The sequence below is a fragment of the Dermatophagoides farinae genome, chromosome 7, assembly GCF_024713945.1.
Source record: "Dermatophagoides farinae isolate YC_2012a chromosome 7, ASM2471394v1, whole genome shotgun sequence".
In the NCBI taxonomy this organism is placed as follows: Eukaryota; Metazoa; Arthropoda; class Arachnida; order Sarcoptiformes; family Pyroglyphidae; genus Dermatophagoides; species Dermatophagoides farinae.
Genome location: NC_134683.1, coordinates 1,752,385 through 1,874,280, shown reverse-complemented (window position 1 = coordinate 1,874,280; position 121,896 = coordinate 1,752,385). Strand labels below are relative to the sequence as shown.

Below are 121,896 nucleotides of genomic sequence, written 5' to 3'. Positions count from 1 at the left end.
TTTTTTTTACCTGAAGATCAAGATTACACCTTAATCGAATTGATATTTGTGTGTGTGTGTGTGTGATTTCAGTATGTATTATTCGATTGAGGAAAAAAAATGGAGAGAAAAGGGCGAAAAGAACAACCAAACATCATCATCATTTGACATTCATCATCATTCATTTGTTTGTTGTTGGTTAGTTTTCTAAATTTAGAAAGTTTTCCATAAACAAACAAACAAACAAACAAGATTTCCGTGCTTACAGCTAATTGTTATTATTTTGCTATTTTCAATTGATTTTTTTTTTGCTTTCTTCTTTTCAAACCAGTATATATTTACTGTGAATATCGGTCAAATTAGATGACAAATCAAAAAGTTAAAAAAAAAAATTATTCACTGATTTCATAAACGAAAATTGAATGTAAACACACACACACACATATACAACAATGAGAATATGAATGAATTACATAAATTTATTGATGATGATGATGAGAATAGATTTTCCATTCATTTGAAATGAATGAGAAAAATGTTTTTTTTGTATTCAAATGAATGTTGTTGTTGTTGTTGTTGTTGTTGTTGTTGTTGTTGTTGGTTTTTTTATTCATTTTTTTTCTGGCGTTTCTAAATTAACAATTCCATTTATATATACAAAATATAATCATGGCCATATCAGTCATGATATAAATATGTTGAAAATCGAAAAATTCGGACTATCATACAAAATGTTGTTGATGGTGATGATGATGATGATGATGATGATCAAAATTGATCATCCGGAGTCCGGACAAATATTTACCATTCGAATAATAAATGTTTATTACAAAGTCAAAGAGCAAAGTTGTAATGTTGTTAACAACATATAACATTTCATTGAATTCATTCTGGTTTGTTTGTCTCATTTCCTTTCATTTGTGTGTGTGTTTGTGTGTGTGTGAATTTATCATTTTGAAAATATAAATTTTTGGGCGGTTATTAGTACATAGGAGATCAAAAATCAGCTACAATAATAGTTTGTGTTTTGTTTATTTCTTTCTTTTTCGCTAACTTTTTTCAGTTTATGTTTGTTTGTTTGTTTGTATGAATTGTCCAATCATTTTCGATTACATGTCCAAATAAACAAACAAACAAACTAGACATAAATAAATAGAAAATTGAATGATGATGGCTGATGATGGTTGATGAATATTATAGACTTGAAATAACAAACAGTAGTTATGGTTTCATCTATCAATGAATCATATATGATGTTTGATCTAGATCTATCCGAACAAAATATGAAAATCAAACAGTTCGGTTCAAAGTTCAAATTGGATATAGATAGTGAACAGAAGCGGAAATTTTTCGTTTTCTCGTATTTTGTCACGCAAATTATCATGGATCACAAATGGTTTGCTTTGATATAAATTCTTTAATTTATTTTTTTTTTTTTGTGAAAATTATGAAATTCGAAATAGATTAACGCCATCTTTTGGTGACTTTAGTTAGCTTGTAAATGAAATTCTCAATAATAGATGTCGTTATAAAAGTTAGTGATTTTTTAAAAATTTATTTATTTTACAACAACAACAACCAAAAAAACATAATTATAATAACGATGATTAATGATAACAAGATAGAGGATTGAATAAACAATAATAATAAGGTAAATCACAAGGTTCGAATATGATGATGTTGGATGTTGAAATTAATATTTTTTTTTCTGGATCGGTACTTTGGAATTTGGTTAAGCTGTTGTTGGGAGATTTGTTGGTGGAGAAGAAGAATTATTATTTATCGATGAATCCTTGTTGTGTTGATAATGTTGTCGGTTGCTGTTTGGATTGTTGTGGTAATTGTTGAAGCTCATAATGTGAACCTGATTGTGAATTTTGTGATGGTATTTCTGAATATGATGATACATCACCAATGTCCTGTATACAATCTAAATCACAACAACAATTTTCTACATTCGAATTTGATCCATTTAAATGTTGATGATGATTGGTTTTCATGCCCTGTAGCCAATAGGTAGTCATTTTACCTTTTCCTTTAACATCAATTTCACCACGTAGGACAAGATCGAATTCGGATAATTTATCCAACAATGTTTTCGTATATGAACTGACATGAATCCTAAGGGCTAATTATTATCATCATAAAAATTATTATTATTATTAATAAATGAATAATTTACATCAATAAAAATCATACCTTGTCCAGTTGATTCCATTCTAGACGCTGTATTGACAGTATCACCAAATAAACAATATCTTGGCATTTTTAAACCAACAACACCAGCAGCACAAGAACCAGTATGTATACCGATTCTTAGCATTAGTTTTTCATCAGGACGATGTCTAATCTTAAATGATCGTACAGCATTCAACAATGCCAATGACATTCGTGCAATTTCACCACCATGACGTTCACCATTTCGTACTGGTACGCCAGATACAACCATATAAGCATCACCAATTGTTTCCTACTTTATATACATCAAAATTCTCCAGAATCGAATCAAAACATGTATAAAGATCATTGAGTAGATTTACAACTTGCATCGGTGTACTTTGTGCCGATATATTAGTGAAACCAACAATATCGGAAAAATAAATAGTCACTGAATCATATGCTTCAGCACGAACTGATTCACCACTAATCAATTGGCTGGCTACCGATCTATAGATGATGAAAACAAAAACAACATTTCAAAATCAATTTTTTTTCATTTTCATTCCAATTTAAAACTATTACTTACTTTGGCAACAATTGATATAGTAAATCTTCAGCTTTACGTTTTTCTTCCAGATAATCGGCTGTACGTTCTTGTACTAATGATTCTAAATTGGTGGCATATTGTTCCATACGTTTAAGTAGATTGTCCAATATATTTGAACTTTCATTTTCTCTGAAATACAACAACAACAACAACAACAAAAACAACAAAAAGAAATAGAAATAGATTGATTAATGGCTTATTATTGATTGATATGGAACGAAACAAATGAAAAGAAAATTGTTTTCCCACCATTTTTAAGTATTCTCATCATCATCATCATCATCATAATTATTAACGAAATGAAACCATATATATACGGATTCGAAATTGATGATGATGATGATGATGAAATCTAGTACAAATCGTACAGTCAAATTAAAAATGTGGATCAATGTTATTTGGACACAAAGAATAGAATTTCGTTTCGTTTCAATTGAATTCAGTTTGAAACTAGAGAATTTGAGGAACAAATTAATACGAATTTTTTTTTGTTTTGTCATTGTATCCCCTTGAAAATCTCATTGAATTGATCGATCGATCATTCTCATTATTTTCATTTGTTCACAAAAAAATTCACTCACACTCACACATTCATGATATAGATATCAGCATTTTCAAATAAAATAATGCTTTTCAATCAAGAATCAAAGATTTCCGATTCTTTTATTGACATGATCATGATTTTTTTTCCTACTTTTTCTACTTTTTCCTTTTGTTGCCGTTGTTTATTGTGTTTGAATATATGTCCCAGACAATTTATTCAGAATACCCAAGAGTCCTTTTCAATCATCATCATCATCATCATCATCATCATCATCATTATTATCATCATCAACAACATTTATTCATTGAAATTTTCGTTTTTGTTGTATACGTAAATGAATTTTAAACGATTTTTTTTTTTGTTGAAAAAGAAAAACACAAATTAACATTTAATTGAAGTGAATGAAAAAACTTTCAAAAAAAAAAATTCTTATGAACTTTTTTCCACTTTCGTTCACATAACAATAAAAATTCGTTTCCATTCTTTTTCTCTATTTTGCATGAATTTGTCACTACTAACTGTGGTAATGGATGATTGGGAAAAGAAAGTTAACAAAATCAAAGGCTAAATTGTGTTTGAAAATTTAACGATAAACAATAACAATTTTTTTTGGACTAAATGCATAATAAATCGAAAAAAAGGGTTCGTTTTATTCTCATGAGATTCACGATCATTTTGTGTATGTGTGTGCGTTTGTTAATTTAAATCAAAAATGATTTAAAATACGGAATTTCTTCTACCAAAACAACCGTTGCTCAAATTGTAGATTATCAGATTTTCATTTCAAATTAACAGTGAAAAAAAGAAAACCATTTTATCTCAAATGATCGTTTGTGTGTGTGTGTGTGTTTGCGTTTGACAACGCCCTAAAAGCCACAGAATATTCGTGATCTCAATCTATGTTCTATGTGAATTCTTGTGAATTCATATCACCATCATCATCATTAATATCATTCTTGTTAATCAAATCATCATCATTAATCTTGAAAACAAAATCATCAAATTGTCATAATATTGCAATTTACTTTAATATTCTGTTCAAAAAAAAAAAAAAACACAAACAAGAATTGAAAATAAAAACTATATGCAAAACAATTTGCACAACACGAAATCATTATGTTATGAATATAATATAAAATAATAATAATTACTTATTGATCCGACGAATGATTGATTGTAATGATACAAAATCTGGCCGTTCATTTGGATCTTCATGCCAACATCGTCGTACCATTTGTAATACGGCTTCATCGGCCATATGTTCTTCTAATAATGGCCGTAGTAGTAATGGTGATGTTGAATGTTCTGTTGAATTATTTCCATTATTATTGGCAAGTTGGTAAATGATATCTACAAACGAAACGAAACAAACAGAAAAGAGAAAAGAGAAAAAAAATCAAACAAAGTTAAACATTTTCAATGAATAATAAAAACACAATCAATCAATCATAACAAATTCAATCGTTTAGACAATTTCTTATTTTCTTATTCTTACCTCTTGGACTTTGAGTATTTTCTTCACCCAAATAAAATACGCCTTGTCGTAGAATGATTTCATGTAAAATGATTGCAAAACTATAGACATCGCCTAAAGGTCATTATCATGAATGAATGAAATGGAAAGAAAAAAAAAATTTCGATCAAAAAAATTGTCCAATCATTCAAAAATCGAATAGGAAAACACCAAAAACAATTGAACCATAAAATCAAAATAGAATCAATCAATCAATCAATCAGAATGATTATTATGAATAATTTATGGCCATTGGCCATGTTATTATTATTATTATTATTGGCACCATACACCATACAATACCTTTCTGTGTACCATGCATGAATTGTGAATGTAATTGCTGTATTTGTTTATTATCATTACATTCAGATGATTTAAGCCACAATCGTAATAGTTCCGGTGCTGTCCATAATTTTTCTATATTTTCAAACAAAAAACAAAAAAAACAACATAAATTTATTCCAAATTGAAATTGAAGGAATGAATGAATGAAAAAAAACAAATTATTATGATGATCATGATCATCATCATCATTGAAAATGATACCTCGTTTCAGAAAGCGAGAGAGAGAGAGAAAAATTATAATAAAATGAAGCAATTTGCATAATAAAAGTTTTTTTTTTCATTCATTCATTCAAAATAGCCATCATCATAATCATTAAATTTTTTTTTTCTTTCTACTTTCAATTACATTTATTTTTTTTTCAATTCTTAATGGATGATAAAATGATTTCCTGTTATTGCTCTGAATTTTTTTTTTGTTTTGAAAAGACCCAAGGTCCATTTTATTTTATTTTTTTCCTTCTTGTTTGAATTTGGTTTGAAATATGGAAAAATTCTTGATAATAGTGTAAACAGAAGAAAGAAAACTTTTGAAAAGAAAATGATCCGGAAAATCGACATACGAAAAAAAAAATGAATGTCGATGATTATGATGATGTTCGCTTCATATAATGGTCATCAAAAGCCTAAAGCCATTTTTTTCAAGATTTTTTTTTGCTTTTCCAGTAGTATCATCTCGATCATTTTCAAAATACAACTATAGTTTGAATGAAATAGAATCAATGAAAGAATAAATCGATCAATAAATTGGTCATGATAGAGGAAAAAAAATCCTGATAAGGCTACTGACTATCAAAACTTTTGCACAAATCAAAATATAAACAACAAAATGTTTATGATAACAAAAAAAATATTCAAAGACAAATCCTAAATGAAATGATATCATAGTTCATGAGAATTGAAGAATTGATCGATTATTCACTGAAAACAATCCAAGAATTGTGAATTTGGACACATGAAAAAAATTTCATTCGAAACATAATAATATTGATTTTGGTTTGATGTAAGAATAAAGAATCGACAAAAATAGACAAGTCATTTTCGAAACCATCATATATGTCATATAGTGAACAACTTGTCAATGAATATGAGAAAAAAAATTGAGAATATGAAGTTCCAATGAATAATTGTCAAATAAATTGCTGTTTTTTTGAGATTGATTGAATAATCTAATTTTTTTTTTAAAAATGTAAACAATAAGAACAACTTACTTCGCCAATATGCATAATGAGTATCGTCAACATTATGTGGTAACATTGGTGATCGATTTGTAGGTGTATAATCTTGTTGTCGTAATGAATGAAGACCAAAATCGGTTATTTTCAACACAAATCGACTGTCGACCACACAATTTGATGATTTAAGATTACCATGTACATGCATTTCGCTGGAATGTAGATATGCCATACCTTTAATAATATCATGCATCAATGAATAACGAAACATCCAATCTAATTTTATTTCATCATTTTCAAGTATATCTTGTAAAGAACCTTTAGGACAATATTCTGTTACAAGAAATGATGCATGTGGTTGATCAATACAAGCACCAATAAATGTAACTAAATGATTATGTTGTAAATTTTTCATCTACAAAAAAAAAAAAACAAAAAAAAGAGAATAAGAAAAATGACAAATTGAAATTGAATCATTCACGTTAAACAAGAATAAAATAGGAATTCTTTCAAATTCTTTGTATTTTTAGTCATATGTGTTTTTTTCTCTTTCTCGTATCATATCATCTTACATTTTTTAATTCAATCAATAATAATCGTGTTAGCTCGATACGTTGTTTTTCAATTGGTTTCAATGAAACCAAAACACCACGATAGATACCATTTCTTGGTAATGAATTTTGGCCACAAATATTTCTTGTTCCATTCATTAATGGCATTGTATCTGATGATAATGAGGTCTATACAAAAAAAAAAATTTAGATTTGGATCGATCAAAACAAGAAAAAAATTTTTTTTTTTTGAAAACAAAAATACATACCCTAGCTAGACTCATACGTGAACCAATTTTAGCCATATACATCATATCTGAACTTGCAGTGACAATATCTTCACAACGAATTTTCCATGTCATCGATGCAAGTTCAGCTTCCAATCGATAATGGCGATAAACAAGAATAAATACGACAAATAAAAATAATAATAAAAATGATAAAACCACGGCAGTGATGATCAATACTAATTGTGATCGTAATTCAGCTTCAGCGAGACAAAGTTCGCCTTCAAATCCGCATGGTGGTGTATCCGGTGGTGGACCTTCACGATTATTTGGCCAATGAATTTTTTTTCCTTCAACTTCAAAAAATTGTTGTGATAATGAATCAAAGATCATTACGGCTTCAAAATCACCGGTTATTGGATTCATATCGAACAATGTATAATCAACTAATCGATCACCATTTGAATCGATGGTTACATTGCCAGCAATACCGGTAAATGTACGATTCCAGATTTTTCTCGTTATCATTGTTCCATTAATTACATGATGACCTTCAGATAATGTGTCATTCAATCCCAATGCATATATATGAACCGCTTCGTGGAATGCTGTTACATATGTGCTAACCTATGATTTTTTTTTTCAGGGGAAAAAAAATCATAATTATATCCAAATTATATGATGTTATAACAAACGAACCTCTTCACGTCCATAATTAATATCAAATTCATCACGTGCAATTTTCTGTACAGATTCTAGAAATGAATTAATAGTAGATGTTTGAGGCATTTTCGGTGTAACACGTATCAATGCTGTATAAGCTTCTTTTGCAATGAAATTATTTTCCATTGTATCATCTTCACGTTCCCAAGGACGTTGTGCAGCATCCAACCTGATTTAGAAAAAAAAATAAAAAAATAAAAATAATGGAAGCGAAAAAAAAACATTAAAATTTTTGTGGCTAACATGTGGACATGTAACAAAATGTGTCTAATTTTCCTCTCTTTTTTTCCGTTTGTTATCGCTAATAGAAAAAAAACTTTTTTTTTCAATTTTAAACTAGCATAAAATGTTTTTCATTTGGAAAAACATGGATTCCACACACACACACACATACACAGCATCATTAAACAATGAACTAAAAAGTTTTTCTATGTTATGACTTTGTAATAGATAGAGAAACAAGAAAAAAAACATGGATTGGAAAATTCAAAGGAATAAAAATGATGATGATAATTATAACGAGTTTGCCGGAAGTTGAATGTTTTTTTTTGGAAAAAAAGAGGAAATATTGTGGAAAGAATATGAAAACCACTCACCCTGTAGTCAATTCAACATTGATGAATACATATTCACCAGTTTGAATCATTTTTAGTTGATAGGCAGCAATCATTATCTTGCGGACGGTCTCTTTTTTGGCACACATTATGATTACTGGGTAATTATTATTATGGTTTTTTTTACAGAGAGACAAAGTGAAAGAAATGAAAAAAAAGGAAAGAAGAAAAAGAAAAAAAATTAGTATAATTAGTAAACGGAATTGTAGAATGGTTTCCACAAACGAAAAAAAAAACAACAAAACATTACAGCCACTGAATTCGTTTTACAAGTATTTTCAATTGGTTTTCGTTTTCAACACGATTCTTGTTTGATTTCGTTCGACATTTTTCGACATTATTTTTTTTTTGATAATTTTCACAGGAATGGGCATGATTCGACATGCCAGAAATCAAATTTTAATTATGACAAAACAGAATTGTTCCCGAAGAATTTAACAAAACAAATTGTCCACTTACTTCTTGATTTCATTGATGCATCTTGAAGATAATCTTCATAAGCAAATTCTTGTTCTTCATCAAAACTACGTTTCAATTCCACTGCTTTTGGTCCCATTGACATGAAAACTGATGCTAATGAAAAATAACAAAGTGAATGACCTTTTGAACGGTCATTATGATCAGTGTATAGAAAAAATACTGTTTTCCAATTGAAACGTTGTAGAATCTGGTAAACATGAAATGAAAAAAAACAGTGAAAGAGAATATAAAGTAAAAATAAATAAATAATGAAAAAAAAAATCAAGACAATTATCGAATGAAATTGTATCGTGTTTGAAATTTTCCGTACACCACACACACACACATAATTTGGATCGATATCAGTGACAGGCGTCAGAAAAATTCGTGGTGGTGGTGGCGGTGGTGATGGTGGGAACAGTGAAAAGCAATTAAATTTTTTTTTCTGTTGTTCTTTTTGGACCTTGCACGAAACAAACAAACAAACGAAAAAAAAAATTGAATTGATCCGTTCAATTATTGATCAGCAAATAATATTTCAATATATACCATATAATGGAGAGCGTTCTATTTCTGAAAAATATAAAAGTTTTTATATTTTGTGTCACTGTCGACTGACAAGTGAAAAAAAAATTGAAATTTATCGCCATTTCAAAAAAAAAAACGGTGACAATAGCAGCCAACAAAAATTACACCTAAATTAACACTTTAAGAGTTGATGATGAAACTGACAATAATAACAACCAACCACCGCCAACACCGCAACTGTTCAATAAAAAAAACTGCTAAATTGACTGTATTTGACACATTTTTTTTAAAAACGGTTTTTCATCATCATCATTATCATCATCAGATGATGTGAGAAATAAAAATGAAAATTTTCACCAATGTGACAAGGCAAATTTTATAGGATGGATTTAAACCATACACAAACGAAAAGACTAGGTCTGAATTTTTTTCATCATTTCATAATCTCACTGAATTTTATTTTTTTTTTCAAAAAAAAAACTTAATGAAAATAATTTCCAATTAAAAAAAATTATTATTGTCAGATATACTATTTTTTTGAAGATTTATTGATGCTAATTTTTTTCTTTCTGCCCAGCAACTTTAATTAGTAAAAAAAAATTTAGTTTAGTTTAATTTTGTGCATTTTATTTTTCAATGATGAATGTGTATTCTGTGTAATTTAGAAGAATATATTCTAAATGAAAATGAAACAATAGAAGAGCATTGCTGCTGCTGTTGCTGCTGCTCTTTTGATTCAATTCTATTATTTGATTTGTTTCACTTCACATTTCTCTCTCTCTCTCTCTGTGTGTGTATGTATAAGTTTTATTACATTAAAACATATGATGATAATGATGATTATGTAGGTTGCTGGCTTTTAGTTTGAATTTGGTTAAAATCTAATTATTACTATTAGTAAAGAAATAGAATTATAGAATTCAATTCTGTCGTTGTTGTTGTTGTTGTTGTTGGCGTTCCAGTTGACTATAATTCATTGAATTTGACATGAATCTGTAGATTTTTTTTTTGTTTTGTTTTTGTTTGTGTACAGATTAATGTATTCTGATTGTATAACGTTTATATTTGTGTGTGTGTGTCTGTGCTCATGTTTATTCAATAATTAGAGTTGAATAAAATGCGGAATAAAAAAACAAAAAAAAAACAAACCTGATTAAAAAATTGTCCCATTCTTGAGAATGAACCATTCATTCGTGTCAATATACGAAATGTACTATTTTTATCATCAAACATTGATACTTGTCCTGATGATGTAATATGTGGTATATCCCAATAGCTTGTATAACGTGCAACCGGTGCTAATACATATGGACAAACTGGACCAAGAAAAACATCAACTTTACCACGTATATAATAATGAAATGCAGCCAATGGACCAATGGCTGATGAACATTGTGTATCGACAAAATAGATTTCAGCACCATGTTCCCATCCAAGATATTTATATTTATTTAATTTTGTTTCATCTTCTATTGATTTAACTGCAGCTATGATTGCTGGCATAATTTTATCCAATGAATATTGTTCATCACTACCGTATGGTGCTAATACAACAAATCGTATTGGACGTGAATTTTTTGTACCCAATAAATCTTTATTATTATTATGATCAATATTATTATTCGTAATGATATTGGTTGTTGATAATAATGGAAATGTATCATTCATCATTGAATGTTGATGTGGATGACGGCCAGGATGCCAACGCATTAGATAACTTGTATCAAGAAAATTTACATCTTTTATTAATGTCCATTTAAAGGCCATAACAATACTACCGGTATCAAATAATAATAATAAATTTGGTAAAATAAAAATTATGAAAAATGAATTTGTTCGTAAAAAAGAAAATGATGATTGAATTGATAATGTCGATGATGATAATGTTGATATTGATGTTGATATTGATTCTGATGCTAAAGATGGTGATGATGATGATAATAATAATAATGATAATATTAATAGAAGAGATATTAAGCTTTTATGATGATGAAAATGATGTTGTTTAGAAATTGGCAAAATTATCACTGATTTTATAAATGACGATAATAATGATAATGATGATGATGAAGTTTTTTTGGACTTGATTTTATCATTTGAAATATTATTATTATTGATTTTATGATCTTGATAATAATGTTGTTGTTGATGGAGATGAAAAAATGGATTGATACTATGAAAATGATTGTAAGGCATTGATAATAATGTTGATGATGTTAATGGTAATGATGGTAATGGTAATGGTAATGATGATGATGATCGATTACGATGAATGATATATGACAGTTCAATTTCATGATGATTTTGCCAAATAAATTTGGACCATTTGTATGATTCATTCATTGTTGTTATTGATGGCCATTTTATTTTCCATTTTTCTTCTTTTTCAATATTTTCATCTTCATTATCATCATCGTCATCATCATCATCGGAATCATCATCATCATCGTTGGTATTATTTTCGATAAATCTATATTCGTATCGATGTTTCAATTTCATTGTTGTTGTTGTTTGGCTGAATGGCTGGTTGGTTTGGTTGGTTGGTTGATTCGAAAAACTTTTTTTTTCACTCCTATCTATACACGTTTTTATTCTATAACGGTTAATGTTTTCCAGAATTCAGTGTTTGTTATATTTGTCGCGGACAGATAGTGAGAATAACAAACAAACAGAAGAAAAGAAGAAATTTTTTTTTTCACTACAAAGTTTTATAGTTGTTGTTCAATACAAGTGATAATGTTGTTTGTTTGTCATAGCGATCATTATCATCATCATCATCGTCGTCGTTTGCCACATATACAAGTCAATCAATAATTTAAATATATGCAGAAATTAGATTCCTGGATTCTGGAAAAAAATGGAAAAAAAAGAATAATGAGAAAAAAGAGAATTCAAAGAAAAAAAAAATGATACAAAGAAAAAACTTAATTTGTTAAGAAAAAATTCTTTATATATTTTCTTCAGCGATTATTATATGATTTATAATATGAATAATAAACTTCACAGCTGATGTGTGTGTGTGTGTTTGTGTGCGACAAACCGCAGTAAAAAAAAACGTCATCATCATCATTGTTGTATTGGAAAGTTGAGATAAATTGAAACATTTTTTTTTGTTGTTTCGGATTTAAAATGACCAAACACGATAATCTGTTATCATTATCGTCATCATCATCATCATCATCATCGTCATCATGACAGAAAGTTTATTAGAAGAAGAAAAAAAACACAGGAAAAACTACCAGAAATAGAAATTTTTTTTTCTGTTTTGCATATGTAGAAAAAAAAATCAACCAGACCATTATCGTCAAGTAATTATTATCCGAATATAATTATGCAATGAATATAGGTCATGGCATTGAAATTTTTTTTTTTTGCTAACTACAGTACTACTACCATTGCTAAATATTGATGGCATTCGATTGCAAACTTTTTTTTTTGGTTGTTGTTGTTGTTGTTTTCATCATTTAATAGTTCAAATACAGAAGAGAAGAAAAATTGTAGAATATGAACATTAAAAAGATATAATGATGATAATAGATATCCACAGATGATGGGTCACGTTTATTAGACGTTTTCATTATTCGATTAGAGAGACCATATGATGATGATGAATAGCAAAAAAAAAAAAACATAAAAAAAATAATTATAACAAAAAATTGAAATGGCACCTTTTGGGCCATATTATGATGAATAATAACAAAAATGGGGAAAAACAATGTGGACCAACATAATGATTATACCGGCTAGTAAATGTAAATGATAATAATAATAATAATAATGTCGATTATAATTACAACGGTGTGTGTGGCCATTGAAAGAAATTTTTTTTTCTCTCTTGACCACAAACATACACGAAACGAATTTCGACTGATGACGAATATTATTCCATGAATGGTTTTTTTTCTGCTTTTTGCATGAATCAAATAAAAAACAATAAAAAAAAATCCACATTCACCGAGAATCGGATGAAAATTATTCTTGCTTGAATTTGTGAACAAAAAAAAAATTTTTTTGTTTGTTTGTTTGTGTATTGTGAAAAGATAAATGATGTCTGTTTTTCTTTGATGATTGATGTATATTGTATTGTCTTGTATCGTATGTTTTCTATATGGCAAACGATGAAACATTTTGTATTGCATTTTGTTACAAGAATCAATATTGTTACTAGTTTCTGGAATAATAACAACAACAACAACAACAACAACAACAACAACAACGACGACGACGACGACGACGACAACAATAGATAAAAATGGATCAGAATATCGTAATTCGAGACACTAACCAACCAACCGACCGACTATAATCATCAGCCATGATAAATGACAACAACAACAACAAAAAGATCTAAAGATAAAGAGAAAAAAAATCGCTGAATAAATGAATATGATATGTAGATAAATTATTATGATTATCACCTTTGACGAACAAATGGTTCAGCCTTCAGAAAGTACAGACACCAAACGATCATTATCATCAACAACAACAACAACGAAACAAAATTATAATCATGTTATTATTATGAATTTCTTGGAAGCAAGAATAAACAAATATTCTTCAATTATTCTGTTGTTATTGAATAATGATTTTCGGATTCTATATCTGTTTGTGTGTGTGTGTGTGTGTGTGTGTGTGTGTGTGTGTGTGTGTGTGTGTGTGTGTGTGTGTGTGTGTGTGTGTGTGTGTGTGTGTGTGTGTGTGTAAACTTTTTTTTTCTTTTTGATTCATTTATTTATCCTTGTGATCCATTATAGAGAAAACAAAAAGTCAAAGCTTATGAATCATGGTACAAAAATAAATCATGAAAATTTTTTATCTCGTTATATTTGTTTGGTAATTTTTTTTTTTCAAAAAAAGTAAACATAAAAAAACGACAAAACAAACTTTTGCTGTTTCGCGTTCAGAATATTTGATGACAAATTGATGACAATGGATTCGTCGTCGTCGTCGTCGTCATAATAGAAGACCAAACAACAACAACAACAACGACAAGATATAACTAGCTCACACACACACACACACATTTGTAATGAATCCTCATAACATTAATATAGATTCTGATACGTGAATATTTTTTATTTTTTTTTTGGTGATATTTGTGGTTCTTGTATTCTTGTGGAATATTACTTTTTTTTCATTTACCCAAAAATATAAATAATATTTTCCGGTTGATCGATTATTGAAAATATTTTTATTTTGTTTCGTTGTTGCTGATAAATATCAATAACAAAAAACATGACATTTATTGTGGTTACCACCACTATATATATATATCAAATCGAAACAAATTTTGGTTGCAAAAATAAAATATACAGGAAATTAATTCTTGTTGTTATTGTGATATTTATACGGAATTTGTGTATTTTGTGGATCAACAACGGTATTTAATATTTTGATGATGATGCTATACTAACAATAGATTCTGTCAAAAAAAAAAAAAAAAATAAAGAAAGACAAATTCCGTCATGTCCATAAGTAATAAGAAAAATGGGAAAAAAATTTTTTTTTATTGAACTTATGATTCTAATTCTTTTTGATCGTTGTTGTTGGTGATTCGCTTTTGTTTAGATTCTTTGAATATATATCATATATTTCAAGTCATTCATCATCGTCGTCGTTTTGGTGGTCCATTGTCGATAATCACAAGAAAGCGAATAATAATTCTTTTTGTAAATATAATTTGGAAAATTATTCTCACCATGAAAAAAAAATTCTGTTTTACAACGGAAAGAGAAACAGAGAGTTTTTTGCTGTCACGGGAAAAAAAATATCAAATGAACAAACAAACAAACAAAAAAAATTTCTGATTTATATTCACATTATCACTATTATCGATGGACATTAAATGAAAGTTCTCCAGAATCTGTGTTTTATATGTACAAAAAAAAAATTTTTTGTAATGACCTAAAAAAAACGAAAAACATAAATTATAACCACCACCACCATTGTGATGATGATAATTTTCATAAAATAGAGTTGTAAACTTTTTTTTTATTATGGTACAGCCTCGAAATCCAGGTATGAAATATTATTTTTTTTTTTTCGTCTATCTATTCTTTCATCTATCCGGAATGCCATTGTTTTTCTCGATGTCCATATGAACATTGAACATTTGACATTTTTGAATTTATATATCTAATCGGATAATGGAGAAAAAAAAATTTCATTCATTTTTGCTGTGGTTGTTGTTGTTGGATATATTTCAAATTGTTCAGGGCCAAAAAAAAGACAGAATGACATTCAACAGCCATAATTATGATGATGATGATGATGATGATGATTAGGAATTTCTCATTTTGTCTAACATTTAATCTGAAAATTACAGTTTCGATTACAGTTACAATTCTGAAATGGTAAATATTTTCTTTGTTTTTTCCTATCCAATTGCTGAATAAATGAATGAATGAATAAATGTGGCTGACTGACTGACAAATGAAAATTGGATAGTAAGAGAATCAAATCAAAAATAAAATGATTATTATAATGAATGTGTATTAAAGTAGATGGATAGATAGATAGATACTCAAAATAGGATACAAAACAAAACAAAAAAAAATTCCATTCAGATCATATGTACAAAAGATAACTGATATATCGATTTTATCGATTTGTGTGTGTTGTCATTATTTTTTATCGATATCGAGATATTTATTTATCTACAAAGATATAGACAGTTTTTATTTTTTTTATTATTGTTGTTCAAAATGTTTCATTTGGTTTTTGTACACGCACACACACACGCAGCTTTCATCGTATCATTTTATTGTCACCAGTTTCCAAATAAATGTAGGTTTTGAAAATTTGATCATATACATCACACGCACAAACACACACACACACACCCTCTTTTTTTGTGAATGGAAATGATTTTTTTTTGTTGAATTTGGAACCAATACCAAATCATCATCAAAATCAATGTCAATCAAGAAAAGAGAAGTGAAAGACCAAGCAAAAAAAAAAAAATTCCAACAAATCTTATGGTGAACAGAAAAAAAATACAATAAAAAATTGTAATGAAAAATTTATGAGAAATAAACAGAAAAAAAACTTCAAAATCAGTTTCAAGAACCAGAGAAGAATATATAAAAAAAAATTCCACCCTTTTTAATCTTATCAATGGCTTCTGGTTAGAGCAAAAAAAAAATTCAATATTGAAAACGGTGCAAATTTCCATCATTGGATGCTTGCATTTGAATATAACCAAATTTACCGCCCAAACAATATATCCGAGAAAAAATAATGAAACAAAAAAAAAATCTAATTTACTCACAAACAAAAGATTTTTTTTTTTTGCTGACAGCTCATTTCAGGTTCACATATATAGTGATTATTTGGCCTCTGGAAATTGAAAATTCATAGTTTTGTAACCAATTTCGGTTTTTTTTGTGATCAATAATAATAATAATAATCGTTTCATCCGTAAAAGAAGAAAAAAAAGGTTCATTTCATCAGATTCATTTTGTAACAATAATAATGGTAATGGAAAGAGTTTATTTTTAGAAAACACACACTGGAATCAATTCTCAGAATAATGACTGAATACATATCTCATCTGTGTAAATAGTTTGTGTACATACACATTGGAGATGACACATCATTTACATTACAACAAAACAAAAATCCAATAATTTTGAAAGTTAATGAATAAATTCTTCATTAACATCATGAATTATTGTGTTAAACAAAAAAAAATTCTTTATTTTGCAACAAAATTAATGATCATATATATATATATTTTGCACAGAATAAACACCTGTCCCGAACACTAATGTGAAATAATCTTTTTCATTACGAGAAAAAAAAAGATTGAACCATCATTATCATCTGCCAAATGATGAATAATTAAATTTTTTTTTTTGAAATGAAAAAAAAAGAAATTTGAAAAAAATTGAATTTGCACGAACACGAAAACATATTTATAAGTGGGTATAATGAAAAAAAAAGTTTTTTTTTACCATTACCACACACAGAATATTCTATATGAAAAACAAGCATCAGTAAGTCATAATCTCATTCTAATTAATGATGGATCGATTCAAATTTGTGCTGTCATCATTGTTTTAAATGTGTATGTACCATTTGTTTCATTAATTCACTTTCAAGTTCATTCATCATTCTCGATGACATCAATGAACAAGTTTTTCTTTCTTCATTTTCAAGATTTTATTATTATAATACAATCCATTGATGGGTTTTGTTGTTGTTGTTCGGTTGTTTGGTTGTTCGACAAAAACAGACGCAAATAGATTTGACAGTTTTTTTTTCTTTGGTTGATTTTGTATTCGATTTACAAAATTTATTGATTTGTTCAGATTTTTTTTTGTCGATTGTGTGGTCATTTTTTTTTGTTGTGCAACATCCGTGAGTTTGATAAACGGAAAAAAAAGTCATAGTAAAATGTCATTGGCAAAAATATTAAAAGATGCAAAAATTATTTCCGAAATCAGCCATATCAGCTGCTTAAAGATTCTATTTATAGATCTATCTATAGATTCATTTAAATCACATTGGATAATTTTCTTTTGTTTTACCATTTTCATTTCATTCACAGCAAATATTATTCCGTTTTGTTTTCCATATTTCCACCCCCCCCATATGACCACATTAAACATCCAAGTGAAAAAAAATGTTGATGTTGATGATAATAACGAAAATGAAACCGACGATGTTGACGTATCATTTTTCATTCATTCATTCATTCATTCCACATTAATTCATCATTCATAATGTTCATCATCATTTTCATTTGTTGTTTTTGCAGTTGTTATCGCCATATTTTATTCCGGCAATTTTTTTTCCAATTGTTTTTACTATCGTTCAGCAGAAGATTTTTTATGTTTTTTATTCCATGGCTAAACCAGAGAATAAAAGTGAGACAGAGAAAGAGAACAAAAAGATTTTGCATCATCCAATGTATATGAAAACCCATATTTTCGTTCTGATGGTGGTTATTTGTTTGAAAATTGATGATCGAAGCAAAAAAAAAAAAAAACGAAACAGAACAACAACAACAACAAGAAAAAAATGTAAAAAGAATTCTTTCATTTTTTTTTTTTTTTTGATTGGAAAATAAAACACGATTCTGTTCATGAATCAAATAATCGCATTTCGATTCTTTCTCTCTCTCCATAATTCAATCAATACCCAAAATGGTTTATACCTCGTTTCTTTTTTTTTTGTTCGATCAAGCCAATTGGCCAATAATAATCAATCATCATCATCAATATTATTATATTGCTAATCACCGACATTGTTTTGTTTGTTGGACATTAACAACTGCAAAAATTTGATAATGAAAAAAAAAGAAATTATTGAAAATTGCAAATACAAGCTCATCAGTCAATATTAGCTCATCTTATATTCTGGTATGAAAGTGAACAACATTTTTTTTTTAGTACCAGAAATAAAGATGATAATCATGGTGATGATGATGATGGTTATGGCCACATAATGATCATGATGAACATCATAAAAATAGAAATTTTTTTTATATGTAAAAAGTTTATATATCCAATTTTCGTTTGGTCATTGAATTTTCAATTAAATCATCAATGTGAATGTGATTCATACAAATGATTCTGATGATGATGATGATTAGTATCAACAACATGAAATTTATTGACGAAATTTGTAAATAGAAATAAAAAATTTACCATCATCATTATCGTTTCGTACGAGACAAAAATTTTATTTGCCCAAAAAAAAACTAATCCAATCTAAATGATTACGATCCAAAAAAAAAAAAAAAATTCTATGTGATCATGAAATCATAATAATAATCATCGAAAGAGAAAGAAAGTGGTTAACCAGAATAATACACACACACACACACACACAGTAGTAGTAAAATTGGCAAAAAAAAAGCAATAACTTTTTTTTCTGGCCAAAAAAATCATTGCCCAAAAGTTTGTTGTTGTTATTGGATGTGGATAGACATTGTTTGTTTATATTCATTCGTTTACGATTATCAATCAAGCGAATTTATTGAATCTATTTGGATTCTGGAATTTCAAATCACAAATTATAATGATAACGATGATGATGATGATGATGATGATAAAAGATTCAAAATAACTTGCAAGTAAAATTTTTATCCACAAACACTATCAACAATGAAACTTTACAACAGTGACAACAACAACAACAACAACAAAATTTCATTGGAATCATTAAATCAAATTAAATTGAATTTTGTTTTTTTTCTACTATGAGAATCATCAAAATGAAATCGAAACATGGAATCTTCAACCTTGTTCTTGTTGTTGACAATCCAAACGATTTTTTTTGTGGATCCAATGATTGAAAATCTATAAAAGAAAAAATCGAATCTAATTTTTCGATGATATAATAATAGCATGGAAAACAAATTCCAAATAGAATTTGATGATTGTCATTAACATTTTTTTTTATTTGGTTGATTCCAAATATCTCTTCAAGGGCTAAATTCAATTTGATTTTTTTTTTATTGAAAAAGGTGCAATTTTGTTCATTTTGTGTTTTTTTTTGTGGAGATATTTGAAACAATCGTGAATTGATTCATTTTTTTTTGTTTCATTGTTTTCATTGCTTCAAAAAAAAAAAAAATTATTATCTTTTGTAACCAGATTTATTGAAAAGTTCAACAAAGATAATTAAATCAATAATAATTTTGACACCAAATTTTCATTGAACAATTTTGTCCAACAATGATGATGATGATGATGATAATGATGAGTAGCCACACAAACACACACACAGATACACAGAAAAAAAACTACCAGCAGATCTAATAGTGTTTCTCAATTCAATTCTAAAACTCAAAATCAAGCTATTGAAAGTTTTGTATTTTATATAGGAAAAAAAAATTCATTGGTCCATAAGAAAAAGTATTGAATTATTCAGGCGAAAATGTTGTTATTGTTGTTGTTGTTGAGAAGTTTCAAAGAAACAAATGGCAGAAGTAATATTTTTGGGAAAATAGACAAGAAATTGTATGTGTTTATTATTTGTATGGTCAAACAAGTTACAATCTGGCCAGATTTATTTATTTATTTATTTTTTTTTGTTACATGGAATTTATCTATCCAAATGTACTGAACAACAACAAGCCCGCAGATTAATCAACAAATGATAATGATTTATTGATTCTGTATTGATTCTGTTTGTTCATCATCATTGATGAAGAATGATAATAAATCGAAATTGATTATACGAAATTTTTTTTGTTTCAATTTAGCAATTGTGAATGTTTGATATAAACAAAAACTAATCACACAAAAACCTATAACGATATATATAATTGAGACATTTTTATATTGTTTGGAATTTTTTTTGAATTTTTTGTTGACATGATTTTTTTTTGTTCACTTTATTCTTTTTGTGTAAAATAAAATTAAACCTGAAAATCACCGAGTGAGAGTTTTTTTCCTGTTTCCACTATTCATTCAATTCAATCCATTGTTTATTGTGAGCCTCCAGTGTGATTCATTAATTTATTCATTTTTAAACCTAATTTTCAAATGAATTTTCAGATGATAAAATAAGCAAAAAAAAAAAAAAAAAACAAACACCAACTTAACTTGTATTATTTGATTTGATTAAAGTTTTATTATTTTTGTAGTCTGCCATTCATTTTATTTAACACCATGAGATTGTCTTGATTTTGGATGTTATTTAAAACTTAAAGAATGTATAGAATGTATTCTATTCTATTCTTTAGGTTTTTAATTTTGGTGATGGCTGATGGCAGTGATGATAATTGAACAAATTCATCTGTTTGCCAAAGGGCTTTTAAAAAAAAAAAATTTGCATATTGTCATGATTGAAAAAAAATGAACATATCGCCAACTAGAAAATCATCCACCATCATACGATATATGAGAAAATTCTCAGTGATCTGAATTTTTATTTTTATTTATTTGTATTATTGTTTCATTTCATTTCATTTCATTTTTTTTCATTTCCCAGTTGTATTCACCGTAAATATATAATGAAAGGATCAACAATCTGTTTGAAATGTTACCGGAACCATTGTATGAAAAGAAAAAAAAAGTAACAAACAAAAGAAAAAAATTATTTTTTCAAAATTGGCTAAATCCAAAACAAAAACAATGACAAAAAACAAAAACTGGAGCCATTTTGGAATGAAATGACAAAAAGAAATGTTTGAATGTGAAATATACACGCAGACAAACAAAATATCGAATTTCTTGTCAATAAATAATAAATAAACATTATTATTGAACACATTTCATTGATGTTACTACTACTATTACTACTACTACTACTAGTACAATTCATCCATTATATTATTATTGTGATGGCATAAAAAAAATCCATGGCATCAAAAATGGCTTCCAAGAAAAAAAAACAAGAATATTCACAATTTCAAAATTTAAATTTTTTTTTTTTTTTTTTTTTTTGGTTACCATCCACAAAAAAATGGCTTTTTCACATACACATAGAAGAATTTCGTATGGTTTTGTTACATGGAACTATTGAAAGGAAAAAAAAAATATCGATGTTTGAAAGTTTGAAAATCCTTCACTAGAAATCATCATCATCATTATATATAATCCATGATGATGATGATGATGGTGATCATATGTCGTCAGTTTTGTATCGAAAAAGTTTTTTTTTACCATTTTATCCATTGGAAATGGGATGAATGAAACAAATATTTCAAAATTTTATTTGAATTTGATATATTAATATTAATATATATTTTTTAAATTCAATCTAATAGGATGATCTTTTTTTTTTGGTCGTTTATATACATACGAAACTTTTTGTTTTGTTTGTAACAACAAAGCCAAAAAAAAAAAAATTCCAATGGAAATTCTATTGAAAATTTTCTTTCGTTAATTTCATTTTCCAGTGACAATTTTGATCAATTATCAAAGCAAACATATATAGTCAAGTCAGCAAGAATTTGGTAGAAAACAAAGAAAAAGAAAAAAAATTCCTTTGAAAAACAATGATTCATGATCAATCAATTTTCGAATAAAACAATCAAAATGGATAAATTTCCATAGAAAAATTAAATTATTAGTTGTTGTTGTTTTTTTTTGTCTCTTCCACAAAAGTGGTTTAATTTTTTCTTTTTGGAATTTTCTTATCTCACCGCCACCACCATCACAACCACAACCACCACCACCACCACCACCACCATCATCATCATCATCACTCAAAACGACACGTGCACACTGTTCTGTATACACAACTTTAATTCAAGTGTAATGTGCCGTGTGTGACATTTTTGTTTTTGTTTTTATTCTTTCACATCGGAATGAACATTATTCTCTCTCTCTCTCTCTCTCTCTCTTTGGGTTTTTCTTCAACATTTTCTTCGATGAATAATGGATACGATATGCTCTGGTTTTGATGTTAATAATTTTTCATGTTTTTTTCTGCTGAGATACGAACAAATTGATGATGTAAATGAACAACAAAAAAAAAAAAAAAAATGAAATATCAAGATGTTAAAATAACAAAAAAAAAAGTTCATCACACAAGAATCGCTTACTATCCACAATTATAACCACTTTTTTTTTAGATATAAAATACACACACACAAAAATCCTCAGTGGTAACAGTACTTCGTTCACAAGAGTGTGGGCGGTTTTTTTTCCATCACAGAAAAAAAATATACCATATTTATTGGAAACAAAGGATTTTTCCACCATTTGAATATATATCTGTATTCTGTATTCTGTATTATTGTTGTTGTGTTTATACGTTGGTTTTTTTTCTTGGTGTAGGCAATGATGGTAATGACAGCGGTAAATAAATGTTTCCGGATTACGTGACGCCTCTTCACAGAAACAATGCATACTGTACACACATGGATTTCACGATTTTATTTTGCTCGATTTCTGTATATTTTTTTTTTGTTTTGTTCTATCAATCTTTTGTTTGAATTGTTGTTGCTAAACAATTCCAAAGAATCATTGATGATGATGCTGAACAAGTGTTAATAATTTCGAATAAAAATAGCCATCCAAATGATAATTAGCACGAATTGTTAAGCTTTCAAAAAATAATAATAAACACACACATGATTAAAATGTTTCAAATGTTTTAACATAACAAAGAAAAATTGCATTTTTTTTTCATTGTAATCATTAAACATTATCATGTAATCAAATGCCATGAAATATCTTTGTGTATATGTGTATGGTCATCTTCATCAATTTGTTAATCTTCATATAATTACGAGCATGAAATTTAGTTTTGGAAAAAAAAACTAATTCCAAGATTAACAAACAAAAAACATCCAGAATTTTGAATTATTATGATTTTGATTTGACAGTAGAATTGCAATTAAATTGAAAATTTTTCACTTTTTCACTCTAATTTTTTTTCTATTACAATTTTTGTATGTCAATAATAAAACAATATATGTGTTTTGATAGAATAAAAAAACAAGGCTAAAGAATTAAAAAAAAAGAATTATCAATCATACATCAAGTGTGTGTGTGTGTGTAATCCAGAATATTCTGTTTTTTTTAAATGAACTCATGCACGAAAGAAAAAACTTTTTATTTACATAGTGCAAAATTTTCAATCCCCAAGTGAATTTTTTCTGTTGTCCATTCATATATTGACTTTTATTCATTTATTTTTTTTCACACTTTTTCATTCATTTTAGATTACTAAAAAAAACAGACACACACACAAATTCATGATCCAAACTCATGATTTCAAATAAAGGTCACTACAGGCAATGTTTATCATTTTTGAATCTTTTTTTCACACAAAGTTGTAAAAAGAAAAAAAATTTGTGTTTATTTTTAACTAAAAAAAAGAAAGAATCAGATGTCCATTTCTTTGTATGTTCTACTCCTGTGGGATATATGTGAATCAGGTGGTAAATTATTGATAGGTGGAAACAAAAAAAAAATATACTGAAAATAAGAAATAAAGGTTGAAACAAACAAACAAACAAAAACAAAACAAATAAGTGTGACAATGATCATTTTCATGTTGTATTTAAATGATAAAATATTGTCTAGTACCCGTTGATTTTAAACGGTTATTTTGTTCACAATCATTTTCAACGTTTTTTCTTAGTGTCATTTTTTTTACTCACAAAATCCCTTAAGGTTTGGGAGAAGCAAAAAAAAAAGACAAAACATTTTTCCCCGTGCCCACCGTTTTTGTTTTATTGCATTTCAATTCTGTCTCCAAGAAATTCTTTTTTCATCATCGAATTTTTTTTGGGAGTGTGAATTTTTCATTTTCAATCAATTTTTGTTTCATTTTTTTTTTCTCCTGATGATTGATAGTCTTCATTTACATTATCATTTTTATTCAGTTTGACAACATTAATAACAATAAAATGAACACAAAACATGAACAATGAATTTCAGAAATTCAAACAAGAATAAAAAGTCTTTTTTTCCAAGATTTTGGATTCCGATCATCATCATCAATGGGAGAAAAAAACGATATGATGACATGATTTTTCTGAATGTTCAAATGAATTTGATTTGTTGGTATAGCGGAAAGCCAAAAAAAAACTCAAAATTGAATAAAGTCCTAAACAGTTGACTTGAGAGTCTACAAGAGGTGATAATTTTTTTTTTCACCATCAAATCTTCTGGTTTCACTATATATAGTGAGACACAAAGCAACCAACTGTCATTTACATTTCTGTTTTTTTTTCGAAAAAAAAACATTTGAAATAAATAAAAAAAAAAGAAAGAAAAAGAATACCATAATCAAAACAAACATTTTTCAAAAGAATTTCATAATGAAATGAAGACAGAGAGAGAGAGAGAGAGAGAGAGAGAGAGAGATTCAAGTTATAAATTCTTCAATTTTTTTTTTGTAGAAAAAAGTCAAACACACATCCAAGTCTATCACACACACACACACATTGAATAAATAAATTTATTCATCAAAAATCCGGTTGCTATTCTTATTTCCACTACATGCTGAATGGAATTTCAAAAATGAAAATAGAAAGAAAGAAAGAAAAATCGGAATCACATGATGATGATGATGATGTAATACAAATGAATGATCGACAATTGGTTTTTGTATGTAAATTCTTGTTTCTCTTTTTTTTTCTTCAATCTCAAATGTTGTTTTGAATTGTTTGGATATTGTTGTTGTTGTGTAATATATCATTACACACATACGGTCATATCCATTCATACATTCATTCATTCATTCATTGATTTGTTTATTTTTTTTCCACACCACATTTGATCCACACACACAGAACGAAAATCAATTCTTTTTTTTTCATTGAGAAATCAATACTTGCAAAGAGAAAAAAAATCAATCAATTAAATATCATCATGACACAAAAAAACCGTCAATCATCATTATCATCATCATGAGCTGTCATTATTATTTGGTTGTCGATGAAAAAAAAAGATATTCGATGAGTGATGAATTGTAATGAAGAAAAAAAAATGAAAATGAAAATGAAAATATTCTGGCATTTTCTTTTCTAGTGCACATTTAATTCAGAGAATTTTTTTTTGTTCATTTTCATTCTAAATCGTTACTAGATATGCAAATGTGGCCGCCATAATAAATCCATTTGCCATAATCGACCGACTAGCCATTATTTTTCAAACGAAAAAAAAAAATAAAAAAAAATTCGCATCATCATTATTCGTAAACGTTTAGGGAACAAAATGAAAATAAAAATTTCTTGTCTTTTGTCTTTCATCATTATTTGCATATATTCTGTAGTCTTAATCATTTCATTGAGCTATTTATGGATTATAATTTGGAGCAAAAAAAAAAAAAAAAAAAAAAGAAAACCCATACATAATACATTTGAATTGGAATTTTCATACAAATAAAATCATTGGGGAAAGAGAGCGATAGACAATAATTTGGCCACAAATCGAAACCATTAAGTTGGATGGTGGTATTCGTTTTTGGTGATTATTTGTAGCTAAAGACAAAAATCCATTTATCCATCACCAAATTATTTCTTTTCATTTACAATGAGTTTTTTTCTTCCCTTGTAAATCAATGATCATTGTTGTTGATGATGATGATGATGATGGGATGTGTCTGGCATCAAGAATTGAAAATTGAATAAATGTCGACATTGAAAACAAAATAAAAAAAAACCAGAAAATAAAAAAACATAAATTGTAACGGAATTATGTGAGAAAAACCAGAGAGAAACAAACCAAATGATGGGTATATAATTTGTGTTCAACACACACATACACACACAATCGATATGATTCAGAATTAAAGAATAAAAAAAAAGCAAAATCATCTGCCAAACAGAAAAAGAAAATTTCGATCGAATTCTTTTTGCAATGTTAAAATTGCCATCAACAGTTGATGATGATGATGATGATGATGATGATGATTATAGAATCAATTTCTTTGATTCCATTTTGTTTCATTTACTCTCCATTTATTTTCAAGCAGCAGCAGCAGCAACAGCAGCAGTAGCAGCAAGATGACCATAACAAGAAATGTTTGATTCATATGGAGAGAAAAACATATGGTACTTTTTTTTAACACAAATTCTAACAAATGGAAATGATTTTTTTTTTTTATTCCATCACCATCACCAGAAATCGAGTTCATTTCCGAAATGAATTTTTACGAGTTTTTTTCCGATTGTACTACCACCAATAAACTTGTTACCGGTATCGGTAATTAAAATAACAACGTCAATAATGACTACATCCTACTAGAAATAGATGTCGGAATTTACAAGCCAATCATCGGGCTAGAGAAACGATTATATAAACAACTAAAAAAAATGTTGATTTCAAACACTAAAACAAGAAAAAGGAAAGTGAATGAAAGTTAATTATAAATATATATTGAAAATGAAAACAAAAACTAACCAGAAATTTTTTTTTGTTGTTGTCCATTTCAATGTGAACATGGATAAAAAAAACTAGAATTCAAATGGAATTTCATTAATTCTTTGGCTTTTTTTTCGGATTGATCTTTTTCCACTTATAATTCATGTGAATTGATAATTGTAAAGACAAAGCAAAAACTCAAAGAATTGTGAGGAAATCAATTCTTTTTTGTTCAATTTTTTATCCATTCGATATTCTAAAAAAAGTCGATCGTTGTATTTTTCACTGTTGTTGTTGTTGTTGTTGTTGCATGTCATTGTCATTACCAATACCATTGATGATATCATTTTCAATCTATTATACCAGCATTTTGTTTCTCTACATGAAACAAAAACACAAACAATGCCGATGGCCATTTTCATACGTCATATACAGAATTCACATTCAATCTGGAATACTATTTTCATATATGAACACATTTATTTTGAGAAATTGATACCTTTGATGATTTTCATTTCATTTCATTTCTTCTCTATCCACCATATATATATATGGTGTATAAACAAAATTCAAACAATGTGACTACATTGTGGAATTTATAAATTACAGCCATGATGATTATCGATAGAAATGAAATAAAATGCAAATAATAATCACGATTATGATGAACTGCATTTTTTATGAAAAAAAATGAAAATTGCCTATTTGCGTGTGCTAGTACGGAATGTCCAAATCCAATCAAACAAAAAAATGTCAACAACAACAAGAATTTCAATTTGAATGTTACAATTATTGGTAATTATAATTTCATTTCATGTTTTTTTTCGTGGACCTGCAACAACAAAAAAAAATGCTTAACACACACAAAAATTTTTTTTTCTCTTTTGTTTTTCTATAATAACAATCCGATTTGGATAACGGTGCATTTTGTTTGATGAACAGTTAATGATGTAGTTGAAAGATTATTATTATGGTGATGGTGATGGTGTTTGCAAATTGATGTTCAAAATCAAATCAAACATCGAAAAAAAACAATTGAAATGACACACACAAAAAAAAATTCATTTGCGACATTCAGCGAAAAAAAAACATTATGACATTTTTTTTAATGACCATAATCTTTTTTTGTAGGTAGAAACTGAAAAAAAAACTTTCGAAATTTTGTCTGTTTTTTTTTGATAGATCAAATTCTATTTGATGTTTTTTTTCATTTTTTTCTTCATCCTACTGCTAAAATTTGGACGAGACTAGAATTTCAGTTTTGTTTTGTTTTGTTTTATTTTCAAAGAAACAAAAAAAAATGAGAGAACGAATTGAACCATTATTATTTTTATATTTGTAAAGATATCAAAATGTTGCCGCCCAACCAGAGAATGAAATAGAAATTTTCAGTGCAGATTATTATTGGTGGCAAACAAAACAAAACAAAAAAAAAAAAATTTCACAATTTCATTTCGATCAAATAACGTGAATGAATGATTGATTTTTGATCATTCAACTATGAAAAGATTAATGATCTAATTTCAATCATCAATAACAAGCGAAAACAACAAATGTGAGAATTATTTGTTAAATTGAGAGTGAGAGAGAAAAAAAAATAAACATTACAAAATAGATAATCAATAAATGATTTTTCACAATAAAAAGTAATGAAATATCAATAGCTTTTACCTATTGGGCAATAAATTTCATTTTTTTGTTTGGTTCATCATTATATCGATTTAATAATCGATAATGGCAGATCTTTACAAGGCTTTACAAAAGAATCATTTATTCTTGGTTTAGTTTTGAGTAAATTCTGATCTTTTTTTTCTTTTTGGTTACATTTAAATCACTGATAACTTGATGACCTTGTTGGATTTGATGATTTGTTTAATGGTGAATTGATCACATCAATAGGATAGATAACAGAAAAAAATGAATAAATGAATGAATGAAATAACTAGGGCGTTAGAGATTATGATTATTATTATGAGATATATATATATATCAGAAGAAAAAAATAAACAACCTGCCAGTTGCAATATTCAATGTTTTTTTTTTATCTCTAATATTTTGGTGCTAAATCTTTATTCCCATTCATTTATTCATTCATTCATTCACTCATCGAAACATACACACACAAGAATATTCTTTACAGGATAAATTATTGATTAAATTTCATACATGATAAATACAATTTATATATATATATTTTCATTATATTGCAAATGGCAATGATAATAATTTTTTTTTCATTCATTCAATTTCCTAAAGAGAGAGAGAGAGAGAGAGAGAGAGATGAACGAAAGCGAAAAAAAAGTTTCTATTGAAGAATATTATTGTTATCGTTATTGTTATTATTATTATTATTGTTGTTGTTGTTGTTGTTATTCTTTTATAGAATCACATAATGTTATTTAATGCCATACGGTCTTCTTTTCTTTTCTTTTTTTTCATCATATCATGGATATTATATGGAGTTTTTTTCTTAAACAACACGGAAGAAATCGTCTTTTTTTTGCTTCTTACTTGCTTTCACATAGAAATAGACACAAGGCTACAAATGACACACACACGCACACACAACCTTCTAATTGTGTAATGATTCGGAAATATCCATTGGTGTTATAGTGTGTCTGTGCGTGTGTCTGTTTTTTTTTTAGTTTTAGTTTTTTTTTCAACAACAATCACCCCAAAACATATATATTTTGTATATATATGAATGATGACAATGTTCTATAGTTCACGGTTGTTTTTTTCTGTGTAGATCTACAATGTTTCCATTTTCATGATAATCATCATCATCATAATAATCATCATCTTTTGATACTTGTGATCCATGAATTGAGATTCTCACTTCTAAAATTACATCTATACTCTGAAAATTGTATTTATCATCACACAATCGAAATAATAATGAATAAAAAAATTCACAAAAAGCGTTTATCCTTTTCGAGAAATGAATTTGTTTTTTTTCTCGTCAAAAATCTTCTATTGAATGAATATTCTACGTTCACAATGGGTAACTGCTGTTGCTGTTTTGGCTCTGATATTTGTATGTGTGTGTGTGTGTGTGTTTGTGTCTGGTTTTTTTTCTGAAAAGAAAAATAAAAATTATTATCATTTTGCTTTTCATGATCATCATAAACAATAATCATGATGATGATGATAATTTAGGTTTATTTTTATTTCGTATTTTTATTACATTATCAATGAAGATGAAAAAAAAAATGAAAAGAGAAAACCAAAAACAAACAAACAGAAATAAATGAATGAATGAAAAATTCTTTTTTTTGTTTTGTTTCTGGAACTGTTTAATGACTATGGCTTCATTTTTCTAGTATAATGATTGCCCATTATTTTCAATGATTATTTATTGACTACTATTCTTGAATTCTATTTTTATATGGATAATTGAGAAAAATATCATAGAACTGAAAATGGAAATGAATTGGGTTGGCCTAGGAAAAAAAAATGATCATCATCATTATTCGATTCAATCCGTATGATTGATTTCATTCTGGATTTTTCTCTTTTGGTTGTTGTTGCAAACAAACTTTAATGTTATACACCCACACACACACACACACACACACGTATACCATGGATATGCAAATAAACATTTAAGGCATAAATAGAATCATTCATGTATATGAGTCATTGTTTTTGGTTTTATTTCAGACATTTAACAAACACACATACACACACACACACTGAGAAAGAGACTATTATTATTCTGTATAAAATCAAATAGAATTTCCTTATTATATGGATCAATTTATAAACAATAATAATAATAATAATAATAATGAAGGGTAAACAAGTTTCAAGAATCAAGAAAATTCAATTTTCTTTTGTACTTGTATTTGTTGTTATTGTTATTGATCCAGAATCTGATTCTAGCAATACTTTTGCCACAAAAACACACCTCTTAATCAACGTGTAAACAGATGAAAACACAAGATGATTTTTTTTCAGCTTTTTTTTTCTTTATTTTATGGATCAAATTTATAAACAATAATAATAATAATAATGAAGGGTAAACAAGTTTCAAGAATCAAGAAAATTCAATTTTCTTTTGTACTTGTATTTGTTGTTATTGTTATTGATCCAGAATCTGATTCTAGCAATACTTTTGCCACAAAAACACACCTCTTAATCAACGTGTAAACAGATGAAAACACAAGATGATTTTTTTCAGCTTTTTTTTCACACACACACACACGGATATGTGTAGAATCTAAATCACAAAACCAAAGAGAGAGTGGAAAAAAAACTTTTTTTTCACATATGACGTTGTGAAAAAAAAAGAAGAATAAAGATGCCGGCAAAAGTATCAAACACAACACACACACACATACACACACAAGCTGTTCCAAAGAAAAACACCATCTATCTATTTCAATAATTTTCTCTTTATTAACATCCATTCATTCATTCATTCAAATAATATCAAGATATGATATTAGTGAATTGGAAAAAAAAATTGTATGAACAAACCAATTTGATGAAGAAAAGACAAGATAGAATTTTTATCATCATCATCATCATCATTTCATTATTATATTAATATATATCAACAGTGAACAACAATTCAAAGTCATCTTGTCTCAATCAGGGTCTGTTCAATACGATACGTTATTCCTAAATATCTAAGTGTGTGTGTTTAATCAACTGTATGTGAACAAAAACATCTACCACAAATTGAATTTGTTAAAAAAAAAAAAATCTTTATATGTACAGATAATCAAAATGTTTGTCTTTATTGTTGTGAAAATTGTTTTCTTTAAAAAAAACCAAAGAAAATGAAAATTTCCATCAACTTTGTGAATTTTTGATTGCACTATATTATTCTGGTTTGATGGAAAGAAGATTTTTTTTTTCACTTTTTAAATTTTCATGTTTTACGACCCTGTGTTTGTGTGTGTATATGGATAATGTCTACACATAAACAACCAGAAAAAAAACAACAACAACAACAACAAACTATCTTGAATGGCGTATGGCCTAATTTGGTAAATCCACTAGGAGGGGTAGAAAAAAAAACTGACAAAAGTTTCAAGTTTCTTTCAGCCACACACACACACACAAACATGCACTTGCACTATTCATGGCTTTGAACTTTAATGTGACCAACCAAAAACAGAAAAATTCCAATCCAACATCTAAAAGAATATGAAGATTCAAAAAAGCCAAAGACCGGAAAAATAGGCAAAATTTGTTACGTAATTTTCTATATTCGTCATTTTTTTTTGCTCCATTCCCCCTTCTCCATGGATATCATGCATGCATTCATGCATGGATTCATGAACCAAGAAGAAAAAGGAAACCGAGCATAAACAGGATTCAAATTCTATTTAAGAGTTATGAAGAAATTATTATTATTATTATAATGATGATGATGATGATGATGATAATAAACGATATGAATGATGAGGTGTTAGGGATATAGTAGTAGCAGTAATAAGTCAACAAACAAGATGAGTTCATGAAGCGCGCGAGAAAGAAAACGGAAACAGAATCGCTGAATGTTTGTGAATCAAGAGAAAATTATTATTATCACTACTTATTATTTCTAATAAAGGATAATCATCATCATCATCATCAGCAACAATATATTCAACCCGACACGAGAATGATGATGGATCATATTTCAAAAAAAAAAAAAATGAATAGAAATTTTTTCCCGTTGAATGTTTATGTTTTTTTTATTTGATTGATTTCGTTCATTCACACAATGTTCATGGAAAACAACACCCTAATTGATGTGTCACATAGTCATTCATTCATTCTTTCGAATTCAATTTTTTTTTATTTGTTTTCAAATTCATTTTTCAACCAGAGAAGAAAAAAAAAGATGAATGGATTTTTTTCGTCATTTTTTTTATTCGGAGATTTTGAAATAAAAAAATCACAGCCATCAATCAAATCATTTATCTTTGCCATTTTCGAGTCGGATTCTTCTAGATAAGTGCATATAGCAAGTTTCAATATAGACACTCACCACAGAAGACGATGGTTGATCTTAATTTTTCACACACTTGGTTTTTTTTCCATGATTTCATCTGTAATTCTGAACTATTCACTATAGAACACTCATAAGTAATTGAAAAGATTGAAAAAATTTTCATTTTCTTAGATTCTTGAAATCGGATCAAAATTACACGCATAGTCAAACGGAGAATGAGCGAGCAAAGGAAATGGAATGAAAACGAAACGGAAAAGAAAAATTTCAAATTAAAGCTAAAAATAGCAACATAACGAAAAACAATTTCATACAAAAAAAAAAAGTGATTCAAGAAGAAAATTCTTGGAAATCAAAAACCCAAATGACATGAAATCCAAAGAATAAATCAAAGATCAAAAAAAAACTTTGACTTACCTTTACATGATGAGATGTGAATATTATTATTATATATTATTAAAGTGCACACAGTTTTAGATGAAGATTTGAAAAAAAACAGTGTGTACACTTGCACACCATACACACACACAAAATATGAATTCGGGCAACAGAATATTCTTTTTTTCCACTTGTAAACCGGAAAAAAAATGAAATGAAATGAAAAACTTGATATTTTCTTTACTTTTTATCCAAAAATGTTAATTACTTCAATTAGGATTAATGCGTTATGTTCATGTACAGAGCAAAAAAAAAAAGAATATGAGCCTTGAGTGATGTAAATCAAAAAAAAGAAGAAAAAAAATGTTCAAAAAAAATCGTTTTACCGTAAGAAGAGAAAAAAAACATTCAGCTCATTTTTTTTAGCAAACATGAAAATGATGATGATGGTGAGAATTCGCATTTAGCTTTTGTTTTTTTTTTCGTCCTTTTTCGGCTTTATATGTTGACAATTAATTTCCCTTTATTTTTTCGCGTTTTTGTTTGATGGAATTTCACTTTTTTGTTGTTGTTGTTGTTGTTGCTGTCTTGAACGGATTCACAGTAGCCGCTTGATGATGATTGTTTTTCACTATAAATAATGTGACGTAAAGAAAGAAAGAAAGAAATGAATGAAATTCGTTCCATCAGCCAATGGAAAATAAACAGAAAAACAACGACAACGACGACGACGACGAAAAGATTGACACTAAAATGTCGAGACAACAGACAAAAAATGTTTACTGTTTACTGTTTGTTATTATTTGTTTTTTTTTCACTGATGATGAGGATAGTCGTAGAATTGTTGGAATAAAAGAATTTTTTTTTGTTTTCATTCATAAAGGACAATTTCAGATTCTTTACTTGTGTTTCATACAAGATTTCTGAATCCATATACACACACACACACACACACTGGATGATATATTATATGTGTAATAACCGACGAACCGAATAGCCGAATCGGGTGGTGTTTACAACGGACAAACGGACGGAAATTATGGATTGACAATCGAAAAAAATGACAAGATTGAATAAAAAAAAAGTAAAAGATGAGTATCTGAGAAAGAAAGGGGGAAGTAATTGATCAACTGAACAATGTAGATGATGATGATGATTGTTTTGATTTTGGACATGGAACAAATGAAATGGAATAAATAAAAACAAACAAATACAAAACATAAAGTATTGAATAACAGGATGAAAAAAAAATCTCTCTATTCGGTTTTGTTTTTTTGTTTTCAATTCTGTTGTTGTTTTTGTTGCTGGTTTTTTTCGTTATTTTAAATGGAAACATGAAACATTAACAACATGGACAGAGAAAGAGAGAACAAATTTCAGATTTTTTTTGTTGTTTTTTGTTTTGTAGTTGGTGAATGATGTAATGATAATTGAAAAAACCAATTTCAAATTTATATATTCGGATTTATTCGTTGTTGTTGTTGTTGTTGTTTTTTTTTCTTTGTTCTTCAAAATAAAAATTTCTTGCTTGAAACAAAATCGAATGCAAAAATGTTTATTACATGGTTACGATATTTTTGAATGAATTCAGGTGATCAAACAGCAAAAAAAAGCTGAATGTTTATAATCCGGTTATATGAGGATTTAGCAAGAATGATTTACTGTCAATCAAAAATGAAACCAAATGGAACAGACACATCACATGAAAAAAAAAGTTTTATTTTTGCAACTGTAATTAAGCGGCGGAAGTGGAATTGTTTGTTTTTTTTTGGTGAAATTTTATCTTCGATTATGAAATCATGAAAGCTCATTTTTTTCAGTGAAGTAAAATTTAAAAAAAAAAATCGTAATGGAGTTGAATGAGATGATGGTTCAAATTTTAAATTTTAAATTTCAATCAAAAAAAAAAAAAAACAAAACAAACACACCCACGCACCACAAACAAAGTGGCCATCTAAATTTAAATAAATATTCTGGAAAAAAAGAGCAAAAAAAAAACTCGGTTGATGTCCAAAAAATTTTTCTGTTTTACATTACACTTCGATTGTTGAACATGATGATTGGTAGAAAAATTGAAAAAATAAACCCTGTGTGTGTGTGTGTGTATATTGAATGAATGGCTGAAACAAAATGAATGAAACTTCAATTCTATAATAATGATTCATGTTGGAAACTTTTATATATTCACCATGTTGATGATTGGTGAATTCTATGTAATAACGGCATGTCTATTTGGCCATTATATGGTAACGGTCTATATAACCAATCATCATGTATAGTAGTAATATACACATACAACATGCACAGCAGCTATAGCTGTATATAACATACACATGGACCACATGGTCCAGATTCATTTTTTCTTTTTTTTTTTTTTTTTTTGAAAGAAAACAAAAAATAGATCCAGACAGATTCTTATCTTCTTATCCTTATTACGTCTCGTCATCATCATCATCAACATCATCATCGATACAAATCAATTCCGGATATTTTGATAGAAAAATTCTGTCAATTGTAAAATGATGAAATGAAATATGTAAATGTAAATTTTATTTATTTCAATTTTTTTGAATATATTCAAAAAATGAACAAAAACGTGTATGTATAAATTAATAACAACAACTTTTTCTCTTGGCTATTTGAACAAAAATGTGAAAATTCAATTTTTTTTTCTTTTTTGGATCAATTCAATTTATGAATATGACAATATGTTGTGTGGGTGTGTGTGTGTGTGTGTGTGCGTGTGGGTGCATGTGGATTAAAATGAATGAATAAATGAATCACATATAAAATAATAAAAGATTTCTTGATTATCACGAGAAAAATGTGACAGTTATAATGATAATGATGTAGAAAGAATTCCAAAATGAACAAAACAAAATTGAAATTGAAATCGTAAAACGTTTTTTGTTGTTGTTGTTGCTGTTTCTTTGAAACATCTGTAGAATTCTAGAATATTTATGTAAATGGTAACATTTCAATTTAGAATATATTCTGGTTTTATTTGGTTTTTGATGAATTGTTTTGAATGGAAAAAAAATTTTCTCAAGGTTGGTGGTTCATTTTGTTCATTTTGACAATCTTATTCCATCAGTTTAACTTGTTATCATTTCAATTTTTTTTCATCTTAATGTTTATTCGAAACATTTCGATTGAGAAAAAATTGCCATATTGAAAAAGCAAATGATCCAAGATAGATTGCACCAGCTATATAACATGTTTTAGCCGCTTCATCATAACGTTCACCAGCTTTTTCCAGAAATTCTGTAGTCGTATTGAATTCTATATCTTCAACAAGATCTTCGGCAAATGTTAATGAATGTTTGGATAATAAAACGCCCATTATTGGTAACATGATAAAACCCCAAACAGATATCAATGTACAACAAATGGATAATTTTGGACCACAAACACGTAATGATACCATGATGATGATGGTGATGATAAAAAATCAAAAAAAAAAAAAAAAAAAAAAACGCTGATTTTATTCGAATATGACAACAAATGAACAAACTGGTTAGAGAATATTTCGCGAATTTCCTATGTAACAAAATATTCGAATTAACATTAAACATCAATATACAAAAAAAAATTCATATTCACCTTTAATTCAATTGAATGAAAAAATTGTTTGAAAATCAAAAATTTGTTCCCAAAAGTTTCAGATCATTTAATGACCAAATAATAATAATAGAAACAGAAAAACAAAACAAAAAAAAAAACGGCATTGAGCCAACACACACACACACAATTTGATGATGATGATGATGAGGCGTATAACACAATCAACAGATGGTAATATAATACACCAAACACAAACACATCGATGATACTAATAATAATACAAACGATAGATGGCGTTGATCGAATTTTGAGTTTACCTTTTTTTTCGTTCATTCGAATTCATCATATAATATAACATCATCTGTATATACGGAATCATCAGAATTTGATTGATATTTTTTTGAATTTAATTCAATTTGACATTGGCCCGTAATCCTTCAAATTGATCCAAGAAGAAAACAAAAAATCTAATTCAATTATCATCATCATTCATTTATATTTATTTGGCCACATTTTGTGTCTGTGTGTGTGTGTGTGTTTTTTTTTGTCTAAATTAAATCTGAAAGATTCATTATAATAATAACTTACAATTTGATGATGATGACTACTACCCACCTTTGAAAAGAAAACTTAAAAATCAAAAAGAAAAAAAATTTCATCTGGAACCAAAACAACAACAACAACGAAAAAAAAACCATTCCATTTCTAATTCAATCAGAATCCATCGGTATTTGCTGGATGCCTAGAGTTACTTTTTTTATGCAATCACATTTGAACTTTAAAAAAATCGAAAATGAACGAATGAAAATTCCATCGAAAATCAAATGGTAATATTCTATATAGAATGATGATGATTATTGCATTTATTTTTTTTTTGTTTCTATGGAAAAAAAAACTTCATCTCCGTCCAAAATTGATATGGATAATGATAATGAAAAAGTGAAAAAAAAATTCATTAACATCAACGATAATGGGTACAATGTGAATATACAGAACATCATCAACTAATAAATGAATTGTAAATCGGGAAAAAAATGGCTAACAATGGTGAAATCTATAGAATAAACATTCCATTTGGATTCCATGATTATTAGCCCGGCAGTCATGTTTCAATGGCCGGATTACATAACCTTTGGTTAAAATTTTCCCGATAATCATAATAATAATAATAATAATGGAAAATATTTCATCATAGCATTCACATATATTCAATGAATCTCTATTATTATCAACCATGATCTGGATGAAAAAGAAAAGTCAGAGAAGAGAAAAAAATTTCCATAATTAATTGCATTTGGATAACTTTGTTTTTGTTTTTCTCTCATTTCATTTCATCATTATCGATTATCATGATCACACAGATGATGGCCACGATTATTGAATTTATAAATTATGATGATGGTGATGATATTCACACAATGGTATACACAGTTTGTTTATGTGGTCGAGAAAAAAAAAACCCGAATATATGATGATAATGATTAATGTCAGTAACTATGGTAAGTGACAAACAAAATCTTTTGACCTTCACAAATCATTTTCATGATCAGATATATAGACAATAATCCCGTTGATTATTTATGGATCTATTCAAATGCTCATTCAACAAATTCTATAGAATCAAATGAAAGGTTTGGTTTCTTAATCCGTTAATAAATTTTTTAGAATTTGTTCTCTTGAACTAGTGTAATTTGAAGATGAAAAAGATTTTTTTTTTTTTGAAATCATTTAGTAATCTTTTTCTATATTTATTTTTTTTTCTATAGATTAAATTCCGGTTGTTTTAGCAATAATTTTTCCCTTCATCATCATTTCTATTTTTATATTCAAATGGATCGAACAACAGTTAAACACCATTGGCCATATCAATCATTTTTTCCCATTCATTCATTCATTCATTCATTTGGTTAACAAAAAAAAAAAAAACATTTTTGTATTTTTAGTATCACCAAAATATCTCTTCCAATTATCTTGTCCAAATCATCTAATTTTTATTTTTTTTTCTCTTTAGTTTATTTCATATATGAATACGAATGACATTGATCAATCAATCAATCAATCAATGATGATGATAATTCGATTGCATTTTTTTTTTTGGATTAGTTAATGATTTTGTCGTCGTTTTTTTTCATCCAAAATAGTATGTAAATCAACCAATTTGACCCATATATATATTTATTATGTTCAATAATTTTTTTATTGAACTAATTTTTTTTTTTTTTTTTTTGGTTTTGGTTGTGATGATTACGTGCATTATACTTTTCAGACAGCCCACGAAAAAAAAAAATTCAATTTGTCATTATACAAAAGTTCAATATGCAGTATTATTCAATCGTATGGTGTGGAAAAGGGGCGAATCAATGCGCTTGTCCTTCAAATAATTGGATCGATCGATTGATCGTTTTTATATATACATCTTTTCGGTTGAATGAAATCGATCGATGGTTCGATTTGAATTTTTCACCATCATCTACTACTACTGTTACTACTGCATATGCTGAATACAAGATGATTGATGATTTTTCAAAGAAATTGATTTCGAAAAAGAAAAATCTGAATACACACACAAAAGTATCAAACCCATTGACTATGTGAAGCGAAAATTTTGGCCAACAACAAAAAGTAAAAAAAAAGTAAAGAAAATTAGCATCCGGAAAAAAAGGAAACAATTTCGATTTTTTCAATTTAAAATTTTGTTTCAATTTCTCTTCATTTCCTGTTAATGATGATGATGATGATTTTTTTGGCCAGAATTTTTGGCACTAAACACATACACAAGCACACAAAAACATTTTACCATTGGTAATGAATTCTGTAATTCCGTTATAATTGACACTAACATTGCCATTGGTTTAGTGGTATGTATAACATCATTACAATACATTAATGAAATGAATTAGAAAGTAGAGATAATTTTTTTTTCTCATATCAATGTTATAATAGAGTGAATAATTCATTCAATTTGAAATGGAAACCAAAAACAAAGAATTTGAATATAATATGTGTGTGTGTGTGTGTGTGTGTGTGTGTGTGTAATGGAATCCAGTACGAAAAAAAATGATGTCAAGTTGAGTATTTTTTTTCTGTCTGGATTTGAAACTTCAGGTTTTTTTTTCTTCCAAAAAAAAACAGAAACCTAATTTCACAAATGAAATTCCACAAAATTAGATTCTTCAAGAGCCATTAGAACAAGAAGAAGAAGAAGAAAGTAAGGATTTTACTGAATACTGTTATTTCAGCATTACCAGAATGTTTAAAACAAAAATTAACCCTTTACTTCCTCTCTCAACAAACAGTAATATAAATAACAAGTGACAACAGCAACAACAACAATAAACGAATATAAACATTAGATAAGTTTTTTTCTTTCTCCACCACTTTCATTTGTTTGTTTGTAGAAAAGATAATTTTTTTGTCCATCTTCTCTTTATCTGATGCGTTTGTTTGTTTGTGAATTTCCATGAACAACCAAAATACAAATAGATGAATACTTCTCATGATGATTATCGTTATGAGACATCACAGATTAGTGGAAGTTTTTTTTACACACACACATAGGATTTACATTAGAAATTGGATTCTGGAATTTTTTTTCCCGAGAATTTCAGAATGTATTGTGGTTTTTCATTCGTTAAATATTCATAAGTCCATTCATTCTTCATTAATACTGGGTATATAAAAAAAAATGCCATCTTATAAATGATTCTCTTTATCATATCATAATTAATGGCAAATGGAAATTCATTGAAAGACATAGAATTGTTCTAATGATATGTGTTGTTAAGAAAAAAAAAATGTAAGAAATCCATGAAAATGTTAATGAATAAAGTACCATGAAAGAATCATCATGTTTTAAAATCAATCTTCAACACATAGACACCGAAAACATCAAAACAACAGTGCAACATTTCAAATCATGATGATCATGATTCTGATTCTGATTCTGCCATCAAACAGAGAGAGAGAGAGAGAGAGAGAGAGAGAGAGACAGAGACAGAAAAGTTGATTCATCGTTATTTCAGTGTTATTTTGTCCACATGAATAATTGATAATTCATGAATTATAAACACTTTGAATGTTATGTTGTGTTCATATTTGTTTTGTGATAAGAATTTTTTTGTTTTGTTTTTGTTTTGAACAAACAATTAATGTGATCATTCTGTGAATTCTATATAGAATAACTATCAAAGTGTTAAATATTCTTAAAACTTTTATAATTTCTATGTCCAATTTTTTTTGTTGTTTTTGCTGGACACACGTGTAATTGTCTTCAAATGTGATTACAAACAAACAATTTTGTTATTTTGTTACTTTTCCAATTTTTCAAAAAAAGAAGATTATTACTTCCGTTCTTTTTTTTTGTTTCTTCTTGAATTAATTTTCTTTTTCATTTCATTAATTATTGATTATTGATTATAAAAAAATAAAGTTCCATACATATATAACAATGGACAACGATGGACAAAAATGTTTCAGCATACCTGATTTTAACATGTTGTTTTCGCTTTTTTCAATACGGAGAAGAGAGAAAAAAAAAATTTCATAATTTCACATCCATTCATCTATCTATAGTCTCATAAAATAAATGATGATGATCATCATCATTATCATCGGATTTTTTGCTACCATTTTCATTCATTGCTGAATTCCATTTTGAATTGTAAATCAAACTATTATTAGACAAAATGAATGAATGTTTGCATCTAACCTTGTCAATGAAAATCTAAACCATACTCATTATCTATTGAATGGTTTAGAAATCGAATTTGTTTTTTTTTGTAAAAATTTCATTCATCCCTTTGTTTAACCTTCATATTCTTAATGAACATATGTGTGTTGTCAATCCTATGATTATTAAATCTGAACAAAAAAAAAAAAAAAATAAATACCATCCATTGCTCAATGTCATTCTAGTTTCATTGTATTCAATTCATTTTGTTTTCGCTTATTGTTATACTATTACCGATGATGATGATGATGATGATAACTTCATTATCAATTGTTCATGTGTGTGTGTGTTTGTGTGTATTTTGACATGTAAAGACAGTTACAATAGTTAAATTGCTATTGTGTTCAGGTGGATCGAACCAGGATTCAAAAAAAAAAATTGTGTTTCAATAATCAATCAAATATGATGATGATGATTACGATTTCAAACACAGAAAGCGAAAAATACAATAACCACGAAAAAAAAGAAACAACCGTCGTTTAAAATGATAATGAGAATAATTTTTTACCACAACGGTATTCCAGTAGGTCAAACTTGATGTTTTTTTTTTTTTGATGTCATCATCATCATCATCATTACCACTATGGACACAAAATGGAAACATGAACGAATTTTAGCCCATAAAAAGGTGGAACAAAAAAAAAACTTTGAAACAACCAGCAAAAAAAATTTGTGTTTCTCATCATCAATCGAGATTTCAATTATCATTTGAGTTTTATTTGTCAGTAATTTTTTTTTTTTTACAAAGGCGAAATGAAAAGTGGTTTGGACAGATATGTGTTATTTTTTTCTGTTCGTTTCAAATGTCTATTCTTTTCGAATCGTTCGATGATGATGATGATAATAATAATAACCTGGTTTTGTTTTGTTTTGTTTTTTTTATCAAATGAGAAAAATCTTTTAACATCTTAAAAACATTACATTGATGGACAAACAAAACAAAATTTAAAGAATCGATATTTTTATCAGAAAATTAATGTCCAAATTGTTCACACACAGACACATTTTTTTTTTGTAGATTGTCAATCAAGTCAAAAACTGTTGTTGATGCCATATTGGGCAGTAACCATTTTCTGTGACCATCTGAAAGATAAAATATTCTTTGGCCATTTAGTCAAGACACAAGAGAATATCTTGAAAGAATATTTTTACTTGTTTTTTTTGGGTACAATCTCAATAATAATAAAAAAAACAACAACAACAACAACATTCAAGATCAATGTTTTTTTTTCATCCGTGTACATCAATTAATGTAAAAAAATTGAAATTGAATAAAAATGAAATGAAAAAAAAACTGAATCCTTATAATTTCACTTCAAGTATTATTATTACACTTAAGATTCATTTGTTTGAACAAGAACAACAACATTTGATTTGATCATCATCATCATCATCGTCATCAACGACTTGAACATTAGATTATCAATCAAATCAATCAGTTAAACTTGATCATAATTCATTCATTTGTTTTGTTTTTGTTCAACTTGAAAATTCAATAATTTTTTTTGCTTTTTTTGCCCATAAAGAGAGCATCATTTTGGTTCTTTTTTTTGTTCTCTTTCTTTTTTTTTTTTTTTTTTTTTTGGTTTCTCTTCATGATTCATTTCAATTTTTTTTTGCGCGCTAATCTCACTGTTTTATTTACTTTTCTCTTTTCTATTTCACTATTCTCATCAATTAACATCATCATCATCATCAACAACAACAACAATTGATGATCTTATATTTGACCATTCGTTATCATTTACTTTCTTCTTCTTTTCAAGGGTTTTTTTTTGTTAATCTGTTTGTTCGTTACGCATAAACAACAACACAACAAATATTGAAATCGGCGACAAATTTTTCATTTGCAATGATTTCGATTTCAATATTGTAGATGAAAAAAATTGATTTATAAAATCATCATCATCATCATCAGCCAATGATGTGTGTATCAACATTTTGATCAACTTGTTTGTCTCTGTGTGTGTGTGTGTGTGTGTCCACATTCAAATGAAAAAAAAACTCATTAAATGAAGCCATAAAAGAGTTATTGACAATTTTTTTTTTGATTGGATCTGGTTTCATCGTTTTGAATTGCCAAAATTTCTTTGATCTCTTTTTTTTATTTTTACTATTAAATAACACATCATCATCATCAAAATGAATTTATCATCATTTATTCTAATATTTACAATGACCATTACGTTTTGTCCATTAGATCGTGCACAATTATTATTATCATTGAAAAATTCATCATCAATTTTTATGGCCAATAATAATCGATTGTCCACTGTGGACAGTATTACGAATGATTTACGAATACATCGTCAACATTATTCTGATCGTCGATATAAATTATCATCAAAACAACAACAACAACAAAAACGAAATTCAACCAATACAGTGGCAATGAAATTATCGCATCGTATTAAACGTAAGTTTTTCAAATTATTTTTCTGCAATATTGATCTTTTTCCGTTTTTTTTTCTAAAATAGAATCCAAATCAATGATTTCATCATCATCATCATCATTACCAACACCAGGAAAATGGGAACCAATATGGAATGAATTATTTCCACGACCAAAAAGCATATCATCTGTTCGTTTTTATTTATATAGCCGTTTGAATCCCGATAATGGCCATGAACTTTGTATTGATGATCATGAATCCATTAAGCAATCAAATTATAATCCAAATAAACGTACAATATTTCTTATTAATGGATGGCAAGATAATCGTCTATTTGCTAGATGGGTACGAGATGCTATACGTTTATTACTTTTACGTGATGATCAAAATGTAATATTTGTTGGTTGGCGTAGTTTGAATGAATTATTTGTTGCTGCTATGATTATACAAAGTTATTCATTATATTTAGCACGATTTATCAATTTTCTGAAGGTATTTACTCTGTTTCAACATAATTATTGATATTATTGACAATTTTTTGTTTCTTGTTTCTGCCACACTATAGTCAAAATATCATTTAAATGGTGAACAAATTCATTGTATTGGTCATAGTTTAGGTGGTTTTATGTGTGGATTTGCGGGCAATATTACTTTTATTGGTCTGTATTTTGTGATTTACCAGAATCTTTTTCTTTATTTAAATATTTCAATTTATGAAATAAAGATTAATTGCTATATTTTACATTCTAACTGACAAGTCATCTTTATGTTCATCCTACAGGTCGTATTACTGTAATGGATGCTGGTCCACGGCCATATTTTCAACGAAAACCATCACATCAACGTTTAAATCGTTTTCAAGCTGGTTTTATGGATGTTATACATTCAGATTTTCATCCAATATTTTCATTAGGTTTAACAATACCTTATGGTGATATTGATTTTTTTCCGAATTCTGGTACACCACAACCAGGTTGTTGGCAAGATAAATTATATAAACCAATGAAAGAATTAACCGATAGTAATGGTGATGGGCCATTGACTAGTTTATTTCAATTTCCACGTTATCTACTATTCTGTTCACATTATCGTTCACATGAATGGTTTTTTGAATCAATATGGAATCAACAATGTCAATTTATTGGTGTATTATGTCCAAATTATCAAATGTTCATCAATGGGGAATGTGGTTGTGAAGATTTATGGATAGATGGTCATGGTGAAACAACATGTGCATTAATGGGTTATGATGCTGAATATGCTATACTGAAACAAGGTTTAACAAAATTTTCACCACAAGGTAAATGGTATCTGAAAACATCGGATTTTATTGATCAAACAAAACATCATTGTCAATATCAATATCAATTGATTGTAAAATTGGGACAATTTATACCGCATAATAATATCGGTAATGATAATGATTCAACAACAACAACAACAACAACAACGGTGGTTGTAACTATTGTTACTAAATCAAATGATGACAATAAAATGTCTAATAATCAGATTATATTGAATGAAAAACTATATCCACGACATTATCCACAATTACGACCAAATCATCGTCTAAGTAAATTGATTATTCGACCACATTCATTACCATTGAAACGAATTGAATACATACTGGTTTCATTACAATCATCATCAAATGAAATTAGATTGCAATCAAATTTATTCATTACAATATCGTGGATAAAATTAGCACCAATTCATGTTGTACAAAATGAACCATTATTTTTTTGCCATCTAGATCATTATATATGGCCAGGTAAAAGTAATATGATGAAACCATGTTCAACTCATTGACATATCGATTTAGAGTGTGGTATTAGTGTGTGTGTGTGTGTGTGTATTTGCTATTTAATTTAATTTAATTTTTTTTTCTCCACTGTAAATAACACTGTGTGTTTGTGTGACGGAAATTGAAATTCTTTTTTTTTAGGAAAAATTCATTCAAATAAAAATTAATGTAAAATTAAAATTTTTTTTTCTCTCTTCTTCATTCATTCATCATTGTCATTGCTTGTTTGAATGATTCGAATCATTCATTTTTGGATTTTTGTGTCTGTGGTGGTTGTTTGGCGGTGGCAGTCGATCCTGCCGATGGCATTCGTTCACCACCATCAATTTGTGTTTGTTTTCGATGTTTTGTCATTTCATCACATTTTTCACGTAATTCACGACGAAATGGACTTGAACGAAATGGCTGTTTTAATGCTTTTGTAGCCATTGTTGTTTTTTCGCTTATCATGGCTAAACCTTCTACACAGTGTGGTGTAGGTGGTAGGGTTAAAATTTTTTTTTTTATTTTAATGTTAATTACTTACTTGTCATCATTTGACCCATGCTGAAGCTGTTGTAGTTGTTGTTGTGCAATTCAATTCGATTCTGGAACCTCGGATTCTTTGTCACGAAAATAATCAATGATTTTTAACCGATAAAAAAATTTCAATTTTTTTCACAAATTAGCTCTAATCATGAATTTTTTTTCAACATAATTTATATAGAAATGAAAAATTTATTCAATGAAAAATTATTGAATTAATTAAGAATAATGCTTTTTGTAACCAGAAATAAATTAAAAGTTCTGAAATTAATTAATTAAACTGTAATCATTTTATTCGAATGTTTATTTTTATGGTATGGTTTGCACGCGCATGGGTTCTTTGAAAAGGGGGTTGACCTTTATCATTCGAATTTTGGGAAACCTGGTTCGAATAATAAAACGATGGTCGGTGTACCTTGGCAATCAATTTTGTTGGTTTGCAATCCAGGTGCATTTAGAATCGCCATCAAGAGATTCTAAACTCATAATTTTTGCAACAAGTGGAGTACCAGCTGCTTCGAATATAGAAGATTAAGCGCTCCACACGTAAATAATAATAGAGAAATTTTGCGTTGAAACCTGTTTTTAACAAATGTTTGGAGTTAGGATATTTTCCCAACTCTTGGAAGTGTAGTGCAGTCAAAATCTTGAAAAAACCATTTAAAGACGACTATTCTACTCCAAAATATATTCATCAAAGTAAACTAAACATCAGCACTTCAAAGACCAATATCCTTTATCTTCACAACCACGAAAAATTACCACTTTTACTTGACAATCATCTCGTACAACCTTCAGACAACATTAAAATTCTTGGAATTCACATCAGTAATCTCGACGCCACAATAAACTTAATTTCAATCATCATGTTAAGCAATCTGGGAAAGATCTTCGCCTTTTGTGCTAAAGATTAATTCTCACTGAATTAACCAAGTTCTACAGCAATTCGCACATCCTCCACCAGAGCCAACACGGGTTCACATCAAATAAATCGACCATCTCGGGCGTTCATTGTTCCAAATCAGACACCACTCTCTTCTTCACCGGTGGACATTCAATTCCTTTTTGAACAGAATACGTTCACAAACACAAAAACCACATCAATACTGTTCTTGTGGTGATGATGAGACCCCCCTCCATCTGATCACTGAATGCATTCATACACAACATATAATCGACCAATTTTTTCTCTCCACACGTTCTCCTTGTAATTACATTGGAACCAAACAGAATTATATCCTTTTTTCACAACTTTGTAAATTTATTTTAAATTCATTATCTTATAGGTCACTGTCTTAATCTCTCTTTCCTTGAATCATGTATTTTAATCGTCTCCCGGTACAAAAGTCTCCGGACTTCGTACTTTGTTCGTTGCAAATAAATTATTATTATTATTATTATTATTAATAGAGAAATTTTAATTAAAACATTGGAATTTTATTCACAAAATTAATTCATCTTAATTCGTTTCAATTTTCGTGGTTCTTTATAAACATTTAATGGCAAACGAAAACAGGCAACTTTTTGGAACAATCCGGTTAATAGACGTGAATTTTCAATATAACAACCAATCAATTCGAAAATCCTACGCAAATGTGTCATTTTAACTGAACAATGTTTTTGTATTTTATCCAAATTAATTGGACGATAATTATTCAACATGATGATCAATATGAATACATGGATCAATATACGATCTTTATTCTGATCGGTCAATACATATTGTTGCTGTCTAGTTGATACATTTTTTGTTGATGTATAACGATCAAATATATGTTTCTTAATATCACCAACCATCAATGGTAATGGATCAGCTTTACGCATTTGAAATGCTGATAACGATAGTAATTGTAATAATACATCAGCATAGATGGCCATCATACGATGTTTTTTATCATTAAATTTTGTACTTAATTCTTTAATGTAATCATTTTTGATTGTTTCGAATAATTCACGTTCAAATTCCATTATTGATTGTTCTTCTGTTTCGGTTATAATATCATTTAATTTATAGACTTCAGATACATTTTTGGCATTTGCATTTCGTTCCGGAATTATTGTCGATGTTGACGATTGTGGTGTTGCCACTTCATTGGTTTCATTTTTGTCAATTTTTTCACCATCATCATCATCATTATTGGACAAAATATTGTTGTTCAAAGTGGGCAAATTTTCTGCATCACCATCACCAAAATGAATTTCATATTTTCGTTTGCTTGCTGTTGGTGGTCAGAGAGAAACATTTGATTCGGAATTAAAATTCAACATTTATATAGAGCGAAAAAACAAACTTACTTAAATCTCTTAGAGATTTTTTCGAACCAAATTTTCCTTTCAATTCATCCATTTGTTCACGTTTAGTGAGACGAACACTTTCATCATCATTTTGAGCATCGTGTAAATCTTTAAAACCATAATTTGGTAACATTCGATATAGTTTAGCTGGTTTACAAGTTAAACGTCCGGGATTATTCGGATCAATCGTGGCAACAAAATAATTAAAATCATCATTACTAGGATCATTGAATGATTCGAATGAAATTGTATCTTTTGCCAATAATTTGGTTTGATCTTGAAATTTTTCAAATGTAAATTCAGGATTTGGTGGCGGTTGTGATCCAGGCCAATAGACTAAATTTTCACAATTTTCCGGTTTGGATGTATCGATGTTGGTTATGAAATTTAATTTAACTTTATTCAATTTATCCATGTTTTTTTTTTATTTGTATACAATATCGATCCAGAAACTTGTTTTGCCACGAAAGAATTTTAGGTTTGAGAACAGAATGTGAGAAAACACGCGGCCAGTGACGTTCATAGAGAACGGATTCGAAAAAAATGCACAGAAAAAAGTGAAAAAGTGAGTATACTGTTTCCATTGGTTAGTCGAAAAATTGGCGCAAAATACGAGCATATTTTGTATTTATAGTGATGTGGCGCCTCTGGTGTCACAGCCTCGATGAATAGCCCCAGTCGTGTGCGATAAAAGAGAAAGCACGTGGAATAAATATAATCATTCTTCATTCGTCGCTACAGTGAAATTATCACTTCAATTTGAAAAAAATGTCCGATCAAAATAAAGATCTATCCTATCATATTGGTGCTTATTATGCACATCTATTTCCATATAGTCTATTTTATCAATGGTTATCATATGCCAATGGTTAGTATATATATGATTTTAAGATATTTTTTTTCATATTGTAACAATTTTTTTTTCTTTCCAAAGTCGAAAAAGATTATTTTTCACGAAGAGAATTCTCATTCACCCTGAATGGCGACATTTATCTTCGATTTAATTCATTCGAATCATTAGCTGAAATGCGTAAATGTATACTGGCTCGAATGCCTACTAAAATCGATATTGGTGCCGTTTATAGTTCACGACCTTGTGAATCTCGTAAAATTAAATTGATGTCATTTCAACCACAATCTAAAGAATTAGTATTCGATATCGATATGACCGATTATGATGATATTCGTACATGTTGTAAAGGTGCTGAAATTTGTCAAAAATGTTGGATGTTTATGGTGATAGCTGCTCGCATACTTGAAGCATATCTACGTGAAGATTTGGGTTTCAAAAATATTCTATGGGTTTATTCCGGTCGTCGTGGTATTCATTGTTGGGTGGCAGATGAACGTGCTCGACGTTTAGGATCGGATGGTCGTGATGCAATTGCATGTTTTATTAATATTTTTGATGGTGGTCAATTCAAAGCAAAAAAAGTAGAAATCGATGGATTAAAAGGCTGCCATCCATCATTGGCACGTTCGATTCATATTATTGATAAATATTTTGAAGAACTAATGATAAATAGACAAGATTTTCTTGCCACTAAAGAACAGATAAAGATGGTTGCAGATCTTTGTCTTGATAAGCCATTGCGTGAAGAAATTCTACAAACATTATTGAATCCAAATGAAACAAAATGTAAAACATCTTTACATCGATGGAAAATGATTTGTTCTCTAGCATCAAAATTCTATTCATCTAAAGGTGCAAATCATTTGCTTAGTAATAATCGAATTCGACATAGATATTTTCTTGAAGAAATCAAATTTCAGTTTTGTTATCCACGTTTAGATATAAATGTTACACGTGGTCTTAATCATTTACTTAAGGTACCATTTTCAATACATCCGAAAACCGGTCGTATATGTGTGCCAATAGATTTTGAAAAATTGGATCAATTTGATCCATTTGCAGTGCCAACACTTTCAACATTGATCGAAGAAATGGATAAAATTTCAATAACACAAGATACAGAAAAAACAACAGATGATTGTACCATTACAACTAGCATAGCATATCGAACATCATTGGCGCCATCATTAAATTTGTTTCGAAAATTCATACAAAATATCGAACATGGTTTGCGTCCAACAAAATTATCTGAACAAGATGATCGATCAAAGATTGATTTTTCATAATAAATTTAATTTTAATGATGATGATTGAATTCAATTACTTTTTTTAAAAAAAAACAAATAAATAAAATGGAAATAAAAACAATGATTCATTGAGTTAATTAAACAATAAAAAAACAGTAAAAAAAAATTGCATTTTTGAAATTTTTTTTTCCTCTAAAAATTTGACCATGAAACAATTGTATCTGTAGTGGATGTCGATGGTGGATAATTGCATTGTGGTGATGGTTCAGACGGCAATGAATCATTATTCAGATTATTATCGATTAAATAATAAGATGATTGATTTTGGCACAAAATTTCTGATTGTGAGTAATTGTTTTGATTTGAATTTTGAAAATCCGATACTACAGGTTCAAGAATGGTCAATTGTTGTGATTCCGGAGGCATCGATACGACTTGATGCGAATGTTGTATGGTGGTGGTGGTTGATGATGATGATGATGTTGGCAGCAATTGTAATTGTATCAATGGTTGTGATGAAGATATGAAATTATTTTCATTTGAATCAGAATCAACCGATGAATTCGATATTGTTGATTCATGAATGGATTGTTGTTGAACAATTTCATTTACTTTTGTTGTGGTTGTCGTAACAATTGCAGTGGATATTTCCGAGTTGTTAATTTTCTCTGTGACCAACGACAATGATGACGATGATGTTGATTGGTCATCAAAGTTAGATGTCATATTGTCGTTATGAATTTCACGTTGATGATCGACTAGGTCATTTTCATGATCAAATCTATTACTACAGATTTCACATTGATATTTACAAGTTGTTTTGTTACAATTTTTCGAATGTATTTTCCGATGACGATCAAGTTGATATTTAGTAGGAAAACTTTTCGTACAAAGATCACATGGATATGGATTCAATTTTTTATTATTATCATTATGAAATTTTTCATGATTTTGAAAAGAATGTTTCTGCATGAATAACTGGCCACAAATGGAACATTTAAAACCATCATCATTAGTGTTAGACGGTGTTGATTTTGAATCATTATCATATGATTTGTTCAGCCGTTGTTTACGTTGTCTAGAACCACGTTTGATCCAAACTTTGGCCTTTTTACCTGTGATAGATTTTTTGTTTTTATTTGTTTTTAATGATTTTGGATTTCTGTTGACCGTATTATTATTATTATTCATTTTCATGGTCAATTCATCCAAACGTAATGATTTCTCGCAATTCAATTGTTCCAACATTTGTATTTGTGAACGAAGTTTTTTTAATCTCTTCATCTTGATTGATTATTTGTAATTGAAGATTTTGATTGATTTTTGTTTTCTCTTCAATCTGTTGTTGAAATTGTTTATTCTGATCCAATAACAAATGATAATTCATGTCGATTAAATCCATTTTTTCAATTTGGATTCATTTCAGTAAGTTTTTTTTTTTGGTTCAGATCATTCATAAAAAAAACAAAATTGAATCACATTTTGAATTCTGTCCAAAAAAAAAAAAAAATATTCCCATTTATCAATGTTTTGATAAAACAAAACAAACAGAATAACATAAAATTCTAGAAAACATTCTCCACAATCGCCGGTTACAAATGAATGAAAAAAATTTACAGGAAAATTTCCATACGAGCAGACAACCATAAATTGATGTGTGTGGATGAATTGGCAATCGTTTTGGCTCGTCGATCAAGTCGTTGTAAATGAAAGAGAATGAGTGAAATGAATGAATAAATAAATAGTGAGAGAGAGAGAAACTCGATCGTGGCAGATTACAATTGGAACAAATACATTTTAAATTAAAAAAAAAATTTTTGTCTCTTTCAAGCCGTCATTTTCTTCAAGATTTGACCGAAAAAAAAATTTCAACTTTCATTGGATCCATAAATAAATCCAACGACATTTCAACCACACATCATCATCATTATATTTTCGTCGTATTGAATCCAAAACAAAAACAAAAAAAAATTTCTTGTCACGTCATAACGTTGTCAATTTTTGTTTCCTATTTCAATTTATTGATTGATTGATTTTTTTTAGGAACGTTCTATGAATTTTTCATTTTCAATTCAACTCCATCAAAGTCAAATCTAACACATTGAATTTATTATTCAACAAGTCCACATTATTATCCACATTCGTATTAATTTTCATTCCATGAATTTATCTGTCACTCAACTCATATGTGATCGTTAGAAGAATGAAACAAAACAGAAGCATAAAGAACTATAGCTAATTTAAATTTCAATTGGATCAATGAAAATGACGATTTCATGTCTATCATAATAATCAAGGTAATCAAATTCGAATCATATCAAAGAAAAATTCAGACGCATTTTTTTTGTTGAAAAACAATAGCAAAAATGTTTCATTCATCTTATCCTATACAACCGAATTTATCATCATCGTCTATTGTTTCATCGGCTGCAACTACAACAACAACAATAACAACAACTACAACGGCCACTGGCATTAATCATCCATTACAATCTTCATCATCAACAACATGTTCCACATTGTCTACATCAACAATATCGACCATTTCTTCCATTAATAATAATGGCCACCAATCATTGCTTTACAGTCCATCATCATCGTTATATCAACGAAATAATAAACAACAACAACTACAACAGCATTCACAAACACCACTGTCAATATCGACTGATTCAAATCATCATCAACATTCTTTGATGCCAATAACAACACAAACCTCGTTATCACCATCATCATCAACTACTACATCAACAACCATAACTCAACAACAGGCTCCATTATTATCATCTATTCCGGAAAATCATCATCATAATGGGCAACAGGTGTTGATTTCATCTGCTCATCCTCATTCTTCTTCTACACCATTTTCAATCAGTTCAATGATCAATATGATCAATCCTACACCATCATCGTTAATAATGGATTATTCTTCATCATCATTATCATCATCTTCAAATCCTTTGAATATTTATCATCCTAATCATAATCATGCACAGCAACAAAATAGTACGTCTAAAACAAAATTAGCATCACCATCATCACAGCCATCAACATCATCATCATCGTCAACATTATTAATACATTCCCCTGCACAATCATCTTGTCCATCATTGGATGTACACCATCTTGGAACGACAGCTACGGCTGCAACAACAGCAGCATCAATTATGATAATAAAAGATATATTTCAAGCTTGTAAAATTGGTGATTTAAATCGATTAAAAAAATTAATCAATTCAAATAATGTTAATGTTCGTGATCCATCTGGTGGTGGACGATCAACGGTAATTTTGTTATTGTTACACACATTTATATAATTTTATTAATTTTTCTTTTCGCAAATTATTAGCCACTACATTTTGCATCCGGTTTTGGTCGTTTAGATGTTGTTGATTTTCTCATACAACAAGGTGCTAATATTCATGCCAAAGATGATGGTGGTCTAGGTATAATTATCGATTCTTTATTTTTGATTTTCATTCATTGAATTCTAATTACCTTTTCCTATTTATAGTACCTTTGCACAATGCCTGTAGTTTTGGTCACATTGAAGTTGTAAAATTATTATTGAAAAATGGTGCCGTTCCAAATGTCAAAGATAATTGGCATTTTACACCATTAATGGAAGCAGCCATTAAAGGTAAACTCGAAGTTTGTCTTTATCTATTGCAAAAAGGAGCCGATGCCCGGTTAACGAATTCGGAGAGCAAAACTGCATTAGAATTGGCCTCACCATTAGTCAAACCAGTGTTAACTGGTGATTATCGTAAACACGAACTTCTTGAAGCTGCTCGTAATGGTTATGAAGAAAAAGTTTTATCATTGTTGACACCATTAAATGTTAATTGTCATGCATCCGATGGACGACGTTCGACACCGCTTCATTTGGCTGCCGGATATAATCGTTTGAAAATTGTTCAAATTTTACTTAAAAATGGTGGTGATGTTCATGCAAAAGATAAAGGTGGTCTAGTGCCATTGCACAATGCTTGTAGTTATGGACATTTTGAAGTCTGTGAACTACTCATCAAACATGGTGCCGAAGTGAATGCATCAGATCATTGGCAATTCACGCCGTTACATGAAGCTGCAGCCAAAATGCGTGTTGAAGTTTGTGCATTATTATTGGCACATGGTGCCGATCCAACATTAGTTAATTGTCATAATAAATCCGTGCTAGACATTTGTCCAACACCAGATCTACAGGACCGTATTATGAAAGAATATCGTGGTCATCAATTTTTCGATGCAATTATCAGCGCTACGGATATTTCAAAATTAAAAAAATTCATCAATACTGAAACTATTCAATTTAAACATCCTTTGACTGGCAATACAGCCCTACATGTAGCCGTATCGCTCAATTGTCAATCGATATCTAATCCACAAATGACACCAAAACTTCATAAACAAATTATTGATCTACTAATACGTAAATCACCTGGAATAGTTAATGAAAAAAATGGAAAATTTCTAACACCATTACATTTGGCTTCTGATCGTGGCTATACTGATCTAATGGAAGTATTATTGAAACATGGTGCCAAAATCAATGCTGTCGATTCATTAGGACAGACAGCTTTACATCGTGCTTCAAGAAATGGACAACTTTGTTCTGTACAAACATTACTATCGTATGGAGCGGATTTAATGTTAGTCAATATACATGGTTTAACTGCAGAACAAATGGCTGCTACTGAACAGGTACAAAAATTGATCGCTTCACATAGATTAACATCACGTGGCAATCCTGAACATCAGCTTCTTGAAGCATCACGACAAGGTGAATTAGATTTAGTACGAACAATCCTTTCAAAATATCCACATCTTGTCAATTGTCGTGATGTTGATGGTAGACAATCAACACCGTTACATTTTGCTGCCGGTTATAATCGAATTGATGTTGTTGAATATCTTCTTGAACATGGTGCCGATGTTCGAGCTAAAGATAAAGGTGGTCTTGTACCATTACATAATGCATGTAGCTATGGACATTTCGAAGTTGCCGAATTATTATTGAAAAAAGGTGCCAATGTTAATGCTACAGATTTATGGAAATACACTGCCTTACATGAAGCTTCATCTAAAGGAAAAATTGACATTGTCAAATTATTACTAAGACATGGTGCCGATGTTACAAAGAAAAATCGTGATGGCGATACACCATTAGATCTAGTTAAACAGGAAGATGTAGAAATTTCCGATCTCTTATTGGGCAATGTTGCCATTTTAGATGCAGCTAAAAAAGGTGAATTAGGACGTTTAATTCGATTAGTTACAGCCGAGAATGTAAATTGTCGTGATAGTCAAGGTAGAAATTCAACACCATTACATTTAGCTGCTGGTTATAATAATTTTGAAGTTGCCGAATTTTTGCTGGATAAAGGTGCCGATGTCAATGCACCAGATAAAGGTGGATTAATTCCATTACATAATGCAGCAAGTTATGGTCATTTAGATATTGCTGCATTATTGATCAAACATGATACCAATGTCAATGCCACTGATCGTTGGGGATTTACACCATTACATGAAGCTGCACAAAAAGGTCGTACACAACTTTGTGCACTTTTATTGGCACATGGTGCTGATCCTACCATGAAAAATTATGAAGGTCAAACAGCACTAGATCTAGCATCGGCCGAAGATGTCAAATGTTTATTGATGGATGCACAACTTGAACCACCATTGTATTCAACATCATTAGGAATTACAACGGCTACTTCAGCTACTGGTAGTACCATATCTTCAGCAATAACGAATCCTTCTCAACCATCATCTGAACATATGATAACGACGACGACAACAACAACGACAAATGCCAATAGTAGTGATCAGAAACAATCCATTACGAATCAATCACAAACGGAATCATCATCATCATCAATGATACAACAATCAGATTTAATGCAACAATTGATTCGACAAATGATGATGATAGTTGGTAATAATCAGAATTTGATCAATTCTTCTGGTGATACGATGACCACTGCTTCTGCTGCTATAGGTGATACTTTCTCTTCATTATCCATTCAATCGAATGAATCATTTATAGATGGATCATTGCCATTATTACCATCATCATCATCATCCACTGTATCAACAACATCATCATCAAGACAAGTAAATCAATTGAATAATGAATCTGTACCATCATCATTAGCATTGCTTCTATCACAACGTAATGCTGATAATGTAAATGGTGATCGATGTCCAGAAAATATTCTTACAATAAACAATAATAATGAAAATGATGATACTTCTGTTGATCATCATCATCAATCGATTGTTGATAATAATTCATCCGATAATATATCGAAAATAAATCCACAACCTGGTGATGGTTCATCTGATGTCCAGCAATCGATTCAATCAAATTCTTTACAATCAAATAAAGATCAAAATTCAACTCATCAAACAGCTTCAAATAATAACAACAACAATAACAATTCTTCCGCCGCTTCAAATAATAACAACAAGCTAACCAATTATTTGCCAGTCTCAAATATACCACCTAGTATAACTATACCAATGTTTTTATCAACATTGGGTCTAGATTTTTTAACACCCATATTAATGTGTGAACATATTACGATGGATATTTTAGCCGAAATGGGTCATGAAGAATTGAAAGCAATCGGTGTAACTGCCTATGGTCATCGACATCGAATATTGAAAGGTATAGAAAAATTATTGATCTCATCATCAACATTATATGATACAATTGATGGTTCTGGTTTGGTTGTACGTGCCAATCATCAATTGGAACCGTTAACACAAGCATTGAATGGTAACCAATTTTTAGGAACTGCCATTACAAATGCTAATGCTATCACTGTGATGACACCAAGTGGAACGGTTGTACCATTACCAGCAGCATCTCCTTCATTTGTTTCTTCAACTTCAACTAATAACAATAACTATCAATCTTTATTGAATAGTAGTAATAGTAGTTCTGGTTCACCATCATTATCATCATCATCGCCCACACCTGGAATATCAATGATTCATACGACTACGTTTTTGATTCAATTATCATCCGATGATCGTGAATATCGTGCTGTTGAAGATGAAATGCAATCAACTATTAGAGAACATAAAGATGGTGGTCAAGCTGGTGGTGTGTTTACTAGATATCGAATATTTCGTATACAGAAAATGATTAATCTAAAATTATGGCAACGATATCTACATCGTCGTCAAGAGATTTGTGAAGAAAATCATGGATTCGCTAATGAAAGAATGTTGTTCCATGGATCGCCATTCATTAATTCCATCGTACAAAAAGGATTCGATGAACGTCATGCATATATTGGTGGAATGTTTGGTGCAGGAATTTATTTCGCTGAAAATAGCTCTAAATCAAATCAATATGTTTACGGTATTTGTGGTGGTAGTGGTTGCCCAATGCATAAAGATCGTTCATGTTATCAATGTAAAAGACAGATGCTATTATGTCGTACGATTTTGGGAAAATCATTTTTTCAGTTTAGTGCATTAAAAATAGCCCACGCCCCTCCTGGACATCATTCAATTATTGGTATGTGTTTACTAATTTTTGTTTACAATTTTAATTTTTTAATTTAAAAAAAATTATAGGACGTCCAAGCGGTGGTGGTCTATCTTTTCCAGAATATGTCATCTATCGTGGTGAACAAGCATATCCAGGTATAGTTGTTTATTTTAAAATTCTTTCAAATAATCCAAAAAAAAAAAATCTTTCCACAGAATATATCATTACTTATCAGATAATAAAACCAGGATCATCATCATCGACTAATACCACAACAAATGACTGAATCGATTCATCACTAATGAATTTTTTTATCAAATTGACTATCGATCTCTTTTTCTATATATAAATTTTTATTATTGTGATTACATACACATACACATATGAACGAATGTTTTTATTGTTTTAAATAATTGATTATTATTTATTAGAATAAAAAAAAACAAAAAACAAAAATCTTATATCAATACATCATTCCCATAGAATGCAACGTTCTTCTGGATTCATTGGTGATCCAATTGGACAATTGAAACTTTTGGCAAATTTATCAAAATTTCGAAATGACAAATTGATTCTAGATTCAGGTGGTGAATGTGGATCGAATTTTATTCTATTAAGTAATTGAGCTGGTGTTAATACAGCACATTCGATCTATATTTTAGACGAGTAACACCTATTAATGATTTATATGAAGAGCTTTGAAATATGATTTTTTGGATTTACCTGTGCTAATGATAGAAAAAATAATTGTTCGATTGTAATCTTTTTCGCTACTAATCGTGGCAATAATTGTGGCCGTCTTTCTAGATTTTCAATCCGCTTCAATTCGGTTCGATAGGCCTTATATGCAAAACGTACACCACCATTATCAGCAATATCTTCATTCAATGATGAAGTATTTATTTGAATACCATATGATTGTCGACTATAATTTTGATATTGTTCAACAAAACATTGTGATCGTTCTTTAAAATTTTGAAATGATTTTTCCGCCCACCAATGTTTTAAATTGCCATTTTTATCATATTTCATATTTTTTTCATCAAATCCATGTGTAATTTCATGTCCAATTATGGAACCAAGTTTACCGTAATTTATATAGAATGGTAATTCAACATCAAACAATGGTAACATCAATAATGTTGCTTTGATTTCTAGAGATTTGGTGATTTAAAAATTTGTTAAATTTTGATCAAAACCAGTTAGGCAAGCTTCAACATACCAATTTTGTTTTTCACAGGACTATAAAAAGCATTAACCTGTAAGGATAAAGTATGAATTCTGAAAACAAAACAAAACAAAAAAAAAATTTCATTATACATTCAACTATATATTGAATTCATAACATCTTACTCTGGAAAATCAAATTCATCATTATTTAAAAATTTCAACATACGATATTTATCCAATCTTAACATTTGAACATATGATTGACAATAATGATTGGCAATCAATGAATCGATTGAGCTACCCTGAACACCGTAGAATTCATCTAAATGGTCATCAATAATAAGCCATTCGGGAAAGGCAATATTATCAATAATGTTTCGAAGTTTTTGAACAGCTTGTTCACGTGTCTCATCATCCAGAAATGTATTCATTTCCATTGATTGAATGGCCGATTGTTTCAATTGATTTACCATATGAATAGCTTTAAGTTTTGAGCCAGGTTTAAACCAACGATCAATATATAAACGTGTTATTGCAAATGTTAATGGAAATTCATTTGAATAGAATATTTGGAAACAATTTTCCGGTTTATTTGGTTGATTTTCAGTCCACCAATATGATAATGCTTTTAGCCAAAAATAATTGAAAACAACATGTTTTGGTGTTTTTCTTATGACATCCATAACATAAACAAAAGCTTCCAATTTGTGAATAACCAAAAAATCATTATTAGTGATAAAATTAGTTGAATTTTCCGATTTCCATGATGATTGATTGATTTTAGGTTTGTTGATGATTGTGAAAAGTATATGAAAATAATTACTCAATTTTATTTCCGTAAATCTTTCAAATGAAGGTAAACTATAATTCACTATGATTGGCGGTGTATTCGATACAATATTTGTAATTTTTTTCTCAAAATCAATAACATTATCGACAATTTTTTTATAATTTTCTTTACTCATCCTTGAAATATTGTAATTTCTGGACAATTCATATAAATAATTTGTCATTTGTTTCGTATAATGTTGTTGAACTGTTTGATGTAATGAAGAATGAAAATCAATCTGCGTCATAGTAAAAATATAATTTTTATGTTACTGAATGAATTCGTTAATAATGTGAAAGAGTAATATACCTTGATTTGAAGTTTTGTTTGTAGAAAAAAACGAATTTTAAATAATGGTTCATAACCAAAATGATCTGAATAATAGGCATAAAAATCTAACCAATTCATGTCAATCATATGATCACTACTATTGGATTCTAATGGCCATAATAATTTCGATGATATTGGCAGTTTATTCCACAGTTCATGAAATGATTTATAGAAATTTTTCGGTTTTGGCATATGTAAACATTGTTGAAATACACGAATGATCCATTCAATGGCCAATGATTTAGATTTGATAATTTTTCTATTAATTTTGTTTTTACTCACATCCCAACTATTCATTAGAAGATATTGTACACGATCACGAACTATATCATCCATTTTAGTTAAAAAAGTAGTTCCATAATAATCATCTTTTGTTGCATTCATATTTTCAATCATTGTTCCACATGCAAATCGGTAAAAATTATCACACGGATCTACAGAATAATCTAATGATTGTAGTAAACTTTTACTATAATTATCACATGTTTCACTCATACAAAACATGTCGGTAGCTTTTGGAATTAAAAAAAAAAAGAATTAAGATTTCAACTGAGTAATAAAAAAAATCCTTACCATCATCATAATAGAAATATATACAGATATTGTTGATCAATAAAGCCATAAACAATACAATCGATGAAATGGATAATGTTTTTTCCAATTTTGATTCATGAATATTGTTTAAAAATCTGACAAAACGATTCCATATAATTTTCAATTTTTCAATTTTCATGATTTTGTTGCCAAATCAAAGAAAATCCATTTGCCAACGAATGGTTTTTTTATGTTGAATGGCGGATGATAAAGAATCCAAAAAAAGTTCAAATTCGAATCATTTATTCAATAATAATAATTGTTATATTTATTATTAACCATTGTTATTGTTATAATCATAGATTACCATATAATACATCGTTGATTAAAATTCATTGTAGAATTTTTGGAACAATGAAAACTTTGTGAAAATTGTTCAAAATTTCCAAGTACAACATTTACACGATATTTATGTGGTGAATGGCTATCATATTCTGCCAATTCATATGCATGTTCATTGGTTTCTTGTTTACAAAATAGTCGAGCAAATGAAATGAAGAATATCTGATCGATAGTAAAATTCGTGGATAACCAGGGCAATAAATTCACTGTTCGACCAATATGTTTTAATTGTTTCAATCGTAATCGATATGCATGATATGCGATTCGTATTCCACCGTTATCGGCAATATTCTCTCCTAATGTTCTGTAACCATCGAATAATTCTTTCCATTCTTCATTATGATCATCATATAAACGTACAAAACATTTGGTTAGATTTTCAAACTTTTCCATTGATTCATTTGTCCACCAATTTGTTTTCAATCCAACTTTATTGTAACTGAAACCTGTTTCATCTAAACTATGTGTAATTTCATGTCCAATAATAAATCCTAACATTCCATAATTGATATAAAATGGTAATTCTGGATCAAATACCGGTGCATTCAGAATGGCCGCAGCAATATCTATATATGATCAAAACACATACACAATATTGGATGTCAAACAATCATTTGTAAAAAAAAAAAAAATTTCATTACTTACGGATTGTATTCTTAAGGCTTTGATATGCTGCATTCACGCTAATAGGTGATATTAAACTATAAAGCAACAACAACAACAACAACAAATCATTAAAATTATTTCAGATCATCAATTTATTTACTTACTTAAATTTCCAATTTGTTCTGCCTTTAGTACGATGAAATATATTTGCAATAATAATTTGTTTCAATAAAACATATGCATCAAAATAATTATCCGGAATTTGGTGATGTAACAAATCAAACATTCCATAAAATGCATCTAGTTCTTCATCAACTAGAATCCATTCAGGAAAAGCAACTTCATCAACAATGGCACGAATTTTATCTATAACAAGATTTTTGGTTTGTTCATCTAACCATTCGTTTGATTTTATTATTTCAATCGTAGCCTGTTTCAAATAATTGACCATTTCAACTGTTTTCAATTTTGAACCAGATTTTAGCCAATAATCAATCCATATACGTGCTAATGCAAATTGTAATTCGAATTTATCATCATACATCAAATAAAAACATTGGTCAGCTGATTTTGGCAACAATTCTTCCATTGTATATTCTAATGCTTTTATCCATAGAAAATTATAAAGAATATGTTTAGGATTCTTAGCGATGTTATCAAATATCGAATGATATGCAGGTAATTTTTGTTGAATTCCAACATAATCTTTATCGTTCCATTGATAATTACTCATGTTGTTGACATTAACGTGTTCTAGTTGTTGACTAAATTTATACATTTTATTTAAAAAATTTGTCATATTCGCCGGCTTTGTTCTTAGATACAATCTATCCAATTGTATTTTCACATTTTCACCAAATTCATTATTAATCTGTCGAGCGATTGATTTTTCCATCCATACAACTTCCATCATGGCTACGTGGAGAACTTTATCCGATATGTTAATTGAAGGATCAAATTGTTTAATCATTTTCATTAGTTCATAAGGTCGATTATAGAAATAATCAATATTTTCATCTTCATAACGTAAACTTTCCGATAAAAATCTACTAAAATCAAACTAAAATCAGATTAAAATTAATTAATGTCAATGAGATTTATATGTATTTTTTTCATTCATTCATTACTTACAATGATTGAATCTTTATCCCATCCTATTGGACCAACGTCAAATTCGATTATTGGACCAAATCCAAATTCATGATAAAAATTTGCATAAATCTCAATCCAATCAATAGCAAAATTTTCATTAATAATTGTTTTATCTTTTTTCCAATACAATTGGCCAATTTAAAACGCGTGGTAATCCAAGTTTTGACCATTTTTGATAAAACTTTTTTTGTAAAAACTTGGCATTTTTTGGTACTGTAGTAGTCATGCACAGATGATAAAGTTTTATTGCCCATTTTACGGCCCATGAATTAGATTTGATAATTTTTCGATTAATATGATTATTGTCAATATCCCAAGCATTAACTAATACATTGCGAAGTTGTCGTTTAAGATTTATTTTTACCATAATCATAGGTTCAATAGAATCAACTTCTGGTGGTAGCTCGATATTTCGAATCCAATTTCCACAAACAAATTGATAGAAATCATCACATGGATTTACAGTATAATCGATTGAATCGATAATTTTATTTGTAAAACTTTTACAAGCATCATTGTGACAATTTCGTTGTTCTATGGAAATGAATTAAGTATTCAATCAAACAAACATCATCATCGGCATCGATAAATTCATACCTAATTCATAATAATGAAGAAATACATTGAATATAAACAACAGGCTAACTAAACCTATCGATCCAATCAATGAAAGAATCATTATGAAAATGAAAAATAAAGTCAGAAAAATAATTTCCAATCAAAACAACAAAGTATTCGAGATATAATGAAATCAATTTATAAGCAAAATTTATAACAAAATTATTCAGATTTATTATTATTCAATGAATTTTTAAATCAAATATCGTTATGTATTATTAAATTAAGCATGATGATCATCATATATATCATTAAGTAGTACGAAAAACTAAATCATAAGCATTCAATGTTTCTTTCAATCTTCCAAAAGTAATTTTCGATACATCTGGTTTAAATGGTGATGATTCTTTCTTTGATGGATTCTTTGATAGATTCTTTTCCTGATCGAACTCTTTTTTTTGTTGTTTTTCGATATCCAAAATAAATTGTTCCAATTGATCGAAAATAAAATCAATAGCATTCCGAGCGTTCGAACTGGATTCTGACAATGTTTTTAGTTCATAAATTCCGTACCAAGTGGTTACCATTTGAAGAAAAGCTTCAAGACAAATTTGTTTTTTTGATTTACATAAAAAATACAAGCAAACGATGATAATTCTTGGATCCAATATTTTAGTTTTACACAAGTTTGAAATAAATTTAGCATTACGGAAAAAAGTAAGCGATTGAGCATCAAGATTGTCAGAAATGAAAAATAATGAACGACATTTTGAGCTTAACAATTGTCCAAAAGTGATATGAACAAGTGAACTGTTTTCTTCTATAACAGCCAATTCATCGAATAATTCATTACAAACATCAAACAAATGGTCATGAACATTTCGAGTAAAGATCCATTTGTAATAAACACATTCGACCAACATTAGTAAATCTTGTTTAGTATTGATTTGTAAATTTTCTATCTGTGTCAATTTTTCATCCTTATTCCAGGGATTTTTATCGCTGAAAATCTTATACAATGAGAGATGAAAATCATCATCTTTCTGTGGTTTTTCCAAATTTTTAAAAGCTTTATCATTGTAAAAATCAAGCCCAAAACGTTCATCGAGATCAGGATTGAAATCAAACCAATTACGCCATTCGTCATAAATGTAAAATAAATTCCCTTCATTGAAAAGATCGTCGAAATTCACGCAATTAACCTGTGATACTTCTGATGTATGTGACGATGTGGGATTATCGACCAAAACATTTGATGATTCATTATTTTCATCACCGTCATCGTGTAAATAATCATATGGAATATGCGATGAATTGGCGGATTCGTTGTCACTATTGTCGTCATTCTCATCCTGCATGTTTATCTTTGACACCAATTTTTCATATCCGATAAGCGATTCATTGGATGAGGATGCCGATAATTGATACTAATAGATGCCGATTTAAAATAAAATAAAAAATGTTAAAAATTTTCATTTTATAACAAAAAAATATACTTACCACATACTTATAATCATTTACATTTTCGGATTTAGACTCAATAGGATCATTTACCAATTTGACCGGATCTTCATAAGAGCTTGAACGATATCCATCGTAACTACTGTCAATTTGTTTCGAATTTTTCCATTTATTTTCATTTTCTTGATTTCGTTTGTTTTTCAAAACTTGTTCGGTGGTTGATTTCATATTTGCAAGACAATTTGATATTTCATCTAGTAATAATTGCAATTTATATGAAACTGGATGTTTTGTTTGTTCAAAAGTTGATTGTAATTTGTACAAATTTTCTTCATGAAAACAAAGTACTTTTAATCGTGATTCGAGCAAATTTATTGACATTCGATTCAATAGATTTTGTTCTATATTGGTACCCAATATTTCAACATACAATTTATTCGTGTGAAGAGTAAGATTATTATTATTATACATTTTAAGCTATTGAATTTAGAAAAAAAATGACTCAATCACAACAACAACAACAACAACAACAATGCACAAATGAGCATGTTTTCCGTTCGACTATTTCAACACCAAATAGCATCAATCCCAAACAAAATAGTTGCAGATTTTTTTTTTTGAAATGTAAATTTTACGAATAATGTCAAATTAATTAGATTATATCTACTCTTTAAGAGGCTAACGTTTGTGAGTAACTGCAACTTTTACACTCGCCAAGTGCTTGCACTGTGTACTGGCACTGTGTATTAACTTGGCATTTGATGCGGCGAAGCTGAGCCAGCCATTCTTGCTTATTTTCAGTACAAACATAACTATTCAGTATGAGCTACTCAGTGTATGTTGTGTGTGTGTGTCTGAGCATGCGGGAAAACTTTTGAATGCCGCTGAACAGTTCGTCCAGCTCAGAAGTAGAAGTCGCTTCCAAAGAAACGCATTCTGTGGTATGTTGCTTTGACAAAGCTTTTTTTCATTGTTCTAGCTCAGCACACGTTGCTGCAGCTTTTGCATCCAATAGATGGTGCAGTCATTCAATAGAACATAGAAAGAGTTCGAATTCGAATTTTTCGAATTGATTATTGTGATAATACATGTGTCACACGTGATTTTCATTTTGTGTGTCTGTGTGAGTGTGTATTTGATGATGAAATCTTGCCTGAAGACTGCATTCATTGGAATGATTTTTTCTGTTTTTGTTCCCGTGATCTATGATCTACTCATCGTTTGGTAAGTTATTTCGGTTATTTAACCTGATTATACCTAAAATACCTGATAACTTTTTTCATTTAAAATAAAGAAAAGAGCATTTAAGATTCAATGTTGAGTGTCTTCATGCGATGAACCCACATGGTTATCCTATAGGATCTATAGACACTAACTTGGATTAAACATTGGATCGATTATAATGTTCATCCGCAATATTGAACCACAGAGTGGTTTGCTCAATGGCACGCGTTTATTTGTAAATAGACGCAGCATTGAAGCTCGAATATTGACACGGAGGCTATGATTCATTTTGCAGCAAAACGATCGAGATCCTAAGCTACCATTCAATTTGGTGCGTGGACGATTGCCTGTCGTATTGGCTTTTGCTCTTACAATTAATTAATGTTTTAAGGGCAATCTTTCGAAAAAATAAGTGTGTACCTTCCTACACCAGTATTGCAACATGGAATGATTTATGTGGCTTTTTGCCGCTGCAAAAATCCTAATAATCTGAAGATTTTTGTTCAGGAAATTGAGGAAAATATCAACAACGACCACAGTATCTATACCAAAAATATCGTATTTCTTCAACTTATCGATTAGCAATAATAATTATGCTGTTCGGTGTACGCAATTTTTTCAACGGTATCCGATGCAATGCACAAGTGATGGCTGACCCTGCGGTACCAAACCGAAAGCAAAACGCCATGCATAAAAATCCACCGTCAAGCACGAAGCGTTAAAATTGACACCTTTGGCTGGATGCCAAGCAGGGGGGGCGGCGCAGCCGCCACCCCTGCGGGTATCCAGTTATATTGACCGTCAAGGATCGAAACCTTTGGCTGGATACCAAGCAGGGGGGGGCGGCGCAGCCGCCACCCCTGCGGGTATCCAGTTATATTGGCCGTCAAGGATCGAAACCTTTGGCTGGATACCAAGCAGGGGGGGCGGCGCAGCCGCCACCCCTGCGGGTATCCAGCTATATTGACCGTCAGGAGTCAGCCCCGCAGGGCCAGCCTGGGGCAGGCGCGAAGCGCCTGTACCGGGCTGGTTATATTTATTATTATTAAATTATTAAATAATGTAAGTATATTATCCCATGTCGCCATAAAAATAATAATAGAAATAAAAATATAATGATAATATGCAGGTAATTTTGGTCATTGGCATTCAATTAGAATCCGCTTTCATCATTCTTGGTATAAATATGCATTGGATTCAATTTGAATTTGAATTCATTATAAAAGCCATCGACCAATGAGATCCCAAACCATATGATGAAAATAATGTTAATTCGTGATGATGATGATGATGATGTTAAGAATCAAACTTGTAATTCTGGATCATTCTCAAATAAATTGATCAATTCTAATGCCGTTGTCATGAATGATTTTGGTGGTCTATTATAATCCAAACCTTCTGGTGGTTTAACCGTATCACATCGATTACTATCTTCAGTATAATCACCGCATGCCATATTCATAGAATTTGCACTGATGTGTGTAAATCGACGTTGTAATGTTTCAACATTTTGTTCCGAACATTCATTTACATCTTTAGCTTTATCTAACATACAGCTTTTAGCTCGTACAATTTCACTATAATTGAATTTAAAATGGAATTTCAATTAGTAAAAATCATTGATAAATTGTTTTTCTTACCAACAAATCAATGGAATTCGTTTTTTAGTCGGCATATCTTTTACTGTTTCAATATGAATCTGTGCATGTTTCACACATTTACTGAATCGTTTACGGCCACCGTTTACACATTTTCCAGCATTTATCAATGCAAGCATTTCTTTATTTGGTTTATTTTTACAAATCGATTTTCTTGACCGTCGAAGCGAATAAATGGTTACTTGCATTATGTTCTTAGTGAAACCGGTCATACATTTATCAGCCATTTTGGACATCAAATCAATTACTTTTTTGTTTCGTCTATTTTTTTTATTTATCACATTCAGAATGATTTAATTGAGAATCGATATCGGTTTTTTTGTTTGAACACACAAACTTACCCACAATGTGCTTTCAATTCTTCCAATGATTCTGGAAATTGTTGATCACCATGTACCAATTCCATTGAACGTAAATGTTTATCCATTTCGGTCAGGATATTTCTATGACAGTCAAGTGAATTATTTTTAAATGCACATTGTCCAATAGCCATATATGAAAATATGGCCAACAAGAATAATTTACGTTGAAACATTTTTTTTCTGTACACACTGTAAACGATTTGAAATTTCAAAAAAAAAAATAAAAATGATAATCGAATGTTTCGCGAATCGAATCGAATCTTTTTTATTTATATATGATCCTAGCTTGTGTGCCATTGCAATAACAAACCAAAACAAGAAAAAAATTTTTTTTTTTTATCTTTACGAAAAACGAAAATAACTTCAAGTAGCCATTATGATGATGATAATGATCACTTTTTTCTTCAATTTTTCTTTTTTTACCATAATCATCCTTTTTTCTTTGTCCTCTGTTGCTTATTTCTAATAATAATAATAATAACAGACATTATTTTGCCATGGCAATGGAGACATGTTTACGATGATGATGATAATGTGTTTTTTTTTTTTAGAAAAAAAAAATTCATTCCAATCACGAAGGTCATAAAGATCATCATAATCATCATCATTATTATTATATTATCGGCCACATTGTACATACACATCAACATAATCATCATTATTATTATTATTCGCCAATAATCATCATCACATTATTCTGTTTCAATGGAATCGAATTCTTTATTACATTGTTGTTTGAAATCAACAACAAATTTTTTTTTTTTTGAAAAAAAACTTATCACATTCGATTACAAATCTTCATGTGATTAAATTCTTTTTTTTTTGTTTTTTTTAATGATTGAAAAATCATGATGTACTTGATGAATGTGACAACAACAACAACAACAACAATATTCAAGCCCATTAAATTCAATTTTTCATCATCATTGAAAACAATGAAAAGTTTGAACACGTGAAAAATGATTATCGAACATCATTAAATTTTTCATTTCATTTCATTTTTGTTGTTAATCAATTTTATTATTTTATTATTATTATTATTGATAGGGTAGCAAATTTTATGGCAAACACACAACATTCTGCAGAAAAAAAAACCAACAAACAACATGTTTTTTTTTGCATTCATTCGATTTTCTTCTCTTCATTAACATGATGATGATCATACGTGTTTGTTCAAGAAGGAGAAAGAAAAAAATGGCAATAACAATGTTTTGATATTGATTATGTCATATATATCGTTTATATTTATGTATGTGTAATAATCATATATATTATGATGACAATTGAATAATAACGATTTTTTTTCTCTCTATGATGGCCATTCTGGTACAATGATGATGATAATTTCATTTTGGCCATCATCATCATCATCATCATGGACAACAAAAATGTCTATTCATATTTCATGGTCACATCCATAAGTAAAGGATAAAAAAAAATTGTCAATACAAATTATCAATGTAAATGAAATGAAATGAAAAATTTTTTTCATCCAAACGGATATCATTTTTTTTCTTTCAAAAAAAAAAAAAACAAACACGTTTTTTGTTGTGTGAATAAAATACCGGTATTTTTGTTTTTTTTTATATGGATGCAAACAAAAAAAAATTCTATCAATCACTGATCAATCAATTATAATTCGTTTGTGTGTGTGTGTAAAAAAAAATTGAAAATGAAAACAAAACAATTTAAAATGAATATATAATTGGATAACTGATGAATCATTTCGTGAATATGATGTTTTTTTTTTGGTATCACAAAAAAAAATTGATAATAACAAACGATATAATAATGATGGCAAATTTAAAAATTGTGTGCCAAACTGTGTGTGTGTGTGTATGTATATATAGAGATCATCGATTCATTCGAATTTTGTAATTCTATAACTTTCAAAATACATGATTTCACATTTGTGTGTATTTATGTGTATGTTTGTTTGTTTGTTTGTTTGTTGGACAATAAAATGATAATAATATTTTATGAATAATAATTGGTTAATGATGATTAAATTAGATTACCAAACTTGGCACTTATTTCTTGGATTCATTGATGATTGTGGTGGACAATAAAAATCATTTGCAAAATATTCTGAATTCGATACAACACCATTTAGACGATATTTGCCTGGTGAATGTGTATCCACTTCTAATGTAAGTTTTAACAATTCATCGGTCATTTTTTCACAATTTTCTAGACCATAACTAATCCAGAATAATTGTCGTGGATTATAATTTGATAAACCGGGTAATGATTGTTCACGATCATGTCGTATATTCATCATATGATGATGATTTTTTTTTTTATTATTACCGGTACCAATAAATCCATCAACATCATTGCCAGTCGAATAGGCACGTATATAAGCTCTATATGCAAGTGTAACACCAATATTATCGGCAATATTTTCATCTTTAGTCTGTTCACCATCAACATTTGTTTCAATTTGTTCAAAATAATATTGGTTATATTGTTTAACCATACAACGTGCACGTTCCTCATAATGTTTATTGGTCGATGATAGCCACCAATTTCTTAGTTGTCCTGTTTTATCAAATTGTTTTCCAATCGAATCAAATCCATGTGTTATTTCATGACCAATTATTTCACCAATTGATCCATAATTCAAATAGCTAAATGCATAAACATTAAATATTAAAATTTCGTAACATTGATGATTCCACTTACTTTGGTCGATCAGGATTAAAGAATCTATCCTGTAATATACCAGCATTCAGGATAAATGAATTTTCCTGATGAAAATAATAGGCATTTACATCGACAACTTCGGAATATTTTCGCCAACTAATAATAAAGGAAAATTTACCATCAATTTTTTTTGTTATCTATAGATATATTCATTTAATAGTCAACAAACACTTACTCATCACGTGAATTAATCGCATCCAAACTTTGGAATGCACTTTCAGCTTCAAATTTATGCACGGCAATTACATTACCAAAATAATCATCGGTCATTGTAAGCTATTCAAAAAAAAAAAAAAAAAAAAAAAAATAGGAAAGTACAACCGATCATTATTTGTGATTGACAATTCATACACCCATATAAGTGATATCAAACCTACATTTTCATAAAAATCCGAAACCAATTCATCGTCAAGTAATTCATCAGGAAATCCTACACGGAAATTCATTAAATTAAGTTTATCCATTGCATGTTTTCGTGTTTCCGTATCCATCCAATCAGCATGTGCAATTGTTTCATTTAATTCTGAACGAATTTGCCAAACAATTTCATTGATTTTTGTTTTCTCTTTGATAGAAAAATAATTCTTCACATAAACATTGGACAATGCTGTACCAAATGTAGCATGTGCATGGCTAACACATTGCATCCATCTTGGTTCGATTTTTGGATGGCCCAAATTGATTGAATTATAAGTCTGTTTCAATCGACGCCATGTTGAATCTAACATGCCAATTTTACTTTTAACAACACGCCATACAATATAATTGGCTAGTAAACGTTTCGATGTTTTTGGTATGATATCATTTAAAAATTTTACATAACTCAAATCTATAACAACAATTTCTCTATCCAAGGTCATCGGTTTTTCTTTGTCCACAACAAAAGTGTTGATCAATTCAAGCCATTCAATCTATTGTGAAATGATATGATGTGATGATGAAGATGATTATTATCAATGTTTAAATCATTCTATTCATACGATCAATCAATCAATCAATCAATCAATCAATCGATTGATCGAGGTTATTTTTTTTTACACACTTACATTTGGAGAAATTTTCTGCAATTGTGCAATGGTCATATTGTTAAATAATTGGCTAACATTTCCTCGGTCTTCTTTTTTGATTGAACTCTGATTTCACACACATAACCAATAATCAAGAGAAAAAAAAATGAGATTAGAGAAAAAAATCAAAAAGATTATGTCATTAAGTGTTGCATACATTGGCTAACGATTGTTCGAAACGTAATACTTGATGCATTTCTTCTATGACCTTTTCAGGTAATTTATCATGATCATCTATTTCGAATGTAAATTCTCTTGCAACCTGTTTACGTCGATGATGATGATGATGACGTTGATCTAGATGATGTTGTGATGCAGCAAATCGTTTCATAATTTCGTTTGTAGTTGAATTTTTCGATTCACCATCCGAATCATTATCGTTATTATCAGATGAAATTTTGTCCATATCCATACGAAATCGTTCATCATCCAATAATAATTCGATACTATACAACATAAGATCAAAATATGATCGGATATGTGTATTATTTTCTTCTTTAACCATAAATTCTCTACTCATAAGACCAAAACTTGGTTCTTTTATCTGTAATAATAATAATAATGGATATTAGAATATGGATTCTGAATTTCATTTTAATACAACAAACTTACGGCTAAAATATTATGTGAATTATTACGATCATACGATGTAATTATCAATGGTATAATCATATCATCAACGACACCCAATTCATTTAGTTTACGATGAATATCCAGCAATGACCAGTTATCTTCATTCCAGATTTTTGTGGAATTATTTTTATCCGAATTTTCAAAACCAACATCCAATACAGGCCATCCACCTAATTTTTCAATCATATCAATCAATGGTTCGGCACCTTTTCGTTCCAATTCCGTTACATTCATACAGCTATGATAGAATAATTTCATATTACGGGCAAAATCTGGATCATCTTTCATTATTGGTTCTTCAAGTATATCTTCACACGAAATACGGAAATATGGATTAGAAAATTGGAAAATAAATCATTAAGAAAGAGAAAAATAAATTATTTTTACATAACATTGACCTCGAATATGTTTCCTTGATTTTCTATTAACATTCGAATAATTTACAAGTTGTCAAACAGGAAACATACACACACACACACTTGTTGTTTTTACATCATTAGTTTTTTTTTGCTAGATGCGAAAAAAAAATACTAACCTCGAACTTGTCGATTAAGGATATCATGTAGTTCATCAAATTTATTTTCCAACGGTTTATGTTCCGGTATGATTGTCGATTCGAGCCATTGGCCACAAACAAATTGATAGAAATCTTCACATGGTTCAACTGTTTCATCCAATGATCGGATAATTTTGGCCGCTTTTTGTTAAATAAATAAATAAATAAAAAAATTTAATGATTATGACCAAATTTTTAATTGAATGAAATAAAAAACTTAAAAATTGAAATTCACATACCTTCACGTACACATGTATGTGATAAACAAACATTATCCTGTTGTGAATGTTTAGCTAGACACATTGATGATAAAATCATCAATACTATAATTACACCGGACATAATTAATAGGGCAACAATGGTCAAATGATTAGCAATCATATGGGCCAATTTAGACCAACCAGAATCATTGCTAATTTTTTTATTTGAAAGATTATGTTGATGATGATGATGATGAGAATGATGTGACATTTTCTTTGTAATATTTGTACCACAACTTGTTGTTGTTGTTGTATGATCATGACAACAATTACTGGAACAATAGCAAATATCATCGAAATTTAATTTCGATATACATGATATCGATGGTGATGAACGTTGCTGTTCATCTAATCGCATTGGTGATGAACCATTTTGTTGATGATGATTATAATTCTTAATATTCATAATTTGATTATTATGATTCAATAATGTTGGCGATGTTGATGGTGTTTGTGATGCTGTTGTTGATGTATTTGTAGCCACCGGAAGAGAAAGTGATGTTGAAATAATATCTGTTGGATAACCATAAGTTTGATGATTTATTTTCGATTTTGTAATTTGGATCATTATCATCATGAATTCGTTGAAGATTTTTAAAATGAATTTCATTATTATTGTCAATATTTGATTGATGAATATCATTTAAAAGAATTTCTTGAATCTTCGATGATGTTGATGGTGGTGGTGGTGGTGATGATGATGATGATGGTGATGATGATGATGTAGATGTCAATTGCGTAGCCTTAGTGACATCCATTTTTTTCAGGTTCTTTTTTTTAAATAATCAATCAAGCAATCAGAAAAGAAAAAATCATCATTACCAGGTGAACCAATAAATTAACAAAATTGTCCAAATGAATTTATATATTGATCAAACACAAGCAATAAAAAAAAAATTTAATTGATTATTTCATGAATGAATGGCAATTGAATTCGGAATATCGATCATTGTGGATACGAAATCAAATCAAAGATGCAATGGAACATCTGAATATTCATGGAAAAAAAATGCAAAAAAAAAAGAAAAAGAAAATTGATTACGATAATCATTTGTTGTTGTTGTTGTTGTTGAATAAAAAGATCATGAGATAAAGAGAAAGTGAAATCAATTTGAAAAGAAAACAAAATGAAAACGAAAACGACAAAAAAAAAATTTCGGCAAACACCAAAGAGACCAAATGGGTGGATGAGAAATTTTTTTGTTTTTTTTTTTGTTTTTTGACACGCGATCAAATAATTTGTCACATTTCAGAGTCGTATATTAGCATTGTGTGGCGTATGTGTGTGTGTGTGTGTGTTGTTTATTGCTACTGACAAAATGTTTTTTTATAGATGAAAAAAAAAATGTTGTTGGTCATCATCAAATGGATGAATGAATCGAATAGAATGATGAGAGATCAGAAATTTTTTTTTTTTTATTATCTATCCTTGAAATTGGTTTGACTTGAAATTTTGTTTTGTTTAGATAACTGGACAACAACAACGACAATAATAATGAAATACGATCAACAATAGGAGATAATTTCACAATAAATATTGATGATGATGAACACATATATAACCAGACACACACACACACACAATGGAAGAAAAAAAATTCAATTTTTTTCACTTGTTTCAAATTGATTGATTTCAATATATTCAAAAAAAAAACAAAAAAAAACGGGCGTATCATGTACGACAACTGAATTTTGTTTGCGATTTGATGAATGATTTCACGATCGATTCTTTAAAGTTTGACAATTCAATGAACCATATTCGGATATATATTATTTTGATGATGAATAATTCAATTATATTTGACACATTTCGAATTTTCTTTTTTTTCTATCTATTTATCTCTCTCTCTCTCTCTTGTCTTATTTATTCTTTCTATTTCATAATATAATAGCTTGTCAGACTCTTGTTTTTTTTCAATTCTATAGACAACAGAACAGTGTGTGTGTGTGTGTGTGTGTGTGTGAATAATGTTCAATGGATAAATAAAAAAAAAAAAATTTTTTGTCATTTCAAACTAAACTTACACACACACACACACATACATCAATGGATATCATCATCATCATTAAAAATGCTGCATCACATTGAAATGAATGATCATTGAATTGAAACAAATTATTGAGAAATAGTTGAAAAAAACAAATTTTATCGAAAAGAGATCGAAACATCGATGATGATGATGATGATGATGAAGCCAATCAGCCAATTTAGAAATGAGAAAAAGATGAGCATCAAAAAAAAAGCACAAGAGAAAATGTCACTAAATATATGGGCGTGGAACAAAATAGAGGGAAAAAAGGAAATAAATTTTGTAAAACAAAAATTCATTTGACGATATTGACAAGTTTGTGTGACAGTTGAAAAATACGATGATAAAGTGGCCAAAAAAAAAATCGATATATTTTCATCATCATCAAAACATCAAACACGACATGACATATCAATCATCATCATTGAATTAGAAGTATCAATTATTGATGGCTATTGTTTTCAAGATGGTTAATGTCAAGTATCATCGATGATTCTATTGAAAAAAACCATTTTCTTTTAAGCAAATTTTCTGACAATTATATCCAAGTATCCAAATATTAGTTTTCATAAAGAATCATCATCCATTTTAATCAACTTTAAATGGCAGCATATGTTGTGATCCATTTCCAGTTGTTGTTGTCGTTGATCAACGACGAACAAATAATGAAAAAAAAACGACGACGATGACTACGACGACTAAAGAGGTGTGGCATTTATGAATCACTCACGAAAAGAAAAAAAATATTAATAACTTTACATGACACTTCATTATTCACATTTGATTGGATCCTGTTTCAATAATAACAACAACAACAGCAACAAGAACCAAAAAAAAAAAAAAATCAGAATTTGACTTAGGAATTCTTTCTCTCTCTCTCACACACACAATCTGGCGTGTTTTATAGATGAGATTCAAATTCAGTCACCAGAAAAAAAACATTAGGTCACTACTACTATTAGCCCACATACACACACACACACACAAACACACGGAGCGGTAAATGAAAATTATGAAAAATGACTATGAAAAAAAAAATGATAAATATCAAACTGATATGAAAATGGAACCAAAATTCCAAATTTGAGTTTCCAGCAAGAAAAAAAAAACATTACATGAATGAGAATAAATGAATCAAAGGTTTTTTTTCATATACATGGACAACACACACACAGAAAAAAATGAACTAAACGAAAGAGAATTTTTTTTTTGTTTTTACGAGAAGAAGATATAAAATCAAACCAAATGAATACAGAATCCATAAAACTTGTTAAATTATTTATGAGAAAAACACATGACAATGGGCCAAAGAAAAAAAAAACTTGATGATGATGATGATGATGATGGGAAACAAAGAGAAAAAAAAGAAATTCTGATTATTATTATCATACGATGAAGAGACAATGATGACAGCAAACAAATATCAACAACAACAACCAACAACAACAAAAAAAAAAATACGACTAAAACTCTGAAAACCGTATTCATTTTATACTTTTTTTTCCATTCATTCACATATGAAATCTGAATCAATTTTAGGGTTTCATTTGTTCTTCTATACGTTTTGTTTTTTTTCCATTTTAGCTATTCAAACGGGCGTTTTTGTGTGTGTGTGTGTCCATTTGATAAAAAAAAGTGAACGTTTTTTTTTTTGGTTTTGTTTTGTTTTAATGTCACACATGTATACACAGTTTTCATGTTGATATATGGTGATGTTGGTGGTAGCGATATTTATTAATAATCATCATCATCATCATACACGATATATTGTGAAACATTTTCATATTTCAAATGAATTTAGTTCATTTTCAAGCGCCGGGTACACACAAAACTTTTGGGTATACATACACACGCGGTACAATTTCAATTCATTTATGGAATTTAACTGTAGCCTCAAAAAAACAAAGCAAAATCAAACAAAAACAGGAAAAAAAATCAACAACAAACAGACATTGAAAACTAAACATTAAAAGTTCATCATTTTAGCATGGATGATGAAAATATTTGTGTATAAACTGCCAGGCATAGTTGTTTCATATTTCAATGACAAAAAAAAATAAAATAAAATAACTTACCGTTTGTTTTGTGTTGTTCGCATATGAAGAAGAAACCAAACGATTAATTGATCAAATTGATTGAATGAATGAAAATTCCAAGAATAATTCCAAATTATATTTGACATGCTAATGATGATGATGATGATGATGATGAATTCTATGAGGAAATCGGGGGCGGTAACAATGTAGCGGGTTTTCTCTCTCTCTCTCTATCTCTCTTTGTTGTTGTTGATGGCAATCAAATCAATCAATAGACCGACTGAAAGGATTGATCAATCGATAGACCCTATCAAACAGATAGTAAATCTTTGAATCTATCATCATTATCAGTACACACACACACACACACACACAATAAACACCGAAATTTTGATTAATTTTTTTTTCTTTTTAATTGAAACAACACACAATTATGTCAAACACACAACAATCGGTACATTTACATTGAACACACATTTATCATAATTGTGTAGGTAAAACAAGAAAAAAAAAGAAAAATCAATGATGAATGATGATCATTGAATGGTAATCACACAATTACATCGTAACACATCTACACATAAAAACTGATTATGATTAAAACTGAATTATTAAAACTGAAAAATTATCATTCATTTACATATATAATAATTACGTGTGTTTGTAGCCAAATTGTCGATGTTATGATTGAAAATCAATCAATCAATCAATCAATCAAACAAACAAACAAGGCTAATTGATTGATCTATTATCTATAGAGAAAACAAAAATCCAAATGATTATGATTTTATGATGAAACTGATGATTAACATGATGAGCAATGTGTGGACAAAAAATAAATCATATTGATATGTCGTTGTTTAATCATCTGTTGAATTTTTTTTTTGTTTTTTGTTTCACATCATTTTTTTTTTGCTGCCATTTATATAAATGGGTTTTGATTTCGATTCGATGATGATGATGATGATAGAAAGAGAGAATTAGAAGACGAAAGAAAAAAAAAATATCTAAAAAAATTTTTCTCTTTTTTTCTCAAAAAAAAAGAAATGATTATGAAATTCGTACCTTTTTTTCAAAGTTCATTTAACTCTTTATTATCATTTTATCACTAGACATGATCTGTAAAATAATAAATAATGATGATGATGATGATTGAATTCCTGAGAGAAAGAAAGAGCAAGAGAGAGAGAGAGAGAGAGAGAGAGAGAGAGATATTAAATCCAGTTCTTCATCAGTTTATTTGGACAATTGCTCATTTTTTCAATATAAAACACACACACACACACATAGATAGACACAAGAATTTCTAAAAGCTCAATGACCAGATTCTGTTATCATCATCATCATCATCATCATCATGTGATGACGAATGACAATTTTTAATGTCCGAGCCGGCTCAATAACCTAGAAACAAGATTATAAGCAGAACAAAAAAAAAACGTTGACAAAATACGATGTTTATATAGCATGGATATAACTTCAAAACAAAAAACAAAAATATTTAATCGAAACATATTGATATTCTGATCAAGTTACATTTTCATCATCATCATCATCATCATCGATTGATTAATCGATGAAAAAGTGATTTATTTCGAACGTAAAAAAAGCATGAACATAGAAATTTCCGGTCTAATGGTGTAATGTTTTCATACACCATGAGGGAATTGAAAATACAATCATCATCATCATCATCTTTGTTTTATGAATTCCGGATTCTGATAATGACATATATATATTATATTTATGTCCAATCATTCGTCCACGCCAGGTAGGATTATGATGATGAATAATTGGTGAATAAATGAATGGTGGTATACCAAAAAAAAGTCATAAAAAAAAGGAATTTTTATGACAACAATGAAGAATGATTTTGGATATAAAAACAAAAACCACTGTGTGCACAGCAATCTTGATGGACAATTCTATCAATACAACAATAAAAATAAAATTTATATTTATTCGTCTGTTCATTTCATTTCTTTTATTTTAGGTAAAAAATGATCAACATCATCAATACATTCGATTCGATGGTTTGGTGCAAAAAATTTTATCGTTTTTTTCTTTGAATACACACACACACACAGTGGAATAAAAACAAACGAATTGAATTTTTTTTCTGGCATCATTAAAAAATACGTCAGAACGTGGAATATACACACAGGCAAATAACAGGAAAATGAAAAAGGTATTCAGTGTCCTTGTGTTTTTTTTTTTTTTTTTTTTTTTTTTTGAAATAAACGTTTTAGTGCATGATGATGACGCCGGGTGTGTGTTTTGATTGATTCGAATTTTAACGAAAAAAAAAAGAATTAGCAATAAGAATATCTCGTGATTGAATAGATGTATTGATCAGATAATGATGATGATGATGATGATACCTGTATATTTTTTTTCAAAAAATTAATTTGATTACTCTCAAACTTATCATGATGATGATGATGAAACAAACAAAAACAGACACACACAAAAACTGCACCAGTGAATTGAAATTTTATTTTACAAAAATTTTGTTATGGTGAAATATTTAATCAACACCACCAGCATCAATCGAATAGTCAGATGTGACATCAATCAATGATTATAATAATAATAATAATCATCATCATTATTATTATTGAAAAAAGCAGCAGCAGCTGTTTGTATGAATAAATATGAATCAAATGATACATTGATCTATGCTTTTTTTTTGTCGAGTACACATACACAACCATAATTAATTATCAAAAAAATTTTTATTCATAAGAAAAAAAAATCTTTATTTGTCTCTGTTGATGTGAGTGATGATAAATTTTTTGATGATGATGATATGATTACCATTTATCTGATGATGAATCGAATTTCACTTTTCATTTTTTCATCACCATCATGCCATCTATCGTTGACGATTGAAATTTGATGTGATTGATTTCCAATGATTTTTATGATGTTGAAAAAATGTTCGTATGGATCCAAATTTTTGTCCAATCAATTGCCATCTATATCTAGCCCGTGATATAATATCAGCAAAAACATCATAGAATTGAATGATTGAAAGACCTAGCCATATATGGGCATGACCACCAAGACAGCCGATTAGTTCGAAAAAATTTAATTCACCTTGATGTTCAACTTCTTGATACATTTCACGATTTGGCCATATTATTATCATTGATTTAGTTTGCTTGATGCTGCCACCCATTTCCGTTGAAATGCCAGAAAAACTAACAATAGGTTCATCAATTGAAAATGGTAAAGAATTGGTCAGAAATGTCGATCTCTTATCATCATCATCATCATCATCATCATCATCATCATCAATAGTTGATACATCGATGGTAGTTTTGTAATTTTCTTCAATACAATCGGGATTACAATCCTGATAACATTGTCTACGGATTAATGTGAAATTCAAATAATTGATATAATTACGTGATGTACAGAATTTTGCATTTTTTGAATCTAATGTATCATCATAATAATTTAACATATAACTATTGATAACATTATGATAAAACACACAATTCATTTGTTCATTTTCATTATTCAAACTGTTACGTAATATACAAAGATTGACACATTCATTTCGTGATCTTGGTGCTTGAAAATATGGATGAAAAATTTAATCAATTATTCTAATCAAAAAAAAAAAAAACATCAATTATCAACTTACCAAGTTTTCCATTGGGCATTAACTTTCGATCATAATTTCTGCATGCTGTTCTATAAGGTTTCTCTTTCAATTTGGTCACTTCTTTAGTGAATTGAATTTCATATAAATTATTCGGATCAATACGATAGAATTCCGTATCCAACATTGTTGGTAACATATTCGGTGGATGAATGGCAATAATTAAATCGGCATTCTGCAATGTATTATCATCATGTAATAATGAACAAATTGGTTCATGTGTAGAGAAACCTAATTCAACATTTATGTATGCAGTATAGCGATCATTATTGTCAATCAATTCATCATTATCAGAATTATTATCACCAATACCATGATGATCATTTGGATCCAATGTAGATAAATAAGTGAAACATTTTCTTCCATTATAAATGGTTGATAATATTGGTTTTGAATCCGAACATTTTGTTAACAAATGTTCTTTTGAATCGGTTACAACCGTACAAGATCTGATCAATTGTTTATCAACATAGCTTACATTTTCAATGATTTCTTTTACCGTATATCGTTGTAATAATGCCATTTCATTATTCCAAATTTTTTCAGCCGTATCATTCTGCACAATTTGTTCAATACAACATCCACATATGGTGAATGCAGGAAATTGTATCTTTTGCGGTGCCTGATATCGAACCATGACAATAGTTTCAAAATTAAGAAATTGTTCAATCAATTTTTGTACATTGTATAAAAATAAATAGATACAAGTAATATAGATTAATATTCTTGGTAAATAATTAATACATTTGACTAAATTTTTATAAGTTTTATTTTCACTTTTTTTAGGTTTTTTAACCAAAACATTGGTGGCCATTTTGTTGATCGCTGGAATCACAATGAATGGAAAATTGTGTGTGTTTGTGATCAAAATTACACACAAAAATATTTAATGTATTCTTTTGACCCATATTCTTGGCGACATAGATATATTTTTTTTAAAAACAAAATCACAACAAAAAAAATAGTTCCATTAATCACCATGGAAAAAAAATCACTCGATCTTGATCTTGAAAAATTAAATTTATTTCCTCGAAATCAAATTGGTGGCAGTGACATATGGACAATTCGATATGATCGTTTTCCATCAATCAATTGATTTTGAATGATTATAATCAATGTTTCGATCATTATAAATAATAATGATAAATATTGAACAATAAATGCCAATCTGTTTGCCTGTAATGCAAAAAAATATCGATACCATTCCACAATGAATACAATTATTTGAAATGCACAATATATGATACGTATGGAAATTATCAAATGATGATTATTGTTGTTGTTGTTGTTGTTGTTGTTTGCATTCATGATCAATATGATAATCAACAAACACAATCCAACAAAACGAATCATAATCCAATTGAGCAATTCTAAAGCAGTATATTGTTTGTACAATTGTTTGTATAGAATTTCATTCGAATCAATCACTATACGAAGTGAATTTCGAAGAAGTAAAATATTCCAAATCGAAGACAATAAAGATAGAATTGTTATTATCATTTTTTTTCATGAATCAAAGAAAAACTAATCAATCAATCAATCAATATATATTGTATTTTAAAAATTGAGAAAAAAAATTATATGATATACAAAATCATCACAAAAAAATAAAAAAAAAAATTGAGAGCAAAATAGAAAACAAAATGCTAAAATATCAAACGTACACAAGGACATTTTTGTTCATCACTCGCCGCCAATAAATTTCCGTTGAATTGTTGATTTTTTTTTTTTTTTTTTTGATTGTCGGTTTCGATTATATTTTATTCAAATTTCCGGGAAATTTTTCCAACTTTTTCTAGCCATAAAGTTTACTTACTAAATTTGAATAAATTTCAAAGAATTAGTGAATTAAAATTTTATATATATTGGAAAATATAACGAGATTACCTGAATAATGGTTTTACAATCTACATTTTCAATTAGATCACAATATGCTGTTTCAGATTCTGATTCATCTGACATATCTGTTCCGTTGATACTGGGCTCATAATCAATTTGATTGAAAAACAGACCATCTGGACAACAATTTCTTGTTAATCGTTTGTTGAATTGACATTCATAAAAACATTGACAATCCTCATTATCTTTATAACGAGCTGTCGGTTCATAGCAATGGGCATTCTCTTCGAATATTAATGGTTCACGAATTTCGATAGTGGTTGTTTCTATTGTTGTCATTTCAGTCGTTGTTGATCCTGTAGTCGTCGATGTTGTATCGTCTTCTCTTTCAATACTATCGGTATGTGTCATAAGATTTTCTGGAGTCATTGTTGTAAGTGTTGTGGGTGATAATGATTCTTCTCCAATATCATTAGATTTCGTTGTTGTTTCAAATGTTTCCAAAGGCAAGGTCGTCGTTAAATCCATGCTCGATTGTTCGTTTGTTTCAGTTGTTGTTGGTAATGTACTAAGTTCTTCTGTTTCCGATACGGTTGTCATGGGAGTTTCAGTAGTGGTTGTGATCGATGTTTCTCGTTCAATTTCCGTAGACATAGTCGATGGTTGCGTCATTATTTCAATAGATTCAGTTGTCGAACTAGTGATGGATGGATTAATAGTTAATTCCGGAATCAATCCCGGTGAATAAGTGTCAGGAAAATTGATTGGTTTTGTCTCTTTGATAGAGGGAGGTGTGGTTGTCGTCGTCGTCGTTGTTGTGGTTGTAGTGGTGGTAGTAGTTGTTGTTGTTGTAGTAGATTTTGGGCGTCTTCGTTGCCAGAATTTTCGTTTTGTTGTTTTTCTTCCATTATTATCGTCGTCTGGACGTGTTTTTGTACCAAACAATGGCCGACGCCGTCTAAAAGGTGGTTGTGAATTATTGATTGTTGAATTATTTATCGATGAAATAGTTTTAGTTGCCACCGACAAAGTATTGCCACCATCATTGATGCTATTATCATTATCATTAGAAATACAATCACGACCATAATGTTGAAGGAAAAATTTACGTTGCCATCGATTCATAGGACATGGAACATTATTGCGTTGACGTTCTTCGTCATCATCTTCATCGTCGAGTTGTTGTTGTTGTTGTTGTGGTTCAATTGAATTTTGATCGATGTCATCCGATGTAGACGGTCGATGATTTTGTCGTTTTTTTCCAACATTTTTTATCGATGGCTTAAGCGGTGGTAATTGTGGCTACATTGTTTGAATCGATAATCGATCGTTTTTTTAGTAACAACAAGAATTTGAAAAAAAATTCATACATACCCTTTCATTGAATTTTGTCCAAAATCGATTTACAATGGATTTTGATGGCCATTTTGATTTTATCACTGGATAATTATCATTTTTTGTCATCGGTGGTTTCGCTTTCAATATTGGTCGTCGACATTGTTGTCTATAGGTTGGATCGCATATTTTGTGCATTGGATTCCAACCGAATTCAAATGGACATTTCATTTCGACAAATTTATGATTGAACAAACAACGATAATATCGTTGGCAATCAAATGGATGAGGTTTGGTTTCACCATCGATACATTTCGGTTTTGTTGAAGGAGTTCTATTCTTATTCCAAGGATTTGACCATTTTTTTGGTTGAGAAGGCCAGCGATGATTATTATTTTTTTGTACATTTGATTGTGTAGGCCATGATGGACGTAAAGGATTTAATGATTGTGTTTTAATACAGACTTTGGTTTGAAAATCAAAACCAAATCCTGAACGGCAACAAAAATAATTAACCTGACCGATCGGTATTTTTTGTGGATTATCCGGACAAACATAGTAACAATGTTTACCATCATTAGATCGTCCAACATAGAATCCACGATGAAATTTTGATTGTTGTAAACACAAACGTTGAAATGGTTTCTCCAGATATGGATAAAGACGTTGGTTAATTTGAGATCCAAAATGTTGTCGATGATGATTATTGATGATGGATGATGTGCGGTGATTTATTCGTGTCGATAATGACTGTGATGATGGCTGGCTTATCAAATCATTATTCAATGATGACCTATCATTATTTTTCAATTTCTTTAAGTGATTGATTGTATAGGAATATGAAAATCTAGGTGTTTGATGTTCATGATGTAGAAAGAAACCTGTTGGACGTTGTTGATGTTGTTGTTGTTGTGACTGTGACTGTGACTGTAATATACAATCAAACACAATTATAAATGTTGAAAGGATGTATAATATTATGGTTGTCATTATGATTATGATATAAATAAATTTTATCGGCAGCAATAATAAAAATCTGTGAATGGAGACTTATTTCGTACTTTTTTTTTCTCCAAATTAATCGCAAATTATTTTACATGATGATTAAGAATTTTGGCTTCCTGATTCTGGTAAAAAAAAATGCGCATAGAAAAAAACATTCAAATCAATATATTAGAATTTGAATTTTAAAACGTAATCGATACCTTGTCATCGAATTTTGTATGAAAAAATTGTTTGTATGGACACCAACAACAACAAGAGAAAAGCGCAGGTTTTAAAAATTTTCATTGAAAATAAAATGTGGCTATGAAACCTGTGGCAATGAAACAAAAAAAAAATTACATTAATTATACAATCAACAGATGATCATCATATCATCAAAGTTAAATATTTTTCTTTAAAAAAAAAGAAACAAAAACAAAACAACCATACCTTTTCTGTGGGAGATGTTGAAAAAAAAACAAGAAAAACATAAATATTTCAGTTAAATAATAATAATTGATCAGTGAGAGTGAGAGAGAGAGGTTTTTAATTATCAGTCATTTGTGAATTAATATAGTGACGAAAAAAAAATCACTCGAATGAATGAAGAAAGCACGTCTGAATGTTTATTTTTAAAAAAAAATGAACACGAATGAATTTGAACAAAATGGTCAGGATGGTTTTTAATGATGATTGGGTAGCCACTGATGATGTTATTGAGGTATTTTTTTTTTTAGAAAAAAAAATGTTTTTTTTTCCCAGTGTAAATGTATTTTTGACGTTTTGTAGCGGCGAACGACCTCGAAGACAACAACAGCTATACTGCTACAGCACCAACAGCAAAACAACAAAATTGAATAAGTAATGAATAAAGAAAAATAAAAATAAAAAAAACTTGTTGATTCAATTCAAATTTATCGATTGAATGAAATAATAAAATTGTTCAATCAATTTATGCGCTAATGTGTGTGTGCGTGTGTGTAGGGGTATGTGAATTTGAAATTTTAATGACATTAAATATCGATGAATGAATGAATGAATATAATCATCGTCATCATAATAATGTTCGATGATTATGGTGTGGTGAATGAATAAGTATAAAACAAATCATTAATAATCAAAAAAAAAACAGAAACAGAAACACTCATGTTTTCAAACTAAAAAACACAAATTATTAACAATTGAAAAATTTTTTTTTTTTGATTTTATCATCGTTGTCTAATATTCGATTGATTGGCATGATTTTTTTTTGGCAAAATTCTTGTTGTTGCAAAAAAAAAACAGCAAATCTCTATTGTGGTCGAATGAATAATGTGAATAATGTAATGATGAGACAAAGGGAAATTTCACCAAAATATGATGAAGCAGGATGATCATGTATACAAGCGTAAAAAATGATAACATTAGCAAAAAATTTTTTTTTTTTTGTATTTTAAATGGCTTTGATGATGTCATACGATGATGATGATGATGATGATGAGAGAAAAGACACACACACACACACTCAGAGTTATATTTTTATCATCATTACCATTATGGCCGGAATTTGAAGTTTTTTTTTATTTTTATCAAATCGATACGAATATATGCACATTAGGACATCGCCATTATCATCATGAAATTCGAATAAGTTAAATCATACTCCTACACACACACACACACAAAAACAATTTTTGATTTAAATTCATAAAATTTTCTGTAAAATTCTGAATGCACAATTTATTATAGATGCAACACAAACCTTTATATATAAATGATGATTGGCATTTCAATTGGCTGGTTGGTCTTGTATGTTTTTTTTCTTTAAACAAAAATCCTCTTTTCTGGACATCGGCGTCGTCGTCGTCGTCGTAGTGTTTGTGGATGTAAAAGATGTCAAATAACGCGAGGCATGTGATGATGATGATGATGTTTGTCGTCTGTCAGGATTTCGGTTTAGAAACATAACAAAATATAATATTGGCAAAGAAAATGAAAGAAAAAAAACTTGAATTCAATTTTACGCACCCAGCAAAAAAAAAAGTTTCAATTTGCTCATAATGATCATCCTCATTTCGTCGTCGTTGTCGTCATAATCATCTCAGCATGTCCAAGTTGTTTTTTTTTTTTTTGTTTTCGTAACTATAGTTGTTGGTCATTTTGATTCTTTATCCAATCCGTTTGTTGTCTTTGAATGTCGAATTTCGTGATTTTTTTTTGTTCTTCAGTTGCTTAATAAATTATTTTTTCATTTGAAGTCGTTTTTTTTGTGCACAAATTTTCCTCAAATTATCGTTACATTCACATTGTAGTCGTTTGGTGGCCGGTGGCCATCATCATCATTGTTGATTTCCGACTATATACACTACCCTCAATATTTCAATGACTGGAAACAACATCAGCAAAAACAAAATTTTTTTTTTAATTAAAATAAAATTTCAATTGAATTTCATTCTTTTCTTTTTGTTTCATGAAAATTGAATTTTTCTTGTATTCGACACACAATAACAAAAAAAAATTCATTTTCAACAATGTCAAAGAAAAAAAAGGAGATTTGTATTTTTTTTTCATTTGAATTTCTATTGAATTTTTTTTGCAAGAAAAAGCATGAACGTGTTTTGCACGTGTATGCAAATGTTTCACAATTGGCCATTCATTCATTCATTCAATTCACAAAAAATTGTCCCCATAATCATTTGGTGGAAAAAAAAAATAATTCATAATTGCTCAGTAGCAATCGATAGCCGTTGAAATGGATAGAAGACAATAATAATTTGTATAATACAAATGATGATTTGTATTCTTTTTTTTTTTTTTGGCGGTCAATTTCTTTCATTTATGAATGAGATTCATTCAGTAATTATGAACAACAACGATGACAACAATAATGTTGTTCATATATGACTGAATGTAATGAATATATGTGATGAAACAAAATCGCTTAACAAATTGAAAAAAATTGCAATAAATCTTTTTTGAGATTTTATCTTTATATCCGATTGATTTTGATTAATTATTCTGGTGGAATAAAAACAAAAACAAAAAATTAAAAAGAATTTTAATTACAAATTAATCTTACCATCACCATATAATATAAACACAATGAAAATTAATTTTAAACATCAAAAAAAAAGTCGTCATGTCTTTGAATGAAACAGAATTTAGTTTTTCAATTGATAATAATAATTGTTCGAAAAAAAACCACTAAAGGTTCATCGAGGTTCAAACATATCATTAAAAAAAGAGTGAATAACAAGATAATGATGACCAAATAAACAATCATTTATTCATTATGATTGCTTGTTGTTGTTGTTGTTGTTCACTTTTTAACTTTTATTTCAATGTTGATTCTTTGATTTTTCTTTTGTTTCGCTTCAATTCATCCATTCATTCATTCATTCACTTTTACGTTCTTTCGTTCGATTCGGTTCAATTCGTTTATTGATAGATGAGAAAAAAAACGTCGAAGATGCAATATGAATCATCATCATCATCATCATCACCATTATCATCATTATGATCTTTTTCCTGTTGAGGTTCATGGCCAGGTTATGTAAACATTCTTTTCAATTTCATTTGTACAGCATATGAAACGGAAATTTTTTATGATTGATGAACAACAAGATCACAACATTAACAATCGAATGTTGATCAAATGGAGAAAGACAAAGACCAGCACTTAGGAATAAAATAATTGCTATAAACCAATGATTGATTTCACAGAATAAATCAGTAGCCATCAATCAATCAATCAATCAATCAGAAATTTTTTTAGCTTTTTTTTCAGGTATTCTTAATTTCACTGTTTCATGTGAAGGTCGAAACAATCGATATGTAAATCGGAATCGAAAAAAAATTGCCAAGAAAAAAAATCGAAAATTCTAAAATCAATTGTTTCATCATCATTTGATATTCATCACAAATTGAATAATTTTAACGTTTGTTTTTTTTTATTTGAATGAATTTACCAACAAAAAAAAATGAATGAATGAATAAATGAATATTGTTGCATTACCCGCTGTGAATTTTTCAAAATCATCAAGAGGTGTTGTTGTCTTTTGAATACATTGAAAGAATCATTCACATCGATTTGCTCATATACAATAATAAAAAATAAAATCAATTTCAATTTCAATTACTTCCTTGAAGCTTTAGAAGAAGAAAATTATTTATTCATTGCACCTGAAAATCTAAACCCTCCAAATCTATCATCATCATCATCATCATGTGAATCAAAATGATGGCCATCAACTATCCAATCAATTAACGTCTATGGATAGATGTTAACAACATCAACATGTGTTTTTTTAGTCGATGATTTCAATCAGATCCATTAATGAAATTCAATGGAATTTGTTACCCTTTGCCAACATGTTGACGAATAGATTCATGAATAGATTACATTATTAATCAAAATAAATTAAAGAGTCATATGGTACGTATACATTGATTTTGATTGACAAATTACTATAATTGTTTTCATTTATTGATCAATTATCTACGGTAAACATGTTTGATGATGGCCATACAGATGTCAATTTGGAATGCAAATCACCATGGGAATTCAAGAATGTTTGATGAACAAATTGAACGAAAAATCAACATAATAGCCAAAATCATAATGGTATTCTTGTCATGTCCATATCGATCAATGTTTTAATTTTTTGTTTTGTTTTGTTTTGTTTTCATTTAGTAAAAATTTATGAAAATAAAATCGATGAAAGGGTTCGATGTCCGGATGTCAATTCAATATTTACCTGATATGAAATTTGATAAATAATTGAAAAAATCAAAATGTTTGTCCAAAAAATTTTATCATGGGTTCTTCAACCCATCATCACTTATCATCACCATCATCATCATCTATAATCATTATCATTCAAATGATTTATTTATCAAATTTCGAATCAAATTCCATCATTATTGAATCATTATCTTCATATTTCGATTGTGAAATATTGTCTTTGATATATGAAATATTCCTGTGATTTTCTTTTTTATATTCTTCATCATTTATAATGATTTAAATGAATATTATCATCATAATTTATAATGATGGCATTCAGTTTCGGGAAAAAAAAAATTTCAACCCACACAGACATAGAACATTTAATCATTCATATTTCAAGGTATTTTTTTCATTCTTTCTTTCATTTCTAATGACCGGCTCATTTTTTTTTATTCTTGAATTCATAAATTAGATTTAATAATGACCAAGACATATTATGACAATTTTTTTTTTTTGGAATTCTGCTTTTTATTTTGATGATTAATTAAATGGAAATGAAATGAACATGAATGTGCCTGGGTATTGAACAACAAGAATCAATTATTAGATAAGATTAGATTCGATGATTTGACATCAAACGATACCGAATATCATTATGATGAAGACAGTGAAAACAGTGAACATCAATTATATCGTTTCAAAAATCATTTGATCTTTTCCGATAAACAATCATCATTATTATTATAAAACTACCTATTCAATTTCAACGAAAAATAGAAAAAAAATCGAAATTTCAATTGTTAATGAAAAAAAATCATAAATAACCAAAATAGTAGAAAAAAAATCATTGACCTAAAATCGATGAATTTATTTTCCATTCGATTTGATTTGGTCATCATCATTATTCGATGTCTAGACAAATTCATCATCATTTATCTTGATATTTATATTTAAAATAAGGTTATTCCGGTAAGTTACTTAGGGTAGGTAAGTAAACGACCAGGTAAGTTGCCATCAATTGAAAGGATTGAATTGTCCAATTTTAAATTATGATTATTCGGTCTGGTTATTGTGTTTTGTTGTCGTTGTTGTTGCTGCTGCTGTTGGTTGGGGGTACGCATTTTGTGTACTTTTGAATGCACCGACCTAAATTTTTGTTTTGTTTTCATAAATTTTATGTTCCATAACTAGTGACCATTTTTTTTTTGGTTGATTGGTTATCAACCCATTTTTCATCTTTTGTGGTTCAGAGTTTAATTATATCTATTGTTTTAAGTTGATAATTGTAAATTGAGAGATGTATAAAAGATCGATCGATGGCCAAAATTCGGGCCAAATAGCTAGCCCAAATCATAGCGAAACATTTTTGAAATTCTCAAAAACAATGAAACGTTTTGGTGGCAATGGAAATAATCGTGATGATGATAAACGTAAAAAATATCAACAAGAATCACCATGGTCATCGTCATCATCATCTAGCGGCACTTCAAAATCATCATCATCATCATCATCATCTTTGAAAGACCGTTACAATGATGCTTTTCGTCGTCCAAATGATCCACCAGGTCGTGATTATTATGCTGAAGCTGAACGCCGATTACGACAAGAACAACAAGAAGCGGAACGAAAACGACGTGAAGAAGAAAAAAAACGTGAAGAACTTGATCGATTATATCGTATGACTGAAGGTACATGGAGTCAAAATAAAGGTCGACAATGGAGACCGTAATGTGACAAATAAAGTCGGTCGCTTTGCTATAAATTTAACAAACAAACAAAAAAAAATACAATAATCCCAATATATCCCAATTTTTTTTTACCTTCAGTAATAACATTCGTTTAAACAATTACGAATCCATTTATGATGATGATATCAATAAATTAAGCCATTTTTTTTAGAAAATCCTAAAAAAAATGGGAAATTTTTTTTCCAATAAAAATTTTCAATCAATAACGCTAGATGTCGTCACAATGACATTTAAATCATGTTTTTTTAAAGATTTATTTCAGATGATGATGATGATGATGATTTTTTTTGTGACAAAAAAAAATCATTGGAAAACATTTCGATTCGATTGAATAGATTCATTCTAATCAGAATGAGAAAATTTTATTTCATTTTGTTTTGGTTATTAATGCTGCTATATATTGATATATTTATATTCTCGCCTATTACTACGCAACAAAAACTCAAGCCCACTCGAGTAACAATAGCCGTCAATATTTCCGTTTACTGTATGAGCGTTGAGTGAGTGATTGAGTCATTGAGCACACACACACACATACAATTTTGTGCTTTAAATGTGACTTTGTGTATTTTTTTTTTTTTTTTTTTGGCTGCCTCGTTCATTTTGGTATTTAAATGAATTTTAAATTGAATTAAAATTAAAATTTTTATTTTTTTAAATTCGTGTATTTTTTCAGGCTATGATGTCATCATTTAATTTGAAATATGATTATAAAACTTGTGTTGATTTGCAGAGAATCTACATCAATCGTTTCGAATCCATTTATAATCGATGCAAGAGAAAGAATTTCTCAAATAGAAATGATAAACGCTATTTTCTAACACTTGTACACGATATTCGAAAATTACATCAAATATTATTGTGCCAATTCAATGTAACGAGTGATTTTGTACAAAATCGTTTCGAATCCAAAGTCAATGAATTGATTCAATTATATGATTTGAAGCTTTTGGATTATGATGCTTGGGTTGATGATGGCAATCATTATGGTGGTGGTAATCATGCTGGTGATGATGATAATAACGTTACCGACAGCACATCGAAAGAACGAACTTCGATTTCAAACCATTTCGGACAACTGGAACCTATGGTCAGTAAAAAAGAGCTTTTGGAATTATTTCGGAAATTGACTCGTGATACGAATCGCAAAGGACATTGTCCAGCATGTTTTTATATTGGATATCGCCGTTATCATACAATTTCCAGATGTAAAAGTATTGAACTTGCATATGAAGTTTACAAACAAAATGAAAACGTATTGCTTTCGAATAAGACTTTGTCTGATTCTTACTCTGATTTTGATAACGTTTCCGATTATGATGGTGATACATTATTATTTGTAAACAGTGGTCGAAATCAAACCCCATCAAAAATTTTACATCCTAAACCGATTATCGCTCATGTTGGCAATAAATTCAAGCACAATTCAATTGCTAATCAAAGTGAATCATTAACTAAATCAATGGATGAATTAGCCATATCGAATTGTTTGAATACTGACTGGAAGGCCGGAATCAATCGATCTTTATCATCACCGATGATTTCAATTGATTCTTCAACCATAATGGTTAATTTGATCAGTAAATGCAAGAATCAAATGGAACCATCAATCAAAGCAATGTTAAATTATGATTTCAACGCCAATTATATTCTCAGAAGCTTTCTTGATAATTTGAAAAACAATTTCAATTATGGCGATATAAAGTTTGATGATTTTCCCAAAGATATCTCCAAACGTATTATTTATAAAAGAATCGGTATCATTTCAATCAATGTAGGAATCGGTCTTTTTCATGAATCCATTGAATTTATCGTTTTGGATGGTGATAAAAAACGTTTAAATGATAATGGTTTTAATGACATTTTTCGAAATTTGCATCGTTTTGGAATGGTTATTTCATGTGAAGAATTGAAAAAATTTTTAATCAATATATCGAAAAACACATCTTCTTACAATATTGATCTGAAACAATCAGTAAAAATGATCGATTACTGTTTTAAAAATTTGGTTAATGCTAATGGTTGCACTGTTACGATTCCGTCATTCATCCCATCATTATTGCCGCAAACAATATCAAATGATACAGAAGAAATGAAAGAAATTGTTCTTGGTTCTGGTATACATTTTAAAGTAAAACCAATGAATCCTATATCCAATCCTTGGATGAATAAATTGTTGAGAGCTCGAATTCTAGCACCCATCATTCATCAATTGGATCATGTTTCTCAATCAATGCCCATTCAAATTAATGTGAAAAATGTTCCTATCGAAACCGATATCACCGCCATTAGTACCGCTTATTGCATTGATCCAAACATAAAAATCTATTATCATTTTGAAACAGCCATAGCTGATGGATTAGTTTCAATCGAATCCCAAGAAAATGTGGCTAAATATGATAATGTAATCATTTATCTTATTGTTGGCGAATTTCCTTCTACATCACTTCAAAAATTGGATAACAACAATGAACAATGTGATGCCACTACTCATCGTTCACTGTTGTTCAAATTTCAGCCATCCAACTTTATCATAATCGAAAAGATTAATACATTTGATGATTGTGATGAATCACGTGAATTGTTAATTGCAAACTATATCCGTATTAATGTGAAACCAAAATGTCCATAACAATTGAATATTGTGTGGAAAATAAATTTAATATTTCCATTTCCATCTACATCTATATATTAAGCCTTATTGATTCATTGTTTCTTTCGTGCTTAATGTTTTTTTTTGTTCAAATTAAAATGTCAAATCTCTAATGTAAAAAAGTGTCATTTTATTGTTTAAACAAACCAAAAAACAAATGGAAACAGAAATATTCCATTCGGTCCATACTTTTGTGTCGTTTACTTCCACAAATGCTTCGTTGGTCTGTGACTAACTTCTAATGGAACCTTAAAGCCTTATGATTCATCCATCAATCAACGAACGATTACTAAAAATCCAAAGGATAATCTTGATCAGTGTCTGTCATGGTTTCATACACCTCGGTCTGTTTTTCTAGTCAACAACGTAATGTCTATTGATATGAAAGTTATGGAAAAAGCAAAGCTACTCACCGATATTGAATATTGGTCCACACATTGCAACATTATTAGAAACGTCCAAGCCAATAACCGAATTACCGTATCCAGGAAAAAGATTCAAAAACGAGTATAGATTGTTATAAGTAAATTGTTAAATAGGAAATGTTTAATGTAAATTATTAATTGTTGATATAGTGCATATAAATGGATTTATATCGTATCAAAAGTGATGGACGATATAAAGCATGTTTAGTCGCTAGTGGATTTCAATAGCAATATAATAATAATGTTATTTATATTGATACATGTCAAGGATCAAGGAATTTTCATAAAATCATAATAATACCGAAAATTTAAATTGAAACGATCGATTAAACATCCGATCATCAAAGTATCATCAGTAAACATCGAAATGGAAAAATTTAATAATGTAATAACGTCCTGATGGATTTGTGGCTTCAATCAACAGAGCAGATTTATTGACTGTATTTGATTTTCTGAAATTCAAGTTTAAAATTGATATCATCAATGATTGATTATACTTTTCTTAACTAATCAAATATGGACAAAGTCATGAACGAATAGATTTATTGCGACTAATCGCAAATGAAAGTGAAGCTGTTGTGGCCATTGCTGGCAGGTGAACAATACACATCTTGTTGTGATTGTTGTAACATGCAGTATTGATTCCGACAAGTGGAAACTGGCCATGTGCTAAGTATAAATTTAATCAATTAATTAAAAACAATAACTAGATTGGTGTTCGATAATTAGATTTGATTTCTACTGCTACTTAAACAGTTGGCGTTTACGCCTTTCGCAGTTCAGTTTTAGAATTGCTATAATCTTGCCCGTTTATTATTTACCGCATTAAAATACAACTAACTGTTTTTGTTCGTGTTGTGCACTTCTGGTAGCAAGAGGTTTCACCAACAGAATGATAAATCATCTTATGATTGACCAGCGCTTGGATCAATTGCCAAAGGCAACAAGGGCAAAAAACATTGCCAAAATCTTCTTTGACAAGATGTCGATGTTCCTGTCGATATTCGACTATCGGAAAATCACGTTATTGAAAGGACAGAGATGGGTTGGCAACGGAAGTTCGCTATTTGTAAAAAAAAAATGTCCGAAAAGAATGCAAAAAATGCGATGTTTAAATGAAGATCTTCGAAAGCGTTTTACGAAATTACTGAAACTTCGATATTAAAATTTATATCGTTTTCGTCCAAAAATTCATTGCAGTTCAATTTATATTGGTGATTTTATTCTCATACCAGATAAATCAAAACGTGAAGCATGGCCAACGGGACAAATTCAAGAATTATCGTTTGGTCGTGATGGATTTGCCCGTTCAGCAAGTATTGGCTTTCAACGGTGTTCGTTATGGTGTCCGATTTCTGGATCAATACAGCGGATTCAGCGGGCCGGGGTCCTTTTCCGTGGTTTTACAAGTTTTTAATCATCATCATCATCATCATCATATTTTGTAATGCTATTCAACTTTGTGTAAATACATATATATTTTTTAATCATCATCATCATCATCATCATATTTTGTAATGCTATTCAACTTTGTGTAAATACATATATATTATTTATTTTTTCTAATGCTCAAATAAAATACACACATGGATTTATTCATAAAATAATTCCTTAACGACAATATCTCCATCTATGATTTTTTATTGTAAATACAAAATTTAAATGAATAATAAAATCATCATCATCAGTTAGAAATATTAAGAGGCGAATTTTTTTTTTTTTTTTGGTTTTGAAAAACATTTTCTATATATAGAAACACAGCGCAAACATATAGGCACATACCACACACACACATGCATGCATGCATTCATTAACAATAAACGGGTAAAAAAAATCATAAAATGATAATTCATCATTTAACCTCGAATTTGATTTCGAAAAGAAAAAGAACAAAAAAAAACTATATAAAATCTTTGAAATTGAAATGATGAAAATCTTTACACACACACACACACACACACTCACAGATACATAGACATTGAGGAAGGGAAAAATTCCTCCATTCATCATGTTCATGATCATCTTCATCATTGACAATTTGATCTTCACATCTTTTTTTTGTTTGTTTGTTTGTTTGAAGAACAGCAAAAAAAATGGATAGAAAAATTTTTATAATAAGAATCTTCAATTCGCTAATATCGACGAATGAATACAGATGATGGAGAGAGAGAGTGGAATTAATTAATTCATTCGAATCAATCTGATCAATTTGTTTGTTATTTGTGAATGAATTTTTGATATCTTTACATTTTTTTTATGGCATTCAATTAATTAATTGCCCAGTTTTTTTTTAAAAAAACAATTATCGGTACGTTTTAATTGTATTATTACATGTCCGGTGAATTATAAACTTTATAATTTGGATTTTGTGAAAACATTGCAAAAAAAAAAAAAAAAAAAATAAAACGGACAAAGTCCAATTCAATCCAATCCAAATCGACAATTAAACAATTTACCAATTTCATCATCACCCGTGGATCATCCATTGCATATTTACGAATGTGACAATAAATTGAATGAAATTAAAAAAAAAATAACTGGCGACAATGACATTGACGACGATTATGGTAATGATGATGATATCGACATCAATTATGGCAATTATTAAACTCGTTGTTTAATGATAATGATGGTGGTTATTAATAAACATGTAAGTAAGAATCATAAAAAAAATTCTTATCTATTGTATTAATAATTATCACCATCGTCATCATTATTCCTATGGAACAGCAGCAGCAGTTAAATTTGAAAATAACAGTAAAATTTTTCCCAATTGTAAAATCATCATCATCATCATCATTTATCCAGTGTTTTACGGTGAGTGGATTGTTGATTGTATTGTATATTTGTGTGTGGAACAACATTAGTGAAATGAAAAATTATTGAAAATGAATCACGAAGAAATTATAACGAAACCATCAAAATTTGATAAATCATTTTTCATCAATAAAATCTATAGCACGTAAGTTGATTGATTTTTGTGTTATTGATGATTTGATTGATTTTTTTATCCACATTCATAGATGGGTATTCCCGTTATATTATAAAGGCCTTAAAAATGAAATTCAAATGCAAGATCTAACCAAATGTTCAACATCGGATGATACAAAAATATTATGTGATGAATTGGAAAAGTATGTAGTAAAGTTTTGTTTATTTATTTAATTTATTTTTTTTTACTTTGATTACTACCATTACCTTTCTGCTATTTTCAAATTTAATGATGATAATAATAATTGTTCAATAGAAATTGGCAACAAGAATTACGGAAAAAGAATCCAAGCTTTGCATTGGCCACAATCAAATCATTCAAAAAACATATGTTATTCAGTTTTATTTTATTTTTATTTGAAGAATGTTTCTTACGTAATGTACAACCATTAATGTTGGCCAAAGTGATTGATTTTTTTGCCCGTCCATCCGAAGATCAATATCTATGGGCATGTTTAAATGCAGCCGGTGTGGTTGGTGCATCATTTTTCTATATACTATGTCATCATCCTGCATGTTATGGATCGGTTCGTTGTGCAATCAAAGTTCGTGTTGCATGGTGTACATTGATGTATAAGAAAGCATTACGATTACATAATTCAGCATTTAAAAAAACAACCGTTGGTCAGATATTAAATCTAATGTCCAATGATGTTAGCCGTTTTGATGAGGTAAGTATATGGTGATGGTCCAATATTTATGAAATTCTGATATTCTTTTTTTTGTTTGTTTGTTTGTTTAGTTTTGTATCATTGCAAGCTATATGATTGCTGCACCAATACAAACAATTATTGGAATGTATATCTGTTATCTATACATTGGTTATTATTGTTTTATTGGTTTGGTCATTCTCTTACTATTCATTCCGTTCAATAGTTTTAATGGTCGAATATTCTTAAAAGTTCGTACAAAAGTTGCTGCCCTATCTGATACAAGAATTCGTATTGTTTCGGAAATAATCAAAGGAATGCGTGTAATTAAAATGTATGCATGGGAAGATCATTTTTCTAAATTAATCTCAGAATCTAGACGTCGTGAAATGATTCAAATTCGTAATGCAACATTTTTACGTGCAATGAATATTTCCATATCTTTGGTTGCTGGTCGTATCATTTTATTTTCAATGTTTATTACTTATGTACTTCAAGGTCATTTTTTGAATGCCGATAAAGTATTTGTCGTAATGACTATTGTCAATACACTTCGTCATACAATGACATGGTTATTTCCAAATTCAATTGCTTTACTATCCGAATTATCTGTATCATGTAAACGTGTACAAACATTTTTAGAATTGGATGAAATCGAACAACAATCAATAGCATATCATAAAACAAATGTTCCATCAAAAAATAATGAACCAGCCATATCAATCAAACAGATGAATGCTATATGGACAAAAGGCCTGGAACCACCATCATTGAATGGATTATCATTAGATGTAAAAAAAGGTGAACTTATCGCTGTCATTGGATCGGTTGGTGCCGGTAAAAGTACATTTCTTATGTCATTAATGAATGAAATACAAATCACCACTGGTACGATCGAATTAAATGGTCGTATTGCATATGCATCACAAGAACCATGGTCTTATAATGGTAGTTTACGAGATAATGTTCTATTTGGAAAACCATATAATGGTAAAAAATATCATGCTTGTATTGATGTTTGTGCCATGAAACGTGATTTGAAACAATTACAATATGGTGATCGTACACTTGTTGGTGAACGTGGTGTTACGCTTAGTGGTGGCCAAAAAGCTCGATTAACATTGGCACGAGCATTATATAATGATGCCGATATCTATTTATTGGATGATCCATTAAGTGCTGTCGATGCCGAAGTAGCTAATCATATATTTGAAAAGTAAGATTTTCATTCATAATATCTCAATTTTTCATTTTTATTGTCTTTTTATTCACTAAAAATTTCTTATAATAGATGCATATCATATTATCTACGATCAAAAACAGTTATACTGGTTACACATCAAATGCAATTCATACGTAAAGCATCAAGAATTCTTGTATTACATGAAGGACGTCAAATGGCTTTTGGTAGTTTTGATGAGATAATCAATTCTGGTATCGATCTAGTTACATTAATACAGCGTACAGAAAAAGAACAGGTTGATAAAAAATTATCCGGTACACAGCGACAAGATTCAGAGACACAGAATCGTGTACGAACCGATTCGATGACAAGTCGTTATTCAACAGCAACAAACATTGTACATGAGGTATGTCAGAAAAAAAATATGAAAATTTTAATTGACTGTTCAATCGATAGTTAAATCGTGCAGAATCTTGTGTAGATATAGCACCCAACGAACAGGTTATTGCCGATGAAGAAAAAACCAAAGGATCAATAAGTTCAAAAATTTATTGGGAATATATTCGTGCCGGTTCTGGTCCAATCTTGATGACATCGATGATTCTATCGTCAATAATTTCACAAATTCTATTTCATTATACGGATGTTTGGCTTTCTAATTGGACAAATCGTGAAGATATAGCAACAACAAATGATACGGATAATGATCTAATTGATAGTGATGACATACATCCAGTGGAAACGAATAACGTAATAATATATACAACATTGGTTGTAACACAATTTCTTGGCATGATCATACGATCGGCTACATTTTTCGCAATGTGTATATTTGCATCAATCAATCTACATAATCGTATATTTTATTGTCTAATGCGTTCACCGATATCATTTTTCGATACGGTTCCAACAGGTAAAATTTAAATTTATTTTCTTTTTGTTCAAAATTTTTAAATTATAATTTCATATTTCATAACAGGACGGATATTGAATCGTTTCACCAAAGATATGGGCATCGTTGATGAACAATTACCATTGGCTGCATATGATTTAAATCTGGTATGAAAATGAATTGAATTGATATATTAAATTACCATTTTCATTTGTTCATTTTTTTTCCTTTTTCTTTCGTTCTTGATATAAATATCAAAAAAAAAATTAGATTATTGCCCAGGTGATTGGCACCTGTGTGGTTGTTGCCCTATCACAATGGTATCTAATATTTCCGGCCATTATAATGATCATATTTATATTGATTGTTCGTGCTGCATATATACGTACCGCTCGTGATCTTAAACGTTATGAAGCGATTGCTCGTAGCCCATTATTTAATCATATGACTGTTACATTGAATGGCCTGGCAACAATTCGTGCATTTGATGTATCACAAATATTTACTGATCAATATTATCGTTATCAAAATGATCATACGGCTACATATTTTGTTTGCTATTCATCATCAAGATTTTTAGGAATTTGTATGGATATTATTTGTATTGGATATATTGTTATTGTCGCCACTTCATTGATGGCATTCTATCATGGTATGTGATGGTTGGATCTTTTTTTCATTTTCTTCTCTTTTCTTTTCTTTTCATTTTCATTTTTTTTGTTGTTGTTGTATTCAACATTTACTTGAATCGATTCGATTTGAATGCATTTCGTTTGAATGTTGAACATTTGATGACTTATGATTATTATTATAATAACCATTTGAACGTTTGTTCGTTATTAGGTATTCAAAGCGGAACAGCTGGACTTGCCTTTACTATGGCATTAGGTTTGACAGGCATGACACAATGGGGCGTCAGACAATCAGCTGAAGTGGAAAATCAGATGACTTCAGTTGAAAGGATTATCGAGTATTCAACATTGAAGCCAGAAGCATCATTAAAATCTGATTACAAATTTCCAATAAATTGGCCACAAAATGGACAGGTTATCTTTGATCACGTTTATCTCACCTATGATGGGTCATCGGCACCGGTACTAAAAGATCTTTGTTTAGAAATTTGTGGAGGAGAAAAGATTGGCATTGTTGGTCGAACCGGTGCCGGTAAAAGTTCAATATTGACTGCATTATTTCGAATGGTTGAAATTGATGGAAAAATCACAATTGATGGCGTCAATTGTCGTGATATTGGTCTACATGAACTTCGATCAAAAATGTCAATCATTCCACAGGAACCTGTAGCATTTATTGGTGCGTTGAGAAAAAATCTCGATCCATTCGACGAACGTAATGATGAAGAAATTTGGGATGCATTGGAAAAAGTTCAATTAAAAAATGTTGTTAATGAAATGTCTGGAAAACTTGAATATCAATTATCGGAAGGAGGTGGTAATCTAAGTGTTGGTCAACGTCAACTAATCTGTCTGGCACGTGCATTATTGCGACGAAATAAAATCCTCGTATTGGATGAAGCAACAGCCAATGTTGATCATCATACTGATGATCTAATACAGAAAACTATTCGTAATAATTTCGAAGATTGTACGGTAATAACCATAGCTCATCGTTTAAATACAATTATCGATTCAGATCGAATATTAGTATTGGATGCTGGTCGTGTATCACAATTCGATACACCTTGTAATTTAATTCAAGATTTACAGGGAATATTCTACAATCTAATTCAACAAACCGGACCACAAATGGCCGAAAAATTGAAAGCGATGGCAGCTGCAACTAAACGATAGGAAAATTTACCAAAAATAACAAACAAACAAATAAAATTTTCGAATGTGAAATTTTATTATCTAAATGAAAAATGGAAATCAATGATTATCATCATCATTGGTCGTCATTGTCATCATCGTTATCGTTGCTCAGGAGGTGATTGTTGTTATTGTTGTTGTTGTTGTTGCTGCTGCTGTTGTTGTTGTTTTAATTATATTGAAAACAAACATTTAGTTTTTTTTTGTATTTCGATTTTCGCCAATTGTTTTTAGAAACCAATTTTTTTTTATCAATAAAGACAAAATAAATGAACTTTTATTAATACCAATCTTGATTTGCTGTCAATCATCATTATTGTTTTGAAACAAAAAGATGTGTCATTTATTTCATTCCATATATATATCTATTAATTTCGTTTATATTTGCAATCAAAGTAAAATAAAATTGAATTAATCGATTTCCGTTTTTTGTTGTTGTTGTTGTTCATCATCATTTCATTTATGAATGTTTTATTCGTTTGAATTCGATTGAATTGTTTTTTGTTTTCACCAAGTTTCGTCAATATTATTTATCATCCTGACCATCATTACTATTATTATTATCATCATCATCATCAATATGATGATGATTATGATGACCACCACCACCACCATAAAGAATTGAATAAATTTTCATTATTAAACGTAATTTTTTCGGTAATTTTATCTGCATTGCTTGTGTCAACAAATGTTGTTGTTTATAAATGATGATTGGTTGTTGTTTATCATCATCATTATTCATCTGGTTTATTGGGCTAGGCACACCCATTTCATATTCGTTTACGTAATAGCCATTGTTATTTTGTTGATCATCATTATCATCATGATCGACAAATTTATTATCATCGATCATTTTTGTTGTTAACGCCGATGATGATGGTGATGATGATGGCAATGAACGTCGTACAAGACGAAAACATGGATGTGATTGAATCATTTCACGTTTGCCATTATCGAACATTATCATATTGGAATCATCATCATTATTATCATTATAAAGGAAACGTTTACCAAAACGTGCAGGTTTTCGTATGATAATATCATCACAATCTAATGTATCAATAACATCGATTGCCATTATGATCATGATGGCTATTATCATCATGGTGATGATTGTCTTATTGATCATTTCTTATGGATTTGTTTATGTCAAATGTTTGAATTCACAAATCAATGAAATATAGAAAATGAATGACAGTGGTCCATGTTTTTAATCATTTTATTAAACCATCAAAATACAATGTCGATGCCCACGATACAAGACTGTGGATTGATTGCCACTTTTTATCCATCCGAAACGTATTGCATCAACTTTTTATAACATTTGACTTTTTTTTCTTAAACGAAGAAATTGATGTCATCAAATTTATTATTATTATAGACATCGAGATCAACACCCATGTACCAATCGAAATGAAACGAAACGAAACGAAATGAATTGGAAAATCACTTTTTTTTCTTCTTCTGCATCATATACAATTTGCACATGACCGAATATAACCGAATGGTTAAATTCAATTAAAAACAAAAATCCACCATCAAAAAGAAAATAAAAATAAAATAAAATCCCGTTAGTTACGGTCATCATCATCATCATCATCATCTGGATCATAAAATATTATATCACATTTATGGGTGTAAGATTTATTCAATTCATTTGATTTATCTTATGATTCGATTCAATCATCATCATTGTATCTGGGAATTCTATTTTCGGATAATGATGATGACATGACGATTGATTGGATAAAAGAAGGAGTGAAAGAAATGAAATGTTTGTCCTGTTACATAACACAACGGTTGATCATCATCATCATCATCATCGTCAAATCAAATTGAAAATCATACGCAAACACACATACACACACACACATCCGATATCCATAAAGTTATTTATATAAAATTAAAGAATTAAACGTTTATATATATGAATGATGATGATGAAAATTTACCAAATCTCCATACATATACGCAATTTTATAGCTTGTGTGCGTGTTTTTTTAAAAAAATGAACTAATGAATACGTGCTCGTTGTCGTTATCATATCCATCCGAAAAAAGGGGTTAATTTTAATTAATTTTTTTACGATTAAATTATACCATTACAGTGTGTGTGTGTGTGTGTGTAAACATGATGTCTGTGAATCTATTTATAATCAATGATAATCAATAAATGATTGATTTGATAATAATCTCTATATATATGTACAACAAAAGAAAAAAAACAAATTAAAGAAAAGAAAAATTATTTATAAAATCAGGCAGCACAAGTGTGAATGAGTTGTCCATTTTTTTTTTTTTTTTTTTGCTATCGCTTTTAAAATCGGTAAAGTTCCAAGACAACAACGATGATGATGAAATAATTATTCAGAAAACAAAAATTTCATTTTCCAAAAGCTTCCGCACCACAAATGATCGATTAATCGATTGATTGATTATTTTAATCTAATAATTTTTGTTTTGTCCACATTATTATAGCAATGACGACATAATTACTATTGTTGCGGTCATCATCATCGATATAATGGCAGCTTCAGGCTTGATTGCAGCGTTTAAATGTTGACTAAGACTGATTGCTTCTTTTGAACATTGTTCAATTTGTGGTTCCTAGGAATTATTCATATGTTTCAAACAGACAAAAAAAAATTATTAAAAGTGTTGAAATGTGAAAAATAAATAAATAAATAGATAGATAGATAGATAGGTCAACAAATGAGGGGCAAATTGAATTTCAAATTTTTTTTTTCGCTTCTAATACACTTAAAATGGAAAAAAAGAAGAACAAATTGTGAAAAAGAAAGAAAGGTGAAAGGAAAAAAAATCATATAAGTTCATCGAATTAGAAATTGAAACATATTGAAATCATAATAGGTCAAATTGTCAAATTTGTGTGTAATTTTTTCAACTTAAAAATGGAAATGAATTGGAAAATTGAGGTGAACGAAACAAACAAAAAAAAAAATATTACTTACATGATTGAAATAATTATCACATAGAAATTGTAATAGATTCGTTTCGGCACCGGTTTGCATTTGTTTAGTATGATTCTTATCAATCACAATCCATGGTACATATGTATGTTCAGGATTAAGATTGAATGTTTTCAATGAATTTGCAATCAATAAACGTTCACCTTCACTACCATCAGCACAGGATGATATTTTTGGCCAATCTAATTGCATTTGTTCAGCACACTAATCATTTAATTTTGATTATTATTGTGAAAAAAACAAAAATAAAAGACCAATAAATAAAAACAACAATATATACATACACGACGTGATGTTTGTGATGTTTCTCTATAATCATGTTGATCAAACATACAACGTACGAATCTTATGGATAGATCAGTATTCTTTAACATTTCAATCGTACAAGCTTGAACACGATTACCATAACATTCTTTTGGTCCATGTTGACAATGGAATACTGGTTTATTATCATGTCGTGGATAGCTAACATTAGCATTACCAAATGGTACTAATTCAACGTCCATATAACGATTCAATTTTTCATATGTTGGATATAATTGATTGCGAAAAAAATTTCTTGAATCTGGACATAATGTTTCATAGTATAGTGAGATTTGTGTGACAACCTGAAATGGATCAATAGGAAAAAACAAATTATAGAAATGAATAGAGAAAATCCATTAGTCAAAATGAAAAATTTTTTTGAAATAAATGAAAATCAATTTTTATTCATCAAGTCGCGACTTTGATGACAACGACAACAACAACAACAACGGTCAGATGTAAAAGAATTACAAGGTATTAAAAAAAAACTAGTTTTTTTGTGGCTAAAATATCAGTTGATTTACCGTTGACCTTCTCCGATAAAAAAAAACACACACACACAAATCGGTCATATCATTGATGATGATGAATTATAATGGACAGCATACATGACATTATAGATCGATGATAGATGATGAAGACAGATTTTTTCTTGAAACCAAAAAAAAAAAAAAATGTGCGTGTTCGTGTTCATGTGAAAATTTTTTTGTAGATAGATAGATAGATAGAACAGATAAGAGATGAAAGAATTGAATTTTTTTCTTGTAATAAAAATAACGAAAATGTAAAAAAGTAAATAAACAAAAAAAAATTTCTATAGAAATTTTTGCTATTATTCGATGATGACTATCGATTATCGATTGTCGATTTTTTTTTTTGATCAATAATTCGATATCGATATATAATTGAATAATTGTGCTATATTTGAATGAGAGGTAAGGAACATGGAAATTTTCTTTTTTTTTAGTTTATTTTTTTTTCATTTGATTTTTAACTACGTTTGGGTGCTGATAATCATCATCATCATCATCATCATATCGATCTCAGCGATTTAATATCGCCAATTTCTTATGCAACAACAACAACAACAACAACCAAGAAAAACTTGAATTTTTTGATCATAATATTCGTGACCATTCGATGATGAATGATCATTATCGAGAATCGTGTGTGTTCTGAATCTGATCAATCGGATCAATGGCCTGAATATATCTATTGAATTTATTAATTTATGGATTGAAAAAAATATCGATATTAATCATTTATAAAGTAGAGGAGTGAAAAAAAAATTTGAAAAAAACAAGAAAATTTTTTTTTTCGAAAAACAACCAAAACAACTCACATGATGACCAAATAATCTTGGTAAAAGAAATGTAAGTATAATGATAATGAATAATGATGATGATGATCCAATTGTTCGATGTCTAAACATTTTTTTTTTTTGTTTGTTTGTCTGGTTTTCAAGAGATCGATGATAATGATAATTATGACAAGATTTATTGGAAATTCGTCATGAAAACCTATAATCAATGATGATGATGATGATGATGATGATCGTTTATTGTTCACACACACAACATTTAAATCGGATCATTGAGTCAATAAAATGAAGAAAAAAAACAAACAAACAAACAAACACAGCAAATCAAAAACAATCGTCCGTCATAGCACCACTATTGCACCAATCATTCAGAATTCATTGAAATGAGTCGATTTTTCTTCAAAAACAAATGGGCAGCAGCAGAAAAAAAAACAAATGGAATGATTTATGGAAATTAATTCGAATTTTGTTGTTGTTGTTGTTGTTGCTGTTTCGTAAACACTTGAACACACACACACACCTACAAACATTAAACCGTTAGCTACGTTTGTTCGTATTGGGAAAAAAAAGTTGTTGAAAATGAAAAATTTCCTTGATAACCTTGATAGATCAAAAATCATCAAAATGGATTTTTTTCCATTCTGAAAACTTGAAAATCACCAATCGTACAAGTAGTAGTAGTAGTAGTGATAATTTTGTCCCAAATTTGGCGAAAAAACACTTTTTTCGTTGTTGTTGTTGTTGTTTAACACTTTCGAGTGATAATGGAATTTGAGAAAAAAAAATCGAACGAAAATCAGCAATTGTAAATTGGAATCAAAAATCCACATGCACAAACACAAAAAAAAATAAGCACAACACACACCAAACCACACACGAAAATGATAGACGGAAATGTTTTTCTCTAGCAATGAGATAAACAAGTGAAAATTCGTTTCGAAAAAAATCAAACTAAACTAAAATTTTGATATCAAACTACGATGATGTTGATGATGATGATGATGATAATGATGGCTGTATATGTTGTTGTTGATTATTCGATCATTTGATCACTAATATGAACGTTATCATCATCATCATCAACGACAACAACAACAACAAAAAAAAAACAAAATTGTAGAAAAAAAAGTAGAGAGAAAGATAGAGAGACAAGCAGTAAATGTACAAATGTAATGCATTTGGAACTATTTCTATAGTAACTTGCGCGGCAAGACTCTCTAGCTCTCTCTAGTTCAATGATGATCGACATTTAGCATCCATGAAAGTACATAGCTAGCCTCACATAGAAACACACACACACTGAGAGAGACCGGTTTCAAGATTAATATTTCTTGATGATGATGATGATGATTTGAAGTTTTTTTTGCGTAAATTTTACGTTCAATTTTGTTCTGTATAATTCATTCGTCTTTATAAAATTCTCTTTTACACACACGCACAAAAAAAAGACAGAGAGAAAGCAAAATATTGAGCCAAAAAAAAATAAATAAATAAATAAACGAAACATCAACCTCGAACTTGTCCTCAATATCATGATCATATAAAATGAAACAAGCAGTTGATTGTCATATATATATATAGAAAGGTTCCAATCAACAACATGTGAATGTGAATGTTAAGAAAAAAAAATCACCATTATCATGAATCACGTTCACGAATGGCTAGATTTTTAAAACTAAAACACAAACGAAAATACACCAAAGGTGGTCATCGCAGAGAACATTGAACCAGAATTTACGTAGCAAAAAAAAAAAAAAACGGTCATACACACACACATATACAGACATGTATATGGTAAGAAAACTTGACCATTAAGAGCAATCATTTGTGATGACCGGTCGGATTTTTTTTTTTAGTGGAAAGAAAAAAAAAGAAAAGTTCATATCACTTGTTGTCGTTTCAAGAAAAATTTATTTATTTTCGGTGTTCAAAAAAAAAAAATGAACTTGATTTTTTGATCCCGAAGACCTCACCTTTTTGAAAATTTTAACAACCAAAAAAAAAAAAAAACGAACGATATATTGGATAGCAATTAAAATTGGCGCCTATTTGGCTCTTAATGAGTTTATATAAATGTTTTCTCCAGAACAAAATGAAAATTTTTTTCAAGAATCTCCTTTTTCGAACAAAAAAAAAAGTAAAGGGCAAGCCTCTAAATTTTTGTCTTATTTTTTTTTTTATTTCATTTTGTCAATATTTACACACACACAGAAGAAAAAAAATCATTTACACTAAACACAAATGCTATAATTGATTACAAAGTTCTTTATCTATCTTCTTCTTCTCTATTTGTTTTTATTTGTTTTTCTGCCATTATAATGGAAAAAAAGAAGAACTAAAGAATTTAAATTTCAATCAATGGAAATTGGGAATCAACAAAGAAAAAAAAATTCGTGTCAAATGATGTTAAAATGTTTTTGTATTTTCTATTTAACCAAGCAGATGGTGTAACCTTATGTGTTGGTCATTATTTATTTACATAATGAATTTGAATTATGATCACGATGATGATAATTGTTTTTGATTTTTATTTGTTTCGGATGATGATGACCAATGAGAATTACAAACATATCACCGACAACCACAGACAATGGCAATTATTTATCATCATCATCATCATCATTTTTCATAGTCATTGTGTGTCTGTGAACGTGTGTCATCTGTGCGTTGAGATGTGATGAGAGAGAGAGAAAAATAATGAATTCAACACACATGATGCATATATGCATGCATGCATATATAATACAATTTTGTTAATGATGATCAATTGTTATTTATATGAATTATGAAATTTATCCACATGCTCAGTGGTTTTTGTTTTGTTTTGTTTTGTTTTGTTCATACAACTGAGCGTGAAAATGGGAAAAAAAAAATTTTTTTATTCACGGGTTTCAGTGGAAAATATATTACATGACACAAGAACATTCAACAGGTTTGTAACATTGACAACAACAACAACAACAACAATCATCATCGATTAAAGATTAAAACAAAAAAAACCGGAAATAAAAAAAACAACAACAAAAACATCGTCATCATCATCACACGATGATGAACACAAATTGTATATAGGGCGTAATATTATGTGTGGTAGGTTTTTTTTTTTTTTTGGTGTTCAACTTTTCAATCACCATCACCACCACCACCATCATCATCGTCATCATCATTATCATTCCATTGGATAATGAAAAAAAAATCAAGGAATTTTTCCAAGTTCACTCACTTAACTATCATATATCCTAAATAGTTTTGATTTGATCATCAAAATATGAGATTCATAAATGATCAACAAAGTAAATGATTGCCTGATCCTCAAGAATGAACAACAAGTGGGCGGCCAAAAAAAAACTTGCCATCTGATCATCAATTATGAATCTACATGTATAATACCCCCTGAAGACATTTAAAATTCTTTTACATTTTTTGGTTTTAGGCTCCACGATTTTTTTTTCTAGTTTGCTTGAACTTTTGGCAAAATTTAATAATCATCATCGTGAAACATTAGAGAGAAAAGTGATTACCTACTACAATCTATTTAGCTACTGGATTTTTTTCCAACATTAACCGATTTACACCTTCTATAATTAGAGTTGTAATTATAGAATTGGTTTTCGTTTTCTGGAAGAAAACAAAGATTTTTTGAAAGCCCACTACATTTGACATATCCAATAATGATTCTTTCATGATGAGTGAATGAAATTCTTTTTTTTTTTTTTTTGTTTATTCGAGATTTTTCAATTTTTTTTTACAAAAAAAAAACAGGGTAGGGATTCACACGGACAAGAGAAAAAAAAACAACTGGCCATTATATTCGTCATATTTTTTTTTTTTTTTTTTTGATTGTTTGTAATGCGCCATTATTTGTTCTTGATCATCATGATTTTTTTTTTCGTTGGTTTGTTTGCCTTTATTATCATCTTTTTCTTTCATTCTTTGAGGGTAATCGGGTAAATTTTTTTTTTTTTTTTTGATTTCTCAACCCAAAAAAAAGGTCATCATTACCAAAATGATGATAAACGGATTGACTGTCCTGACCTGTGTCGTGTGCAAAGGTCACATACACACAGTAATAACGAATGGGAAAATTTTTCGTATTAAAAGAGATGGCTGATTTTCAATGTAAAAACAAAAAAAAAATCATCCACCTCCTCCCAAATTTTTTTTCTTCGTTTATTAATGTTTTTTATTATTAGTTTGATCATTTTTGTTATTTCAACATCAATTCACACCTCTTTGTTGATCTAAAATATCAATTTTGTTTGATGATGATCATCGAAATAAGTAGTGGGTAGACAGAATCAATGAGAGAGAAACGAAATACGAATTCGATTCCCATGGATCATCATCGATTAATTTGGAAAAAGAAAAAAATTGGCTACCAGAAACGAAAAAAAACGGTACTTTTTTCCCAAACAAACATTAGATAATGATGATGATGATGATGATAATCAGCACTTTTCAACAAGTAAAGTAAAAAAAAAAACAGCAACAACAAATTTATTCAGCGTCAATGGCCATCGTTCAATAAACTGATAAAATTGACCTGTGCATACAACACAAGTCCATACAAACATGATAATTACATCCTAGAATTTTACCGAGTATCCGAAGAGAAAAAAAAGAAAGAAATTTTGCTACGGGAAAAAAATCATCCATTGAAACACACAAGTTGTGTTTAATTCTATTTAGTTGTAAAAAATGGTTGTTGAAAATAATCTTGTTTGTATGTGAAACAAATGGGCAAACAACGAACAAAAAAAAATCCATCCAATATCGATGTTTGGCTATTTATCAGAATTATCAAATTCTTTTGATCAGACATATAGACAGTTGATGATGATGTTGATGGTCAAACCCGAACTTGAATAATAAGAAAAATATCAGCAACAACAACAACGTTGTACAAGGGTGTTAAATGTTCAAAGAGATTGTGTATTGAATAAAATAAATTCTATTATATAATCGACAGGTTTTTTTTCCAAGTTCATCCATGGTTTTTATTCATTCATTCACGTCTTATCATCATCATCATCATCATCGTAATCGTCGACGATGGTCAACCAACAAATTATCAATTATCTTGACCAGAAAAAAAATATCATCATCATTGAAGTAACCATTATTAATTTATTCAACCATTCATCATCGATGTGAAAATCTGGAATGAATTTTTTTTTTATAGAATGAACGATGAATGAAACAATCATGTTTGATTGTATGGCTCGTTTTGAAAGATCTGAATTTCATTCAAGTATAAATAAAACTACCGATCTGATTCGAAACTATAGTAAAATCTATAAGAAATGAACAAAAAAAAACATTTTGTATTATAAATACGAATTTATAAGGGACAACACGCACACACACACACACACATACCATGAAGTGAGCAAGTACACAAAAAATTAATTAATTAATTGTGTATCTTCATCATTTAATAATGTTTGTATGATGATGATCACATTCAGTATGTTTATCATTGTTATCATCGATGAACATCATTTTTTTTTTGTCCGAGTATCAAACAACAACAACAACAAAAAGAAGAATGTTTGTTTGAACTGGTTTATTTGGTTGTGATTATCTCGATGATAATGTAATAGTTGATGAAGAATGATGATATGATTTGACTGGAATTACTATTACGATGATGATGATGATGATGATGATTCTAATTGATTTTGATCAACCACGACAAATTTTATTGAATGAATGCAACAAAACTTTCTTACTCTCTCTCTCTATAGATAACAAATCAAATCAGTTTGTGGTTATTGTTCATTTTGTTTTCGAAGGAAAAAAAATTGACTTACCAATTTCTTGGATCCATTTTTTTCTTGTGTTCAAATGTTGTTCAGTTTTTCAATGTGGATAAAAAAATTAGTCAATTTTAATCTAGGTCAATTAACCGGAAAAAAAATGAAAAACCAAATTGATTAAATGATGAACGGTATACCATCGTATACATACATACGATCAATCAATCAATCAAGATTGACATGTTTGACCATCTGGTTTCATGTCATTCATAAATGAAAAACAAATGTTAATCAACGATTTATTGATAGTTTAAAAATTTTTTCCGCACAATAAACAATGATTGAATAAAAAAAATGATCACTATTCTAAGAAAATCACAAATCAATCTAATCAATTCCAGTAGCATGTGATCAAAATCTGATATTAAAAAAAAAATGAAATCATTTCATACCACAGGATCGAAACCAGAACTAACGTCATTTATGTACAGTTTATATATATGAGAATTAAACAAACAATTTGATTTGATTTGATTCGAATGATGATGATGATTATGATCGAGGATTTAATTTTGGATTGATTCGTCGTCGTCGTCGTTTTTTTTTTGATTTGTATATGAAAAAAAACTCATTCTTCGGATGCCAGAAACCAATCATCAAAAGATTTTTTTTTTTTTAGAAATCATCATCATTGTCCAAATAAACGATTGGTGAATGGAAAAAAATCGGATATTTTGAATCCAAAATCAAATGAAAAGAAGAAAAGGTCACGTATGTGAATACAAATACATTTCAATCAAAGAAATATGATGATGATGATGATAATCATTCATATAAGAATCGTTTAGATTTCTATATCGAAACATAAAAATGATCAACAACAGATAGCCACAATCAAAAAAGATCAAGATGATGATGAAGAAAGAAAAAAATTTTTAAAATGTTTTCAACCCCGTCAAACCTGGCATTCATTCATTCATTCATTCATTTGTTCGTTTTTCAAGTTATTATCAACATATAATCATTATTATTATTATTATAATCTGGACCATATGAATGTGTATAGAAATATGGTAACAAAATTCATTTGTTATTTCTCCAAATCAAAAAAAAAAAAAAAAAATAAAATAAATAATCGTCATAAGAAAATCTCTTCTTCCATTGTTGTGCGTGTGTGTGTGTGTTTTATTATGAGGTATGAATATTTTTTTCTAAACAAACATAACTGGTTTTCATTTTAAATTTTTTTTGTTTGTTTGTAGGAAAAAAAATAATTCGTTTTGGGTTCCCGAGAATTAATCATCAAATGATGATGATGATGATGATGACGATAATCACTATGGCCAAAAATTATTTATTTGGAAGCTGATGGGATTAGAAATTAAACAATGGAATCTATGGAAATCCACGGCCATCCATGACTATTGAATCTCGGATGTTTTTTTTTTTTGCTGATTTCTATCATCATCATCATCATCATTTCAAACCCGGATGTCAAAAGTGGATAGTAATAAAATAATAATCTCTCTTTGAATAGAGATCTTATCGAATGCGAAAAAAAAATCTTAATCCTGATTAATTCTTTCGTGTTCACAGACACGGATGCAGTCAAAACACTTTATCATTGGCCAAATTTATCCCGTTAATCTAAACCCGAAAAAAATATTGATGTCGAATAGTCTGTGGAACAAAATTCAACAAAAATGATATCTTCTAAAGACAATAACGACGACAATCATCTATTTTCAAGTTCAATGTTCAACATAAATGAAAATATAATGAATTTAAATTTAAAACAAAACCTCAAAATGAAGCTGCTTCTATTCCGGGTAACGATGATGATGATCAAAATGATGAAGATAACAACGAATCATCATCATGTGTGTGTGTGTGTGGCCAGATTTTTGTCATCAGAAAATGATCACTGTATGTTGAATGTAATCTGATATAAACAACTTATGTAATGTATTTTTTTCGGTTTTCTTTTTTTTTTTTTTGAATATTCAGGTTTCAAATTTCCATTATTCAGTTTTATTTTTGTTTTGTATAAACTCAATGCAATTGCATGTTGTTGGTTGAAATGAAAAACCATGGCGGATTTTACTTCCTGTCCTGTTCATCATTCATTCAATGATGATGATAACGATATAGAACAAGATCAATTTCTATTTGTTTCCACTATCATTACATAACATGTGGCTATCATCATCATCATCATCATCGACACATGCACAAAATTCTTGTATCGTTTTTCATCATCATCATCATGATAAAAGCAAACAATAATGATGATGAACAACTAAAGTAATAGCAACAATGATGATGAGAACATTCGAACGACAAAGAACAAAAGATCCTCATAAGAAAAAAAAAATCAAGAAAAATTCAAAAGTGTCGAATTCGTGATCAAATCGTTGTGATCCGACTTACCATCTTTGTTAGTGTTGATTGTTATACTAGCTGGCTGTTATTCTACCTCTCTCTTCAAATTTTTTTTTGCGGATGCACGCAATTCGATATATTGATGATGATGAGATCACAAAGTTCAACTATGCCAACCAAGAATGTTACTAAATTTGATTATTTTTTTTTTTTTTTTTTTGGTTTCATTTTGAATCATTCTTTTTTTTCTTTTTTGATGATTGTAATTAGTTTTTTTTTGCATTTTCCTGATTAGGATGATTGTGCCCTTGTAATCGAATAATCGATTGTTATGTTTACAAGTTGGAATTGTTTTTTTTTTCACACATCCATCCAATAATACTATTATAGTTGATTTGATTTGAATTCAATGATCATCATCATCATCATCATTATAATCATAAAGATGGTGATTACATTATATAATCATAAATTATGAATGGTGAAAATTATTTCAAGTGAAAAAATGCTTGTCTATCTACTGTTGTTGTTCGATTGGATTTGATTCGACACCTGATGATGATGATGATGATGATGATGATGGTGATTATTATTATTATTATTATTATAAATCAAACTGACCGGTAAATCGAATCGATGATGATTGTAATGAGGAGGTGTATCATCATCATCATCATTATCATCATCATCATAAAATAATGTCCATTTTTATATGTGTAAATTAAAGTGTCAGTGCATTTACGAAGCAACAGAAAAAAAAATTCATTCCATACAAATGAATTAACCTGTTGCGTGTATCATGATGATGATGTTGATGATGATGATGGTAATCATAAAACAAGCCATTTGTTGGCTTGTTTGTGTGTGTGTACATTTTAATGAGTTTTCATCACTTAGAATTTTGGTTTTTAAATTCTTTCGTGTATGTCAAATGTAAAATATGACTTGAATAAATAACGACCAATATCATTTTGATAATCATAATTTGTCGCCTTGTTTGTAATGTATGTGATTTGATTGAATTGGATTTGATTTGGTTCACTATCTCGGTTGGTGTATGTAAACATTACCACTAACTTATGATTATTGATGATGATGATGATGATGATGATGATTCGAATGAAAACTGGTGATAAAAATGAACAAGGTTTTTTTCCATGATTTTTTTTTTTGGCTTTACTTTACAAGATGACAAATGATAATTGATAGACATTTATAATTAATGATGATGATGATCGTTGTGCTGCGACCTGGTGATTGCTAAAAAAGAATCTATAAATAAACATCATGTATACATAAATGAAAAGAAAAACGATAGTGATGGTCAAAGATCCGTTTAATCTTTTTTTTTATTTCGTAGATTAAATTTAAGATTTTATCAGGTAAAAAAAAATTGATCAGGATACCAGATGATGAGTAAATTTTTTAGTTTTTTTTCGGTTTTGTGACACATTGATCCATTTTAATCGTTGTTTTTTTTTCCTACAAGACTATTTTTGTCCAATAAATGGATCGATTTTTTACTTCTTTTTTTTTGCATGTTGAAAAATATTTTTCACCAATCCAGGTAATGAGTGAATAAAAATGTGTCATATGGGAAAAATCGAAACAAAGTACTGGTAGTGGTATGTATATACTTTTTATTGTTGAGTAAAATGAAAACTTTTTGTTTTTTTTTTCGTCAAAATAATTAAACGAATTGTGAACAAATTAAAATCCAATAAAAGTGCAAAAAATTTTTTTTTTCACAAGAAAAAAATGAATTTGACTGTGAAATTCAGGTGAATTTTTTTTAAAGTTAAAATGAAAAATCCATATTTGATCCACCATTTTTTTTTTTATAAATATCGATATTTGAATGCATAGTGGATGGTTGAAGACAACAATTCAATATAACTGTAAAATGAATGCATTGGAGTTTTTTTCTCAATCAATTGAACAAATCTTTTTGTACAATAAAATAAAAAACGGTATGTTCATCACTAATAATTTGAAGAATTCATATTTAGTAACCAGAAATACTTGTCCACAAGTGAAACCAAAACCATTTTCCATCATTGTTTCAAGGAATAAATTTAATTTAATAAATTGTTGCCATACAACACGTTTACATATGGTACGAATATTACGATTAATGAATCGTTTTCGTTGTATACGTGCTAGCCAATTGGATAAATGTATTGTACATTGTTGATTATATGAAGGCATACATACAACACGTGAATACAATATGCTTGTATAGATAAATAGAAACAGTATAACCAGAGCAGCCATTGTATTATGAATGCCCATTACTTTTTGTCTACTATAAAATATAGTCGACATGATCAATGATAATTTTGATATTGTTTCCAAATAAAACAATATTGATCGTACGGTTCCATTGAATTTAGCTGTTTCACTATACAATGTTACATATCCATAATGAAAACGATTCCATACAATTGTATCATTACGTTCAGTTGATGGCAATTTTTTCATCACTATTGAATGTGATGATTTCCATAATCGTCGGAATTTAATGGTCAAATATCTAATCAAAAATACCAGAAAATTTATCGATACAAATAATTGACATATAACGAATACAACGTGACGAAGATATATGATATATATAGGAATTACAATAATCAATTGAATTGTTTTAATTTGACCATTAATATAAAGATAAAATGCATAATAGGTAGCTGCAATGACCATATTTATAATGCCAAATAGAAATACTTTATATGAATAAATGGCAAAATAATCTGAAATATAAAAAAAACGAATTAAATATTTTATAGATTCTGGATCAAGTTTTTTTGTATTGAATGGTAGATTAGCCACCAGAAAATTGGTGAAAAATGAACGATAATGAATTATATTCTTGAATAGATGAAACCACATACATTCCAAAATGATAAACATGGTAATCGTTTGAATAAATACGATATCGATACGTTGTAAATGTAATATTTCTTCAGTATATTTAGGATCAATTAAATATGGACTTTTTGGCCATATAACTAATGATGATTGTAATATTATTGCCAACCATGCTTGAATCATTAACAGTATGGCACGTTTAAATTGTGAATATTTAAGTACCAAGCGTTTTTGACAATAATCATCCAATGAATAATCGAAACGAAATGAAAATATTTTCCAATATTGGAAACCACGATATAGTATGTCATCAATGCGAATTTTTTTATATTTTGAATAACTTATCGTATTCAATGTCCGCCATTCTGAACGTGTTAACATTGTGAACAAAATTTGTAAGAGATTTTTGTTTTTTTTCAATTCAATTCAATGAATTTACACTTTCAAAAGAAAAATTTAATCTGACAAAACATGAAAAAAAATTTGGCCGGAAACAACTGAAAATTTTTTTTTCTAATAATGGTAGTCATGGAATCCACAAAATTGTTTTTTTTGTCTTTACGTCTACCATATTGAATTCAATTCAATATACGCATTCAGATATATAAAAATTATGGACGACAAAAAAAAATAATGGAAACATCAATAAAGGAGAACAATTAGTGCATGTGTGTGTAGAAAAGAATCTGTTTTTGAAAATATAATAATTTTTTCCACCAAGACAACTTTGTACAATTTTTGATCTAGTTGACAGAAATTGATTTAATTTTTCAATGTAATTATCACCAAAATCAATGAAAATAATAAACCAGAAAATAACACTTTAGTGCAAAAATAATTAAACGAATTGTGAACAAATTAAAATAAAATAAAAGTGTAAATTTTTTTCACAAGAAAAAAATGAATTTAACTGTGAAATACAGATGAATTTTATTTTGAAGAAAAAGTTAAAGTGAAAAATCCATATTTGATCCGCCATTTTTTTTTATAAATATCGATATTTGAATGCATAATGGTTGGTTGAAGACAACAATTCAATATAACTGTAAAATGAATAAATTGAGTTTTTTTCTCAATCAATTGAACAAATCTTTTTATAGAATAAGATAAAAAACGGTATGTTCATCAGGAATAATTTGAAGAATTCATATTTAGTAACCAGAAACACTTGTCCACAAGTGAAACCGAATCCATTTTCCATCATTGTTTCAAAGAATAAATTTAATTTAATAAATCGTTGCCATACAACACGTTTACATATGTTACGAATTTTACGATTACTGAATCGTTTTCGTTGTATACGTGCTAGCCAATTGGATAAATGTATTGTACATTGTTGATTATATGAAGGCATACATACAACACGTGAAAACAATATGCTTGTATAGACAAATGCAAACACAAGAGCCAAAATGACCAATGTATTATGAATGCCCATTACTTTTTGTCTACTATAAAATATAGTGGCCATAATCAATGATGATTTTGATATGGTTTCCATATAAAACAATATCGATCGTACGGTTCCATTGAATTTAGCTGTTTCACTATACAATGTTACATATCCATAATGAAAACGTTTCCATACAATTGTAGCATTATGTTCAGTTGATGGCAATTTTTTCGTCACTATTGCCTGTGATGATTTCCATAATCGTCGGAATTTAATGGTCAAATATCCAACCAAAAATACCAGAAAATTTATCGATACAAATAATTGACATATAACGAATACAACGTGACGAAGATATATGATATATATAGGAATTACAATAATCAATTGAATTCTTTTAATTTGACCATTAATATAAAGATAAAATGCATAATAGGTAGCTGCAATGACCATATTTATGATGCCGAATAGAAATACTTTATATGAATAAATGGCAAAATAATCTGAAATATAAAAAAAACGAATTAAATATTTTATAGATTCTGGATCAAGTTTTTTTGTATTGAATGGTAGATTAGCCACCAGAAAATTGGTGAAAAATGAACGATAATGAATTATATTCTTGAATAGATGAAACCACATACATTCTAAAAGTATGAACAAGGTAATTGTTTGAATGAATACAATATCAATGCGTTGTAAATGTAATATTTCTTCAGTATATTTAAGATCAATTAGATATGGACTTTTTGGCCATATAACTAATGATGATTGTAATATTATTGCCAACCATGCTTGAATCATTAACAGTATGGCACGTTTAAATTGTGAATATTTAAGTACCAAACGTTTTTGACAATAATCATTCAATGAATATTCAAAACGAAATGAAAATATTTTCCAATATTGGAATCCACGATATAGTATGTCATCGATGCAAATTTTCTTATAATTTGAATAACTTATCGTATTCAATGTCCGCCATTCTGAACGTGTTAACATTGTGAACAAAATTTGAATGAAATTTTTTTTAAAATTCAATTCAATGAATTTACACTTTCAAACGAAAAAAGCAATCTGACAAAACATGAAAAAAATTTGGCCGGAAAGAACTGAAAATTTTTTTTTTCTCATAATGGTAGTCATGGAATCAACAAAATTGTTTTTTTATGGTTGTTATGAAATCTAGTTTAACATAGTGAATAATTGAATAAGGTGAAAAATGTAGTTCATTTTTTCTTTGCGTCTACCATATTGAATTCAATTCAATTCACAGATATAAAAATTATTGACAACCAAAAAAAAAAAAAAAACAAATTGAAAACATCAATAGAAGAGAACAATTAGTGTATTTTGTGTGTGTGTGTATGTGTTTGTGCAATTTTTGAACTAGATTTCAAAAATTGATTCAATTTTTCAATGTAATTATCACCAAAATCAATGAATAATGAAACCATGGAACAAAACTTTTCTCCAGAAGCCTAAAAAGACCATTAGTATTTAATATATAGAAATCATTTCACAATATAGTTGGCTAATTAAGGTGATAGACATATTTTCTCGTAAAATAGAAATATCAATGGTAAATTTAACAATAATATTTCGGTATATTTGGATTTAGTAATAAAGAATAATTGACCACATGTAAAACCAAGACGATTTTCAGTCATTGTTTGTACGAATAGATTAGATTTGATCCAATGTCGCCATAATAAACTGACATTTGTGGATTGATTGACCATTCGAAAACGATGCCATTGTGAACGAGCCAAATCATAAAGAATAAATTGGCCACATTTCTGATCATATGATGGTAGAGTTGCGATTAGGGAATTCATACCTACCATTAGAAAGAAAAAGCCCATTATAGTCATTAAGGATGATGAGTTGAACCAATTAATTTTAAACTGCCGACTGATGAATACACAAGAAACCATGATGGAAAATTTG

The 121,896-nt window shown here is 28.9% G+C and overlaps 18 protein-coding genes, 1 non-coding gene and 1 pseudogene across 49 annotated transcripts; 7 read left to right on the top strand and 13 right to left on the bottom strand.

Annotated features, from left to right (window-relative positions):
• Window positions 1-1,470: 1,470 nt before the first annotated feature.
• Window positions 1,471-35,617, bottom strand: LOC124497140 (atrial natriuretic peptide receptor 1). Its single transcript, XM_075732509.1, is given in 15 exon segments — window positions 1,471-2,107; window positions 2,179-2,449; window positions 2,451-2,646; window positions 2,726-2,875; window positions 4,442-4,640; window positions 4,786-4,878; window positions 5,107-5,220; window positions 6,357-6,735; window positions 6,893-7,060; window positions 7,141-7,725; window positions 7,798-7,990; window positions 8,418-8,532; window positions 8,895-9,102; window positions 10,572-12,269; window positions 33,567-35,617. Coding segments are annotated over 14 exon segments (4,374 nt in total). The 5' UTR covers window positions 11,922-12,269; window positions 33,567-35,617; the 3' UTR covers window positions 1,471-1,754.
• Window positions 35,618-36,055: 438 nt separating this feature from the next.
• On the bottom strand, window positions 36,056-37,290 carry LOC142597687 (ribonuclease kappa-B pseudogene; annotated as a pseudogene).
• A 6,073-nt stretch (window positions 37,291-43,363) lies between these two features.
• On the top strand, window positions 43,364-46,197 carry LOC124497024 (pancreatic triacylglycerol lipase). Its single transcript, XM_047060609.2, has 4 exons — window positions 43,364-44,236; window positions 44,299-44,705; window positions 44,779-44,872; window positions 44,995-46,197. The coding sequence occupies exons 1-4, from the start codon at window positions 43,963-43,965 to the stop codon at window positions 46,020-46,022; spliced, it is 1,803 nt and encodes a 600-aa protein (XP_046916565.2). The 5' UTR covers window positions 43,364-43,962; the 3' UTR covers window positions 46,023-46,197.
• A 50-nt stretch (window positions 46,198-46,247) lies between these two features.
• LOC124497027 (uncharacterized) lies at window positions 46,248-46,679 on the bottom strand. Its single transcript, XM_047060612.2, has 2 exons — window positions 46,544-46,679; window positions 46,248-46,478 (listed from the first exon to the last, which is right to left on the bottom strand). The coding sequence occupies exons 1-2, from the start codon at window positions 46,560-46,562 to the stop codon at window positions 46,258-46,260; spliced, it is 240 nt and encodes a 79-aa protein (XP_046916568.2). The 5' UTR covers window positions 46,563-46,679; the 3' UTR covers window positions 46,248-46,257.
• Window positions 46,680-46,884: 205 nt separating this feature from the next.
• Window positions 46,885-47,087, top strand: LOC124497357 (U11 spliceosomal RNA). Its single transcript, XR_006959410.1, has one exon. It is a non-coding gene; the product is annotated as a U11 spliceosomal RNA (small nuclear RNA).
• An 826-nt stretch (window positions 47,088-47,913) lies between these two features.
• On the bottom strand, window positions 47,914-49,395 carry LOC124497025 (uncharacterized). Of its 2 annotated transcripts, none has more exons than XM_075732773.1 (2): window positions 48,834-49,395; window positions 47,914-48,757 (listed from the first exon to the last, which is right to left on the bottom strand). In XM_075732773.1, the coding sequence occupies exons 1-2, from the start codon at window positions 49,250-49,252 to the stop codon at window positions 47,992-47,994; spliced, it is 1,185 nt and encodes a 394-aa protein (XP_075588888.1). In that variant the 5' UTR covers window positions 49,253-49,395; the 3' UTR covers window positions 47,914-47,991. The 2 variants fall into 2 exon arrangements, with proteins under 2 accessions (XP_075588888.1, XP_046916566.2); XM_047060610.2 differs by having other exon boundaries at window positions 47,914-48,761; window positions 48,838-49,392.
• A 124-nt stretch (window positions 49,396-49,519) lies between these two features.
• Window positions 49,520-51,103, top strand: Prim1 (DNA primase small subunit). Its single transcript, XM_047060611.2, has 2 exons — window positions 49,520-49,705; window positions 49,772-51,103. Exons 1-2 carry the CDS (start codon window positions 49,606-49,608, stop codon window positions 50,974-50,976), a joined length of 1,305 nt encoding a protein of 434 aa, XP_046916567.2. The 5' UTR covers window positions 49,520-49,605; the 3' UTR covers window positions 50,977-51,103.
• Window positions 51,104-52,534: 1,431 nt separating this feature from the next.
• Tnks (tankyrase) lies at window positions 52,535-58,906 on the top strand. Of its 2 annotated transcripts, XM_075732483.1 has the most exons (6): window positions 52,632-53,234; window positions 53,299-54,221; window positions 54,287-54,383; window positions 54,452-58,477; window positions 58,537-58,605; window positions 58,666-58,906. In XM_075732483.1, exons 2-6 carry the CDS (start codon window positions 53,304-53,306, stop codon window positions 58,734-58,736), a joined length of 5,181 nt encoding a protein of 1,726 aa, XP_075588598.1. In that variant the 5' UTR covers window positions 52,632-53,234; window positions 53,299-53,303; the 3' UTR covers window positions 58,737-58,906. The 2 variants fall into 2 exon arrangements, with proteins under 2 accessions (XP_046916564.2, XP_075588598.1); XM_047060608.2 differs by having other exon boundaries at window positions 52,535-54,221.
• Window positions 58,845-61,551, bottom strand: LOC124497177 (neprilysin-1). Of its 2 annotated transcripts, none has more exons than XM_047060800.2 (6): window positions 61,353-61,551; window positions 60,759-61,291; window positions 59,804-60,687; window positions 59,673-59,731; window positions 59,174-59,604; window positions 58,845-59,123 (listed from the first exon to the last, which is right to left on the bottom strand). In XM_047060800.2, exons 1-6 carry the CDS (start codon window positions 61,510-61,512, stop codon window positions 59,109-59,111), a joined length of 2,082 nt encoding a protein of 693 aa, XP_046916756.2. In that variant the 5' UTR covers window positions 61,513-61,551; the 3' UTR covers window positions 58,845-59,108. The 2 variants fall into 2 exon arrangements, with proteins under 2 accessions (XP_046916756.2, XP_075588622.1); XM_075732507.1 differs by having other exon boundaries at window positions 58,845-59,101; window positions 61,353-61,550.
• A 48-nt stretch (window positions 61,552-61,599) lies between these two features.
• On the bottom strand, window positions 61,600-64,180 carry LOC124497176 (endothelin-converting enzyme homolog). The gene is given in 6 exon segments (XM_047060799.2): window positions 61,600-62,281; window positions 62,361-62,416; window positions 62,486-63,381; window positions 63,453-63,593; window positions 63,595-64,007; window positions 64,071-64,180. Coding segments are annotated over 6 exon segments (2,193 nt in total). The 5' UTR covers window positions 64,153-64,180; the 3' UTR covers window positions 61,600-61,676.
• A 61-nt stretch (window positions 64,181-64,241) lies between these two features.
• On the bottom strand, window positions 64,242-66,033 carry LOC124497178 (uncharacterized). The gene is made up of 2 exons (XM_075732508.1): window positions 65,532-66,033; window positions 64,242-65,458 (listed from the first exon to the last, which is right to left on the bottom strand). The coding sequence occupies exons 1-2, from the start codon at window positions 65,961-65,963 to the stop codon at window positions 64,343-64,345; spliced, it is 1,548 nt and encodes a 515-aa protein (XP_075588623.1). The 5' UTR covers window positions 65,964-66,033; the 3' UTR covers window positions 64,242-64,342.
• Window positions 66,034-67,749: 1,716 nt separating this feature from the next.
• On the bottom strand, window positions 67,750-68,990 carry LOC124497180 (uncharacterized). The gene is made up of 3 exons (XM_047060802.2): window positions 68,716-68,990; window positions 68,357-68,635; window positions 67,750-68,293 (listed from the first exon to the last, which is right to left on the bottom strand). Exons 1-3 carry the CDS (start codon window positions 68,907-68,909, stop codon window positions 68,020-68,022), a joined length of 747 nt encoding a protein of 248 aa, XP_046916758.1. The 5' UTR covers window positions 68,910-68,990; the 3' UTR covers window positions 67,750-68,019.
• A 744-nt stretch (window positions 68,991-69,734) lies between these two features.
• Window positions 69,735-80,738, bottom strand: LOC124497175 (neprilysin-2). Of its 22 annotated transcripts, none has more exons than XM_075732502.1 (12): window positions 80,045-80,610; window positions 79,845-79,949; window positions 78,064-78,202; window positions 73,938-74,728; window positions 73,678-73,839; window positions 73,122-73,450; window positions 72,667-73,053; window positions 72,489-72,575; window positions 71,820-72,353; window positions 71,618-71,718; window positions 71,422-71,538; window positions 69,735-71,366 (listed from the first exon to the last, which is right to left on the bottom strand). In XM_075732502.1, the coding sequence occupies exons 4-12, from the start codon at window positions 74,599-74,601 to the stop codon at window positions 70,751-70,753; spliced, it is 2,997 nt and encodes a 998-aa protein (XP_075588617.1). In that variant the 5' UTR covers window positions 74,602-74,728; window positions 78,064-78,202; window positions 79,845-79,949; window positions 80,045-80,610; the 3' UTR covers window positions 69,735-70,750. The 22 variants fall into 22 exon arrangements, with proteins under 22 accessions (XP_075588617.1, XP_075588600.1, XP_075588601.1 ...); XM_075732485.1 differs by lacking the exon at window positions 79,845-79,949 and having other exon boundaries at window positions 73,938-74,946; window positions 80,045-80,224; window positions 80,406-80,610; XM_075732486.1 differs by having other exon boundaries at window positions 73,938-74,946; window positions 79,680-79,949; window positions 80,406-80,610.
• Window positions 80,739-80,756: 18 nt separating this feature from the next.
• Window positions 80,757-83,227, bottom strand: LOC124496434 (uncharacterized). The gene is made up of 2 exons (XM_047059952.2): window positions 81,677-83,227; window positions 80,757-81,603 (listed from the first exon to the last, which is right to left on the bottom strand). The coding sequence occupies exons 1-2, from the start codon at window positions 82,506-82,508 to the stop codon at window positions 80,900-80,902; spliced, it is 1,536 nt and encodes a 511-aa protein (XP_046915908.1). The 5' UTR covers window positions 82,509-83,227; the 3' UTR covers window positions 80,757-80,899.
• Window positions 83,227-87,646, bottom strand: LOC124496362 (uncharacterized). Of its 2 annotated transcripts, XM_075732482.1 has the most exons (6): window positions 87,594-87,646; window positions 86,303-86,674; window positions 86,074-86,183; window positions 84,908-85,995; window positions 83,582-84,835; window positions 83,227-83,509 (listed from the first exon to the last, which is right to left on the bottom strand). In XM_075732482.1, exons 4-6 carry the CDS (start codon window positions 85,856-85,858, stop codon window positions 83,507-83,509), a joined length of 2,208 nt encoding a protein of 735 aa, XP_075588597.1. In that variant the 5' UTR covers window positions 85,859-85,995; window positions 86,074-86,183; window positions 86,303-86,674; window positions 87,594-87,646; the 3' UTR covers window positions 83,227-83,506. The 2 variants fall into 2 exon arrangements, with proteins under 2 accessions (XP_075588597.1, XP_075588596.1); XM_075732481.1 differs by lacking the exon at window positions 87,594-87,646 and having other exon boundaries at window positions 86,303-87,265.
• Window positions 87,647-89,811: 2,165 nt separating this feature from the next.
• On the top strand, window positions 89,812-92,350 carry LOC124496537 (uncharacterized). The gene is made up of 4 exons (XM_075732971.1): window positions 89,812-90,266; window positions 90,363-90,455; window positions 90,525-90,960; window positions 91,033-92,350. Exon 4 carries the CDS (start codon window positions 91,858-91,860, stop codon window positions 92,287-92,289), a length of 432 nt encoding a protein of 143 aa, XP_075589086.1. The 5' UTR covers window positions 89,812-90,266; window positions 90,363-90,455; window positions 90,525-90,960; window positions 91,033-91,857; the 3' UTR covers window positions 92,290-92,350.
• Window positions 92,351-92,858: 508 nt separating this feature from the next.
• Window positions 92,859-95,119, top strand: LOC124496515 (uncharacterized). The gene is made up of 2 exons (XM_047060034.2): window positions 92,859-92,914; window positions 92,985-95,119. The coding sequence occupies exon 2, from the start codon at window positions 92,988-92,990 to the stop codon at window positions 94,938-94,940; it is 1,953 nt and encodes a 650-aa protein (XP_046915990.1). The 5' UTR covers window positions 92,859-92,914; window positions 92,985-92,987; the 3' UTR covers window positions 94,941-95,119.
• A 2,182-nt stretch (window positions 95,120-97,301) lies between these two features.
• Window positions 97,302-103,218, top strand: LOC124496510 (ATP-binding cassette sub-family C member 4). 5 transcript variants are annotated; one of them, XM_075732759.1, is made up of 11 exons: window positions 97,302-97,694; window positions 97,802-98,036; window positions 98,120-98,348; window positions 98,410-98,520; window positions 98,634-99,048; window positions 99,120-100,243; window positions 100,319-100,616; window positions 100,667-101,123; window positions 101,190-101,269; window positions 101,373-101,754; window positions 101,946-103,218. In XM_075732759.1, the coding sequence occupies exons 3-11, from the start codon at window positions 98,275-98,277 to the stop codon at window positions 102,908-102,910; spliced, it is 3,906 nt and encodes a 1,301-aa protein (XP_075588874.1). In that variant the 5' UTR covers window positions 97,302-97,694; window positions 97,802-98,036; window positions 98,120-98,274; the 3' UTR covers window positions 102,911-103,218. The 5 variants fall into 5 exon arrangements, with proteins under 5 accessions (XP_075588874.1, XP_075588873.1, XP_075588872.1 ...); XM_075732758.1 differs by having other exon boundaries at window positions 98,117-98,348; XM_075732755.1 differs by having other exon boundaries at window positions 97,430-97,694; window positions 98,123-98,348.
• Window positions 103,219-103,346: 128 nt separating this feature from the next.
• LOC124496533 (uncharacterized) lies at window positions 103,347-104,179 on the bottom strand. Its single transcript, XM_047060062.2, has one exon. It carries the CDS (start codon window positions 104,055-104,057, stop codon window positions 103,455-103,457), a length of 603 nt encoding a protein of 200 aa, XP_046916018.2. The 5' UTR covers window positions 104,058-104,179; the 3' UTR covers window positions 103,347-103,454.
• A 786-nt stretch (window positions 104,180-104,965) lies between these two features.
• On the bottom strand, window positions 104,966-108,738 carry LOC124496529 (gamma-interferon-inducible lysosomal thiol reductase). 2 transcript variants are annotated; one of them, XM_047060057.2, is made up of 4 exons: window positions 107,566-108,738; window positions 106,202-106,525; window positions 105,900-106,121; window positions 104,966-105,534 (listed from the first exon to the last, which is right to left on the bottom strand). In XM_047060057.2, exons 1-4 carry the CDS (start codon window positions 107,653-107,655, stop codon window positions 105,400-105,402), a joined length of 771 nt encoding a protein of 256 aa, XP_046916013.1. In that variant the 5' UTR covers window positions 107,656-108,738; the 3' UTR covers window positions 104,966-105,399. The 2 variants fall into 2 exon arrangements, with proteins under 2 accessions (XP_046916013.1, XP_046916014.1); XM_047060058.2 differs by lacking the exon at window positions 107,566-108,738 and adding an exon at window positions 106,748-107,024.
• Between the last annotated feature and the right edge of the window lie 13,158 nt (window positions 108,739-121,896).

Coding starts and splice junctions, on each gene's coding strand:
- LOC124497025 (XM_075732773.1), bottom strand. CDS start 49,252: ATGGATAAATTGAATAAAGTTAAATTAAATTTCATAACCAACATCGAT. Junction 48,758..48,833: donor TCTCTAAGAGATTTAAGTAA/GTTTGTTTTTTC, acceptor ACCAACAGCAAG/CAAACGAAAATATGAAATTC.
- LOC124497180 (XM_047060802.2), bottom strand. CDS start 68,909: ATGTTTCAACGTAAATTATTCTTGTTGGCCATATTTTCATATATGGCT. Junction 68,636..68,715: donor GAATTGAAAGCACATTGTGG/GTAAGTTTGTGT, acceptor TAAAAAAAATAG/ACGAAACAAAAAAGTAATTG. Junction 68,294..68,356: donor CGAATTCCATTGATTTGTTG/GTAAGAAAAACA, acceptor ATTCAATTATAG/TGAAATTGTACGAGCTAAAA.
- LOC124497175 (XM_075732497.1), bottom strand. CDS start 74,601: ATGATATTCATCAATCAAATATTGACAATAATAATGAAATTCATTTTA. Junction 73,054..73,121: donor ATTCACATAATATTTTAGCC/GTAAGTTTGTTG, acceptor TTATTATTACAG/ATAAAAGAACCAAGTTTTGG. Junction 72,576..72,666: donor TCGAACAATCGTTAGCCAAT/GTATGCAACACT, acceptor GTGTGAAATCAG/AGTTCAATCAAAAAAGAAGA.
- LOC124496533 (XM_047060062.2), bottom strand. CDS start 104,057: ATGATCAATAAGACAATCATCACCATGATGATAATAGCCATCATGATC.
- Prim1 (XM_047060611.2), top strand. CDS start 49,606: ATGTCCGATCAAAATAAAGATCTATCCTATCATATTGGTGCTTATTAT. Junction 49,706..49,771: donor ATGGTTATCATATGCCAATG/GTTAGTATATAT, acceptor TTCTTTCCAAAG/TCGAAAAAGATTATTTTTCA.
- LOC124496515 (XM_047060034.2), top strand. CDS start 92,988: ATGATGTCATCATTTAATTTGAAATATGATTATAAAACTTGTGTTGAT.
- Tnks (XM_047060608.2), top strand. CDS start 53,304: ATGTTTCATTCATCTTATCCTATACAACCGAATTTATCATCATCGTCT. Junction 54,384..54,451: donor CAAAGATGATGGTGGTCTAG/GTATAATTATCG, acceptor TCCTATTTATAG/TACCTTTGCACAATGCCTGT. Junction 58,478..58,536: donor TGGACATCATTCAATTATTG/GTATGTGTTTAC, acceptor AAAAAATTATAG/GACGTCCAAGCGGTGGTGGT.
- LOC124497177 (XM_075732507.1), bottom strand. CDS start 61,512: ATGAAAATTGAAAAATTGAAAATTATATGGAATCGTTTTGTCAGATTT. Junction 60,688..60,758: donor AAACAAAACTTCAAATCAAG/GTATATTACTCT, acceptor ACTATGACGCAG/ATTGATTTTCATTCTTCATT. Junction 59,605..59,672: donor TCCTGTGAAAAACAAAATTG/GTATGTTGAAGC, acceptor CCAAATCTCTAG/AAATCAAAGCAACATTATTG.
- LOC124497024 (XM_047060609.2), top strand. CDS start 43,963: ATGAATTTATCATCATTTATTCTAATATTTACAATGACCATTACGTTT. Junction 44,237..44,298: donor ATTATCGCATCGTATTAAAC/GTAAGTTTTTCA, acceptor TTTCTAAAATAG/AATCCAAATCAATGATTTCA. Junction 44,706..44,778: donor GATTTATCAATTTTCTGAAG/GTATTTACTCTG, acceptor GCCACACTATAG/TCAAAATATCATTTAAATGG.
- LOC124496529 (XM_047060057.2), bottom strand. CDS start 107,655: ATGTTTAGACATCGAACAATTGGATCATCATCATCATTATTCATTATC. Junction 106,526..107,565: donor CAAGATTATTTGGTCATCAT/GTGAGTTGTTTT, acceptor GATCCATTTCAG/GTTGTCACACAAATCTCACT. Junction 105,535..105,899: donor GTGATAATTATTTCAATCAT/GTAAGTAATATT, acceptor AATAATTCCTAG/GAACCACAAATTGAACAATG.
- LOC124497178 (XM_075732508.1), bottom strand. CDS start 65,963: ATGTATAATAATAATAATCTTACTCTTCACACGAATAAATTGTATGTT. Junction 65,459..65,531: donor TAAATGATTATAAGTATGTG/GTAAGTATATTT, acceptor GGCATCTATTAG/TATCAATTATCGGCATCCTC.
- LOC124496537 (XM_075732971.1), top strand. CDS start 91,858: ATGTATAAAAGATCGATCGATGGCCAAAATTCGGGCCAAATAGCTAGC.
- LOC124496362 (XM_075732482.1), bottom strand. CDS start 85,858: ATGACAACCATAATATTATACATCCTTTCAACATTTATAATTGTGTTT. Junction 84,836..84,907: donor GGACAAAATTCAATGAAAGG/GTATGTATGAAT, acceptor CAAACAATGTAG/CCACAATTACCACCGCTTAA.
- LOC124496510 (XM_075732759.1), top strand. CDS start 98,275: ATGAATCACGAAGAAATTATAACGAAACCATCAAAATTTGATAAATCA. Junction 99,049..99,119: donor ATGTTAGCCGTTTTGATGAG/GTAAGTATATGG, acceptor TTGTTTGTTTAG/TTTTGTATCATTGCAAGCTA. Junction 101,270..101,372: donor CTGCATATGATTTAAATCTG/GTATGAAAATGA, acceptor AAAAAAAATTAG/ATTATTGCCCAGGTGATTGG.
- LOC124496434 (XM_047059952.2), bottom strand. CDS start 82,508: ATGGCCACCAATGTTTTGGTTAAAAAACCTAAAAAAAGTGAAAATAAA. Junction 81,604..81,676: donor AATGCCCAATGGAAAACTTG/GTAAGTTGATAA, acceptor CATATTTTCAAG/CACCAAGATCACGAAATGAA.